The 122,756-nt window shown below is 42.1% G+C and overlaps 4 protein-coding genes across 4 annotated transcripts; all 4 read left to right on the top strand.

Moving 5' to 3' along the window:
- Positions 1-59,517: 59,517 nt before the first annotated feature.
- Positions 59,518-61,777, top strand: LOC311289846 (meprin A subunit beta-like; the record flags this gene model as incomplete). Its single annotated transcript, XM_084408092.1, has 4 exons — positions 59,518-59,655; positions 60,510-60,519; positions 61,212-61,329; positions 61,504-61,777. 4 exons carry the CDS (start codon positions 59,518-59,520, stop codon positions 61,775-61,777), a joined length of 540 nt encoding a protein of 179 aa, XP_084264218.1.
- A 58-nt stretch (positions 61,778-61,835) lies between these two features.
- Positions 61,836-68,806, top strand: LOC311289845 (meprin A subunit beta-like). Its single transcript, XM_084408091.1, has 8 exons — positions 61,836-62,048; positions 66,284-66,439; positions 66,526-66,750; positions 66,825-67,262; positions 67,399-67,569; positions 67,703-67,814; positions 68,085-68,201; positions 68,595-68,806. The coding sequence occupies exons 1-8, from the start codon at positions 61,907-61,909 to the stop codon at positions 68,683-68,685; spliced, it is 1,452 nt and encodes a 483-aa protein (XP_084264217.1). The 5' UTR covers positions 61,836-61,906; the 3' UTR covers positions 68,686-68,806.
- Positions 68,807-74,515: 5,709 nt separating this feature from the next.
- Positions 74,516-85,777, top strand: cct2 (chaperonin containing TCP1, subunit 2 (beta)). The gene is made up of 16 exons (XM_084408320.1): positions 74,516-74,615; positions 75,379-75,453; positions 75,544-75,609; positions 75,685-75,796; positions 76,024-76,100; positions 76,197-76,309; positions 79,062-79,264; positions 80,197-80,297; positions 80,385-80,512; positions 83,079-83,182; positions 83,377-83,496; positions 83,580-83,708; positions 83,791-83,894; positions 84,742-84,841; positions 84,926-85,067; positions 85,592-85,777. Exons 1-16 carry the CDS (start codon positions 74,613-74,615, stop codon positions 85,620-85,622), a joined length of 1,608 nt encoding a protein of 535 aa, XP_084264446.1. The 5' UTR covers positions 74,516-74,612; the 3' UTR covers positions 85,623-85,777.
- Positions 85,778-88,217: 2,440 nt separating this feature from the next.
- Positions 88,218-96,828, top strand: nots (nothepsin). Its single transcript, XM_084407185.1, has 9 exons — positions 88,218-88,489; positions 89,174-89,357; positions 90,365-90,482; positions 90,564-90,682; positions 90,812-91,008; positions 92,845-92,967; positions 93,042-93,195; positions 93,310-93,408; positions 96,564-96,828. The coding sequence occupies exons 1-9, from the start codon at positions 88,434-88,436 to the stop codon at positions 96,744-96,746; spliced, it is 1,233 nt and encodes a 410-aa protein (XP_084263311.1). The 5' UTR covers positions 88,218-88,433; the 3' UTR covers positions 96,747-96,828.
- Positions 96,829-122,756: the final 25,928 nt, after the last annotated feature.

Here is a 122,756-nt window from a genome sequence, read left to right as displayed (position 1 = left end):
ACAATATTTGGCAGAGACGCAACTATTGAAAATCTGAAATCTGAGGGTGCAAGAAAATCGAAGCATTGAGAAAATCTCCTTTAAAGTTGTTAATTTATGTTCACGATTGTGCAACATTCACTCACAAAAATAAATGTTTTATATATTTACAGTAGGAAATTTACACAATATCTTCATGGAACATGATCTTTGCTTAAAATCCTATTGATTTTTGACATAAAAGAAAAATGGATAATTTTGACCCATACAAAGTATTGTTGGCTATTGTCACAAATATACCCGTGTGACATGTGACTGGTTTTGTCATCCAGGGTCACAAAATATATATATTTATATATTAGGGGTGTACCGGTTCACAAAATTCACGGTTCTGTTCAATACGATACACTTGTGTCACGGTTCGGTTCGGTACGTTTTCAATACAGAAAAAAGAAAGAAATGCCAGAGAAATTTCCTTGATTTAATTTTTTTTATTATTTTTTTTAATTAAAACTAACATCATAAAGTATGATTTTTTTTTTACTTTGAGCAATTCTGGAGCTATAATTGACTCTTCTTAGGAGCATATAAAACAAAACAGCTCCTTGGAAAAAATGAAATGTAATATTGTAGTAGTTATAAACAAAGGTTTATTTTAGTCCAGATTAACATTTGAGGGCAGCAATTGTATTCATAATGTCAAAATAAAACCGACGTAATGTTACTTGAAGGCATTATAGCCTACTATTCCTGCCAAACTTCCATGGTTACAGTTAGTGTTACTACAGTAAATCCATGGTGAATGTTGCCGATCTGTGGACACTGGATAGTTCATTAATGGCACAATGTTTCTTCCTGGTTTCCATGTCGGCGCTGTTTGACCCGTTAATAACGGAGAAATGTGAATGTTTCTCACTAGATCTCGCAGGAGTCGCAGCGATGTTATTACTTCTGTGGCGAATTCAAATGCTTTCTTTACTGGATCTCTTATTAGCGCTGTGTAGTAACCATTAGTAACAGTGTCGCTTGATCAAGATCGGCTCGCGCTGCTTTGGTCCAAACTGATAAACGGTCCGTCAACTACACAATAACGAGCAGTTTCGTTCCACTTGCATTACGTTTGCCATTTGATGTTGGGCAATGTTGTGGTCGCGCCAGCGTCTCTTACATTATGAGCGCGCTTGCCACGTGCCAAAAACCTCGTACCGAACGGTTCAATACGAATACGTGTATCGTTACACCCCTAATATATATATATATATATATATATATATATATATATATATAATTAAATTAGCAGTTTTGACTGCATTACTAATGTTTATCCTCCCATGTGTTCCTCTCCTCTTGTAGTAAATGTGTGGACATATTTTGCAACTCCAGTGCCAAGACTGCTTCCTCTCTGATCATCTTGCTGCTTTGCTTTCTTTTGCTGGAGATTTAATTATGACGATTCACCATTATCACTGCTCTATGCCTGACCACACAAGATTTCAATGAAAAAACTACATCTGTCTTCAGACTTAAGTGTGTATTGTTAAATAAAGGAGATGGTCTCATGTAATCTACAGTCAATGTTAATCTAAGCTTTAATCATAATAGTTACCAATATCAAGGGCGTAGGTTTGATTTTGATATTGGTGGGCAGTTTCATGTCATCAACAGCTTGATAGCCAAGCCAACTGACTCATAGCTAATAACATAACTGTGATTGTTCACCAACAACTTTGTGTACTTTATGATATAATATCTAAACAGTTAAAGGTAATGAGGACATGTCAAGGATCTAAGGGTTTTCAATAACAACATGTGTGTTAGGGCTGGGGTAAACGATTATTTATTAAACGATTAGTTGGGCGATTATTTTATCGATTAGTCGACTAATCTAACGACTAATTTGCCGATTAATATAACGATTATTTTTCTGTTGCTCGATTAATAAAAAACATAATGCATCTCAAATAAATACCAAAAAAATTCTCAAATAAATACCATAAAAATTCTTAATAATTTACTTACAAATATACTTTATTAAACAACAGTTTTGCACAGCAAAAAATCTTCTGCTTTATGCAAAATAAATTATTTTACTGTTATACAAAATGAAAGGCCAGCTTGTTTACTCTTTTATCTTACCAACATAACTGTTGTCCAAAAAATTCAAAAGTTTTAGTGCAAAAAAACACAGTATTGCACAGTATAGACATTTCTGAGAGTGTAACACTATAAGATTCCTGTTTTCAGTTATACTATCCCAACATAAATCATTCTCTCCTGTACAAAAGATAATAAAATGCATTGCAAAAATAAACACTGTGCAATGCACAGTACAGACATTCCTGAGAGTGTTTAACACAATATAACAGTCGCAACATAAAACCTGATGGAATCGAACTTACTCTCGTCTTAACTGCTATTCTGTAAGCTTATATGCTAATAAAGTGTGTGCAATATAGTACTGTCCACTTTCCTCCACTTTTCTCCTCCCTCATCCATCACCACTCTGAATTACTGTGTAGGAATGTGAGCATGTCCACATGCTCTTTGGTGAGGCTTGCTCTTTTTTTGTTCACAATGGACCCTGCTGCTGAGAACAGACGTTCAGAAGGTGTGGATGTTGCAGGGGCAGCCAGATAGGATTTCGCCACAACAGCCAGGGCGGGGAACTAGGTTTAATTTTCTTTCCACCATTGGAGTGTGTTTTTGTCCTTTGGAATGGGTTTCTCCCCAAAGTACACAAGCAGCTCATTCCTGACAGCATCTTCCCTCTGGTCTTGGCCTGGGTCTTCATCCTCCAACTCCTCCTCATCATCTGTGCCAAGTGTTACATCCATAGGGACATAAGTTATTCTGTCTTGTATGATTTAATTAACAATTGTGTGTACTGTGTGTGTGTAGACTGTGATCTTGTCTCTTTTACTCCTCCTGCTCTATCTGCTTGGCAGGCTTGTTACGTACCCCTTTAAAAAAAAAAGATCTAGGGGTGAAAGGGGGGTGTAACAAACGGTGGGGAGAGACTGAGAGAACTGCCGTCTCCAAGTCCCAGGGCTGATACACAAGAAAGCTCAGTAACACCAGTTTGAGCAAACAAACAGAAGTATTTCATTTAACAGAATGTGAAAAAAATACTTAAGGCTTCAGGAGGGGAAAGATCAAAACAATAAACAAAGTTCCTCTGGCTAAGGTTTTAAGAAATAACTTACCTATCAAAATAAAATAAAAAATAAAATACAGAGATACTTCCCTGACTTCCTCTCAAACACAGGAGAAAAAGGTTAATTTCTAAAATAAATGACATCCACCTCCCTACAAGAAAAAAAGATATTCCACTTCCACTTAATCAGTTACAAAAAAAAAAAAATTAAACACTCTGCTACCCTCAATAACTTCACGTTAACGTTATAGGTGAAGCAATCAACAAACGCAAAAGTTTAAACCAGAGCTTAAATCACAACGCTGGAACTGGAAGATGGCAGTTGCAAGGATGGAACCATAGACAGTAAAAGAAATGGACACAGCGACCCCATTGGAACTCAATTGAGACAAGTGAAGCCCATTTTTAGCGATTTTTAGCACTTCCGTTTCTGACGCGCAGACTCAAACCGAGCAAAGCGTTACACGGACCACGTGAGCAACCCGTCTGTCTTCTAGTAGCTGTGCCAAGAGAAATCTGAATCATTCCCTTCCGAAACTTGCAGAGACGGAGAGCGTGAGTAGGAGCTGTCCATGAGCTAGGAGCAGGAGCAACTTTTTCTAGATATTCTGATTAATTATATTGTCATTTTGCCTCCACGTCCCCCCGATTGCCCGCGAGCTTCTCCTCCTGTCCATACGGTAATCTCTCTACTGTGCGACAGAGAGTCGAGTGGTTATGACGCAATCGTTAGCCTACTTTTACAAAAACTGCTTCTACGGGGCCATAACGTAAGATACAAGGTAATGGAGCATTTTATACATTGTCGTGTTTCTTTAGAAATAAAAAATGGACAAATGGAGTCTTCAAACGCCTCAGATGTAAAGTTATTCGCTGTCAAAGTGACGCCAAAATGAATGGAAGTCAATGGGATTGCTAACGCAAGTGAAGTTCCGCTCAAGATGGCGGCACCCGGCCGACTTCAACTTCCGGTCGACTTCCTTCCCGCTTGGATGGAACACCTCAGCCTCTTGCTGCGTTCCAGTCCTCTGTTAGACACGCACTTGCGAACTTCCCTAAGCACTTCCCCTTGGGGGAATCCCTGCCGCCATTTTGAAGTGCGTTCCACTTCGTGAAGTGGACGAGGGAAGTTTATATGGACAGACCCTCGTTCCCTCGATTTTGACCGAGGGAGCGAGTCTGCTTCAAATGTACACTTCAGGCACCTATATGTCCCACAATGCAGTACGATTGTGACGTCACTACATAGCTCATCTAATCACCACCACACAGACAACTCTATGATATATTAATTATAATTTTTTTTTTTTTTTAAAACAACCCAAACACACCTATAAACATTTGGATGCTGCATTAAACAAATTATTAAAGGGGAAAAAAATGTAAGTAATACATCAACTCCACAGCTGATTCCAAGTGATCAAGGGCTTAGGACGTTCCAGTTCAGACCATTGCAGTTTCCGCCAGTAGTGGGCACTTGCAATGACGTACATCCGAGTGAACGAGACGGAGGGAAGTTAGCAAGTGAAGGGCATGACAATTTTGGACTGGAACGCAGCCTCTGTCACTGGGCTTCTTCTTCTTCTTCTTTTTAAGTTTTTTGGCAATTTACAGTCAAAGTGTATTACCGCCATCTACTGGACTGAGGTGCAATCAAATGGATGTCATTCACACACACACACAAAATAAAAATAATAAAAAAAAAAATTCTATTTGCTAGTTGTGTTTCTTTGATAAATGTTATCATAGCATTAGTGATGTTTTCTGATCTAGGCTCACATAATAAAGTTTCTAAAGAAAATGTTTTATTTACTGCATTCACTTCCCTCTTCAGTTTCTCTCTTTGTCTGGAAAATCTTATGCATCTTAAAAGAACATGATCTACATCCTCTCTCACTCCACAATTCTCACATTTCCCAGATGGATGTTTATGTAAAATGTATAAGCTGTCATTTAAACCAGTATGACCTATTCTCATTTTTGTAAACCAAACCTCTTCCTGTCTATTTGAATAACTATATTTGCAACTTGAGATATATTTTTGTATACTGTATAAGTGTCTACCTTTTTTATCCTTATCCCATTCAGCTTGCCATATTTTATTAACTTTGTGATTAATGAGTACCTTAACTTCTGATTTACTGAGTGGAATGCTTAATTGAACTTCCTCTTCTTTAGTAGCTCTCACTGGGCTGCAGCTCTGCCGGTTCCTTTATACTCCAGCTAACGAGCTCAAAACAGGAATCAGGTGGCACTCATTAGCCTGCCAAGCAGATAGAGCAGGAGGAGTAAAAGAGACAAGATCACAGTCTACACACACAGAGTACACACAATTGTTAATTAAATCATACAAAACAGAATAACTTATGTCCCTATGGACGTAACACAAGCAACATGTCCAGAACAGACTTTGGCTTCTGTCTGGAGTGATCTGGCTGGCCACTGGGGGAGTCATCTTCAAGCTCTTCCCTGACTTGCACTCGTCTGGCTTCAAGTGCAAGAGTCTGAAGTTTGTTTTTCACCTTCAGGATGTCGTCTGTGGACAGGAACTTAAGCATTCGGAATCTCGGATCAAGGGCCGCGGCGAAGATGCACACATTGTTCCTGTCTTCATCATATGTTGTCTCAAACTTCCTTCTGAAAAATAATGGATTTGATTTGCACACTTAAGATCAAAGAAATTCAAGGTGCTTAGAGAGAAAGATAACCGTAGAATCAATAGCTCTACATGACAGAATGCCGATGGGAAAACATTGAAAGATGCAAACAGGAAAAGCTTAATTAAAATATTCAGTTAGTTCACTATAAGAGATTTAGGCCCGGTTTCACAGACAGGGCTTAGACTAAGCCAGGATTAGACCATAGATCAATTAGGACATTTAAGTAATTTTTATAAACATGCTTAGAAAAAAACATTACCGATGTGCATTTAAGTGGAAACAGCTCAGACTTACATTTTAGTCTAGGACTAGTCTTAAGCCCTGTCTGTGAAACCAGGGGCATAAGAGCTGAAAAATTAAACTAACCTTGAAGCAATCTTTGCTGCGGCTGCGGTTTGGAAGGTGGTAATGGGAGCAGACTCAAAGGCTGTCTGCATGGACTTCTGTAGGCCTTTCACCAGCGGAGGCAGTCAGGAAAACGGTGGCTTGCTCGAAGGGCTCAAGTATGGGAAGCCAAACAAACCAAAAGTGGGACGAGACAGCGGGGGTTTAGAGAGCTCGAGCCGCGCTGTCATCTGCGTGGTTCACACGACACACATGCATTATATTGCACTGCATAAAATGTGTGCTGGTCAACTAGTCTAAAATTAAGAAACCCCTATAAAACTGTAAAAAAAATAAAAAAAATGTACAATTAAAGGCAGGGTAGGTAGGATTTATTAAAAATTAAAGATCCAAATTTGTTAAAACTTTCTATATATATCAATACATAATTAAAATGTAAGAACTCTGAAAAAAAGAGTATAAAAATCAAGTGACTCTAGACCGTTTAATCTGTATTAAACACAGCTCATTATTTCGATTCGGGACGAATCAAAGGATTGGCTTAGGCGACTGTCACTCTCTCGCAACCATGGCAACCACCCTTTTGCCACACAGCACCTGCCCACTTGCGCGCGACCGTTTGATTTGAGGAGTGCGAGAGGCACGGAACCTGATCACACCTCCGTCCAGTAGATGGCGGTAATGCACTATGTTTGCAAGCTGCCAATAAAATCTATCGAAGAAGAAGAAGGCACTGAACCTAGGAATACCAAAACAATGGCAGAGAAAGAGCAATCTAAATTTACAGTACCGGCATATGCAGTTAGTGAAGGCAAACCAGGCAAAAAAATGCCCCTTCCCCTCCGCTTGTCTCAGGTAAATAATGCGTCCTCTAGCTCAGCGGTCGGAGTCGCGCGTTCATGTGTTTTGGGGGCGTGGCTTTGGAAGAAGCACAGAAATGAGTGAATGGAAATAATGAGATGTCTTTAAAACAGTCGTGAGAGGTCTACAGACACTCGATTTTGATACTTTCTTTTTCAGAGTACTTACATTTTAATTATGTATTGATATGTACATAAAGTTTAAACAAATTTGAAAAATAAAATTTTTAGACCATTTCTACCTACCCTGCCTTTAAGATAGGCTACTTAATTTATTATTGCAATATCCAAATATGATACTAAATACCACAGGGAAAAGGGCTTCTATTTGTGACGTGCTGTCTTTGCATTTGAACATTGCGCATTTTAAACAGGACACGCATTAGCTGAATAAATGTTACCAATACAAACATATTTTTAGAAAACAGTTGACAATGATTAGACAGGAGTCCAACAATAGCATAACGAATCATTTATTCTAAAAAGAATATCAAGCATACCGGTAAATTAGACGAATCCGACATATAAGGGCTGTGTTAACAGTAAAACGTCCGTCATTTAACGAATTTTTTAAAAAAAGAATGGATAATACAAAATGCTTTCTGGCTTTTTGACAGAAAAAAACTAAAAACAAAAACAAGCAAGAACAAAATTTAAACTTAGCCCGTCAAATTTAATTTTACAATTATCTTCTCTCTCTTTGTGCGCGCGTCCGTGTTTGTGAGAGAGCTCACGCAGCACTGATACAACGTTAGCCTACTTTTTAATCCATAACTAACGCGCTAGTTTTCATACAAAATAAATATGTAACATAATTAGGTAATTTAGTTATTATTAACACAATAACGTAACACATGAAGGCTACGTTTCTTAGCACTGAGAATTGATTAATAAACGCCTGTTTCTCCAGACTCGCGCTTATCCGTAATATCACATCACTTTCATAATCACTAAGCCATAGCGATTTCAAGTTTATTAAGATTTATTGTTCAGCATTTCTTGAGCATTTTATTATTTGCATGGCTGAATGATGTCTTCCTCTTTTCTGAGTGACCATGAAGAACAGAGTATTTTAAGATAATCCATGCGATCCGTGTGATAATCGAATCCATAGGATTAGGTTAACTCAGTACAATGTTTCAACTTTCCATATCGAGCCCAGGCCGGAGTCAGATGTACAGTGACTACTGTACTGTCCTCGCTTATGAAATCAGTCAGACGGCGGCCGCGGGAGTGGAAGTGGGATCGAGCGGGATTTTTTATTGGTGTCGATTTTCAGTCTCTTTTTAATGATAGGCCTTACGCATCTGTCAATCATCCCCGCTTGCTATTTGGGGAATGAATCCAGCGCTATGATTGGTCGAACTCTTCTTCTTTTGCTGTTCCTTGATTTGAGGACTGCGCGTGCAGCGGCGTCACCAGGTTTTTGCGTAGTTTAGACTAACAAATCGTACCAGCGTACTTTGAAGTCAAAATGCGTATCCGCTACGCAAAATGCGCACAGGTTGGCAGGTCTGATATGTGTATATGTGTATGTGTGTGTGTGTGTATGTCACCTGATGGAGTTTTTCGGTTCCTTGCCACTGTTGCCTTTGGCTTGCTCAGTTGGGGATACTTAATTTAATTAATCAATCAACAATACTATTGATCAGCATTACCAAACGTGGACGTTTTACACTAGAAACTAACACCGATGTACTATTTTATTTAATACTGTGAAGCTGCTTTGATACAATCTGTATTGTGAAAAGCGCTATATAAATAAAGTTGACTTGACTTGACTTATTCAGGTTGATCACACTGAATTCACCCTATAAATCAATATCACAAAATATCAATAACATAAAATCGATCTTTAGTTTTAACATTTTATTCAAAATTAACAAATGATTGTTTTAATTATGGAATTCAGACAAAAAGCTTAAAGTCTGCAAATGATGTTTGAATGCAAAACTTACTTCAATAAAAAAAACATTACATTTACATTTAGCTGACGCTTTTATCCAAAGCGACTTACAATTGCTATATATATGTCAGAGGTCGCACGCCTCTGGAGCAACTAGGGGTTAAGTGTCTTGCTCAGGGACACATTGGTGTCTCACAGTGGATTCGAACCCGGGTCTCTCACACCAAAGGCATTTGTCTTATCCATTGCGCCACTATACCCCTGAACATGTACATTACCTGAACATGTAAACTGACCGATATAATTAGCAGAAGGTTGGCGTGTTCCTCAAGACGACTACGATATTGAAAGTCATTTAAGTTTCTGCTTTGTACAGCTCTTTCCGTAGCCTCTATACATATGTGCAGTTCTTCAAAGTATCGACGCACAACACTACTCTTTACTAACACTATTAAAGATAATAAACATAAGAAATGTATGCATTTCGTCTTGTCTTTCTTCTTCTTTGTCTTGTGTAGGGAAAAACTCCTAAACTTCAGCAGAGAACCAATTTTTTGTAAGGAAGGAGGGGTTTCTTTATTGTACATTTATTTGCATGTATGGTTTGCGCTGCGCTGTTTAAATTGGTCAGCGCAGCGCTGCCCATTGGGTTTCGCTGGGAAACACGTCCGCGCTGACGAATCGGCCGCGCGGCTCAGACCATTGAACCGCGCAGATGACATGTCAGCGCGGCGCGAGCTCTCTAACCCCCCGCTGTCTCGTCCCACTTTTGGTTTGTTTGGCTTCCCATACTCAAGTGCTTTCTGTAGCTCCTCCAGGAGGCTCCACTGTTCAACTTATGTTGAGCTGTGCCCATTTGTTCTTGTTTGAGTTTCAACTTCAGGGTGGCGATATCGCTGCTATGGAAGTACCCGACGAGGCTCCTTGATGCCCCAAGTGCCTTGTTGATCTAGGGATCTTTCAGAGCATGGTTGACGATCAACTGGGTGGTGTGACCAGCACATCGAAGTGAGGCAACACCATGCTTCTCCTCAAGGATTCTTAGGGCTTTCACCACATTAGCTGCATTATCGTGGACAATCGCCTGGACATCATCACGGAGAGAGAAGTCAAACTTGTCGGCAACATCTTCAATCCAGCGAGCGATGTTTTCTGCAGTGTCGGTCCTCAAGGGGCTTTGTGCACAAAACGAATGAGACCATCTCCCAGTTGTCGTTGATGTAGTGGCAGGTCACTCCGAGGTATGCCTCTGTGGCAATACTTGTCCAGGGATCGGTGGTGAGTCAGATTTTTGAGGACCTCTTCTGTAAGTCTTTCTTCAGATCTTCAAGATTACTTTGATATGCCTTCTCCAACTGCTTTGTGAACCACCACACAAAGGCTTTCCTGTAGCTCAAACTGTAGAACGTTGGCGCTTGCAATGCCGAGGTCATGGGTTCGATTCCCAGGGAAAGCAAGAACTGAAAAGAATGTAAATGCGACCTTGAAAATGTAAGTCGCTTTGGATAAAAGCGTCTGCCAAATGCATAAATGTAAACCACCACCTGGAGGGACATTTGAAGCCTGGACAGGCATATTCGATCATGTCTATGAAGGCTTCACCTTCAACAAGAGACACAGGCCTCATGTCTTTGACGATCACCTGTAAGATAAAGAAAATTAGTCTTAATAACAACGTAAACATAGCACTTTTCATAGAGCCATATTGTGGTAAGGTTCCATCTCCACTTTTGGTAAAAATTTAGTTTATGACATAATCTAAACCATTAGGTGTTTATTAATGCCTGTGTGGTATTATTTTTGTAAAAAAAAAAAAAAAAAAAAAAAAAAAAATTAGTTAGTTATTAATAAAATAAAAAGATTCCATCTCACAAAACATAAACAGAGTTTAAACTTTGATGCTCAATATCTCAGAACTACCCTAAACGGAGATAGAACCTTATAATTCTAAGCTCACGATATGTTGCTTACAATGTAAGAAGAATAATTATTAGACAATCCAAATAAAGACACAAAGAAAAGGGCCAACTGAAGAAACATCCATAGCCTAGCTAATAAATATAGGACACATAAAATAGGCACAGCCATTCCATCCTAAAAGATGCTTAAAGTGAGCAGTGAGCTAATAATGACTCACTCTCAAGATCCTTTTGCTCAGTTCAGCTGCCTTCTGTGGAGTGCATTGCGTCTCTTTCCCAATATAGGAAAGCAAGGTTGTTTGCTTTGTCCTAGAAAACACAAAAGCAATGCATATTACAACAGCTTAGACTGTGGGGCATTTTAATTCTACTCTTAACCTCATTGCATTGCAATGCTATGCTAAGTTTATTTGAATCCTAACGTGGCTGGCTACATAAAAGTAATGTTATGTCCAACAATGCATTTCATCAGCTGTGTCTCTGTCTGTTGTTTTGTAACATGGAAATTGCAGGGGTGCACATTCAATGCACAACCATTTTGATCTGGTTCTTACAGGGTACTATATCTACACTGTAAAATGTTTGGTACTCAAATGAGCCCTATCACACTTGGATGTGGTGCTCATTTGAATGTTTTCAGTGCTCATAAACCATCCATTCATTCATTAGCACTGCGCACCAGCTTATATGCAGCCCTGGCCTGGACATTGCTTAAATCCGTTAATTGACATTGGCACACTAACAGCGTACTGAATCATGATACTATAAGCCGGCTAACGTTAGTCTAAAATTATGTATTTGACTCGTAAACGATCACAACACGAGTTAACGCTAACTAACGTTAAATCGTGACTTGTGAGTTAGCTAACGTTAGACAGATAACGTTAAAAGCTACTGCAGTCTGCTTGCTACTGTTAGCTGGATCTAGCAGCTGTGCACTTTGGTGGTGCTGGGCTAACAGGCACATTAGATAAGCTAAATACAGCGGTCTATGCACCAGTAGCTAGCTAACGTTAACTAACCTAGCACGACAGGGTATATGCAGGAATCTTGAAGTTAATTTTAATACCTTTTCAAGACTTTTTCAAGACCTTCTCAATATTTTTTAATACCTCACCGCCACTTCAAGCTGTAACCATTTACATCAGTGATACTTTTAACTTAACAGTTTTAGTTTGTGATAAAGACTATACGCACTACGTAATACGCACTGGGACCGCCAGAGCGTACATTGTGCTTTTGAACTTCCGCCCGCCTGCCCGCTCTGGTGCTCTCAGAGGCAATTTACGAACGCACCCACAATAGCCTAGTTTTTTATGTAGCCTACCTGTTCGTTAAAAAAAAAAAAAAAGACTAAATTCACACTTTTACGATGTTTTTGGGATTCAAACTGTTGGACAGCTAATACAGAAAAAATACTTTCAAAATTTAAGACTTTATAAAGCCGTGATAAGACTTTTTAATACTTTTTAAGGGTCTTAATTTTCCCAAAATTGATTTATCACCTTTTAATACTTTTCAAGACCCCGCGGATACCCTGCACGAACAAACTGCACGGAGAGCTAAGATGGTTAGCTAGAACCACCGAAGTGTGCAGAGCTCAAGCTACACAACACACTACACAAACATGAAATTAATTTCACCAACGTTAGTACTTGCTTGTTTTTGTCTCCTTCACGAGTGGCAAAGAGCGCAAATAATGACACTTTTTTGTCTGGGACTATATTTAGAGTATTCCCCTACTTTTGATGATCTGGGGCGAACAGTTTTTTTAGGACCTTTTCTTTTTGCATGGCTTTGTTCGTAAGAGTTTGTTTCCGTTTCGTTCTCCATTATAATCTGCAGACAAAATGTGCGTCGACGCAAAAAATATGACGCCGACGTACGCGCCGCTCCGGTCCTAATGTGTGTTTTACTTCAAGAAAGCAACCATACATTGGTGTTGTTTTATTTTCTTTCCTTTTATATTTAATTTCATAATCATTAGTAATTTATGTAGTAGTCATTTGATTTATCATTTATTCAAATGATCATTTAATTATTGTATTATTATTATTATTCATTTGTCATGTTATGTTTTTACTTATTTCCCTGCTCTTGCAGTGCTTGCTATTGTTGTTTAATCTCATGATTGTGTGGTTTAAGGGATGTTTGTCTTCATGAGTTAGAAATGAGAGAATGTCTCCATTTCAAGGTTTTATTCCTAATTTTACAATGTTTTCCTCTTGATATAGGGTAAACGTACCTGTTGAGACATTTGTAGTGCACAAGATATTGGTTTTAGTACAAGAAGTTATTTTAAAATAAAATATTAATCTCTCACACTATAATATTTCATTTTATTTTAAATGACAAAAGTATTTCAATTAAGATGTACATCATTAAATATAAAAAGTCTGGCTGTGCTTAATGGGTACGTTTTGTACCCTTTAAGCACACCCCTGTTCCCAATAAGCTCACAACAAGTTTTATTACAAATTCTTGTTTATTTTAAAAAACCTTTTTAAGGAATAACTGAAAAAAGTTTTATTTGAAGTTACAGAGTCAATCACAAAAAAACAACACTAAAATCAAGCAACAAGGCATTCAATTTGATCAGGTAGCCTATCCTATTCATAGTGACGTGTCATTCAAACTCATTGCAACATCTAGACTAGTTCACGTTCAGCTAAGTAACACATATTGAAAAATCAAATAACAAAACAAACCAATGTGCTCCTTAAAGGGATACTCCACTTTTTTTGGAAATAGGCTTATTTTACAACTCCCCCAGAGTTAAACAGTTGAGTTTTACCGTTTTCGAATCCATTCAGCCGATCTCCAGGTCTGGCGGTACCACTTTTAGCATAGCTTAGCATAGATCATTGAATCGAACAAGACCATTAGCATCTCTCAAAAAAAAAAATGACCAAAGAGTTTCGATATTTTTCCTATTTAAAACTTGACTCTTCTGTAGTTACATTGTGTACTAAGACCGACGGAAAATGTAAATTTGCGATTTTCTAGGCTGATATGGCTAGGAACTATACTCTCATTCCTGCGTAATAATCAAGAAACTTTGCTGCCGTACCATGAGTCCAGCAGGCGTAATATGACGCTGCGTCATATCATTACGCCTGCTGGACTCATGGTACGGCAGACCGGCTGAATGGATTTGAAAACGGTAAAACTCAACTGTTTAACTCTGGGGGAGTTGTAAAATGAGCCTATTTCCAAAAAAAGTGGAGTATCCCTTTAACTCTCTGGGTCAGAGCTTTCCTGTCTACTCCAAACTTCTTGGACAGATACGACAGGTTTCTGATGGCTCCTTCTTTGTATAGATGACATGCCTCTTTCATCTTTGGGCATACACTATAGTTTCGTCTAGCTTTTGTCATCTTAAGACTGTAATAAATAAGTGTATTAATCATTTTTTTGAAGATTAACGTAGTGACAACCATCAGTTAATATTTAAATTCTGATTATGAAGTATTTACATAGACGTTCAATGTGGATGAGCTTAAAGGGAGCACACTGTGCTTAATTGGAGCAAAAACAATTTTTAATTAATAAATATTAAATTTAAAGGAAAATATTTAGCTAAATTAATAATATAGGTAATGTATTAAGTTTATACCAATTTTAATATGAACAACTATTATTGACAATATCTATGAAATGATGCTTTTTCTAATTGATGTCACACTGAAGCTGTGTGATTGTCATAGTAGTGCGCCCTTTAAGCTCACCTAACAATAATATGAATTCTTTAAAAATGACAGCAGTTTAAAACCACAGACTATCAATAAAATGTAAAATTATAATATTATGGATTTAAAAGTACAAGCCATTAATGCCTGTGAAGTAATATATTAGTGTAGCACACAATCTTATACAGCTAGTAAGCTAGCTATGTTCGTAGCATCTGGGCTATGTTGCTAAAACTATCTTTTAGATCTAACTGTAATTATTTCCCACATCCAGGTTATAATATGCAAAAGTCTAAACATTAATCTCATAATTTTGCAATAAGAAGATGTAGGCTAATAACACTTGTTGGAATTGTACTGGTCAGACAAAGTGTAACATCTAGATGAAGTCAAAGCATTGAAACGAATGCAGATAAGATTATTCAATAAACTCTGCTCTTTTATTATCATCATAATTGTATTAATTTTATTACCTGCTTCTGCTCTTCCTAGACTTTCTGTCACAGTGTGGGTTTTGTGTCTTGTTCTTGTCTGTCATGTGTTCCCCTGTCTTTTCATGTTTAGCTGTCTCCCGTTATGTTGATTGGTCTTCCCAGGTGTTTCTTATTTACCACGCCCCCTTGTTATCTTGTTTAGCTTGGTTGTCTGTGTATTTAAGCCCTGTGTTTTAGTCATTGTGAGTTATTGATGTTGTGAGATTGCATGTTCTTTGTTCTGTTCCGAAGTCTGAGTCTATGTCAAAGTTCTAGTTTATTTAATAAAAACACTGCTGCACTTGGATCCTGCTTCTTGCTTCCTGCTCTGCATCGTAACACTTTCTCAGTCAAACTCTCTATATCTTCTGGCAGGGATTCTGCGTCCAGGGTCGAATCTATATCTGATATTTCTGACATGGAGATTGATCCGATCTAACATTTTGGCATGATCTAACAACAGTTTTAACTTTAACTTTTCTCTGTCCAAAGAACAATTGTCAACATCTCTCATCAGCATCGGAGTACAATTAGAGCAAACCCTTCAGGGTCAGAGCGCTCTTGTACATCACTGTGTTTAAATAGATAAAATCAACTGAACCAATAATGATTCTGAAAGAAAGCGTGACCGGGAGTTTACTGTTGCTCTATATCTAGGCTACCTATTTTATCCGCTTATGTTTCAATAAACTCCCACACCTGGGTTCTTCTCCACACTCCGAGTTGGTCCATTACATCAGTTTAATATGACTAAAATATCAAAGTGTGTTTGAATGTGAATATGTACGAGTATATACATTTTTCAAAGATGAAAGGGTAACATTTTAGATTAGGGAACAAATTGTAAGACTTGATTTTCCTGCTAATTTAGCGATTGTGTCACAGGTCGGGGTGGGCCAAACCAGACTGCACCCACCCCTAAACCACTATCACCCAGAGGAGCGTATCAAAGGAGGAGGCAGAAGGCAGGAATAAAAGGAATAACAACTTTATTTTGTATTAAAAAGCAATTAAAAAGTCCTAGTCTAAAATTCCTTGTCCTCTCCTTCCCAGGGACCCAGAGCAGCACCGCCGCGAGTATGAACCGGCGAAACTCCCAATGGGAGAACGTTGGACAGGTGAATGTCACAGGTGAGTAGAGAGAACAGAGATCACTTCCTTCACAGACTGGCGTCAGACTCACAGTGGGAGAGCGTTGGACAGGTGAATATCACAGGTGAGTAGAAAGAACGACGGCCACTTCCTTCACAGGCTGGCGTCAGACTCACAGTGGGAGAGCGTTGGACAGGTGAATATCACAGGTGAGTAGAGAGAACAGAGATCACTTTCTTCACAGACTAGCGTCAGACTCACAGTGAGAGAGCGTTGGACAGGTGAATATCACAGGTGAGTAGAGAGAACGGAGGCCACTTCCTTCACAGACTGGCGTCAGACTCACAGTGGGAGAGCGTTGGACAGGTGAATATCACAGGTGAGTAGAGGGAACAGAGATCACTTTCTCCACAGACTGGCGTCAGGCTCACAGTAGGAGAGCGTTGGACAGGTGAATATCACAGGTGAGTGGAGAGAACGGAGGCCACTTCCTTCACAGACTGGCGTCAGACTCACGGTGGGAGAGCATCGGACCAGTGAGTATCACAGGTAAGTAGAGAGATCAAGGCTCAGCTGCAGCAGACTCACAGTCGCAGGCTGAACGGGGCTTCTCTAGGACAGACAGAATCAACTTCAACAGCAGTGTACAGTTCTCACGTGTATTGCAGGGGACAGATAACTTCACACCAGGCAAGTAGGCTTAGGGCTGCAGCAGACTCACAGTCGCAGGCTGAATGGGGCTTCTCTAGGACAGACAGAATCAACTTCAACAGCAGTGTATAGATCTCACGTGTGTTGCAGGGGACAGATAACTTCACACCATGCAGGTAGGCTTAGGGCTGCAGCAGACTCACAGTCGCAGGCTGAACGGGGCTTCTCTAGGACAGACAGAATCAACTTCAACAGCAGTGTACAGTTCTCACGTGTATTGCAGGGGACAGATAACTTCACACCAGGCAAGTAGGCTTAGGGCTGCAGCAGACTCACAGTCGCAGGCTGAATGGGGCTTCTCTAGGACAGACAGAATCAACTTCAACAACAGTGTATAGTTCTCACGTGTGTTGCAGGGGACAGATAACTTCACCATGCAGGTAGGCTTAGAGCTGCAGCAGACTCACAGTCGCAGGCTGAACGGGGCTTTTCTAGGACAGACAGAATCAACTTCAACAGCAGTGTATAGTTCTCACGTGTGTTGCAGGGGACAGATAACTTCACACCATGCAGGTAGGCTTAGGGCTGCAGCAGACTCACAGTCGCAGGCTGAACGGGGCTTCTCTAGGACAGACAGAATCAACTTCAACAGCAGAGTACAGTTCTCAACAGCAATTACACAGTGCTCACATGGGGTGAACGTTATCTCACAGAGGTTCTTCTCTCTGAACACCGCACGTAGATGTAAGCAATCTCACTCAGCTCTCATGGTAAATAGTAGATTCCCCAGGGCACATGGGCAGTTGCGGGGCAATAACAGGTATTCTTCCACACACACACACTGCAATCCAACTCTAAACATGTATTCGTGAGGGGAAACGTCAATTTACACACTACAATTCCACTCTTCCAGTGCGCATAAGGCCAGCACTCACCCACAGCTCCTGGACTACCAGACTGAGGATCGCCAGGGGCGGAACAGAACACTCGAGAGATTGGTCTTCACAGCCACAGACGGACTTCACTCTGCTGGACTCCAATCGGAGAGAGGAGATGAGGAAATCAACAGGAATCAATATTTCACTCGGTGAAAGGTGTACACATGCTCCAAACACTTCAATCCAATACCCAATTTAGTGTAAAACACATGCAGTTATGAGATTCAGTCTGATAACTACTCATCTCTCTCTTCCCCAGCTCAGTCAGCGAATTTCACTCCTCTTGACCGTCCCCGAGTCCTCTCAAATAACACTCCTTTTCCTTCAGGACGACCCCTCAACTGCAGTTCCATAAACAAATCCCCACGGGAGAGAAGCCACCAACAATCAGGGGGAAGAACAATCCAGATCAACGGGCAGAAAAACAGCGCAACACCACACAGCACAACCCAGCCTTCTCTTCCTTGTGTGTTTTTATTCTGTCAAGAAGCGGGAGTGGTCTCAATCAAACACTCAGCGTGGAGTCCTTACACCTGTCACCAATCTGCCGTTTAGTTGTCATGACGACAAACACTCATACAGGTCCGGGGATGGTGTTACGCTGAAAACGTCCCGACGGGAACAATTCTCCAGAGGGGAATTGTTCCGGGGCTGTTTGTCACCCCGTGACATACCCCCCCGCCAAACCGTTCTAGTCCCGAGAACGGTCTCCCAACACCCAGTCTCCGTACCTGGCTGGAGGCTGGCCCCGATTCTCCCGCTGAGAACGTCGAAGTGGAGAGCGGGGGGCTTCAGGTCGTGGTCCTGGGCCTAGGCCCCTTGGGATCACTGCCCATCCCACCAGTGGGGGCGTCCACGTCGTCTCGGCCTGTGGGTTCTCTACCACTGGCTTAGAATAATTCGGGCAGGGGCGGATCAGGTTGCGATGTAAAACTCGTTCCGGGCCCGTCTTCCCTTCGGGCCGTAAGGCATATACAGGTTGGTCCGGATGGGGTTGTCGCTGAACGACGTATGGCTGAGCCTCCCATCGGTCGCTCAATTTTCCCTTCCCCCGTCGGCGATTATCCCGCAGCAGCACCCTCTCCCCGGGCAGTAGCGGAGCTTCTCGGGCAGTCCGATCGTATAGCCTCTTGTTCTTTAGCGCTGCCTGATTAATCCGGGCGGCGACTTGTTCATAGGCGGACTGGAGGCGTTGATGGTGACTTACTACCCAATCGGACAGACTACCTCCCTCTTCTTTCCCAGCGGTCCCCAAGAGCATATCCATTGGGAGCCTCAAATGTCGACCGAACATCAGGTAGGTAGGAGCATAACCGGTGGTACTGTGTATGCTGTTGTTATATGCCTGCATCACTGCTGGGAGCCTATCTGCCCACTGACCCTGCTGTTCTTCCTCCAGAGTCCCCAGCAAGCCCAATAGGGTTTGATTAAACCTCTCACACCCTCCGTTCCCTTGGGGGTGATACGGGGTCGTATGGGTCTTCTTACATCCGTACAGTTGGCATAATTCACGGATCACCTTCGACTCAAAGTTAGCCCCTTGGTCTGAATGGAGGATTTCAGGGCATCCAAAGGGCTGAATCACATACCTCCAGAGAGCGCTGGCAGTCGTGAGGGCAGTTTGATCCACGGTGGGAATGGCCCAAGCATACTTGGTGAACAGATCGGTGACAACAAGAATATTTTGGATCTGATCCACCGGTCGTCCCAGAGTGAGAAAGTCCATTGCCACCATATGCAGGGGTGCCTTGGCCTGGATCGGGGCCAGCGGTGCCCGTGCTTCCCTCCTGGACTTGAACAAGGTGCAACGGGAACATCCCTGAAGGTAAGTCCTAATGGTGCCCTCCATCCCAGGCCAGTAGAAATGTCGCCTCAGCAAAGCCAATGTCCTCTCCTGCCCCTGATGTCCCATCCTAGCATGATACGCCTCCAACAAAGCCTGCCTTCGGCCTTCGGGGACCACGATCTGACAGACCTCCTCTCCTTGGCCTGGGTCCTGAAGCGCCCTACAGAGCACCCCGTTCCTCAGATAGAGTCTTTCTCTTTGTCCCAGCAGGCCCCGCACACTCCGAGGCTGAGTTCGACGTTCTTCCCCCTCAGGCCAGATCCTCTGCTCTACCCATGTCCGCACCCGCAGCACATCTCCATCTTCGCCCTGCCACAGCCTCCAGCGTTGTGGTTCCCATCCCCAACAGGGAGGGGGATCCTCAGGCGTCTGTCCCGGTGCTTCAACAACTCCCACCATCAGCCCCTCGTCGGACCCTGATCCTGGGGTCGGTATATGGCCGGCCGATCTCTCACCCGGTAGCCTGGATAGCACGTCAGCATTGGTGTGCTCTCTGCCTGGCCGATACTGAATCTGGTAATCAAAGTTGGCCAGTTGTGCCACCCAGCGTTGCTCTACTGCCCCCAGTTTGGCGGTTTGTAGGTGTACCAGCGGGTTATTGTCTGTAACCACCTGTACCTTAGTCCCCCACAGATAGTCTTTAAACTTTTCGCCCATCGCCCACTTCATGGCCAGTAGCTCGAGTTTAAAGGAGCTGTAATTCGAGTCATTCTTCTCGGCAGGATGTAAACTTCGGCTCGCATAGGCAATCACCTTCTCCTCCCCCTGTTGCTTCTGGGCCAAGACAGCTCCCAACCCTAGCTGGCTAGCATCGGTGTACAGGATGAAGGGCTGGTTAAAGTCGGCATATGCCAATATCGGGGCCTGTAGAAGCTCCTGTTTAAGCTGTTGGAACGCGGCTTCACAGGTTGGGTCCCATTGAATGGGAGGGGATCCTCGGCCCCGTGCTCGACCCATACCCCCCAACAGCTGGTTAATGGGCTTGGCGATTTTGGAGAAGTTCTTGATGAATCGCCTATAGTAGCCCACAAAGCCCAGGAATGACCGAACTTGGCGCACCGTTTGGGGAGCTGTCCACTCTTGCACTGCCCTCACTTTTTCTGGGTCAACGGAGATCCCTGCCGCACTGACCACGTGTCCCAAAAACTTAACCTCTTTCTTGAAGAGCTGGCATTTGTCGGGCTGTAGCTTTAGTCCATAGCGTTCTAGGGAGCGGAAGACTCGCCCAAGATGCTCCAGGTGGGACTCGAAATCGGGAGAGTAAGTGATGATGTCGTCCAGATAGACAAGGGTGGTATCCATCACTTGGCTGCCCAAGCAGCGCTGCATCAGCCGCTGGAATGTAGCGGGGGCGTTGCAGAGGCCGAACGGCATCCGGTCCCACTCATAGAGACCGAAAGGGGTGGTAAATGCCGTCTTCTCCCGGTCTCGCTCGTCCATCTGCACCTGCCAATAGCCGCTGGCCAAGTCGAGGGTGGAGTACCAGGCAGCTTGAGTAAGGCTCGTCAAAGAATCTTCCACTCGGGGCAGCGGGAAAGCATCCCTCTTGGTTACCTGGTTCAACCGACGGTAATCTACACAAAACCTCCAAGACCCTGTCTTCTTGCGGACTAACACTATCGGTGCGGCCCAAGGGCTGCTGCTCTCACGAATAATCCCCTTGTCGAGCATTCCTCGCAACAGAGTGCGGATCTCAGTGTACAGGGTCGGGGGTACAGGTCTGTAGCGCTCTCGGCTCGGCGCGGCATCCCCAGTTGGAATCTGGTGTTTCACTACATCGGTGCGACCATAGTCTTCCTCGTGAGTGGAAAACAGGTGCTGCCACTTCCTCAAGAATTCATGAAGTTGTCCCACTTGCTCTTCCCGCAGTCCGTCGCCTCGTAACGACTCTCCCCTCAAGTGAGCCGGCAGTCCTCCGGTCTCTTCCACTCCGGGACCGGCCCGGGCTAAGGCCACTTCGACCACCGTGGGACCCACCCGCTGGAAGTTAACTTCATCCTGCTCACAAACCTGCTGCGGCTTTACTGAGGTCACCCGGACCAAGCATTGACGATGATACAGGTGAATAAGGAAGGGACTCGTGTTCCTAACTCTCACCGAGACTCGACCTCCCCGAACAGTTGCCAGTCCTCGAGCCACCTCCACCTTGGGACCCTCTTCATGGGGTTCCACCATAACCCACTCTTGCGGAGTATAACGTCGAGGGGGCAGTCTGGCCCAGATTACAGCCTCACTCTGAGCGGGGATCGACAGGGCGTAACGACAGGCCACTCTTCCTGTACTCTCCCGATCGTGCTGTTGTTCGGCCAGACATATCCGGCGGCAGTCGGCTCGGATGCGATCCCACTCCCGACTGGCTGGGGTTACGGTTGCTTGCGCCGGTCCGCTCCGGAATAACTCCTCCCAGCACTCCGAGATGACATTCATCCCAATCAAGGCCCGATGGGACCCCAGACACGGGTCTCGGACAACTACTACCCCCTTCTGAGGCACTACAACTCCATGGATCTTCAAATCAGTCACGAGGTACCCCACATACGGTATGTCCAGCCCGTTGGCCCCACGTAGCGTCAACCAGGGGGCTTCGGCAGGAGGCCTACCATTGGTGCCAAACAGCTCATAGGCCAGACTTTCAGCAAATAAGGTCACTTGGGAGCCAGTGTCCAAGAGACAGTGTATTTCTTGGCCATTAACTTGGGCCATCACCACCGGACAACGGCCAATCAAATGATTCTGAGAGGATGCAGAAGGAGAGGGGTCTAATAAGGGGGTCCCGACCACTTGACCCACAGTGGCCGGAAACTCTAAAAACCCCCTCGTGATGCTCGTCTAGCGGAACACTGGCGGAAGTAGTGCCCAGGCTCTCCACAGCCATTACAGATGGGCCGCCCCTGTTCGTCCCACTGGAATCGGGAGCCCACTGGCCGGGGAGGACGGCGTTCCGAAGGGCGACTCCCATCAGAATAAGCCCGCTCTCGGGAATGGAAAGATGGCGGTGGGCGCTCTCGACGGAGCTCTTCTATAACGGACTTGGACAACTCGGACATTTGTTCCCGAACATCTCGCTTCAATTCTTCCCGCAGGGCCTGCTTCCAATCGGGTGCCGGAGGGGCCGGGAGGGGGTCAACAACGTTGGCAGCTAGACAGCTGGGAGCTTCCACATGCTCCGCCTGGTCACGCTCGAGGGCCAGGGCTTCTCGTCTCAGCTCCTCAAAGGTTAAGTCTGGTCCTCTCCTAAGCTGCACCCGCAAGCTCTGGCGTACGGGGCCCTCTCGCAGCCCCAACAAGAATTGATCTCGCAGTAACACCTCCTCGCCCCCCAGGCCATGGTCCTGTCTCCCCGTGAGTCGAGAATACTGCTCCCGCAGTTGCAAGGCAAAGGCCCGCACAGATTGTCGAGGACCTTGGCGAGAATTGAAGAACTTCGTCCTCAGAACAGCTACCGGGGTGGTGTCTCCATACTGCCCCGTGAGAAAGTCGAAAATGGCCTGGATCGTCGCTCGGTTGGCTTCCGGTGCTGCCTGAACTTCTCTTCTCGCCTCCCCTTCCAGGGAGTTCAAAACAAACTGGACCTTCTGTAGGGCACTCAACCCTTGGAGCCCCGCCAGATATTCCACCTGGGTCTTCCACAGGGACAAACTTACTTCAGACCCCGGACCTCCATACCTCGGGGCCCATGGAGCACCCATGAAAATTGGCATGACGGGTTGCCGATTCCCAGGCTCTTCCCCCTCCGCCATCTCGGCCTCTGACCGCTCAACTCAAGGTGAACCCTGCCGACTACGCCAAATGTCTGTCACAGGTCGGGGTGGGCCAAACCAGACTGCACCCACCCCTAAACCACTATCACCCAGAGGAGCGTATCAAAGGAGGAGGCAGAAGGCAGGAATAAAAGGAATAACAACTTTATTTTGTATTAAAAAGCAATTAAAAAGTCCTAGTCTAAAATTCCTTGTCCTCTCCTTCCCAGGGACCCAGAGCAGCACCGCCGCGAGTATGAACCGGCGAAACTCCCAATGGGAGAACGTTGGACAGGTGAATGTCACAGGTGAGTAGAGAGAACAGAGATCACTTCCTTCACAGACTGGCGTCAGACTCACAGTGGGAGAGCGTTGGACAGGTGAATATCACAGGTGAGTAGAAAGAACGACGGCCACTTCCTTCACAGGCTGGCGTCAGACTCACAGTGGGAGAGCGTTGGACAGGTGAATATCACAGGTGAGTAGAGAGAACAGAGATCACTTTCTTCACAGACTAGCGTCAGACTCACAGTGAGAGAGCGTTGGACAGGTGAATATCACAGGTGAGTAGAGAGAACGGAGGCCACTTCCTTCACAGACTGGCGTCAGACTCACAGTGGGAGAGCGTTGGACAGGTGAATATCACAGGTGAGTAGAGGGAACAGAGATCACTTTCTCCACAGACTGGCGTCAGGCTCACAGTAGGAGAGCGTTGGACAGGTGAATATCACAGGTGAGTGGAGAGAACGGAGGCCACTTCCTTCACAGACTGGCGTCAGACTCACGGTGGGAGAGCATCGGACCAGTGAGTATCACAGGTAAGTAGAGAGATCAAGGCTCAGCTGCAGCAGACTCACAGTCGCAGGCTGAACGGGGCTTCTCTAGGACAGACAGAATCAACTTCAACAGCAGTGTACAGTTCTCACGTGTATTGCAGGGGACAGATAACTTCACACCAGGCAAGTAGGCTTAGGGCTGCAGCAGACTCACAGTCGCAGGCTGAATGGGGCTTCTCTAGGACAGACAGAATCAACTTCAACAGCAGTGTATAGATCTCACGTGTGTTGCAGGGGACAGATAACTTCACACCATGCAGGTAGGCTTAGGGCTGCAGCAGACTCACAGTCGCAGGCTGAACGGGGCTTCTCTAGGACAGACAGAATCAACTTCAACAGCAGTGTACAGTTCTCACGTGTATTGCAGGGGACAGATAACTTCACACCAGGCAAGTAGGCTTAGGGCTGCAGCAGACTCACAGTCGCAGGCTGAATGGGGCTTCTCTAGGACAGACAGAATCAACTTCAACAACAGTGTATAGTTCTCACGTGTGTTGCAGGGGACAGATAACTTCACCATGCAGGTAGGCTTAGAGCTGCAGCAGACTCACAGTCGCAGGCTGAACGGGGCTTTTCTAGGACAGACAGAATCAACTTCAACAGCAGTGTATAGTTCTCACGTGTGTTGCAGGGGACAGATAACTTCACACCATGCAGGTAGGCTTAGGGCTGCAGCAGACTCACAGTCGCAGGCTGAACGGGGCTTCTCTAGGACAGACAGAATCAACTTCAACAGCAGAGTACAGTTCTCAACAGCAATTACACAGTGCTCACATGGGGTGAACGTTATCTCACAGAGGTTCTTCTCTCTGAACACCGCACGTAGATGTAAGCAATCTCACTCAGCTCTCATGGTAAATAGTAGATTCCCCAGGGCACATGGGCAGTTGCGGGGCAATAACAGGTATTCTTCCACACACACACACTGCAATCCAACTCTAAACATGTATTCGTGAGGGGAAACGTCAATTTACACACTACAATTCCACTCTTCCAGTGCGCATAAGGCCAGCACTCACCCACAGCTCCTGGACTACCAGACTGAGGATCGCCAGGGGCGGAACAGAACACTCGAGAGATTGGTCTTCACAGCCACAGACGGACTTCACTCTGCTGGACTCCAATCGGAGAGAGGAGATGAGGAAATCAACAGGAATCAATATTTCACTCGGTGAAAGGTGTACACATGCTCCAAACACTTCAATCCAATACCCAATTTAGTGTAAAACACATGCAGTTATGAGATTCAGTCTGATAACTACTCATCTCTCTCTTCCCCAGCTCAGTCAGCGAATTTCACTCCTCTTGACCGTCCCCGAGTCCTCTCAAATAACACTCCTTTTCCTTCAGGACGACCCCTCAACTGCAGTTCCATAAACAAATCCCCACGGGAGAGAAGCCACCAACAATCAGGGGGAAGAACAATCCAGATCAACGGGCAGAAAAACAGCGCAACACCACACAGCACAACCCAGCCTTCTCTTCCTTGTGTGTTTTTATTCTGTCAAGAAGCGGGAGTGGTCTCAATCAAACACTCAGCGTGGAGTCCTTACACCTGTCACCAATCTGCCGTTTAGTTGTCATGACGACAAACACTCATACAGGTCCGGGGATGGTGTTACGCTGAAAACGTCCCGACGGGAACAATTCTCCAGAGGGGAATTGTTCCGGGGCTGTTTGTCACCCCGTGACAATTGTTCCTCTGCGTTGTGTTATTTTGGATGTTTTGAATAAAATGATTTTCCACACAGGCATTGTAATTAAATTCATCTTTTGCACGACTAGCTTTGTGTGGAAAATCATTTTATGATTACAGGTTAGTTATGATGACAGGCACTGTTAACTGCAGCTCTTTTACCTGTTAACCATAAAATACATGTTTAAATACACCAGTAAGTTAACTACAGAACACACAGTGATACAATATATATTAATAATCTAAAAATTTATATTTAGTATGCGTACCAGATATACACATCTCTCTCTCTCTCTCTCTCTCTCTCTCTCTCTCTATATATATATATATATATATATATATATGTAGACATCTCGACTAACGCGGCTAACAACTTGTGTAACAACATATCCTTGCTACACTAAGGCAAAAGTTGAGATGAAACTCACCCTACAATAAAGCAATAAAACGCACCCAGGACAGAAGAACTTAGAAAACTTAGGAGAATCCTGTTCTCCTCTTTGGGTGATGTCTCTTCAAGATATCTGATAATTCTCCCCTCTCCCCCGAGACCAGGTGTTACCCCCTGGGGTACATGAATTGACCCAAATCAACTCTTAAACATATTTATACAAGCCTTTTGTTCTGGTCTGGGTATATAAGGGGAACTAGCAGAGCAGTCTTTGGGAATCTGTAACCAGTAAACCCCCATGCAGTGCTGTGTCAGTGTCTTACACTCGGACCACACTCACACACCACTGTGTGTCTCTGTCAGATATACAGTTCTTACCTTTAAAGTCATCTTTGAGTAATTGATGTCGTGTATTTATTATTTCTGAATTGGCTTTTAATCATTTACTTGTGTAATTGGCATAAAATGTTATATTTGAATTATTCTGCATTATTCTGAAATCATTATTACTAGTAGATTAAAGAGACAATATGTATTTTTTCGCCTTAAATAACAAAGGTGTAGGTTGATGACGCAAAACTTCCCACAGAATTATGGAACTTGTGGTGCTGGGGATGAACATACTAGGCCGTTGTTATCAGGATCTGTTTGGACAGCATGGCATTGCTCTTTTTGAATTGCCTATCGTTGCGCAGTCTCCGAGTGTTTTACAAGCATTACAACATTGTCAACAAGTGAGTACTAAGAGTTGTTCGGATCTTGCAGGAAATGTACGGGTACGGGGACGTCGGGCGTGTCGAATCCCTGGGGGCACCATGAAGTTAGTTACTGCCACCTGTTCTTCCCAGTATTCTGGCTCTACAGTCCTGTTTGAGCCCCCTGAGTCAGGTTTGCCGGCTGGGCTCTTAGCATCCCCTGCACTAGTCAGAGTGACCCATGGTACAGTTTGGGTTCCTATCGTAAATGTGGGCACTGTGGATGTGGTATTGTATCCAACAACTGTGATTGGTAGTTTGAGGGAGGCTTATGTCATCAGTTTACCTACAGGAGTTGTGGAAGTTGACCCGGTCGTTGCTACAGTTCAGTCTCTTTCTTTGGAGACAGCCTCTCCGCTGGCTCAGCAGATTGAGTCTGTTGATTGGTCTGTTTTGTCAAAAGAAGAGCAAGTGCAGGTAAGGGCGCTGCTTCAGAAATATCAAGTGGTGTTTTCAGCTCACGAGGGAGATTTATGCTGTACCCGTCTCATTTCTCATGACATCCCTTTACTGGATGATACCCCTGTTAGGCAGCGGTACCGACGGATACCGCCGTCAGATTATGAAGTGGTTAAGACCCACATTAATCAGCTCCTCGAGACACAGGTCATAAGAGAGAGTAGTAGCCCTTATGCATCCCCCATAGTGTTGGTTAAGAAGAAGGATGGTAGTCTACGCATGTGCGTAGACTACCGTCACCTGAACGCAAAGACCAGAAAGGATGCATTTCCATTGCCGCGTATAGAGGAGTCCTTGGATTCGTTGACAGGGGCTCTGTGGTTTTCAACATTAGATCTTGCCAGTGGGTATAATCAAGTCCCTGTCACGGAACAAGATAAGTCTAAAACTGCTTTCTGTACTCCATTTAGTTTATTTGAATGGAACAGGATGCCCTTTGGTCTTTGCAATGCGCCCAGCACGTTTCAGAGACTCATGGAGAGGATGTTTGGTGACCAACAGCGACAATCCTCGCTACTCTATCTTGATGACATAATTGTGTACTCTTCTTCAATAGCTCAACACTTGGAGCGATTAGAGGTGGTTCTGGGCCGCTTGAAACAGGAGGGCCTTAAGGCAAGACTTGAGAAGTGTGCGTTCTTCAGACTAGAAGTAAGATACTTGGGGCATGTCATCTCAGCCGAAGGGGTGGCAACTGACCCAAGAAAAAATTTAGGCTGTGGCGCAGTGGCGGTGCCCTACCAGTGTGTCTGAATTATGGACGTTTTGGGGTTTTGCCAGTTACTACAGGCGCTTTGTGGAGGGGTTTGCCAAATTGGCTTCCCCCCTGCATAAGTTGGTAGCTGAGGTCACTGGTGGTAAGTCAGGGAGAAGGAAGGGACAGAGTCTGGCTCAAGTGTGGACTGATCAGTGTCAAGAAGCATTTGAGGGTTTGAAGAGCAAGTTAGCCATGGCTCAAGTACTGGCTTATGCTGATTTTTCTCGCCCCTTTATACTGGAAGTGGATGCCAGTTACGGAGGTTTGGAAGCGGTACTCTCTCAAGAACATCAAGGTAAAGTGCGTCCCATAGCATACGCTAGCCGCAGCCTAAGGCCCACTGAGTGCAATATGTCCAATTATAGCTCCATGAAATTGGAGTTTCTTACGCTCAAGTGGGCCATGGCTGAGAAATTTAGAGAGTACCTTCTTGGCCACAAGTGTCTGGTGTACACGGACAACAATCCCCTCAGTCATTTGGCTACTGCCAAGCTAGGGGCCACAGAACAACGGTGGGCAGCTGAATTGGCAGCATTTGATTTTGAGGTAAGGTACAGGTCAGGAAAGAGCAATCGTAATGCGGATGCTCTTTCCAGACAGGATCCGACTGCTGGGGGCATTCCAGAAGGTCTAGTAGGTGGTAGTGCTGTTCCAGCGTCACTGCATCAGGCCATTAGTATGGGGTGGGTAGCACAGGCAGTGGTGTCAACAATGAGTGTTTTGCCTGGCTATTCTGTGCTAGAAATATGTTCCCTGCAGGAAGCTGACCCAGTCATCGGGGTTGTAGGGCAGTTTTGGGAACAAGGAAAGCGTCCAGGGCCTGAGGAGCGTAAAAAGTTGACTAAGCCAGTCTTGACCTTGCTCCAGCAATGGGATCGCTTGGTACTGAAAGAGGGAGTACTATATCGCAGGATTTCTCGTCCTGATGGAGGTGAAGATGTTTTTTAGATGGTTTTACCGGATGTGCTCAGACAGGAGGTTCTGACGCAGTTGCACCAACAGCATGGACATCAGGGGATCGAGCGAACTGGTGAACTAATACGGCAGAGATGCTATTGGCCGGGTATGTCGGCTGACATTACTCGTTGGTGCCAAGAGTGTGACCGTTGTGAACTTGCGAAGGACATTCGACCAGCAGCTCGTGGCTTTATGGGCCACTTGCTGAGTTCTAGACCCAACGAAATCCTCGCGGTTGATTTTACGGTGCTAGAACCTTCCTCTTCGGGACAGGAAAACGTCTTGGTAATGACCGACGTATTTAGCAAGTTTACAATGGCTGTGCCAACGCGTGATCAGCGAGCTGAGACTGTTGCCCGGTGTATTGGTTGATGAGTGGTTTTATAAGTTTGGAGTTCCGGGACGCATTCACTCTGACCAAGGCCGTAATTTTGAGTCTGCTCTTATTTGCCAGTTGTGCGAGTTTTACCAGGTGAAGAAGTCGCGTACAACCCCCTATCACCCTGCCGGTAACGGTCAGTGTGAAAGATTTAATCGAACCTTGCATAACTTGTTGCGGACATTGCCGAGCTCTAGAAAGAGGGAGTGGACCGCTTGCCTGTCGCAAGTCACCTTTTGTTATAACACCACTCCTCACCAGGCAACTGGAGAATCCCCTTATTTTTTAATGTTTGGCCAAGAGCCTCGGCTGCCCGTGGACTTCTTGCTCGGTAGGGTAACAGAGCCCTGTGCGGGTAGTGTGCACAACTGGATCTTAGAACATCAGTCGCGATTACAGGTCGCCTATGAGGGAGCGCGTGAACATCTACAGGCAGCTGCAGATTATCGCAAGTCACAACATGACCAGCATGTCCGTGACTTGCCACTGAAGGAGGGCCAGTTAGTCTACCTCCGTGATCACAGTATGAGAGGCCGCCACAAGATCCATGATCTGTGGAGTCCCATAGTTTATCAGGTAGTTAGGGCACCGAAGGAGGGAGGTGTCGTTTACACTATTGCGCCAGTTGAAGATTTGGATAAGGTACGAAGTGTTCACCGTTCACTTTTGAAGAACCGTATCCGGAGAGAATCCATGCTAGTGGATCAGCCTAATGGTCCAGTGAGTGAACCAAGGGTTTCCCCGCTAGAGGACGAGGTGGACGATGCTGACTTAATGGTATTAGTGCCAGAGACCCCTCAACCTGCTCAAGTACTTGCACCTGAGGGTTTGGGTCATTTAGTGCCATTCGATCCCACAGATGAGTTATTGTTGGGTAGTAGAGGGCATCCCAATCATCCAACTGGGGAACCAGAGGTACCCTTGGCTTTACCTTCGGGTTCAATGGGTGACGGGCCGGTTGCCACACGCAGGACTGGACGCACCACGGTGGGTCAGCACTCTAACATGCATCGTCTCCCACGCACTGTGAGAGGGACAGAAAGGGAGGTTGAGGTTCCCATTGGGCCAGTGTCTAGGGCCATCTCAGCTTTGTTTAGGCCTTGGGATTAACCATCTTATTGTCTGAGAATTCTTTTCCTTTTTTTTGATCGTCGGGATGACGACATAGAAAAGGGGGGTAGATTGTGGTGGGAAGGCCCTTTACTTTCCCTTATAATTATATGTGGATCGTAAGCCAATTGGCTGTCACTATGGGGATATAAAGTGTGATAGACCTGTGCTTGAGGTCAACGTCATTTGTCGACGTCACTGACGCGCCGCAAACACTTTACTGTGGCTGCTTCCGGCATCAGGTGTGGACATTAGAGAGGTAGGAACGCTTGGTGACTTTATGAGATTGTTTTTAAAGTTAGTAACTCATTTTCCCTGGTTGCGTGTGTTTTTCTTCCACCTTAGTAAGCTCTTGATTGCTTGATTGCCATTTCCTCTCGTAAAGTGCGAGTCAGCTGTTCCGTTTCTCGTGCGGGTCTCGCACTACTGCTGTGACTGCCGTTGTTGGGTGTGTGCGCTCCGGATTATGTACGCCTCATATTCATCATTGGTATGTCTAACAGGCGTTTACTAAGTTCGGGTGAGGCTCTATAATAGTAATATTAAATGGTGACATTCTATTTTATTCCAGGTGCTCTCCCTAAAACGTTGGAGAGTGTAAGCTGATTGCTTGATCGCCATTTCCTCTCGTATGATTCAAATCAACGGATTCATTTCTCCTGCAGATCTCGCACTGCTGCTGCGACTGCTAGTTGGGCGTGTTTCACATCCTGCCCACGGATAACGTTGCTGTTTTGTTTTGAGTTGATTTTGCTTTACATTTTCGATTTTCTTTGGTTTCGTTTAAAGGCCCTTTCACACCGGATGCGCAACGAAAAAGCGAATAGTTCGTGTGCGAATAGTTAGCGTCAAAACCCATCACATGAGCCGCGTAAACACGGTCTCTATCTCTATCTTTGACGATTAGCTTTCTATCCCAAATGTAGTTTAGCCTGCTAGCCTACACAGCACAGGACTATACAACAACTAAAACTATCACACAACATACTCACAGTCGTGATGAGTTGGTTGGCAATGTTACGCCACACAATCATTGTCCTTGTACCATGCGTTTGGCTGAAGCCTTTTCTGTCGCCGCAAAAGGAAAAAAAAAATCGACATCGAAACGAAAAAAATAAAAGTCGTTTTTTCGCCGCAGCACATTCGCGTTCGGTGTGAAAACACTCATTACACAAACAGCTGATCAAAAAATAAAACCATCGCGCGAATTATTCGTGCGTCAAAATCGCGTCCAGTGTGAAAGGACCTTAAGTCGTCTTTATTTACATTTGAATTGAAGTGATACTCTCTGCTCTTTGCCTTTGCATATTCTAATATAGTTTGTTTTCTATTATTTGGTTTTCTATTTTACAAAGAGCTTTATTCCTTTTTTGGGTTTGTTTTGCAGTGCCTTTATTTTGTGTGGCTTATTTGATTTATCCTATTAAATGCAACTATTTTTCTTTTGTATTTAGTTTGTATTTTGTTTTGCTGCTTAGTTAATTATTGTAAACTGATTGAGATCGGTTTGGGTTATTTTTCTGCAAACTGTTAACCAGTTTGGTGTATTTTTCTGCAAACTGTTGAGATCAGTTTGGTTTATTTTTCTGTGAACTGAAATCCATTGTCTTGCTTTTGCATTTCTTTAACTCTTTTTGTTTAATTTATTTGTTTAATTTACGACTTGTAATTTGAGGGCAAATAGGCCTTGTACATTTCTTTTCCAGTTTTGTTAATTCTTATTTTGGGTTTTGTTGTTTAATTTAAATTGACATAGGGCAATTCAGCGCCTTAATTATTCTGTGTGCATTTTTAGTGACTCTTATTAAGATTGTGCTGTTCTTGTGTCACAGGATCTGGGTGCCAAAGGCAGGGAGGCCGGCTCTATTCCCTTCTAAGTGGTGGTGGTGTGTTCACAGTGTGCCGTGTCCATCCGTGGAGTATGGTGTGAGTGCGTGTGTTTGCGTGCACTGGTGAAAGGAATGATTTTTCTGCTATAGGCAGCCTAATCTCTGATAGCCTGACCCTGCTGGTAAGCCCCAGTTAGCTGACAGTGTCCCTGTGACCTTTTTAGAGTCAAACCCTTATGATGAGCTGTGCTTGGCTGAGGCCTGATATATTTTAATGATTGTTTTAAAGTGATTGTGTAACTTAATAAAGTCAACTGTTTTGTATTGTTACCCATGTCTCTGAGCGATTATTGGTGAACGAACTTGCGTGTCCTTTTAGAGACACTAAGTTCTCTGGGTGTAACTCCCTGAGTGACGTAGTTGGCAAATTATCCTTCAAATACACCTCTGGGTTGCCACATACACAAGATGCATTGCATGGGAAAAAAAAATTAATATGCAATGTCATTGTAAATGTCATCAGCAAAGCGTATCTCGTTGATCATGATTTGCCTCAAGCTTTTAAACTGCTCTCGGCTACTGGAGGACATTAAACTCAGTGAATCTAAACTCAATCACAAACTGATGGCTGCTGCAGTTTCTCTGAACTTGTGCAAGGTTTTCAATCAAACAATAATCTGAAGAATCATGCCTAAACTTTTCTTTTGAAGATTGTCTTAAGAAGAGTCAAATCAACTCTAAATAGCAAATTTGTGGACTTTAACTGTATTTTGTGGAGGTTTTTGGCTTCAGGTGAACTTTGGGCCTAATAGGTCTTGATGACCAAACCATGACATCTAAAGCTACAAACAATCTTCTTCAGTGTACACTTTCATGGTGTGATTTTTGTTTGTGAGATGTTTTGTACAGTCAAAAGCCTTTGGGCATAACCACATATTATGTTGCTCAGCAGGTCTGAACTCGTTCCACTTTCTTCTTTCATCTGTAAGGTAAGGTAAGGTAAGGTAGGGTAACTTTATTTATATAGCACATTTCAGCAGAGTGCAATTCAAGGTGCTTTACAAAAAATACGCTCAAGTCTTAGTAAAGCACGCCTTAACGAATTAAATATGTGAAAACCCAATTGTACAGGAATGTACCCATTCATGGGAAATTGTCACATCTATCTTGTTTATCTCTTGCAGTAATGCAGGGAATGAGGAACAATAGCATATTCTGATTCAAAATGCTGAATTGCATGCGTTATGAAACCGCTCTAAAGCACAGGTTGAAGATCCAAATGCAGCTTTTATACACTCAATACAGAAATACACTCAGGTCTTAGTAAAGCAAGCCTTAAATAAAATCATAGTTAAGGCTTGCTTTACTAAGCCCATTACTGATGAGTGTATTTCTGTTTGTGAGTAGGGTGAGCCCTTGTCTGTGTGCATGAATCTGTGAGGCTCTGTCTGTTATTACATTGCCATTACATTGACTGTGTTACACTTTGATATCAGTTATTGATGTATTTTTCAAATATCTACATATTACTAGTCCTATTATACATATACCATCATTAAATAATTGTTTTTATTATTATTTTACTGACTGGAAGTTCAGCTGTTAGGCCTACTTCTAGACTATGCCTCTCTTGGCATTGTGCATGTAAAATACCCCAAGCAAGGTTTTTATTTATGGGAGAAAAAAGGGCTGGGTAACACTTTATAATAACGTTCAGTTGTAGGTCATTTATAAGTGGTTAGTTAATCATTTACAAAACATTCATAAAGGATTAGCAACTGATATACTAACATTTTATGTATGTTTTGTAAATTCCGTTACAAGTCATTATGAAACATGACTATGCGTTCATAAATGATTAATAAGTGATATGTTCATTATTTTATGTATGTTTTGTAGATTCAGTTATAAGTCATTTACAATTGATTACAAAACATGAATATGCATTTCATAAATGTCCCGAATTAGCCGGGACGTCCCGTATTTTGGGCCTAATTTATTTGTCCCGTGCGTGACCTCCCGTGTCCCGTTTTTGGACTACGCTGATCTAACCACTGACTGATACAACAGCAGCAGTGCTGATCACGACACCTGTCATCATCCAATCACAGCTTTTTTAATGTCAAGTCAAGTCATCTTCATTTATATAGCGCTTTTAACAATGTAGATTGTTTCAAAGCAGCTTTACAGAGATAAATGTATAATTTATGGTAACAGAGATTGTTTTGGCTTTATAGCGGTTCTTTAATAAAGTTATTTTCCAGCTAAAGTTGGTTTTGATTGATTCGCTTCCGTCGCAACAATCATTTGTTATTAAATTAGGGGACGCTAAGACGACACAATTCTCTCTACATAGACTTTAAACGCAAACCTGTGATAACCGCTGATGGCGTTCACATGCGCATTAAGAATTGGTTCTATAGTTATGTTCGTTTGAATATATGTGTGCAGGTTTGTAATTCCCTACAAACCAAGCCTAAACAAAGTAATGGTGTTTCCTTATAATTTTTTATACAGATTTTTATTTTATTTAATCAATTCGGGGTAGATACGCGAATTGAGTTTCCTGACAACGCTTTATCTGTAGAGTGGTAACAGTAGATCCTCTGTAGAGTGGTAACTGTAGATCCTCCATAGGGAGAGACTAGTTGGCACTTCAGCACTGCGTTGTCATCGGGTCCAGGCGAAGGTCCTTCATCAGATCTGGATACGGCCTGGATCCGGCAGGCTGCGGGAAAACCTCGGGATAAACAAAGACACTAAAATTAGCGTAGATGCCATTCTTCTTATGATGTAATGAGTACATCATGATTTATGGGAAGTGTTCCCGGTTCCAGCTGACCTAATCTATGCAGCCTAACATTAAATTATAGAAGTCTATAATGTATTATGTGAACGCTAGGTCAAAGAGATGTGTTTTTAGTCTAGATTTGAACTGACAGAGTGTGTCTGCTTCCCGGACAATGGTAGGAAGACTGTTCCAAAGTTTTGGTGCTAAATAGGAGAAGGATCTACCCCCAGCAATCGATTTTGATATTCTAGGTATTATCAACTGGCCGGAATTTTGAGATCGCAATAGACGTGACGGACTATAATGCGTTAAGAGCTCGCTCAAGTACTGCGGAGCTAACCCATTTAGTGCTTTGTACGTGATCAGCAATATTTTAAAATTGATGCGATGTTTAATAGGGAGCCAGTGCAGTTTTGACAGAACCGGGCTAATATGGTCATACTTCCTGGTTCTGGTAAGAACTCGAGCTGCTGCGTTTTGAACTAGCTGTAGTTTGTTTATTAAGCGTGCAGGGCAACCACCCAGGAGAGCATTACAATAATCTAGCCTTGAGGTCATGAACGCATGAACTAATTGTTCCGCATTTGTCAATGAGAGCATATGACGTAATTTAGATATATTTTTAAGATGGAAAAATGCAGTTTTACAGATACTAGACACGTGACTTTCAAATGAAAGATTGGTATCAAAGAGCACAACTAGGTTCCTAACCGACGACGAAGACTTAACAGAGCAGCCATCAAGTGTTAGACAGTATTCTAGGTTATTACGTGAGGACGTTTTTTGTCCAATAATTAGAAACTCTGTTTTTTCAGAATTTAGAAGTAGGAAATTACGAGTCATCCAATTTTTTATATCCGCTATGCATTCTGTTAATTTAGTGAATTGGTAAGTTTCGTTAGGTTTTGAAGAAATATAGAGCTGAGTAACGTCAGCATTACAGTGGAAGCTAATTCCATGTTTCCTAATGATATCTCCTAATGGTAGCATGTACAGAGTGAACAGCAGCGGTCCTAGTACTGAGCCTTGTGGTACACCATACTGAACTTGTGATCGATGAGACATCTCTTCATTTACTGCTACAAATTGATAACGGTCAGATAAGTATGATTTAAACCATGCTAGTGCAATTCCACTAATGCCAACATAGTTTTCTAGTCTATTTAAAAGAATGTTGTGGTCAATGGTGTCAAACGCAGCACTAAGATCGAGTAACACTAATAGAGAGATACAACCACGATCGGATGATAAGACCAAATAATTTGTGACTCTAATGAGAGCAGTCTCAGTACTATGGTACGGTCTAAATCCGGACTGAAAATCCTCGCAGATATCATTTCTTTCTAAAAAGGAACACAGTTGTGAAGATACTGCCTTTTCTAGTATCTTTGACAGAAAAGGTAGATTCGAGATCGGCCTGTAATTAACTAATTCTGTAGGATCAAGTTGCGTTTTTTTAACAAGCGGTTTAATCATAGCCAGCTTAAAGTTTTTTGGTACGTATCCTATGACCTCTGGAAGCATCTCTTTCAGTAGCTTAGTCGGTATAGGGTCTAACATACATGTTGTCGATTTAGATGATTTAACGAGTTTAGTCAATTCTTCCGCTCCTATAGCAACGAATGAATCAAATTTTTCCTCCGGGAGACTACAATGCACTGCCTGATGCGATAGTAGACGGTTGCATAGTTATAATTTTGTCCCTGATATTATCAATCTTATAAGTGAAGAAGTTCATAAAGTTATTACCGCTGTGCTGCTTGGAAACTTCTGTGTTTGAATCTTTATTTTTCGTTAGTTTAGCCACTGTTTCAAATATAAACCTAGGATTATGTTTATTTTCTTCTAATAGGGTTGAAAAATAAGCAGATCTAGCAGCTTTTAAAGCCTCTCTGTAAGCAATCGAGCTCTCTTTCCATGAAATGCGAAATACCTCTAGTTTTGTTTTCTTCCAGTTGCGCTCCATTTTTCTGGCTGCTCTCTTAAGGGCCCGAGTGTGCTCGTTGTTCCACGGCGTTGGACTATTTTCTTTAATCTTCTTTAAGCACAAAGGAGCAACTGTGTCTAAAGTGCTGGAAAAGAGAGAGTTAAAAGTTTCTGTTGTAATATCAAGTTCTTCTAAGCTATCCGGGATGCTAAGATGATGAAATTGATTAGGAAGATTATTAATAAAGCAATCTTTAGTGGCAGAAGTGATAGGTCTAACATATTTGAAACACGGAGTCGGCTTTGCAGCCTTGGCTAAATGTAATTTACACGAGACTAGATAATGATCTGAGATGTCATCGCTCTGCTGCAGAATTTCAACGGCATCAACATTTATTCCATGTGATAATATTAGATCTAGAGCACAGGTGTCAAACTCAGTTCCTGGAGGGCCGCAGCCCTACAGAGTTTTGTTCCAACCCTGCTTCAACACACACACACCTGCAGTTTTCAAATAAGCCTGAAGGACTTGATTAGCTGATCAGGTGTGTTTAATTAGGGTTGAAGCTAAACTCTGCAGGGCTGTTGCCCTCCAGGAACTGAGTTTGACACCCCTGATCTAGAGTATGATTACGACGATGAGTAGGTCCTGACACGTGTTGTCTAACTCCAATTGAGTTTACAATGTCTTTAAATGCCAAACCCAATGCATCTTTTTCATTATCGATGTGTATATTAAAATCACCAACAATTAGTACTTTATCTGCAGCCAATACTAACTCTGATAGAAAGTCCGCAAATTCTTTGATAAAGTCTGTATGGTGCCCTGGTGGCCTGTATACAGTAGCCAGCACAAATCTCAAACGTGATTTATCATTTATACTATATATTTTTACATTAAGCACTAACACTTCAAAAGAATTATATTCAAAACTTGATTTCTTAGTGGTTTTGAAAATATTACTATAAATTACAGCAACACCTCCCCCTTTGCGTTTAAGACGGGGTTCATGTTTATAACAGTAATCTTGCGGGGTGGACTCATTTAAAGTAATGTAATCGTTTGGTTTTAGCCAGGTTTCTGTCAAACACAGCACATCTAGGTTATTATCTGAAATCATATCATTAACAATGAGTGCTTTTGAAGTAAGCGATCGAATATTCAGCAACCCAAGCTTTAGCATTTGCTCATCTGTATTATAGCTGTTTTTTATTTGTTGAACATCAATTACATTTTTAACCTTAGATGGGTTTAAACGTTTTTTGGATTTCCAAATTCGGGGAACAGACACAGTCTCTATATGATGATAGCTAGGTGAAAGAGGCTCTATGTGATGGGATTTATCTGACCTTGGTGACGCGAGGCCGCTAGCAGACGGTCGGTTTAGCCAGTCTGTCTGCTTCCTGACCTGAGCCCCAGATTGTCATGTTTGAGCTCTAAGACTATGTGCCATATTACTAGATAGAAGAGCAGCACCATCCCAGGAGGGATGAATACCATCTCTTTTCAACAGGTCCGGTTTGCCCCAAAAACTTTTCCAATTGTCTATAAATTCTATATTATGTTGCGGACACCACTTAGACAGCCAACCGTTAAGAGAACACAATCTACTAACTATCTCATCACTCCTGCGAACAGGAAGGGGGCCAGAGCAAATTACAGTGCTTGACATCATACTTGCGAGTTCACACACCTCTTTAATATTAATTTTGGTGATCTCCGACTGGCAGAGTCGAACATCATTTGTGCCGACGTGGATAATGATCTTAGAGAATTTACGATTAGCATTAGCCAGCACTTTTAAATTTGCTTTGATGTCAGGCGCTCTGGCTCCCGGCAAACATGTGACTATGGTCGCTGGTGTCTCTATTTTCACGTTCCGTGTGATCGAATCGGCAATAACTAGGGCACAATCATTCTCAGTGGGTGTTTCACTGAGCGGGGCAAATCGATTTGTTATGGTATTAGGAACGGAAGAGTGTTTTTTTGATCCGCGACTAGAGCGATCCCTCACTGTCACCCATTTGCCCGGCTGCGCAGGCACTAATTCAGCTGGAACCACATCATGTAAAGAGTTCACTATGCTAGGCGCATCCAAAATAGTATCTGAAGCTCTAGCACTCTTACTATCCTCAATTAAAGTTTGGATGCGTGTTTCTAGTTCTGAAATCTTCTCTGTCAGCCTAACTGTCTCCTTGCATTTATCACATATAAATCCTATATTGCCAACAGAGAAGGCTATGCTAAACATGTGACATGAAGTGCAGGTGACAATAACAGGACAAGACATTACTCACCGTGTTTGTTGAGTGATTCTTACTCACCTGAGCTTTTATGAACTCAAAGGCGCGAGCGCGCGAGAGAAAAATAAATAAATAAAAATAGCTGAGCGCACGGGTGGCGCGTTAACCCTCTGGGGTCTTTCATTGAACACTCACACTCAGGACATTCGGGTCAAAAATGACCCGGAGGGCAAAATTAATATATATTAAAAAAAATCATCATCAATTTTTTTTTTATTGTTTTTAATAATATTTTTTCTTTTCTTTTTTGGTGTTTTGAGAGAATTTTATGATTTATAATTAATATTTATGCAATAATTATGACCCATTTTTTCCCATTGAATATAATGGAAAATTTATATATATATATTTTTTTTTTTAAAAAAATTAATTAAAGCTGAATTTCATTTTAGAGTCAAGCCTAGGCCTCATGAAAACAATTTTTGAAATGAGATGGGTGCCATCTGGTGGACACATTGAGCATTTTTATCACGCAATAGCACATTTTTACCACTAGTGGATTTACAGCTCTCTGTAGAAAGGCTTGCGAATTCTAGTGATTTTTGCCTGAACAGATTTAGTCTGTTTTGCACTCTTGATGTTTTAGAGATTCACCCCTTCACTGTTGAGTCCTTTTGTTCTGCATCCTGGCTTATTTGTAGATTGTATGCACAAAAAAAACCTCTGTGTTTTCATATTTTTGACAATTTCCCATTCATTTCCTATGGGGTCATTTTTGACCAAAGAGCAGAAGTGTGACTACCACTTAGCATGCTTGGATCATGACCTCAATATTTTTTGTGTGTTCACATACCTAATACCATAAAAGTCACCTAGTTTCGTAACATTCCGATGAAGCTGTGATTTTTAAATATTCAAAACAGATTTTTGTTATCTGAATTTATTAGTGTATATGTGTATAAAAGTGTGTTTGTGTGTGTGTGTGTGTGTGTGTGTCTGGATGTGTCTGTTTTGCACTCTTGATGTTTTAGAGATTCACCCCTTCACTGTTGAGTCCTTTTTTTCTGCATCCTGGCTGATTTGTAGATTGTATGCGCAAAAAAACCTCTGTGTTTTCATATTTTTGACAATTTCCCATTCATTTCCTATGGGGTCATTTTTGACCAAAGAGCAGAAGTGTGACTACCACTTAGCATGCTTGGATCATGACCTCAATATTTTTTGTGTGTTCACATACCTAATACCATAAAAGTCACCTAGTTTCGTAACATTCCGATGAAGCTGTGATTTTTAAAAATTCAAAACAGATGTTTGTAATCTGAATTTATTAGTGTGTATGTGTATAAAAGTGTGTTTGTGTGTGTGTGTGTGTGTGTGTGTGTGTGTGTGTGTGTGTGTGTGTGTGTGTGTGTGTGGATGTGTCTGTTTTGCACTCTTGATGTTTTATAGATTCACCCCTTCACTGTTGTGTACTTTTTTTCTGGATCGTGGCTGATTTGTAGATTGTACGCACAAAAAAACTCTGTATTGTCACATTTTTGCCAATTTCCCATTCATTTCCTATGGGGGTCATTTTTGACCCGAATGTCCTGAGTGTGACTATTTTTTTTACAGCCACTTAGACTATTCAAATCCTGTCCCCAATTTTTTTGGGTGTTCATATACCAAGTACCAACAAAGTCACCAAGTTTTGGACCATTCTGATGAAGCTACGATTTTTTATATTTTTTTATTTAAACGCTTCGGGTCATTTTTGACCCGAACGACCCCAGAGGGTTAACAGGCTAGCGAATTACTAGCGTGTTGTGCTAGTAGGAACGGAAGCTAGCGATGTCAGGTTAATCTGAGATGTTGGGTAAGCTGTATTTAGTAGTAGTATAAACAACTAGAAATTGTAGTAAATGATGGTTCAAAACAAGGAAATACGAGGCTAAAACGGAGCTTACAGCACCGAAGCAAACACACTCACAGCAGGCAGCGAGGCAGACAGGAGCAATCGATCAGACAGGATCAGCAATCGATCAATCATTGTTAATCATTGTTTTGAGACAAATCATTGTTTGATTTGCGAACATAATCCTCTGCCGTCTGGTCGCTTCCGCTTCAAGCCGGACTCGTCTCACACTAACGGTAATTCCCTTTCACTGTCCACGTTTTGATTTCGGCAAATAAATTTTGGCGAATGCAAACAACGTGATTATTGTTCATACGTCTAATATCCAGCCATGCAGGAAAACATGTAATCTACCTGAGGGAATAATATGCTCAAAAAACATTTCTGATTATTACCGGTATTAATGTTAAAAAAAAAAGTCCCCAGGATTCTTTGATGAATATAAAGTTCATAAGAGATTTATCTGAAATAGAAAGCTTTTGTAACATTATAAATGTCTTTACTGTCACTTTTGATTAATGTAATGCATCCTTGCTGAATAAAAGTAGGCAATTACTTTCTTTAATTTTTTTTTCAAAAAAATAATCTTACTAACCCCAAACCTTTGAACTGTAAGCCTAGTGTATAATGTTAAAAAAGCTTTCTATTTTAGATAAATGCTGTTATTTTGAACGATGGTTTGTTTGTAATGTGACTTTTTTTATGTATGACATTAAAAATTATTTTTAGAATTAAATACATAAATAGGTTAAGCAATACAAATGTGTTTATGTCTGATAACCTTTTAAACACACACTTAACTACAGACACTGAAATGATGTACACTGTGTGATACAGTAGGGGAGAGCGGGGTATGTTGTCACACTTTTCACACTGTCTAACATTTACTGAGCACCATACATCAAAATGGTATAAATCTCACACCAAATGAAAGAAGGAAGTCTTGGGCACATATGTTGTATTCATAACATCTTCATATCTTATCTCTTTACGGAGCTGTAGAGTTGTAGAGGGCGGGTAAGTTGTCACACTAGATTATCTAAAAATAAGAACACAACTACTTAATTGTGAATATTGATTTTCATTTTTAAACTCAAACCAGAACTGGAAATATAAACATCCGTGCCTGGAGAATCTGGAAAAAACAATTATTTCAATCCAAATAATGCACATTTCAATTAAGTGGCAAGTAGGGGTGTGCAAAGCAGCCGGTATTTGTATCTGTATTTGTATTTGTTGAGAGGGGAAAAGTATTTGTATTTGTATTTGTATTCGAGTAAATTTCAAAATAGGTGTAAAAATCCATTTTTTTTGCGTTACACTTCTAATTTACGTTATAGTGTAAGTATTCTTTAATTATATCCATTATAATAATTATGGATATGCAATATTGGTTGATGTTTTTCCATAAATCCAGCAATGAACATGTAACAAGGAACGTCATTGAAAAGAAAATAACATAACAGCCATTACCTACGTTAATGTTACTCTGTCAACAGCCTATTGTCTAAATTACCAAGCTAACAGAGCTACTAGTGTTGTCACGGTGCCAAAATTTCAGTATTCGGTACCAATACCTGTGAAAATCCACGGTTCTCGGTAACAATTTCGGTAAAGCTTAATTTAGATTAAATTTACATATATTAAAGTTTATATCACGGTTACAAAGATGGAAACTGTAGTATTAAAAACACTACATTAATATTACATTTGTTAGATAACAATAGATAAAATGACCTAACAATAAACAATAGTTAGGCTATATACTGTCGCAATTATTCTCCTTGGGGTTCATTTAAAAATACATTTTTAAAATCAAAAGTTAACATTATTTATGTTAACATTATTTAATGCACAATGAATGAAGTGAACAAACATGACCAATCAAGTGTTTGTATTAAATAACATTCACAAACATTAATTAATGTTGTAAAAATATATTGTTCACTCAATGTGTTGATGTTAGATGCGCATTAAGTAATGTTAATGAATGGTATCTTATTGTAGTGTTACCAAACAGGAGATAAAACATGTTTTATTTGACTTGACTGTACTTATATTTAATCCAAAACTAGTGATCGACCGATGTATCGGTTTACCGATATTTTTACCGATATTTAAGCATTTTCCCATAATCGGGTATCGGTTTTGTAATATCGGATTCGCCGATAAACGGCGCCATCTTGTGGCTGTTTTGAGAATTCCGCCATTGCAGCCCGCGTCTGAGGAGATCAGTCAACAACAACTCTGTGCACAGGTAAAACATATGTTCTGCTTGCTTTGCTTTAATTTTTCAACTTTATTTAACATAACAGACATGCAGAAATGAGATTTGAGACATGAATGCCTGATATAGCCTAGTTTATTTATGCAGCTTGGTTCTAAAAAATTGAGACGAACTCATGGAGTCACGTAGCGTAATCCGTCATGTCCTGCCCCAATAAAGACGTAACTTTACATGAATTAAATAAAACAGACATGAATGAGTGCATGTTGAAAATAAAAGCACTGAATTTAATTCTCTATCAGTTGTATTTGCTCACCATTAGTCTCGAGAAAAAAGTTCGTTCATATTGCTGAGCACTCACTGGGTTGATGATCAGGATGCTCACGGCCACTGAATGAAACTTTTGACAAGATTATCTTGTTTAAACATCCTAGATTATATTATTTACTACATAGCAATTATTTCGCTAATAACGTTACACATCTAAATATACCGCTTTGTGGAAATTAATTATTTATTATCTCCACGCGCGATCGCGGTTGAGTTCTGTGTAAAATAAATGCATAGATAAACAGCACTTTGTCAGTTGGCATTTCATGATCTAGATTCAATCTAGATCATGAAATGTCAACTGACAAAGTGCTGTTTATAGTCTCGAAAAAAAAAGTTTGTTCATATTGCTGCGCACTCACTGGGTTGATGACCAGGAATGCTCAAGCACGGCTACTGCATGAAACTTTTGACAAGATTATCTCGTTTAAACAACCTAAATTATATTATCATTTACTGCATAACCATTATTTCGCTAATACAAATCTAAATAAATACCGCTCTGTGGAAATTAATTATTTATTATCTCCACGCGCGATCGCGGTTGAGTAAGTTATAGTTCTGTGTAAACGCATAGATAAACAGCACTTTGTCAGAAAGGATTTCATGATCTAGACCGACAAAAACATTATTAATAATTAATAACACTAGTTGGAAAATGCAAATATGCTGTTTTGTTTGTTACTTTCCTGATAATGTTATATTCCAGCTAATATTATTCAGTGAATTAATATTACCCAGTGAATTATTCCTCACTCTTTAAACCTATTAAATGGCACATATAAACCTTCTAAAACTGTTTAAAATGAATTACATTTCAATACAAAATACAATACAAAAAATACCTCCAACATGTGGAACCACTTAAAGATACATCACTCAACTATCTTTGAATATATGTTAGAATAATTTTTGTGCTTTATTTTTTACCTCATCAAAGCTTTTATTTTTAAACAAAGACACTTAGTAACAATGCACTTTATTTTTTGGACTCAGACCCCTCTATTTATTTGTGTATAAATATAAAGTTTTTTATGTATGCAAGGAGGGAGTGATTGTTATAAATAAAATTGTTTGTTCAGTTCATTTGTGTTGTAATAATTGTGTCAAAAACAGAAGTATAACAGTAAATAAATATCGGTTCTGCATATCGGTAATCGGCACATAAACATGCAAATAATCGGTATCGGTATCGGTTATAAAAAATCAATATCGGTCGATCACTATCCAAAACTGCATTCATATTTAATTTTAAAAGAGCTTTTTAAACCTGCTAAGAGTTATCCAGCCAAGAATAAGCCTAGAACTGCTTTTCTGACGGACTGATATTAATGACAAAATGACGGCTTTTTTATTTCATTTCTCATCTCCATAAATATATCTAAAGCTAATGCAAGGGCTAGAAATCAATTAATTCTTCGCTGATACTTCGTAATCATGAAGAGCGCAGTTCGCACGCTTTCTCCTTTCCACAAGCGCTTGCCCTCCCGTGGCGTCTGTCGTTGCTATGCAGCGCGCCGCTCGCTTCTATTATAAGCGCGCTTGCTGCGCGCCTACATTTGAAATCTGCACGCGCAAAAAACGCGCTATGTGAACTACCCCTCAACGTGACATTAGCCTAATCCAAAATATTTCAGCCACCACATCAGCTGTTATGATGTGGAGGACGCAGTAAGATCCAATTGCAGCTTTATTAGAATAATCAACAGGCAGGGTAAATCAGGAGCAGACAGAACAATGGAGATAATCTCAGAGCAGAAACAGAAAACAGGCAAGGGTCGAGGCAGGCGGCAGGAATCACAGTCCAATGAACAATCCGGGTCAAGACAGGCAGCAGAAGAATCAGAAGTCGGTATAAACAATCCAAGGTCAGTAACAGTTCAGCACACACAGGGAAAACGCTCAGAAATTGTACGCCGGGGCAATGCAATACTTCGCAGAGAAGTGGAGTGTGGAAGTGGCTTTTATGTGTGTGTGTGAATGAGGTGCAGGTGTGTGTAATCAGTGCAGTGCAGGTGTATGAAGTAATCAGTCCAGGTAGATGCAGGATGGGAAATGTAGTCTGTGAGTGAATATGATAGTCCGGTGTGGAGTGCCCTCTGGTGGCTCTCAAGGGCACTCCAGCTGGTGACCGTTACATAGCCCCTCCCCAAAGAGCGGCTTCCAGACGCTCCAAAACTGTCCAGGTGGGAGGTGTCCCGGAGGCGGATCCGGGGGCGGGATGGAGGGCCAGGTCCGTGGAGCGGAAGAGGACCTTGAGACTGCGGTAATACAGAAGGCCAGGGCGGAGCAGGCTGTGCAGGCGACCAGGGCGGGGCAGGCGGCCAGGAAGGAGACGACCCTTCAGGCGGCCAGGGAGGCGACCATGGCACAGGAACAGACACTGGCTCAGGAACAGGAACAGACACAGAGACAGGAACAGACACTGGCTCAGGAACAGGAACAGACACAGAGACAGGAACAGACACCGGCTCGGGATCAGGAACAGACACCGGCTCAGGAACAGACAGCGTGACAGCGGCCATCTCTGTTGAGGGCTCAGGTTCAGGCGTGTCGGCGACTATCTCTGCTGAGGGCTCAGTCGACGTGGCAGCGGCCATTTTGTCCAGAGACACTGGCTCGGTGGCGGCCATCTTGTCTGGAGACACTGGCTTGGCGGCGGCCATCTTGTCCGGAGACACTGGTTCGGCATACGTGACTTGAACAGACTCTGGATCGGCGGCGGCCATCTTGTCCGGAGACACTGGCTCGGCGGCGGTCATCTTGTCCGGAGACACTGGCTCAGCAGACGTGACTTGAACAGACACTGGATCGTTGGAGGCCATCTTGTCCTGAGACACTGGCTCGGCAGTGGCCATCTTGTCCGAAGACACAGGCGTGGTTTCGGCCATCTTGTCCGAAGACACAGGCGTGGAGTCGGCCATCTTGTCCGAAGACACAGGCGTGGAGTCGGCCATCTTGTCCGAAGACACAGGCGCAGAAAGAGGAAGAGATTCAGGCTCAGGCTCAAGATCAGTATCAGGAACAGATTCAGTCTCGGCGGGACGAGACTCTGGAAGGGCGGACGTGACACGAAGCTCTGGCTCTGGCTCGGCAGGACTGACGTGAAGCTCTGGCTCGGCAGGACTGACGTGAAGCTCTGGCTCGGCAGGACTGACGTGAAGCTCTGGCTCGGCAGGACTGACGTGAAGCTCTGGCTCTGGATCAGGATCAGCGCGCTCTGAGCTGGATGGGACCAGCGGCAGCGTCTGTCACGCTGAGGCAAGGATGAAGCAGAGAGAGAATCCAAGTGCAAGCATACATTTAATAAAACAAACAGGCAATCCAGGCGGAACACGGAACTCAGGACAAGAACAGGTAACAGAACATTAAACAACGACCGACAACCAACAACTGAAGCACAGAGGTTTAAATACACAGACAAACAAGCTAAACAAGATAACAAGGGGGTGTGGCTAATTAGAAACACCTGGGAGACCTAATAAGCAAGAAAAACTACAAAGGACTACAAAACATGACACAGAACAGGAAATAACAAAAGTGCACACAAGACAAGGGAAACACAGGACAGGAAACATTACATAGCCCCCCACCTAAGGAGTGGATTCCAGACACTCCTCAGAAGAGAAAAAAAAAAAAAAAAAGTCCAGGAGGGTGGTGGGTCTGATCCGGGGGCGGGACGGGGGGCCAGGCCCGTGGAGCGGAAGAGGGCCTGAAGCAGGCTGTGCAGGCGACCAGGGCGGAGCAGGCTGTGCAGGCGGCCAGGGCGGAGCAGGCTGTGCAGGCGGCCAGGGCGGAGCAGGTTGTGCAGGCGGTCAGGGCGGAGCAGGCTGTGCAGGCGGCCAGGGCGGAGCAGGCTGTGCAGGCGGCCAGGGCGGAGCAGGCTGTGCAGGCGGCCAGGGCGGAGCAGGCTGTGCAGGCGGCCAGGGCGGAGCAGGCTGTGCAGGCGGCCAGGGCGGAGCAGGCTGTGCAGGCGGCCAGGGCGGAGCAGGCGGCCAGGGCGGAGCAGGCGGTGCAGGCAAACAGGGTGGAGGCGACCCTTCAGGCGGCCAGGGAGGAGACGACCCTTCATGCGACCATGGCACAGGAACAGACACCGGCTCAGAGGAGACCATCTTGTCCGAAGACACCGGCGTGGAGTCGGCCATCTTGTCCGAAGACCCCTCGGGCGGCCACGGCGGTGAAGACCCCTCGGGCGGCCACGGCGGTGAAGACCCTTCGGGCGGCCACGGCGGTGAAGACCCCTTGGGCGGCCACGGCGGAGAAGACCCTTCGGGTGGCCACGGCGGTGAAGACCCTTCGGGCGGCCACGGCGGAGAAGACCCTTCGGGCGGCCACGGCGGTGAAGACCCTTCGGGCGGCCAGGGCGGAACAGGAGACCACCCCTCTGGCGGTCCTGGCGGATCGGGCTGGTCCGGAGGTGTATTGCCCCCCCCCCAAAATTTTCTTGGGGAGGCTCCCCGGTAAAGAGTCCTGGACCAGCGATGAAGAGGGCTTTGAGCTGGGCAGGACCAGCGGCGAAGAGGGCTCTGAGCTGGGCAGGACCAGCGGCGAAGAGGGCTCTGAGCTGGGCAGGACCAGCGGCGAAGAGGGCTCTGAGCTGGGCAGGACCAGCGGCGAAGAGGGCTCTGAGCTGGGCAGATCCAGCGAAGAGGGCTTTGTGCTGGGCAGATCCAGCGGCGAAGAAGGCTCTGAGCTGGGCGGAACCAGCGGCGAAGAGGGCTCTGTGCTGGACGGGACCAGCGGTGAAGAGGGCTCTGTGCTGGACGGGACCAGCGGTGAAGGCTCAGTGCTGGATGGGACCAGCTGTGAAGAAGGCTCTGTGCTGAACGGGACCAGCGGTGAAGAAGGCTCAGTGCTGAACGGGACCAGCGGTGAAGAAGGCTCAGTGCTGAACGGGACCAGCGGTGAAGAAGGCTCTGGGCTGGCGTGAAGTGCAGGCTTGGCTGGACTGGCGTGAAGCTCTGGATCAGCAGAAGCGACGTGAACAGTCTCTGGATCAGCAGAAGCGACGTGAACAGTCTCTGGATCAGCAGAAGCGACGTGAACAGTCTCTGGATCAGCAGAAGCGCGCTCTGAGCTTGACGGGACCAGCGGCGGCGAAGATGCGGCTGAACTGGACGGGACGTGAAGATCAGGTGTTGACCTTGGATGCCACGGGAGGAAGCTCTCCAGACATCTGGAGAGTGCCTCTCTCCAATCCAGACCGGAGAGATCAGGGAGCTCCCTCGGGTCAACCTCCCTAGCCCCCAGCCGGTAACACACCTTAATTGCCTCGTCACCCAGAGAGCAAGAGGCAGCAAGAGGAACAAATCCCCAGGTGTACTGGAACAGATCGAGGCTATCCAGGGCCAAGGCCGCGATCTGTCCAGCAAACTCCCGGGTCAGGCTGTGAAAATCAGGCATGAATCGAAGAGACTCAGGCTTTGCAGGCATGACGTGAAGAGACTCAGGCTTTGCAGGCATGACGCGAAGAGACTCAGGCTTTGCAGGCATGACGCGAAGAGACTCAGGCTTTGCAGGCATGATGTGTAGAGACTCAGGCTTTGCAGGCATGACACGAAGAGGCTCATTTAATGCTGCTGGATTCATCGTTTGGTCGGTCGTTCTGTCACGCTGAGGCAAGGATGAAGCAGAGAGAGAATCCAAGTGCAAGCATACATTTAATAAAACAAACAGGCAATCCAGGCGGAACACGGAACTCAGGACAAGAACAGGTAACAGAACATTAAACAACGACCGACAACCAACAACTGAAGCACAGAGGTTTAAATACACAGACAAACAAGCTAAACAAGATAACAAGGGGGTGTGGCTAATTAGAAACACCTGGGAGACCTAATAAGCAAGAAAAACTACAAAGGACTACAAAACATGACACAGAACAGGAAATAACAAAAGTGCACACAAGACAAGGGAAACACAGGACAGGAAACATTACATCAGCAGCACCGCCGGTCGCCATGTCTCATGAGGAAACGCAGCTTTTTGATATAAAGTTTTTCTTGTTCCCGAATACAAATATTTTTAAAAGTATTTGTTCGAAATAAGTATTCGTAAAAAACACATTATTTGTGCTTTCTGAATACCGTATTCGGGTTCGGCTCCACCCCTAGTGGCAAGACCACTTTACTTTGAACTTTAAACTCAAACGTTCTATGGCTAGCACATAGAACCTGATAACAGAATGGAATGCTGCAGATAACTTGCTTAACTTAACATGTTTAGTTGCTGCTTCACTGGCGTGTCAGTGAGTATTGCTGATTTGCGTCGTTTTCTTCCTTTGCTGGCTGGTTTTCGGGGGCCAGCTTTTGGATATGGCCGATGTCCTCTGGAGTTGGTAGCCCACTGTCAGCAATAGCATTGCTGGGTAAGGGTGAGCTGGTGATAGCAGAAGCATAACTGGGCGTGCTAGGCAGGGCAGGGTTGGTGCTGGGGCCTGGCAGGGCAGGGTTGGTGCTGGAGCCTTGCAAGGCAGGGTTAGTGCTGGGGCCTGGCAGGGCAGGGTTGGTGCTGGGGTCTGGTAGGGCAGGGTTGGTGCTGGAGCCTTGCAAGGCAGGGTTGGTGCTGGAGGGTTGAGGGTTGAGGCTGGTTAGGCTCATTTCCGCCTAATAGACAGCCTAGTCAGCTCATCATTTTTTTTATTGCATCCCCAGACCTGCCAACCTGTACGCATTTTGCGTAGGGAATACGCATTTCGACTTCAAAGTACGCTGATACGATTTGTTACTCTAAACTACGCAAAAACCTGGTGACGCCTCTGTGCACGTGAAGTCCTCAAATCAAGCAACCGCAAAAGAAGAAGAGTTCGACCAATCATAGCGCTGGATTCATCCCCCAAATAGCAAGCGAGGATGATAGACAGATGCGTAAGGCCTATCATTAAAAAGAGACTGAAAATCGACACCAATAAAGAATTGCGCTCGATCCCACTTCCACTCCCGCGCCCCGCGGTTCGCCGTCTGACTGATTTCATTAGCGAGGACAGTACAGTAGTCACAGTACTTCTGACTCCTGAAGGTAAACGTTGGCCTGGGGTGGATGTGGAAAGTTGAAATATTGTATTGAGTTAACCTAACGTTAATCCTATGGATTCGATGATCACACGGATCGCATGGATTATCTTAAAATACTTCTAGTTCTTCATGGTCACTCAGAAAAGAGGAAGACATCATTCAGCCATGCAAATAATAAAAAGCTCAAGTAATGCTGAACAATAAATCTTAATAAACTTGAAATCGCTATGGTTTAGTGATTATGAAAGTGATGTGATTTGTGGATTACTGATAAAGCGCGAGTCTGGAGAAACAGCGTTTATTTATTCATTCTCAGTGTTGAGAAACATAGCATTCATGTGTTACGTTATTGTGTTAATAATAACTTAAGTACCTAATTATGTTACATATTTATTTTGTATGAAAACTAGCGCGTTAGTTACTTGCGGATTAAAAAGTACCGTTGTATCAGTGCTGCGCGAGCTCTCTCACAAACACGGACGCGCGCACACAGAGAGAGAAGATAATTGTAAAATGAAAATTGACGGGCTAAGTTTACATTTTGTTCCTGCTTGTTTTTTTTCTGTCAAAATGCAAGAAAGCATTTTATATTATCCATCCGTGTTTTTAAAATTCGTTAAATGACGGACGTTTTACTGTTAACACAGCCCTCATATGTCGGATTCGTCTAACTTACCGGTATTCTTGATATTCTTTTTATAATAAGTGATTCGTTATGCTATTGTTGGACTCCTGTCTATTCATCGTCAGCTGTTTTCTATAAATATGTTTGTATTGGCTAACATTTATTCAGCTAATGCGTGTCCTGTTTAAAATTGGCAATGTTCAAATGCAAAGACAGCACGTCACAAATAGAAGGTTATACGTTTTTTGTTTTTTTGTTTTTGTTTTTTACAGTTTTCTAGGGGTTTCTTAATTTTAGACTAGTTGACCAGCGCACATTGTATGCAATGCAATATATTGCATGTGGGTCGTCGTCGTACATCCAAGACCATAACCCAACCCCCCCCCTTCGTCGTCCACCAAAACGACGTTTTTGCTGTTTTGCCGACCGGATACGGTAAAGGTCTAATCTACCAGTTAGCTCCGCTGGTAGCTAAGCGTTTGGGGTTTATTGTTGTGATTAGTCGTAGTGTTATCCAATTGCGTGCAGTGAGATTTTCAAATGCATGCTTGGTGCCACCCCTCGAGCTGGCCGATTTTCATTAGTCGATGCCAGACCATTAATCTTTTAGATTTAGGTCTGGATTTCCAGGCTATCCCTCATAGCTTTTGGTTAACTATTGAAGCATTTACTCCTGTCAGAAGGCTCAACGCGACTGCCGACTTGCAGATTAATTTCCGCCTTTTAGACAGCCTAGTCAGCTTATCGTTTTATTTTGGAATTGCATCACTCATAGCTCTTAAATGTTTAAAATAGAGTTTAGGAAGATGTAACCACAATAATTAGCTTTGATTAGCTCTTAAAGCCTTGTCTCTTGTCAAAAGGCTCAACACGACCGCAGACTTCTTATTCTTATCTTCTTATCAATGACAGCGTAAGTCATAAATCTTATATTTCCGATTAAACATGATTTTGGGGAAATGTTGTGTTAATGTTGGTACACAACAGTATAGGATAGCAATATAAGGAATAATACCAACTTTAACGATACAATGTTTAATAACTCAAAAAATATGCAGTTTTTTTAATTTCCTGAAAAATAATGGTTTTGGAGATGAAAGGATTCCGCCCAACAGCGACGATATATATAACTATCAGTTAGCGTCAACATTTCTTAACTCATGGAGTGTTTGGCATGGTAATGGGTATGACATCATCTATCAAAAATGTGTTCTTAGAATGTTCGCTAACATTCCCATTAAGTTATGAAGACGTTATTTCTGAATGTTTGTTAACATTCAAAACGTCCAGTGTTTTTTTATGTATTAAGAAAAAAAATGTTTTCTTGATTTATGTGAAGATTAGAGGAACATTTCATTCTATAATTTTGAAAATGTTATGAAAACGTTATTTCTGAATGTTTTTCAAAAAACATTCTAAGGATTTTTCATTAAAATTATTTTCACAATGTTTCATGCAAACATTCCAAAAACATTCAGTAAATATTAAACATGTAAAGACATTCCGAGAATGCTGTTCTAAGAACGTTTTCTCTCAATGTTATGTTCGTCAAGGAAAAATAGCATAGTAAGGATGTTCCATGAACGTTGTTCTTGCAATGTTTTCTCATAGAGTGTGACTCTAACCGCGTTTCCATTACCCTTCAAATTGCGCAAATTGAAATTGCGAATTGAAAATACGCCCAATTGAAACACGTCAATTTCGCAAAAACTCCCATTTATCGCAAAAATGTTTTTACGCTCGCATGAGGAGGTTTTTTTAGGCAATTCGAAAAAAGAAATATTTCGGAGAGGAAATAATTTAGTTTTAGTTGCATAACATCGGTTAATGGAAACGGCGTCATTTCGCAATAGTTTTTTGTCGACATTTAGAAGAAAAAAAGGAAAAAAAAAAAACGCAAAAGTTTTGCGTAAATCTGTAATGGAAACACGCCTTCTGACACTGCGTGCATCTGAAATCTACCTACACTCATTCAGCATTTTATTATTTTTTTTACAGTTTTTCTCGATTGCTTAAACAATATAACCAGGCTTTTGAACTAAAATTTCAAAACCATAACACCATTTATCAAAAAGCCCACCCATTTCACTAAACTATCAACACTATTCCCTGTTTTGACACATGAGTCAGATTTGTTGAACTGTCACTGCAAAACTCTACACACAAATCCCTTCATTTCTCATTGCTTAGACCATGTTGTCATGTATAAAGCACTAGCATTCAAAATTGTTCACTCAAGTCAGCACAGCTTCAGCTCAGTTAGCACACAATTACCCAGGTGGAAACACTAAGAGTCAAAATTTAACACACATCAATCAGAACCTTCAATAGATATATAAAAGGGCCCAAATCATTTTATTGCGTTTTGGAACAATGGATCCAGAAAGACATGAAGGAAGAGGGATAAGAATGAGGAGGAGGAAGGGCAAGGACAAGAAGACAAGCAGTCTCAGATGAAATTCAAGCCACTCTAGTTGCCCATGTCTTTGTCAATGACTATGAGGGAGGCTCGGCTATGAGTAAGGCCAAATTTGAGTTGCTTTACCGTCGCCTCGAGAACCTTCAGGGAGGTGTGTGGTGGCAAACAAAATTCTATCACTGAATAAGAGACAAACATTTCCAATAGTCTTTGATGAGGTGTATTTTCTTGCAAGAAAAGGCCAGCAGTCGTATAGTCACACAGAGTGGCTGCAGAGTGTGACAGTGAAGGGAGGGCATCCTTTCTCCTTTATAGTCTTGACTCCAGAATGTTACCTCTCTAGGCCAATGATGGTATTTCAACCATATGTGGAACATTCTTAGACATGTTCATCATATTGTCTCCTTGAGTGGAGGCTCTCCTGTCACGACCAACACTCTTTACCATTCCAATACAATTTGAATTCCATATTAGAATAAGGTTTGTGTGTGCTCTTTTACTGTCATATGTTGGTCACACACATCTTACTGTAAGTAAATATAAAAAAAATATATAAAATATAAATATTAAAAAAAAAAGAGTTAAAAAAAAAAGAGTAAAACAGGAAAAAAAAATGTTTGTGTGTGTGTGTTTTCTGTGTATGAATAAAAATGTGCCAATTTATCCACTGGTTGTGTCTTTTGTGTTCATCATGTGAAAAGGTTTGTGAGGGGGGAACCACAAGCAACATAACTTACCAGTTTTGGAAATGTTGTTTTAAATTTATTGCACCAGTGTCCTGTTTGAGGGCAAAGTTTGGTTTTTCAGCAAGAGTGAATGGTTTTGAGTGTAGAGCTTCATTTTGACCTGAAAATATGATGTTTGGGGAATTGGGTGAGACGTTATGGATTTGTGTTTATAGTTTTGAGAATTCGAGGCATAGTTTCAAGAAATGTGTTTAAGCAATCGAGAAAAACTGTAATCGCTTTTAAAAAATTCCCCGCCATTGATGGAATTTTCCGGCTTTCCGTGTTTACAATGTTATATGCTAGGGGGTGCTATGACACATCTTCTGAAGAGTACAGAATATCCAGATCAAAACAAAGCTGAAGATAATGTAGAAACAAGTGCGATATCATTTGTAATCATATGCGTATGTCAAATAATGTGAACGTCAACATTTAACAGTATCAATCAAAACAATTGCAATGTTACTGAATGAAATGTCGACCCAGGACGAGCTATAGGACCCTGAAGCTTTGGGGGTGTTGATGGACTCGATGCGCTCCATCTATGTTTTGATCATCGTTCTGAATCTTATCTGGATGTAGTGTTGTAAACTTTTTCAGCAAAACCAGGAGACGTTTGGGATCACGTTCAAGAAGCTATTCTTTATTGAGGACGTTTCTGCAGTTCTTCCAAACAGTCTGACTAACTTAACTTTACATGGTTTTCTTATGGGAATTTCAGTGGGCTGTCCTTAATGGTGCTGACCATGCACACAGCCTTAGTTAGGGATGACCACTAAATCTAATAATTTAAAGACAATAGAGGCAATTGCCCCCAACTGACTTCGCCAAATGGTATAAACACAAATGGTCACGAGAACTAAGACTATGTAACATTCACACACAGTTCAACTCTTAGTTGGAAGATCAAAGACTAACAAAACCCCTGACTATTACAATGTTTAGACAGCTGACTTAAAGCTGACGTGCATTAAAGAGTAAATTAAATTTGATATTCCACAGTAGTCTGACAAAATTTTTATTTTCTCAGCTTTTTTTATGAAACTTAACATAAACCGATTGCTGCTGCTGCATAAACACAATCATGTATTCGCTGCTGCTTATGCTTTACTCCTGCCTGACGCTTGCTTCTAAAACGTGTACTCTTGCTCATTTAAAGATTGAAAGGCAGACCACACAATAATGCACAGTCATAAGGAGTAAAAGAATGTTCACTCATCTTAGATGTTCAATTTCAAATTCTGTGCCATCTAGAGTTTCATGACAGAACTTTGGAGTTTCAAACCATGTTCTCAGCTCAAAACTCACTTTCAGACACCAGCGAGTGCGATCTGATCACAGTATGAGGCAGAAATATATTATATTATAAGCAGGGTTGGGGAGTAACTGTAAAATAACTGCAAAATATGAGTAACTGAATTTCATTACAGTTATATTTTAAAGGGGTGGTAATCTAATTACAGTTACATCCAAAAAGTATTTTAGATTACCAAAGTGATTACTTTGAATTTGAATCCCATTTATTTAAACATTACTGTAAACTGTAACAGGCAATATGGAAGTAAAGCAATGCCAAATGTTTTTGAAACAAAAAAGCTTGTTGAATTGCACTAACTGATATATATATATATATATATATATATATATATATATATATATATATATATATATATATATATATATATATATTGCATTAACCATGCTTGCATTTTAATGCATTGTATTTTTTTGGTTTGAATTTTTTTTTATATATATATATTTAAGTTATGAATATTGCAATTCAAAACATTTCACGCACACATTTTCATTATGAAAAAATTCAATAATCCATATTCACCTTTCAGATTTCACTTTCAAAATGTTCATTCTGTTTAAAAATACAACCTTTAATATTCGACAGGCAATTTTCAATCCATTATATTTCGCTTTACAAATTTGTTTCCAGTCCAAATATCAAAAAATTCTTAAATCAAGATGCAGTTTGCCTATCTAATCGCGGTGGAATTCAACATACAGCATCCACAAACCTGGGATGAGAAGAACACACAAAATATGCACATACACTCCCCATATTCACACATATTTTATTGTTGCAGCCATTCATTTAAAATAAAAATGTTGTTAATAAAAACCATTAGTTTTTGTGCATTTTGTCTACCTGTTACAACTTACCCCAGTATGTGTTACAACCTACCCCAGTAGGTTTGGGGTCTGTCCATTTACCTGCAGGCTATGAAGAAGACATGAACATGCTGGATAACTCAGATCATAATGAAAACACATTGTTCATCAGTGTTTCAAAGGACCGAGTCACCACTTTAGTTGAGGGGCCACACACATGATGAAGTCATTGATAGATAATGCTTAGTTAATGATGACTACTGTATTTGAATGCCAACAGAATTTGTATGTTATGTGCTGTGATTGGCCAATTTTGGGGTCTGTCCACTTACCTGCAGGCTATTTCAGGAAAACAGTTCTCACATTAATTGATATACGGTTCTAGCCTGTATGTATGCATTAGGTAATGTGGATTTTTGTACATTCCTTTAATAATTCGAAGAGTAGTCTTGCATGCATGAATTAATGCTTTTTTATGCATGAATTAATGATGATTCATGTACCGTCACCATAGCTTTATCCACAATGGGTGGTAAAGACCAATCTTTTTTTTGTAAACAAAGAAAACATCATGATCATGAGTAATAAATCATAATTCATGATGATGTACTCATCTTAGTTAATGTTTTAATTAAGACATTAATTAAGGTGTTGTTCATCCATGAAGTCATGAATGAAAAACGTTGAACTCGTGTTAGTTCCTGATGATTCATGAGATATTAATGCATGAATGAATGCATATTTCATGCATGAATTTATATATGAATTCATGATAATTCATGTACCCTTACCGTAAAGTGTTACCAAATCAGTTAGAAAGAGTACATTGCAAAACAAAAACATTTAGAGCTATGAAAACCAAGAAAAATGGCAAATAAAAACATAATCATAAACAGTTTGTTCAATAATGGGTTATGAGAAGAGCTATTTCAATGGGACAGTTAATATCAACTGAAAGTTGCTGTTTTTAATGACTTGCTCATTTGGGAACTCACATGTGTCAAAATCCAGCTGTCAGTCCCTGACTCCAAAAGTGCACATAGTAAAAGGTACATCATTGCAGTCAGGAGCTTGAAATATTCTAGACTTTAGTGATTACATGCACTTTCAACAATTGCTGAAGAAGAATTAATTCAACTTTAGTCAATTGTCAAGTGCCCAACTAAAGGGCTTTAACAACCTTTGTACATGTACCATATGAAAGAAATAACCCAGCAAACACAGAATGTTGGCACAAAGTACCAAACCTTCAAACAACGTTTTATCAACATGGCCAAAAGGTTGCTATAACTATACGTTGTGTGCCGAAGGTTGTTACAGTGTTGTCACAGTGTTGACATCAAACCACCGTTCAGGGCCATTGCTTAAGGTTGTGCCGAGGGTGTCTGGACAACCACTGGACGACATATGTACTCGTCACTGCCCTGAAGCGCAACCGTCCGTTGGCCCGTCTCATTCTTCATCGAGCAAGAATACTTGAGTATTGCGTTTAATTTACCCCAGCTAAATCAGATACGCAATTATTTAAAACACAACCTACAACTTATTTTGGCTTCATTATAGCTTAGAACTTTGGCAAAAGGTTAAAAAATTTGTCATACCTGACCAGAAGATGTTCAACACTTTTCCTAACGGTAAGGATTAATTGATGAATACTAAAAGAAATCGCACACAAGATCGCAAACTCCATGAATTATCAGCTAACGTTATTCTGTCCCTTCAGTTAGACAGAACAAATAAATATCACATTAGACAAGGAAGTTGTAGGTTGTGTTTGAATAATTACGTATCTTATTTCGCTGAGGTAAACTAAACGCAATTCTCTCGTATCCTTGCTCGATGAAGAATGAGAGACGGCCCAGCGGTCGGTTGACATTTGAAAGGCTGATTAGCGCTTCAGGGCCGTGACGACGAGTACATATGTGGTTCCAGACACCTTAGGCAAAACCTAACCTTGTTGTACTACTTATGGGCTGGATTGGTCATTCTGAGTCCTTGTCTTTCAGTTAAAGACATAGAGGGAGAGATGGTGCAGTGGGTTTCTCGTCAGGGCTTTGGCGGCTGTATTCTCGTATGCTGACGGTCACATTACTTATTTAAACTGTTCCTCGTTCAACATTGGGCTGCAGACTGTCTCGTTACGGCCAGATCCAGATCGGCTGTGTAGCGTCTGTGAACTATATTAGCGTGCTGCTGTGCTGGACTTGCTTTATGCTACTACCAGTGTGTTTGTTTCAGCGCTAGACATTGTGAATATCAGCTGAACGCTAGCTTGGCTTGCTGCAGATTCAGCACTGTGTGGAGTACACACTCTCTCCGAGGCCTCCAATGGTTTGGATGACCATTTGTTTGCTGTGTTTTTCAGTGATTCTTAGAAAAGGTGATTCCCCGGTAGATTGGCCTCCGGGGTGGCGTAGTCGGGTCTCTTTAGAGGTGTAGCTTTTCAAGTCTGCCCTCTGGGGGTGGGTTGCCGGTATCTGTAATTCTCTCCCTGGTGTAAATTTAAACTTTTTCTTGACAAACCCTGAGAGTAACCATCACGTTGCCACATATGGAAAAGCTGATAAAGACTCAAAAGCTGTGTTTACATTTAAAGGTGCTGTATGTAACCTTTTCCCTCTACTAAAGCATAAAAATACCATAATATGTTAGCATGTATTGAGGAAACATGCTAGCTCACATACTCGTTTCTCTGAAAAACACTTCTACAGCCAGTAATTTTACTTTGAAATGTGTGTTTCCAGGCTGGAATATTTGTTATTGGTTTGGTCTGTGATGGATTATCATTGTCCATTGCGCTTGTTCCTGTTGCGTGTGCTCAAACTGGCCATCCGTGTGAGCGCCGTCCAGTCTGAGGAGCAGGAGGCGGGAGAAACCACTTACAGACTGCACCTCATGGTTACTTTTGTACATGTAAGCAGCTTTCTCTACCGTGCACGAGATTATACACACAGTTCAAACGTTAAATCTGACGGAGTAGACATATATTTCTCTCGGTTGTTTCTCATATTGCGACGCTGTGCTGAGTGCGCCGACCACTTTTTTGTGTTGTTAGCAAAAGTGGATTCAGACATTTTACATTTTAAAAGTAACCTTCCCAACCCTGATTATAAGCATAAAGCAATGTAAATCATGTTGCATTAAAGCATCTGCCAAATGCGTAAACAAACTAACAAAAAACAAGCCCTGTGAAGCTGTGGTTTAGTGATTTTACAACAGCCAAATGTCAAAATATTAAACATCAATGATGGAGTCTGAAATCTTTAAGTAAAGTCCAAAATGAGCAAACAATCTGCCACTTCTGTTATGTTAATTTAGCAATCTAGCTGGTTTTTCCAGTCAGTTTCAGGGTGGTTTTAGGCATTGCTCTTTAAAAGACTCTTGCTTCACATTTGAACTCATAAAGTCTCATTACCGACTGCAATCTGGTATGTATCCCTCTTTTAGTTTCCAGAGTTAATGGTCTTCTAATCATTGATTAATATTAAATATATGTATTGTTACATTTAACTTAAATAGCTTGCGGGTTAATAAGTGACAAGATGAAACTTTATCAATCAAATGTGCTCATTATGATTTCCAGTGACAATGCATGTATGTGCTTTTCTTCTGCTGAGCTTGGCTTTGGCTCTTGGTCAAGCATCAGATGTAAGTTGGATAGTGGACAGTCATTGTCCACATTGTCATTGTTAAAGCAATATACAGCTGTTTATTTTTAAGGCTAAATCTATTTTTCTTTGTCTTCTTGTTATATCTCATGTTCTCAGGTCCTTCCTGGTAAGTACAGTACAGTCACATTCATCTGTTGTAAAGTTATTATAATATGTTTCCAGGATGAAATATCCTGTTTTAACTGCTCATTACCGCCTGATGATGTGATTGCTCATCTATCGTCTTACTTTCAAAATGTTTCACTAAAGTTACATTTTGTCCAGCACTCAATGCACACGATGCTCATTCCCTCTGTGTCTTTTGTTGACTTCAATATAATTTTCTCCAAGAAATTTCTGAGAAATGGAAGAGCATTCCGGATATAAACGAAGGTAAAACCATAATAGCATTTCAAGACCCCAAATACATTTTTATAAGCAGTAAGATCACTTTTATCTATTTTTGTTGATAAGTTATTACTTTTACTAATGCTTTATTCAAACATATTTACTGTGAACACTCTTGTGGTATTAGGTTTAAATCTCACAGAAGGAGACATCATGAAGGTAAGTCTGTATTTATATAAATGAAGGGAAGTCTATATAAATGAAATCCGGATACTTGAAATGATCTTCTTTAAAGCCTAGGCAAGCGAGCGCCAGTCCAGGGAATCAGTCCTGGTGGGATATTCCCGTCCCCTATGAGCTGAGTGTAAATCTCAGTAAGATTTCAGATTCCTCACTTACTCTTCATTCAACTTTGAAATATTTAATGTAACCTTTATATAATTTTACACTCAGTTTTGTTTGTGTTTATAGGTATGAACTACAGAGGAGTCATTTTGAGAGCCTTTGAGCAGTTCAGACTGAAATCATGTATTGACTTTAAGCCCAGAGCAGCAGAAGAGTTTTACATCTCTGTGGAGAGTCGTGAAGGGTTAGGAATATATTACAGACTGTTCTGATGTAGCCTGTGCTAGACTGAATCTGTAGAGTCAAATATCTGAGTTTATTATTTACCAGTCAAAAGTTTGGACACTCATAATTTGACAACATAATTAGACTGGTAGCTTTATCCGACTGTGTGTTGTGTGAATGACTTATTTTGCAGGTGTTGGTCATATATCGGACGCACATCTCCTGGAGGCCAGACTCTTTCCATTGGGAATGGCTGTGGAATAAAAGCCATTGTTGAGCATGAGTTTCTCCATGCACTGGGATTCTACCATGAGCAGACACGATATGACAGAGATGATTATGTGACAATCAGATATCAAAACATCATCAAAGGTTGCCATGTCGTTTTATTATACATTTTTAACATTGTTTTAATTTGCTTTATATACTGGGTGTCAATATTACTAAAGAGAACTTACAGAAAATAAGCCATTCCTTTTGAACAATCACTTTAATAACTGCAATAGTCTTTATGTTCAGGGTATGAGAGTTATTTCAATAAATCCAGTGAGAACGTGTCCGGCACCGATGGCACCCCATATGATTATCACTCTGTGATGCATTTTGATAAAAATGCCTTCAGCAACGGTGATGGATCCACGATCATTACCAACAATCCAGAGTTTCAAGATGTGATCGGACAACTAATGGAAATGAGTGAATATGATGCGCTTGAGCTCAACAAACTCTATAAATGCAGTGAGTATTTGACAGTTTTCCTTTGTGGCCTTTAATGTTTGGTTTTAATTTGTGGATTCTGTGTAAGACTTAAATGAATTTGCGGTTGCTGGATATCTCACCGGACCAATATTTGAAGCCAGATAGACCAAGGACCATTGTGATGAACAGGGTACAGCATTGAAAAAGTCTTACATTTAATAATCTCAAATTAAGGCCTTAAAAGCCTTGAATTTGGTATACAAAGTCTTGGATTTCGTTACAAAGGTCTTAGATTTTTTTTGCCTTTTCTATGATTAAGTTCGTACCGTAACAAAATTAACTGTTACTAATGCGCACCCGTTACGATGGTTACTAATCAGAGCTTTTCTGTTAAAGGGGTCATATAATGCCATTTTTGTACAAGCTAATATGCTTCTTTATGGTCTAAATTAAAAGTTTGTAATATACTTTTATTAAAAATTCTCATTAGTATTGTAAGAAAACACTCATTTTACCTGGTCAAAAACAGCTCTGTTTTCAGCACGCCGTTTCAGTGCATGTGTCTTTAAATGATAATGAGCTTTGCTCACCCCGCCCCTCTGTTCTGTGCATACACCGTTTTTAATAATAACACAAAAACCATAACGCGTTGTTCATTATAAACGTGGGATTATGAATTATATTGAGAACGTCGTACATAGAAAACATGCCGTAATGTACCCTGAGTGTAAAAATAGCTGCATTCATCGTGAAGCGTGCAGCAAGCGATTTGCAAAGATTAATATAAAGGTTAATAAAACGTTTCACTCACTTCAGTTCTTCTGGAGGTGCAGCAACACGAATAGTTGGTACGGATCCTTTTTCCAGAAGCAGCTTTTAGCAAAACCAGCTTTATACTGACCTTGTTTGTAAAGCAGTCTAGTGTGTGAAATGATTCGCGCACACATGAAAGCATTGACGTTGATCGTGGGGAATATTCCCATCGAAAACAAAACTCAGCCACTGCGTCTTCAGCGGTTCGGATTTAGGAACATCAAAATAACTGCCGTGTTCTTTATGACACACAAGAACAGAACACCACAATCGCTTAGACGCCATTCTGCTCACAGACAGTCAGAGACAGTGCTCCAGCGAGACGCGCGGACTATGATTGACAGCTCGCTCACGAGCGAGGGCGGAGTCTGTGTTTGAACTGCGGCTGTCAATCGACCATTGTGGGAGGGGCGTCCGACCGTGTGACGTCACACAGTCGAACGGCTTGATTAGAGACAGGGGAAAACATATAAGAAGATTAAAAAAAAAACACTGGATGGATTTTTATCATTTTATGATGGTTGTGTACAGGCACTGCCAACACACATTTCAGTACAATCAACTTGTAAAAAGTGTATCTACCATTATATGACCCCTTTAAAAGAACATGTTTTCTACCCGGTCTTTTCAGTAGTATCTGGCCACAACTATGCACGCTCGCTCAAAGTCGGTGTTTAAAATCTGCTGCAGTCGATGAAAACAGTCAGAGAATGTGTCAGCTAGTCGTGTGTCCCCAGCATTAGTCTGCTATCAGTGGCTCAAACCTCCGTTACTAACTCTAAAATTACTTTTTGGAATTAGCAACGGAGGCATATGGGATTAGATGCGTAAGAAATTAGTCCTACATACAAGAGCGTTTTAATGACAAAAACTTTACAAACGTCTTGAAATACATCATCTGAACAATGTTTCGAAGTGTGGTAACTGTAGTATAAGCGGAATAATTGACTTCAGGCCGTTGAATTATTAGAAAAATAATGCACACCCGAGGTGGTAATGCGGTCACGACGCGAAGCGGAGTTTTTATATATTATAATTATTTTTCTAATAATTCAACGGCCTGAAGTCAATTATTCCGCTTATACTACAGTTACCACACCTCGAAACATTGTTCAGATGATGTATTTCAAGACGTTTGTAAAGTTTTTGTCATTAAAACGCATTCAAAGGAGCCGTTTTATTGGTTGGCACCTAGCCAATGAAATGGGACTTCGATGATGTCACGAAACCCGCGCGCACTGAAACGCTAACATGGCTTATTGACTGATATTAAAAGAAATGAACGATATGATCAAACTCAGTAAACTCAATGCTAATAATGCATACTACAGAAAAGCAGATGAGCACAGAATATGACGAAAGAAAGCAAATGTGTGTTCAGTGCAAATAAACTTGCTGCCTGTGTTTTATTATAATGTAACGAATTATGTGTTTTTTATTTTATTTTATTTATTTTTTTTATAACTGTTGGTCCATTAAGCCTCATTAAGCGTTTTCTATGGGAGAAAAATGTACAATTAAACGCGTTGCGTTCATATTCTGTGATCAGTTGCTTTTCTGTATGCTTTATTTGTATGGTGTTTCCTGAGTTTGGTCTTTTAATACCACATTCACTAGTTCACACTTACAAATAAGTCAGATAGAATAAATGCGTATTTGGCGTGCTGTCCGAGGAGAGGGCTCCGGGCTCGGTATTCGGCCCGAACCCAGAGTACTCCCCCCCGTATTCCTGGCTGTGAAAGAACAAGCCAAGGGTGAGGAGTCGGGGTGGTGGAGGGATGCTGAAACTGTCAACGAAGTTAGGTGAGTTGACAGTGAATATATATATATGCTTCCTCTCATGCTGATAGGGTAGACATGGTAATTGTTTGATGAGATGATTGATAGATTGGTTGATTGATTGATTATTTGAACGTGCTCCTCCCGAACTTTGTTTATAAAACATCATGTCTCAATTAAACGTGTTGCGTTCATATTCTGTGCTCATCTGCTTTTCTGTAGTATGCATTATTAGTTTGATCATATCGTTTATTTCTTTTAATATCAGTCTAATGCATTAAGCCATGTTAGCGTTTCAGTGCACGCAGGTTTCGTGACATCATCGAAGTCCCATTTCATTGGCTAGGTGCCAACCAATAAAACGGCTCCTTTGACCCCCCCCTCCTCCCGCCCCCCTTTCTCTCTCACCGCCTCTGAGTTTCAAGTGCACAAGTTAGTTTTGCACCTGATATATCGGAAAAGAGTAGCAAAAGTCAAGGCGCGAAATTTGAAATTGCAGTGACAGATTTGAGAAGTTGCAAGTGCCTAATTGAGGTTGTACTGCGAATGTGAACGTAAGATTAAACGCAATATATATATTACAAGTTTGTGTCTGTGGTTGTATTTCTGTGAATGGCATTTTACACATTTGTGTCTACTTGTCTGCAGCTTCAGATTCAGAATACAGGTTTGTGACTATTGTCTGCGAGTGCAAATTTCAACATTCAACTTCAGATTTTTATTTGACAGGTTTTCACATTGGAGCTGTGAGTGTAAATGTTCATGTACAAGTACGAATATTTATTGTACAAGTTCTCAAATTCACATCTACGTGCTCTCAAGGTTTGCTACTATTTTACCTTCATACTTATTGCTCTATTTTGCAACAAAATCTACGGCACTCTAAAAAATTGGAGAACAAAGGAAAAGGGATAGAATTGCACAAGTGCTACTGCTAAAGAGTGCAATGTCAATACAGCCTGTTACCTTAATTTTAATTTCTCAAAAGCTTAATTGAATTGACCTAGAGAGAATAATTATGACATTTTTTGTCTAAAGACTATATATAAAATAGCTATCAAAATTAAAGTAACTGCAGTTTGACTAAAAGTAATGACTAAAAGTTGACAAAAAATGCAAACACATTTTGTCAACTAAAACTATGAAAGGCAGAATGACTCAAATGTGACTAAGACCAATAAGCATTTTCATCTGAAGATGAAGACTAAGACTAAATCAAAAATTGCGTATGTATTAAATATGACTGATAATTTAAATAAAATGTTTTATTTAATTCAAGTAGCCTACTTGTACATATTATTTTTTAGGGTTTAAAATGTATACAGATTTGACATTTTCCCTTCATACTTCTGTCGGAATTGGTACGAAGTTGGCATTGATTTAATTTGAAATGGTATTAAAAAGGTCTTAATAAGCCTTGAATTTGAGTTGGAGGATCCTGGGGGTACCCTGGATGAAACTAACTGTTTCGCATTTATCATTGAGAGCATATGACGTAATTTAGATATTTTTTAAGATGGAAGAATGCGGCTTTACAGATACTAGACATGTAATTTTACACAAAGTATACTTAATAAAATGAACTTGAATTATACTTCTTTTTTGTTAGGGGACCAAGGACCATTAAGATGAATTGAAATGGTAGTGAATTGATTTAGTCTCAGTGTTTGTTTGCATTGCAGATTCCTCCATCTCTTTCCTTGACCACTGTAGTTTTGATGATGAATCTCTGTGTCAGATGAGTGTCTGTTCTGCTGCTGATTATGGCTGGCAGAGAGTGAAGTCAGTGAGTGGCATCAATGTGACTGACCACAGCTACTTGGGCAAAGAGGAGAATGGTGAGATCACTTCACTTCCATCCACAGTTGCAGTCACTGTACCTCCCAGTTCCCCAAACCACACACTCCTGTTCTCATGCCTGCAGGGACGTCTTTCTTCATGCACTTCAGCACTGAGGGCAGAAGCCAGGGGGACGCAGCCAGATTGGAGAGCAAGACACTGACCCCTACAAGAGACTGCAAAGTCCAGTGCCTGCAGTTCTACTACTATCACAGCGGGAATGAGTCTGACCAGCTCAACATCTGGATCCGAGAGTACCAGGATGAAGCAGACAGCAGAGGAACTCTCAGACTTATGGATCAGATCACAGGTCCGTCTCTTCCTGCAGAACTTTACTCATATAGGCCTGTGTTTCAGTGTTACTGACCGCTTCATTTCTTGCAGAAACCCCTGGTAATTACTGGAAGCTGCATCACGTGCCACTGAACGCAAATACATCTTTCCAAGTTGTGTTTGAAGGCCGTAAAGGAGCTGGAAACTCCAGTGGAGGATTCTCACTGGATGATATCAATGTTTCAGAGACCGAGTGTCCCCTCACATGGCAGATAAGGGACTTTCAGAAGATTCTGGACAGTGGGGTTGGATCTTTATTGAGTCCACTGTATTATTCCAGTGATGGTTATCACTTTGTGGCTGAGTTATATATAGGGAATCAACTTTCAATAGCTGTTGGTATGTTATCTGGTGCATATGATGAGCAGTTGCAGTGGCCTTGTCCATGGAGACAAATAACCGTCCAGATACTTGACCAGAATCCACACATACAGAAGCGCATGTCCTTTGAGCAAAGCATCACCACTGACCCTGATCTGACTCTTTATGGTTAGATCTTTAATGCAGTCTGATTATCTCTCTGTAATTTTCATGTGTTTATATGCATCATTTAACTTAGATGACAATCAAAGTTATTATCTGTAGCTTTTAGGGTTATTTTATAAGCCATGTTGTGTTCTAACAGGTGGCAGCTATTACTGGGACAATCCTCGAAATATTGGATTTCAAAACAACATCAACGATGAGTCTGTATTTGTGGGTAGATCAGCCTATTTTGTGACCCTTACATTAGATGATCTCGCTAGAAGAGAGTTTGTCAAGGGTGGTGACCTCATACTTCTCTTCTCCATGCAAGGTAGGATTTGTGAAGTAACAGAGAACAAGTTCAACTGCAGTATTAAAAGCAAACTGGCGTTATTAGAATGATGATTGGGTAGGAATGATATTTCCATTGTGTGTCACTTTATAAATGTTGTGTACCAATCCAGATATCTCAGGGCTTCTTCAGGAAGACTCTCTGCCCTGCCCTAAAGCAACAGTGAAGAACTTCAACATTTCTACTGATGCAAGTGCACTGAGGCAGGGACCCTGTGCCTCAAGGTGAATATCCTTTTAACCTCTGTTGTTCTCTTATTAAAGTACTTTAAAAAATAATCACTATATTTAAGAAATAATGTAGGAGAGAACATGCTCTACTGTGTATATATAGTCACATCTGTAAGGCTGGAAGCTTACGCTGCTATTCTGAACTAATAATCGTAACAACAAAAGCAGGTGAAGCATGACTTGCATAATTTGGAGAAGGCGTTCAGAGATAAACTGATGCATCTGATGATAAAACTCTAACAGTATTTTTTTTTTTTTTTTTAGAGCACCTTCCACACCTCAGACGATCTCTACAACTACAACAGTTACAACTACACCATCTACAACTACACCATCTACAACTACACCTAGCACTACAGCTACACCAGGGCCCACTGAGGGGTAAGACTACAACATTAGTTTAAACTAGAATTAGTTTAAGGGAAATCCCAACATAACAGAGCATTGCCTTATGACGAGAACAGCAATCTGTTACGGCAGTGATATGATGAACAGGAGTTTCACGTAATAACTGTAAATAGGGATGCAAAAAAATCCAAAAATGTTTCCAGAGCATCTCTGACAGATTCAGTGAGTTGAATTAGTGAAGGATTTGTGTCCTTTGAGTGATTCAAACAGTCTGTCTAATATTTACTAACAGAACTGCCTCAAAAGACCCGTTTCTTTGTGAAATGATTTATTGCATGCACTTTACAAATATATATCCAATTAAATCTGTATTTTTCTATTGCATTACTAATGTTTATCCTCCCATGTGTTCCTCTCCTCTTGTAGTAAATGTGTGGACATATTTTGCAACTCCAGTGCCAAGACTGCTTCCTCTCTGATCATCTTGCTGCTTTGCTTTCTTTTGCTGGAGATTTAATTATGACGATTCACCATTATCACTGCTCTAAAAAACAAAAAAAACAAAAAAAACGATCGCACCGTAGAATAAATGGCAGCAGAACAAACAGTGCAGTCTTAACGACGTTGTCTATGGAGCATTTGCCCCGCAGTCCACAGAGACGAACTGCTCACGAGCAGATTGATGCACCAGAAGTCGATCGCTAGACCCACAGATAACTCAGTTTCTCACAGCCTCGTTCATGATAGGAAACTCACAAATGTACAGCTGCTCCATCCGATCATTCACATGGGCTGTGGTGAAAGACAGCCTACACCAAAAAGCAAGGTCACACCAGTCCCAGCCATAACCTGGCTCCCGCAGAGCTGCGCGCGCACAAAAACAGAGGCGATCGTAACAATGACGCATACCCAGGTGGCCTGAACTCCACCTTAAATAGGCCAGGGACGGCCGCCAATAGGCGCTCACGCCCATCAATTAGATGACAACACTTACTAGGGCGGGATCTAACCCCGCCCTGCCACAATCTACCCCTAGCTCTTGCGTCGTCGCCCCGACGATGGACCAACTCCACCTACAGCCCAGAAATTACCCAGTGCCAGGGCCTAGAGGGCAGAGACAGAATTAGACACAGGAGCCACCATAGCGACACCGTACTTAAAATCATTCACAGGAGATGAATACACGTCGCCAAACTTAAAATCATCTTACAGGTGCCATTATATAAACAGAACCTCATGCCAGTATAACGAAAACTAGGAACTTCAAGGTTTAATGACAGCCCGGAAAAAGCAGAGCCCTATGATCCAATCCCAAATAACCAATATAAGGAATTAAAAGGCCCATAAACAGCCTGCAGCTACAACCACTAGCACGACTGAAGTCTGCCCAGGCCCCATAGTTCAAAAGTTTACGAATACAACTCTCAGTAACAGTAGAGCTACGTGCGCACAAAAACAGAGGCGATCGTAACAATGACGCATACCCAGGTGGCCTGAACTCCACCTTAAATAGGCCAGGGACGGCCGCCAATAGGCGCTCACGCCCATCAATTAGATGACAACACTTACTAGGGCGGGATCTAACCCCGCCCTGCCACACCTGACCACACAAGATTTCAATGAAAAAACTACATCTGTCTTCAGCCTTAAGTGTGTATTGTTAAATAAAGGAGATGGTCTCATGTAATCTACAGTCAATGTTAATCTAAGCTTTAATCATAATAGTTACCAATAACAAGGGTGTATGTTTGATTTTGATATTGGTGGGCAGTTTCATGTCATCAACAGCTTGATAGCCAAGCCAACTGACTCATAACTAATAACATAACTGTGATTGTTCACCAACAACTTTGTGTACTTTATGATATAATATCTAAACAGTTAAAGGTAATGAGGACATGTCAAGGATCTAAGGGTTTTCAATAACAACGTGTGTGTTTTACTTTAAGAAAGCAACCATACATTGGTGTTGTTTCCTTTTCTTTCCTTTTATATTTAATCTCAAAATCAAAACAGCCTGCAGCTACAACCACTAGCACGACTGAAGTCTGCCCAGGCCCCATAGTTCAAAAGTTTACGAATACAACTCTCAGTAACTGTAGAGCTACGTGCGCACAAAAACAGAGGCGATCGTAACAATGACGCATACCCAGGTGGCCTGAACTCCACCTTAAAAAGGCCAGGGACGGCCGCCAATAGGCGCTCACGCCCATCAATTAGATGACAACACTTACTAGGGCGGGATCTAACCCCGCCCTGCCACACCTGACCACACAAGATTTCAATGAAAAAACTACATCTGTCTTATTATAGATAGAACTATTATCATTAGTAATTTATGTAGTAGTCATTTGATTTATCATTTATTCATATCATCATTTAATCATTTTATTATTATTATTCATTTGTCATGTTATGTTTTTACTTATTTCCCTGCTCTTGCAGAGCTTGCTATTGTTGTTTAATATCATGATTGTGTGGTTTGAAGGGATGTTTGTCTTCATGAGTTAGAGATGAGAGAATGTCTCCATTTCAAGCTTTTAGCGTCACAGGACGATGTTGTGAAGCAGTAATTTTATATTGTTTTCCTCTTGATATAATAGCACTTGTTGGAATTGTACTGGTCAGGCGAAGTGTAACATCTAGATGAAACGTACACAACTAAGTTTATTCAATAAACTCTGCTCTTTTACTATCATCATTTTGTCTCCTGCTTCTGCTCTTCCCAGACTTTCTCAGTCAAACTCTCTAAATCTTCTGGCAGGGATTCGGCATCCAGGGTCGAATCTATATCTGATATTTCTGACGTGGAGATCCATCCGGATGAGTGCAGCCACATACTTGTGTCTGTATTTAAAGCGAGGCGTTTGGCAGATCTCAAACAAACCTATCAGTGAGATTAGGAGCAATGAAGTCGTACATGTCCTGCTGCCGATAGTGACTCTTACAGTGTTTGCTGTCTTTATTGCAGATGAGGACGGTTAGATGTATTTATACATTTACATTTAGCAACAGAAAGACTTTTCATTCAATACTTTATGTAATGCTTAATCCAGCGCTTGTATGTACAAGAACAAAGGTCAAAATAATAAACATCTCTTTAAATATTTAAATTTTTATGTTTTATATTTTTATATATAGTTTTGCTTTGATTAACATAACATCATTAATAAGTAAATATTTATTAAAATGGCTGGTACCAGAAGGGTTGAAGTGGACTCTGAAGCGGCTGAGATGGTCTCTAGATGTTAAGGGATGTGAAGAAGGGTTTGGTTGCAGCTTTTTTTGTGCGTGTGTAGACAGATAATGTAGAACAAGATGAAGGAAACCATGTTTACTAACTTAGAAAAAATCGATTGGGGTCATATAGAGCCCAAAGACCACATAGGAATATATATTTATAAATATTTCAAAGATGAAAGGGTAACACTTTAGATTAGGGAACAACTTCACTATGAACTAGTTGTTTATTAGCATGCATATTACTAGGATATTGGCTACTAACTATTAATAAGCAGCAATTATGAGTTTATTGAGTGAAAACTCCCAGTTAATAGTGAATATATGTTCCTTAATCTAAAATGTTACCAATTTTCCAGCTCAACTGTCTGAGTTTATCATGAGAAGGAGCATGTGTACACTGGTTTGACTGCACTTTCCTGCAGATGAGATTGTGGCCCACTAAAGAGGGGCTTCAGGACAGCCTGGATCTGCTGGAGGATTACTGTCAGTCCTGGGCCCTGACCGTCAACCTCCAGAAAACTAGAGTCATGATGTTCCAGAAACGCTCCAGATCTCAGGGACCAACACACACATTCACACTCTCACACAGAACCATTGAGAGCACCAAAGCATACACTTACCTCGGCCTGAAAATAACTCCAACTGGTAACTTTACTTTGGCTGTGAATGAACTCAAAGAGAAAGCTCAAAGGGCTTTCTATGCCATAAAACGATCAATCAAAATTGACATCCCAATCCAAATTTGGCTCAAACTTTTCAAATCAATAATTGAACCAATTGTTCTATATGGCAGTGAAGTGTGGGGTCCTTCTATAAAATTTGATTTTTTAAATTGGGAAAAACATCCGATTGAAACTCTACAATTAGATTTCTGTAAAAGAATACTCAAAGTCCAAAGAAAAACACCAAACAACGGATGCAGGGCAGAATTAGGCCAATACCCTCTCCTCCTAAACATCCAAAAAAGAGCCATCAAATTCTGGAAACACCTGAAAACAAGCGACCCCAACACATACCATTACAGAGCCCTCAAACACCAAGAGCTGAGCGTAGCGAGGAGTCCCCTGTGCCAGCTGGTGCTGAGACTGACTGAGCTCTCTCCTGCAGAGATCAGCACGCCTCAGCACACACACACACTCACACACATTCGGCCTGCACAAATTATCAACACAGAACAAGACAAGTACATCACCCATTGGACGAACACCATTCAAAACCAACACAAACTGGAATGTTATTCGGCACTAAATCGAGAGTACACTGTTGCGAGCTACCTGAGCACAGTGAGTGATGTGAAGCTCAGGAAAACCCTGACGATGTACAGACTCAGCGAACACAGCCTGGCCATCGAGACGGGCCGGCGCAGACAAACCTGGCTCTCCCGGGAGGACAGACTCTGCACGCACTGCATTCTGGGAGTGCCGGAGACCGAGCTGCACTTCCTCACAGAATGCCCAAAATATGAACACATCAGAGACCAATATTACCCCAAAATTAATAAGATATTTCCCCAATTTAACACCTGTAACCCAACCCAAAAACTCAGATTCATCCTTGGCGAAGAAGCCAAATGCTCCAATATAGCAGCAAGACTAGTAGCATCTCTCCACATCCTGAGGGACGAGCAGAGCAGCAAACGCCCAATAAACACACACTCACTCACAGCCTAACACACCCCATCACACACACACACACACACACACACACACACACACACACACACACACACACACACACACACACACACACACACACACACACACACAGCCTAACCCATCCCACCACACCTACACACATATATGATGTTCAAGTTCAGTGTTTGTTTATTTTGTTTTTTTTTATATACATGTTTTCTGCAATATAATCCTTTTTTATTTTATTTATTAATCTTTGTTTACACTATTATTATTGCTTTATGTTATCAGTATTATTATTTTTGCAATAACTAGCCAAGATAATATATATAATACTATCTTTATTTAATTTAACTATTATTATAATTTTGTGTACTAAATGTTCTAAATCATTTTCTATGTTGTTGTGATGCTTTGGCAATACAAAATGTACTTTTTTGTCATGCCAATAAAGCTTTCTGAATTGAATTGAAATTGTGGCGGCCTCTAGTGGCATGTGGTGGAGCTGACACTTTTCTGCATGTGAACAAAATGGCACATACTGTATGTATAAAATAAGTGATGAATAACATGCTGATAACAACATAATGATCATTTGAGAAAAGTAGTTTAATGGCACAAGTCACAACTGTGACACAACTCACTATTTTATTAAAGTGACTGTCAAATGTGTTTCTGTGCTTTGTTGACGTCTTGGCAAACTTTTATAACTACAGTAATCTTGACTTTCACTGTCAGAACAGCCAGCATACACTGTTTTCTTCCCAGTTCATCCTTCCATTGACTCTCTGACAACATCTTGTGCAACATAATCAATGAAGGCAGGAGATACACTTCCACAAAGTGCATTTTGTAACGGTTTCGACGAAGGTGAAAACTTTAGAGCGGTTTTTACATTGAAAGTCCAAAAATAAAAAACATGTAACACACAAAATCCAAAACATGAAACAAGCCATGAACAAAAACACAGAAACATTGTGTTGAGATTCATAGAGTATTAACAGCGCCCCCTATCATATAACAGTGAAAACACGGAAAGGTTTTGTTCAATCATATGTTTTGATTATTTAGAATAGAATTTGAGGGGCTTTTATTTTATGATACTATGCAATATATAGCATAGGATGTCTGTTCGAGAACGTTCTGGAACGAAAAATTGTTAGCTGGGATGACGTTAAAAGATTTTATTGATTAGTTTACTTCTCATTAATATAGATTTTAAAACATTTAGGTAGACTATACAATGAATTATAGGCCTATAATTAAATGATTAAAAGTCTAATATTTCTTAAAACTGCAATAGACTAAAACAACTTGTTTAACACAGAATACTTATCTTTAACATCCTGAAAGTACATTTATTAAATTATCTTTTTAGCTTATTAAAGTAGATAAATAAATAATAATAAATAAATAAAAATGCATTGTTAAACGCGTAAGCGCACTACAGGGACTTTTAAGTTGAAAAGTGTTCGCGTGCAGACAGGAAGCGGTAGATCTGTCGCGCATTTCCCTGCTCTGTTCTTCCTGTCTCGTGCGCGTCTCTTCTGCACATCCTATTATCATCATGGTGAGCGATTTTGTGGTTAAATCATAATTCAGCGGAGATATAATGAGTGAGATGTGGTGTAGTGCAGCGCGTGTGACGGTAGTGACTCGGTAATGTGATTTTGCCGCGGCAGTCGCACTTTATTCACGCTAAAGAGTGCGGGTTTGTGCGCGGCATGCGCGTGAACACGAACAATGAGTTCAGCCGACTGCGGTATGATGCTCTAATGGACGTGTTTCCCTTCATTAACACATCTCATTGTTTTATTTGTTGTGTGCTGAGTTTACTCGTGTGTGTTTCGATAGTTTGTGTTGTGATGGATAGTATTAAATAGCGGATCATCGTCAGGGAGTTTCTAGCGCTTTCTGTGGAGGGCGTGGCCACTGACGTCACTGTCATGAGCATGAGAGTGCAGTTATATTATAATTACACGGATAATTATTCAAATAATAATAGCAAGATTTAATTATGGAAGTATCTAATATTAGCATAATAACGAAATGAATAATAATATTAAAAATCACAGTTTCTAGAATGAATCAATACCCTCTCTAGAAAGCTTTCTAATAGAGATGGAGAAAATGCCATAATAATATTTAATCAACACTATAGTCACTTGTCTATGATAGATAGGGTTTCCAGAATGACCACGCATTCATGTTATGAGGAGTTTCGGAGGGACACTGACTGACTTGATAAACACACATCATTATTAATATCAGAAGTGTACACGTGTAATGCAGATGCCGTTTCATGATCATAATGTGTGTGTGTGTGTGTGCAGGCGTCTCTATCGATGGCCCCCATGAACATCTTCAGACAAGGAGCGGACGAGGAGAAGGCCGAGACGGCTCGACTGGTGAGACTCGTGCAGTGACCGTGATCATTAATAACCGTGATCATTAATAAGCGTGATCATGGCTAACGAGAGCTCTCTCTGTGCTTTCAGTCCTCCTTCATCGGCGCCATTGCAATCGGGGATCTGGTGAAGAGCACTCTGGGACCCAAGGGCATGGTACGTGTGCCGGCGGCCGCCCCGTCGTGATCATAACCGGTGAATATTGCTGATTAATGACCTCTGACCTCACAGGACAAGATCCTGCTGGGCGGCGGCAGGGACAGTCAGGTGACCGTGACCAACGACGGCGCCACCATCCTCAAGGCCATCGGCGTCGACAACCCCGCCGCCAAAGTGCTCGTGGGTGAGTCTCCGTGTGTGTGTGTGTGAGAGTGTGTGTAGTCACTATGACAATAATATAGCAAGTGAAAGGCCACCATGTTTCATACCATTCTGATGAAGTTACGATAAAAAAAAAAAAATCTAAATACATTACACCAGAGTAACACCAGAGATTACCTCCTGTAAAATATTGTTCATATATACGTCATGATGTGGTTGTGTGTCGGCTGATGTGATGAACCTGCGCAGACATGTCGAAGGTGCAGGATGACGAGGTGGGCGACGGCACGACCTCTGTGACGGTGCTGGCCGCTGAGCTGCTGCGGGTACGACTCTCACACACTCACTCACTCACACACTGTGTTTCCCGCCAGACGCCGCGCAGGCTTGATCGTGTGTGTGTGTGTGTGTTTGTGCCTCAGGAAGCAGAGCTGCTGATCGCCAAGAAGATCCATCCTCAGATCATCATCTCCGGCTGGAGGAAGGCCACGCAAGCGGCCCGCGACGCCCTGAGGGAGGCAGCAGTGGATCATGGGTAATGATGTGTGTGTGTGTGTGTGTTAGAACATGAGCAGTGTTGGACGTGAGTGTGTGTGATGTGTAATTGTGCAGTTCATTCTGTATTTTCAGAAAGTTTTGGAATATTTTTCCTCTCCCCAAATTTGTCACTACCGAAACACAATAATACATAATTTGATTGACCTGTTCATATTTTGTTTACGTCCACCATGTCAATATATATTTTTTCATTTAAAAAAAGTTTTCGCAGGTAAATCAATACCGTATTTTCCGCACTATAAGGCGCACCGGATTATAAGGCGCACCTTCAATGAATGGCCTATTTTAGAACTGTTTTCATATATAGGGCGCACCGGATTATAAGGCGCATATAGAATATAAGATACTGCAGTCAAACGTTTGACTGGGTTTGCGTTATGCAGTGGTCACCAACCTTTTCAAGCCTAAGATCACATCCAAAGTCCAAATGTAAACCAAGATACCTTGTTTATACTCGACGCGTCCGCATGAGCGCGAAGTTAATAAAAAAAAAAATCCGTCTGCTCAGGCAGATTCGGCTTAACAGCGCGCGCCTCTGAATCCGAAGATGCATGACTTTGAGCCGAATCTGCCCGAGCAGACGGATATTAGTAGTACATCTCATCACACCGGCACCCAGTTTGCGCGTCTAAATCAGTTATATGGTCTGGTGTTCAGTCTAAAACAAAACAGTTGCGTCAAGTATAAATGCCTCGTCTGTTTGGGGAGTTGCGCGCGCAGTCAGCGGAAGCTCGCGCTCCGGTGTCAGGCGAAAGTATAAACAAGGTTTAAGTCAGCGGTTGTTTAACAGACGTTAACATAAGGCGCCAGATCCATATATAAGGCGCTCCGGATTATAAGGCGCACTGTCGTTTTTTGAAAAAATTAAAGGCTTTTAAGTGCGCCTTATAGTGCGGAAAATACGGTAATTACAATTTGAACAATATTTCAAGTGAAATTTCTAAGATTTGTTGTATTTTGAATCCAGTCTTTCTTTGTAAAAGGCATTAAGTTAATCTCCCTGGTTGCAAAGTTAAGGATTCATTAGTTTGAATAAACATTGAACCAAACGCTATAATAACATCTGAGTTGATAATTCAATATAGACAAACATGCATGTTTCGGTCGTGACGGCGCATATTCGCTATAGTGACAGTAATGTTTTGGTAGAGATCACATCACATTACAGCATTTTAACGCGCATACTAAAACACTACTATAACATTCATACTAATTTGCATAACTGTACTAAAAGTGGGTTTTCATTTTCCCCAAATAAATGATTATGTTCCCTTTTGTCACTTCCACAACAATGATGACATGTTTCGGTCATGACTGTTTCGGTAGTGACAATTTTAGATACTTTTGAGCCTATAGCTCAAAGATGATAGCAGCACATGGTTACCTAGCTCAGTTCTGACCAGTCGTACACACATCATAACTAAACTTTATGGAATAACACCCTGAAAAGTTTGCTTGATTGCAGAAAAAAGGTGTTTGTTAGTGACGCTCCTTAAAGTTACACACAGATTTTCAAACTTGTGAACACATTTCCCTCAACATGATGGTGTTATATGATTGTTCATATTACATATCAAGAACCGAATAGGCCAAGCTTCCACGCTCCCAGGGATGACCTCGTTTTTGCCGGTGTTGATTCTGTGTGGGAAACACTGTGTTCGTGCGGAGGCTGTCAGTGCCGGAGTCCTCTCTCCCAACTTTACTTTTTACAGAGTGTAAATCTATCGGCAAAATAGGAAGCGATAATTTTGTTGAGAAATAGATGATCAATTTGCATCTTTTTCACAACTTATAAGCAAGTTTGCACTCCCTCAGTCTCGCTTCTTCCGTTACTTGCAAATTTGAAATTATGTAAAAGAAAATATTCCACAGTTTATAAATAAGCCTGAAAACTATATTATTCACGGTCTTTTATCTTCTAATCCCGAAACCAGACATTTGGCATCTTGTTTTGTTCGTGCTCTTGCAACATCTATACAGGGTTCCCGCGGGGTCTTAAAAAGTCTAAAATTCGGAACTTTAAATTTAAGGCCTTAAAACGTCTTAAAACCGGCCACATTTTATCCGCGGTCTTAAATTTCATTTAGTCAGGTCTAAAAAAGGTTTTACCCCCGTTCATTTCCAGAAACGCTGGACGCAGAAAGATATAACAAAGTAGCAAAAAAGTATGGAGTCGTAGCCTACAAAGCGGAGCCCTAGAGCAGTCGCTCGTGGCCTGATTGGAGGTCGCTCGCAGCAGGCCGTTCACATATCGCATCCTTTGCGCGCTCAAGTTCGTTCGTATTTGAAGCGATGAGCACGTTTTTTTCCAGGCGCAGCGAGATAAAAAAAAATCTCAGCTCTTCAGAATCCCGCAAACGCACCGCAGGTCATGTGACAAGAACCAACCAATCAGCTTCGCCCTTTCCGTAACAACATTGAAAGCTCAGTCAACAGGAAGGATGGGGGTGCACCCAAACACTACTCCGTAAATAAATCTTGTAGCAGAGCGGTGGAAATCCATTAGCCACTAAAACTTCCGATCCGTACGCATCACCATCAACTGCGGTCCGTTCCACCCCTAGTGTGTGTGTGTGTGCGTGTGTGTCAGTGAGTGAACATTAGAAGCGGTGGACGTGTGTTTGTGTGAACAGTAGAGGCGGTGGACGTGTGTGAACAGTAGAGGCAGTGGACGTGTGTGAACAGTAGAGGCGGTGGACGTGAGCTTGTGTGTGTGTGTGTCTCCTCAGGAACGACGAGCAGAAGTTCCAGGTGGACCTGCTGAACATTGCGCGCACCACGCTCTCCTCCAAGCTGCTGACGCACCACAAGGACCACTTCGCCCGGCTGGCGGTGCAGGCCGTGATGCGGCTCAAGGGCTCCGGAAACCTGGAGGCCATCCACGTCATCAAGAAGCTGGGCGGCAGCCTCACCGACTCCTACCTGGACGAGGGTGTGTGACGGACAGCTGATCCCACAGGCTTAATTCACCCAAACATGAGAATTACTCCAGGCTTTACTCGCCCTCAAGCCATCCGAGGTGTACATGACTTTCTTCTTTCAGACGAAAGCTACTTATTATAGCTGTAAAAGTTTTAAATATGGGAGTTTTTCTTACACTAAGGCATCAGAAGGCCTTTATCCGGAGCCGTGGGAATTACTTTAATGATGGATTGATGCACTTTTTTGTTGTTTCAAATGTTGGCCTCCCATTCACTGCCATTATAAAGCTTGGATTAGCCAGGACATTTTTTAATATAACTCAGATTGTGTTCGTCTGAAAGAAGAAAGTCATATACACCTAGGATGGCTTGAGGGTGAGTAAATCATGGGCTTGTTTTCATTTTTCGATGAACGAACCCTTTAATTAATAATAATAATAATTCATGCCTTCTGCCTGCATCCTGATGATTCAACACCAGTATAAATTATTAGTTTTTCACCCATATAAATTACACCTATATACATTTTTATGTTCGCCAATAAAAACTTCAATCAGTCTGTATTTGAACATTTAAAATTATAGATTTTTTATTTTATTTTGGCAGAATTGTAATGTGTTTGAATAGTCTTTAAAATGAACTTAATTAAACAATGGGTGTTTTAATCCTTCTATAAATATAATTTCCCTCATTATAAACGTGTCATATTTCTTTATTGCTTGTGTACAAAATATACTATTGCAAAACATATCACTAGGTCTCATCATAGTTTTATATTCATTATCTCAAATAATAATAAGTGTTTGTAAAGTATCGGTAACAACAGGTGTTTAATTGATCTGTGAAAGTTGTGCGATTGGTTAGCGGTGTGTGGCTCAGCCAATCAGATGGCGGCACACGAGTAGCGTAATGGTCATGTGACCGCTCTTCTTGTTCTTCACAGGCTTCCTGCTGGACAAGAGGATCGGAGTGAACCAGCCCAAGAGGATCGAGAACGCCAACATCCTCATCGCCAACACCGGCATGGACACGGACAAGATCAAGGTACGGCCTCGTTCAGGCACTGAGCGTCAGCACTGACGCGGCACCATTAACACCAGTAACGTGAGTGTGTGTGTGTGTGTCCCGCAGATCTTCGGCTCCAGGGTGCGCGTGGACTCCACAGCCAAGGTGGCCGAGATCGAGATGGCCGAGAAGGAGAAGATGAAGGAGAAGGTGGAGCGCATTCTCAAGCACGGCATCAACTGCTTCATCAACAGGTGCTGTGAGAGTGTGTTTTCAGCCCTCGACTGATGTATCGGCTGATTTCTGCGGTTTCATTAAGGGCCCAGATTTACCCTCTTAAATTTATGTCCAGAGGAATTTTTCCTTTTATAAGGGCAGTTTTTTCTAATCTATCTATAAATTACAGAAACGTCTGTCTGTCTGTATGTCCGTCTGTGTGTTATTCGCATATCTCTCGAACCGTTAGTCCGATGGATTTCAAACTTGACAGGTGTCTCGCTACGGGCACAAGTAAGTGCAGTGCCAAGTTTGACATTGTTTGGATGAGAAATGCAACAGATATCGTTAAAAAACAGTAAAAGAAGCACTTAGAAGGTTGTGGTTTAAAAATAAACATTCTGACATAAACACTCAGGCCCCGTCCACACTACTGCGTTTTCATTTAAAAACGGAGACCTTTTGCTACGTTTGCACCTCCCGTCCACACTAAAACGGCAAAAACAGAGACCCAAAACGGAGAAGTTTAGAAACGCTGCCGACCTGTTTTTCGTTTTGAATCTCCGGAGGGCGTTTTAGTGTGGACGGGTCAAAACGGAGGACTTTAGAAACGATGACGTAGTAGAGGCTCACGCTCGGCTCTATGATTGGGTGTCATCAGTCATGGCGTAGGCTATATCTTTTCTAGCAGCTGTTGTGCAAGTAAATTCTGCATTTTACAATGCTAACTGCCTACATGCGCCGGAGGCAAGCTATTATTCGAGCGATCTGTGACAATTCCCTAGCCTGGCAAGCCAGACGTACATCAAGATGTTTAGTCTGACTACGAACACATCTTCCTTTTTTTAAGAATGACTTAAGTGCCGTTCTTTGTTCTTTTCTCAAAGAAAAACTTAACTCCAACTCCTCCAGAGTTGCGGCCAAAGCCGATTCGAAAGACCGTTGTTCTCCATCCGCAGCAGCCATCCTTTGTTTTCAAGTGGCAGGGAGCCGTCGCAACTCTGTCGTCATATGTTAAACCCGCCCCCGCCCACTCTATACACGACGTGATTGGCCTGACCCAATTTAGGTTTTTGCAGCAAAAAGGTCTATTGAGAGTTGCTAGACCCACCCTGGCTGCAAAATAATTTTGCTGCCGCTAGGGTGCGTCTAGATTTCTAGGCTAACAATTCCCGGTAAAATAGTGACAATGTGACAATTCCCGTGTGCAACTGACAATTCCCGATAAAATAGTTTACGTTTGACAATTCCCGGTATCGACCGTGTACATGGAGCGTCGGTTTTGGGTTAACCCGGGAAGAACCAGCGCATGGTGGGATAATTTTATCAATGAAGTTGTGTTTACACCGGCTCGCGCATGCCCAGTGTTGGTGAATGGTCACGTGATCCGCGTTTTCAGTCGTTTTAATGTGGACGGAGATCAATTCTAATACGCAGCTAAAACGCTGGTGTGGACGGAGATCGTATTCGTTTTAATTCTCCGTTTCTAAACGAAAACGCAGTAGTGTGGACGAGGCCTCAGTCAGCTACACTGTTTACTTCTGAATATTATAGTTCGGTTCCAAAACTTGATAAATCCATTTTGATTAATTTGAGTAAAAATGTGGGGGGTTTTTACCAAGAAAGTGACAAGATGCAAACCACTATTTTCTGTTTCAAACTTTCACATAGCATCTTTAGGTTATAATAACATTTTTTAGTCAAAAAAACTAAAAATTCAAATCCAGATTTATTATAAAAACAGATTATTTCCCCCAAAAATGCAATAAATTCATGACACTTTTTTTTTTTTTTATGCAATTAATCCATTGAATCAATATCAAAGTAATTTTTTCATCTTATTGAAACTGTTGAAATCAGCCATCGCTAAGAAATATCTCCTGAACTTTTTTGATGGCGATTAGCTCACAAAAACTGATTTTGCACGGGCATCAGCCTATTCACAAACTGTTTGCTCAAGCATAGCGTTTTCTCAGTTCACTTTGTGCTTTCTACCATGCACATATAAAAATGTCACTGAACTTTTGCTGTGTAATTGTAACAATGAGCACTCAAACACACCAAACCAACAATTAAGCTACTAAAAACACACTCAAAAACTGATTTTGCACGGGCATTTTGCACTAGTCTTATTAAATGTGTGCATTTAGGCATTTGCGCTGCAGTTGCAAAAAATGTGGAAAACTTCAATGACACAAATTCAGGCTCCCAGTAGGTGTCAGCAGAACGGCCGGTTCATTCAAGAACATAGAGGCTGTCTTTATGAGAGTTTCATTGAATCACTCACTCGACCATTTCAGTCAAAAATTCAGATTATTGATTATAAATCAAGGTTTTACCTTTGTAGAAAACATGGGAACGTCAAAGACGCTTTAATTTATTATTTTATTGTTTTATTAGACGGATGAGAAACTGTTTAGACAAAACTGTTGTCAATTGGTTAACGTAGCATAATCAGATAGAGCTTTAACAGTTATACAGCATTTTCTCCCATATACAATGTTTTAAAATGAATAATGCCATTTTATTAGCACTTGATTGTTTTGACCGAGTAAAACCCCAGAATTGTGGCTGAGTGTGTGTTTGTGTGTTGTGGATCCTCAGGCAGCTGATCTATAACTACCCTGAGCAGCTGTTTGCCGCCGCTGGAGTGATGGCCATCGAACACGCTGATTTCGCAGGAGTGGAGCGCTTGGCCCTCGTCACAGGTACACACACACACACCGCTGTAAAAACTATCCCAGTGTGCACTGCCCTGATCCTGATCACCAACTGTGTGTGACTCATTACCCAATCAGACTGGCAAAAGACTCACAGGAGTTAAATACAAAGTGTGTTTATTTCAGAACAGAGTAGCGCACTGTTTTTAGCTAGCACTCATTGAGGTGGTTTGTTCGTGCAGGCGGTGAGATCACGTCTACCTTTGACCATCCTGAGCTGGTGAAGATCGGCCACTGTAAGCTGATCGAGGAAGTGATGATCGGAGAGGACATGCTCATTCACTTCTCAGGAGTGGACATGGGTACGTGCTTGTTGACTGCAGATTTATCAGCATATTGCCCCAGTGTTGTGTTGTTGTGTCATTGATGTGTTCCCCGTGTGCAGGAGAGGCGTGCACCATCGTCCTGCGCGGGGCGACGCAGCAGATCCTGGACGAGGCCGAGCGCTCGCTCCACGACGCCCTGTGTGTGCTGTCGCAGACCGTCAAAGAGACACGCACCGTGTTCGGCGGAGGTCAGTACAGTTCGCCACGCCAGCGGCTCTCTAACCGGTGTCTGCTGGGATGCGCTCTCACTCCGGTGTGCTTGTGTTTCAGGATGCTCTGAGATGCTGATGGCTAGAGTGGTGTCAGATCTGGCCAACCGGACGCCAGGCAAAGAGGCCGTGGCCATGGAGTCCTTCGCCAAAGCCCTGATGATGGTGCGTCACGTCATGTCAGCTGATGTCTGGCTGTTTAGAGAGGATCAGTGCAGGGATGCGGAGTTACTTCTCCTAATGGATATATTTCTCCCCTTAAATTCGTTTCCATGTGTATTTTTACCTTTATGAGTTTTATCATTTTTCTTAACTTATTAAATATATACATCATATTTGTAGGCATTTACAGTGCATTTACAATCACATAATGCATACATCATTGGAAAGAAGGAAATTATGTGAAACTTAGACCACCAGAAGTTGTCAAAGTCTTTAATTAGTGAGTCATTGAATTATTCACTCAACCTATTCGTTTAAAATTAATTGTTCAAAGTTATTAATTAGTGAGTCGTTGAATTATTCACTCAACCGATTTGTTCACATACATGGATTCATTCAGGAATTAAGCAAGAGACTGTCTGTGTACAAAATTGCACATTCAAAAGAAGTACCTACTCAGAGAGTAAGTTATTACAACCATCTTTGTCATGTGACCTACTAGCATTATTTGCCAAGTTATCATTCAGTGGCGAATCCTCTCCTGTTGCCTGAAGGGACAGTTAGGTGTCCACTGGATGTGTGCTTCAGAATGGCTGCTCTTCGCCTACTGTGAATGTAGACACACTACTATATGATCGGGAAGTATGTGATGTCAGAGAGCGCCCTGACTGTCTGAATGGATCATTTAAATCATTCACTCGACCGATTTGTTTCAAAACACTGATTCGTTCTCAAAAGAAGCAAGTCACTGTTTTAATGAGTGACTTGATGAATCATTCACTCAACTGATTGGCTGTTTTTATTGGCGAAAAGAGCAAAACTGACACTGTTGTGACACTTGTTGTTGCAGCTGCCCACCATCATCGCTGATAACGCAGGATATGACAGCGCAGAGCTGGTGTCCCAGCTGAGAGCCGCCCACCAGGACAACAAGATCACTTTCGGCCTGGGTAAGACACACACACACTCACACACACCTGATGTCAGGCTAGCCCGCGCCTCTGCTCTGACCTTTGACCCGTGCCGTCTGACAGACATGACCCAGGGCTGTGTGGGAGACATGGCGGATCTGGGCATCACCGAGAGCTTCCAGGTGAAGAGGCAGGTGTTGCTGAGCGCAGCCGAGGCGGCCGAGATGATCCTGCGCGTGGACAACATCATCAAAGCTGCTCCCAGGTCAGTGCTCTCGGCTTTATTCATACAGGACACACCGTGTCAAAGCAGCTCACAGGCATTAACAGGAAGAGGACAGAACTTTTTGTCAAGCAAGTTTTATTGGAAGACAAAAACACATTTTTAAACACATTTAAAGATGTCTCTTTACCAATAAATAATAATAATAATAATAATAAAACATCCCATACCCGACCTGTTTACATTGACGTGAAAAAGTATGATAAAGAAATGTGAAAACATTACATTATGTGCTTATATTTTAAAAATGCAGATGAAACACAATTGAGGCACATATTTTTTTTAATCTGCTAAGACAAACTGCGATGAGAACCGTTATACAGAATAAACCCCTGGATATGAGTTCAAACTCTGCTCTAAAGAGACAATAGTGTGATAGTTCATCTGAAGGCAGTGTGTGTTGAGTTCAGTAACAGCTTCATCTGTTCAGGAGACTCAGCCGAGAGGTTGTTGAGGTATTTTAGCATGTGTTTAACGTGTGTGTGTTGTGTTGTGTTGTGTTTCAGGAAGCGTGTGCCGGATCATCACCCCTGCTGAACACACACCGCTAACGGCCCGTGTATTTATTGACAGGAAGCGGATTCTCTTTGTTTTGTAGTTTCTTGTGCCGATGCACTTCTCGAGCATGTCTGAATGTCAGCGCTGGCTTTTGACCTTTTGTTTACTCAATAAAACTGTCACGATCAAACCAAGCCTGTTGTGTTCGAGTCTCTTGCCAAGTCCAGTCAGCTTTATTTCTACAGCGCTTCACACGGGACAGAGTTTCACAGCAGCTTCACACGGGACAATCAGGGAAATAACTCTGTGATGTGAGACCCGTTCAGATTCTGCTGTAAAGAAGCTCTACATGTTCAGTTGTACAGGGTTCGTACGTTTTGAAAAAACCTGGAAAAGTTATGGAATTTGAAAAATGCAAATTCCAGGCCTGGAAAGGTTTTGAAAAAACAAAAAGACCCAGAAAGTTTTGGAAAAGTCATGGAATTTTTTTTTTAACACAGCATAATATGTGATTAATACAAAAACTGTTTAATAAAAAAATATTTCGCGTTGTCTTAACGTCCTTATATTCGGGCGGCATAACGTTCCGTTCACTTCTGAATCCGATTCACTCACTTGTTGCGATGTTGCCTGAGGCGAAGTCGGTGCTGACAGAAATTTAATTGAAATGCCAGGAAAGTGGCACGAGCATGCTAAAGTTTTGCAAGTCGAGAATGTAGCGGAAAGAGGATTGCAGCTCCGGCCGCATGTGAAACGATACGCAGTATATCTCCTGCACGCGAGAGGAGAGAAGAAAACGAGTAAATGTCAGTTCAATTGTAAGTTCATTCTTTATGTGCATAGGAGTGTGCGATATTGTCTATGAACTATGATGATATTGTAGCCTAATCATTGTTTTAACTATGTACGAGGCACTGCGAGCTGACATATCGCGTTTGTCTCTCATGCTTGCTTTCACTGCGTGATGTGTCAGTGCAGTTATAGATGTCCCCAAATGAGTTTTTGTCTTCATCATATTATGTTCATATTAGAATATCACATGAGCAAGCGTGCCGTTTTCCTTTGCATATAATTGCATATGTGCTTTTTATTTTATGCAACAGGTAAATTAACAGTAAAGTTAACATTGTGAGTTACTTTTTGGACACAATATTGTCAATTTTCACTTTATATCGCCGACGAGAATTTAATAATGAAGCCGTAGTCCAACAGACATCGATGATTTTTTTTTTATTATTATTTAATGAAATCCGCGTTTTGAACAAATTATTTTAACGATTCAATGAACAATCACTTGTTTTTTGAATGAATCAGCCGTTTGAACGGATCGGTTGAAATGACTCCAACAACTCGCTTATTAAGACAGTGACTTGCCGCCACCTACTGGTGGTTTTAGTTTCATATTTAAAGTAAAACGTCTTTTAATTAAAACGTTAAAATTATAAATCATTTCATTTAAATATTGAATAGCTTTATTTATGCAATTGTAAATGAAGTGTAAATATAGTAGGCTAATGCCGGTTTTGATGCGGCTTCTGTGTCAGCTCTAATGTCGACTGACATTTTCAGGAATACATAGTCATGGAAATGTGCCGAAAAGTCATGGAAAAGTATTGGTTAAAATGTGTATGAACCCTGAGTTCAGTTACAGTGTTAGTTTTGGTTTCTGAAGCTATTATTTTGGCAGTGTGGGCAGGTGCAAATCCTGCTGGAAAATGAAGGAAGCATGAAGTGCTCTGAAAATGTCCTGGTAGACGGCTGCGTTGACTCTGGATTTAATAAAGCACAGTGGACCAAAGTCCTCTTTTCTGATGAGAGCAAATTTTGCATCTCATTTGGAAACCAAGGTCCCAGAGTCTGGAGGAAGAATGGAGAGGCACACAATCCAAGATGCTTGAAGTCCAGTGTGAAGTTTCCACAGTCTGTGTTGGTCATCGGCTGGTGTTGGTCCACTGTGCTGTCCACTCAACGCAGCCGTCTACCAGGACATGTTCAGAGCACTTCATGCTTCCTTCAGCAGACAAGCTTTATGGAGATGCTGACTTCATTCTCCAGCAGGATTTGCACCTGCCCACACTGCCAAAATAACCAAAACCTGGTTCAATGACCATGGTATCACTGTGTAATTACTGTGATTTCATGTAATATTCAAAAAAAATTAAATCCTGTTTTCGTGGGTTTTATGAGCTGGAAGCCCAAATTATGTACTAATAAACAGCTAAATACTTGAACTCGTTTAAGTTGTGGGCCTTGAATCTATAATCTATGGAAGTTTAACGTTTTGAATGGAATTATGGAAATAAATCAACTTTTCCATGATATTCTAATTTTTTGGAAAGGGTCTGTATAATAAACCTATTACATATTTTAACTACACCTAAATACAGTGAACTGTGAATCCCTCTGGATCTGTGGTGCTCCTCATCGAGCTGCTTTAGGCGAGAGCATCTGCCGAATTAATAAACATGAACATCCAATAGACGAACGTCTGGTTTTCAGGAGATGAACATCTTCAGCTTCTTGCATACTACTAGGTTTCATATTGTAAACATTGTGATGGTCTTTTTCTTTGAGCGTGTCCTATGCAAACACCAAGTGCTGAATTCCTGTTTAGTCTTGGGGAAACCGGAACGGGGAATAAGAAGTTTATATTTCAGAGAAATTTAAGAAAAGCACAGTAATGTTAGCTTGTTGTACTTGCACGTGTGTCCTAAGCTCTCGTGTCTTCACCTCTGGTCTGTTTGCTGAGTGTTAAATCAACACGTGAAAGGGCCGGGGTGACCTGACATCTGCATTTAAGCATCGGCTGGAGTCACTGCGGCTCTGAGTGAGCATTTGATCGAAAGCACCATGAGGACCGGTCTGATCCTGCTGGGGCTGCTGGGCTTTGCTCAGAGTCTGATAAGGTAAGAACAACACGCTTCATCGCTTTGACTCTATTTTCGGATTAAAACGGGCTTACCTGCTCATTACTACCACAATAAATGCCCATGAATGATCTATTTTGAGTGTTTCAGACATGATTTAACTATGGTTTTTACAGTGAAATCATACTAACTATAAAGACAATCATGTTTTTACCACATAATTGCAGTAAAACCATTGTAACTACAAAATTAGCCATGGTTTTAACTATACATTTTTTATTAAAACCATTTAGCTGCAAGATTAATAAATGGTTTCAACTATTTTGTAGAAAAATTCTATTAAACACAAAACTAAACTGTTTTCTAGTATGTGAACTGGGAGAAATGAATCATGATTTCATAAAGAAAACTACTTTTTTTTTTTACCAAATTTAAAAAGGCTTTTGTTGTCACTTCTGAAATCAAAGAAATACAGTAACAAATGTATTGCTCGTGTTACATAATACTTTAATGTTAACTAATGAACCTTATTGTAAAGTGTTACAAAAAAAACATTTTGTTTCCCAAATTTAAAAAGGCTTTTATAGTCACTTCTGAAAGCAAAGAAATTGAGAGTTTAACACAGATACTGTACAAATATTAGGCCACAGAATGCCCAGTCATTCTCAATAGGAGAGTAGTTTCGGAGAGATGTGGTGGTGACGAGGTGTTGTGCCGTCCCAGGGTGCCGTTGAGTCGCGTGCCCCCGCTGCGAGGTCGCCTGCGCGCCGCCGGCCAGCTGGAGGAGTTCCTGCGCGAGCACCAGCCCGACGCGTTCTCCCAGCGCTACGCCCACTGCTTCCCCCCCGCTCAACACTACCTGCCCACGGGCGGCAGGGCCAAGGAGAGACTCTACAACTACATGGACGTGAGCCAAGATCTGTGTTCATCTGCTGTCACACACTCCAAGCCTCATTCCTTCAAACACCGGCCTCGACGGGGCAGGTTTAGACCGATGAAGTCATGTGTTCAGAAGGGTCCCAGACAGCAACACAGTGTCGGCCCAGATCCGGCCCTACCAGTGTACCAGATGTGGGCCGGATCTGCTGTCTGGGGTAACGGGGTTTGATGGTAATGGGGCTGACCATTTTAGTTTAATAATGTCAGGAAAGATGCTTCTTAGAACGGGAATTTAGTGCTGATGTTTCTACAATTATCAGCTGTTTACTTTAATTCATGAGGGTTGACATTTTAAGGTGGTCTTCATCCCATCTTAACTGGTAAAAAAAAAAACAGCAAAGATGTTAAATTATCTTTGAAACATTCGCGTCTTCAAAGGATTATGACTTTTTATTATTTATGGAATATGCAATATATTTACAAGACAATGCATTACAATGGCAGCATTTAAGTCTTTTAAATAGTACACTATCAACTAAAATTGATATATTTATAGAGATATGGAATAAATGCAACAACAAAAAAATCCCAAACTCAAAAGTTTGTGGTCGGTAAGATTTGTTTAATGTTTTTTGAAAGTCGTCTCTGTTCAACTGGATATATTTGCTTAAAAATATAGTAAAACAGTAATATTGTCAAATATTATTCCAATGTAAATCATCTGTTTTCTATGTGAATATATAGTAAAGTGTAATTTATTCCTGTGATCATAATTTGATGAATTTTCAGCATCATTACTCCAGTCTTCAGTGTCACATGATTATTATCAGTGTTGAAACTGATACTTTTTTTCAGGATTCTTTGATGAATAGAAAGTTCAAAAGAACAGCATTTATCTAAAACAGAAATCATTACAAATGTCTTTACTGTCACTTTTGATCCATTTAATGCATCTTTGTTGAATAAAAGTATTAAATTCTTTTAAAAAGGCCAAATATTAAGACTGAAACTGGCTTTGAATCATGTGTTGTGAAGGCGCAGTTCTTCGGTCAGATCAGTCTGGGTAAACCGGAGCAGAACTTCACGGTGGTGTTTGACACGGGATCCTCTGACCTCTGGGTCCCGTCGTCCTACTGCGTGAGCCAAGCGTGCGGTAACTAACACACACATTCACCCGCGCTTAAAGTGTGAACTGCCATATGCTGATGAAGTGACCTGGCTGTTGTTTACACAGAGATGCACCACAAGTTCAAGGCCTTTGAATCGAGCACGTACGCACACGACGGACGAGTCTTCGGCATCCATTACGGCTCCGGTCACCTTCAGGGAGTGATGGCCAGAGAACAATTGAAGGTATCCGTTCACACTATAAAAGGCCATTTCTGAGGTGGATTTGCTTTCATGATGTGGATTAAATCTCATCCTCAGTGGCCTCACTTTGGCAAGAACTTTATTGTATGAAAATACCTTGTTTGGGTTCAGGTGGGCTCTGTGAGGGTCCAGAATCAGGTGTTCGGCGAGGCTGTATATGAGCCGGGCTCCTCTTTCGTCCTGGCTCATTTTGACGGGGTTCTGGGTCTGGGTTTCCCTCAGCTGGCAGAGGAGATCGGCTCTCCTGTGTTCGACAGCATGATAGCGCAAGGCCTGCTGGATGAGCCCGTCTTCTCCTTCTATCTCAAGTAAGAAATCACCACTGATCCACACTTTGATGCTTTTTGATGAAATCAGGAACTTAGACACTGACGCTTTGGGAATGTCTGAAGCCTGTATGGACTAAGGGCCAGATTTACCAACAGCTCGCGCAAACGTAAAGGATTTACTAAAGACATGCAGTGAAAAATTAGACGTGGACCGTTATTTGTGCGACTGACCTTATTGCATATGCATTTGTGAGTATTGAAGTGAAGCATGTAATGGTGATTAATGAAGGTTTGCGCTATACTTGAGGCTTTAGACGGGTTGTGTGCTGCATTTGTCTAGTCAGTGACATTGACTCTGAAAAAATGCCAATAAGAGACTGCAGTTCATAAATATACCCCTGATTAATTGTTGACCCTAACTAACTTTAGATGGAAATAACTTAACTCTGCTATAAAGCCGAAACAATCTCTGTTACCTTAAATTATACGCTTATCTCTGTAAAGCTGCTTTGAGACAATCTACATTGTTAAAAGCGCTATATAAATGAAGATGACTTGACTTGACTTGACCCCAGGTAAATTATGAGCAATGTGAAACGTGAATCTAGATAACCCAGGGCTGTGTTTACTCAGGGTTTACAATGACCAATGTAGTGTTGAACTAGGTTTTTTCCATGGATGCTGCAGGTTATGTGATTCAGCCTGTAAAATGGTGTCATATTCTCAGATGTTTTGTTACGGGATGCAGAGAATATTAAGAAGAGAGGATCAGTCTATTCTCAGAGATCATGTGATAAAGAGAGTTCCTCACGAGGACATGCGGAGAGGGTTTTCTTTCTGGTTCTCAAGAAAGATGGAGGGAATGGAGCAGTACGGTCTCCATGTTACTGTGTACACGGTCGTCGAGGCTGGTCTGGTATCGTCGTATTCCAGTAGCGTAATGGTCATGTGATGGGGCTTGACGAATCAGGGAGCGAATGTGGGCAGCCATGCCTTCATTTCAAAGTCTCAATTTTGGTCCGTCTACAGTGAAACACAACCCCAGATTTCTCAAACTGAAACTGCAGCGTTTCCAAAACTCTCTGTTTTCAAGGGTTGAAAGGTCTGGAGTAGAGTGGCGCCAGGCGTAACCGTAGCTGAAGTTATGCGCGTTAAAACGAAAACGCTCTAGTGTAAACAGGGCCTTAGGTTCCCTGAAAGAGGGAATGAGACGCCGCTCACTGTTATTCATCAGGGGATGGACTTGTGTTGCAACTCTATTCAACAGAAAACAGTCCTGTCGAAAGATTAAGCCAGATTAGAAGCTTGTGACATATAAATGCGCACATCAACCGATCACTTTATTTAGCGTTCATATAAACACTACGTTTGGATTCATCAATCAGAATGATTTCACCCTACAGGGTTCCCATGATGTCTTCTGACGTCTCGTTCATGAACATGATCATCAGGTTTTCTACATGTCACCCCCAGAGACATTCTCACATTCGTATTCATTTATCCGTTTGATAAGTAGTATTTCAATAGTCCACTTTAGACATTCTACTAACTATTAGTAACTTTGGAGCTACATGTCAACTCACTATCATTAGAGTATTAGTGGACTGTTATGGTTAGGAGAGTAAGTTGACTTGTAGTTGCCAAGTTAAGGTCAATAGAAGGTCTGTTGGGGGACCAACAAAATAAAGTGTTAGCAGATATTAAGCAGACAGTCTACTAATACTCTAATGACAGTGAGTTGACATGTAGCTGCAAAGTTACTTATAGTTAGCAGAATGTCTAAAGTGGACTATAGAAATAAAGTGTAACCGGTAAGTACTATAATGTGCAAAATGATAGTACTTATAAGAGCGTATGTCCTGATCCTGACTACAGGAACGGCGACTCAAGCTTTGGAGGGGAGCTGCTGTTCGGAGGAGTGGATGAAACACGGTTCGTTTCTCCCATCATCTGGGCTCCAGTCACTCAGAAGGGTTACTGGCAGGTCAGATTAGATGGGTGAGTGTGACACGAGTGTCTTTAATGGTGGTGAACTTAAAGACAGCAGAAATCAGTGTGTTTGTTGTGTCCAGTGTGAAGGTTCAGGGAGCTCTGAGTTTCTGCTATAGTAGTAATCATGGCTGTCAAGCTGTAGTGGACACAGGAACGTCTCTGATCGGCGGCCCAGCGAAAGACATCATGCTCCTCCAGCAGTTCCTCGGAGGAACGCCTACCGTGGCCGGAGAGGCGAGTATGGAGCGGTTATCCTCAGTAAAAGATAATCCAGTGAGCAGGTGACTTCACTGATGTTGATGGACGTCTTCAGTAAATGAAGTCTTGTTTGTGTGTTTGTGGGTTTAGTATCTGTTAGACTGTGCCAGGATCAGGAGTCTTCCTGAAGTGTCCTTCATGATCAACGGTGTGGAGTTTTCCCTCACTGGAGAGCAGTATGTCAGGAGGGTGAGTACAACAAAACACAAACTCAAGGTTTACTTTGGACTTTGACTAATGGACTAATCATTCTTCTTTTTCCATTGAGTCTATGGCAGCCCAAAGAACAGTGAATAAGAAAGTTATGAAATTTGCCACACAGTTTGAAGATTTACTACAGCAAACTTGGAGTCTCAATCTCAAATTTATAGTACCACCTAAAGCTCAAACTTGAGGCCTAAAAACAAAAATTGTTTCTCATGCAAAGTTCATTGCACCCTTTGACATAATTTGGTCCCATTTTATCTTGGGTGTCTTTAACTGTTATGTACTAGCATTTAAGTCAATAATTTGATACAATACACTTAACATGAACGCAATTTTACATTGTACTTATATTTTAAATTATATTTAATTTGAGTTGTTATTTTTAACCTTTAATAATACCAGCTGACAGGGCTCTCTGAATCCTATGTTTACAGCATTAGGTGAGATTTTCTTTCTTGAGAAGAATCAACATGCATATACTGTACCTAATATTTATCCAAATGAATAGATATTGAAACAAGATCAGAAACAAATCACAAGAACTGAATTGAAATTGTAAAATTTGTATCAAGCAATAATAAAAGCAGTAGCCAACCAGTCATTGCATGGTAACATGTTGTCACTAAACTTAATAAAATTGTTCAGTGAGGCTACCAAATGTTTTGACAATCACAATAGCCTAAGTGATTTAGACTTAAAGTTTTTTTTTTTTACATCCAACTCCAATCCACCCTTGCCAAACTTGGTGTGTGTAATGACAACCATGAGCTGAGGGTACCTGAGCAGTTTCATCACAGCGCCACCTACAGGTCTTCTGAAACTGAAACTTCTGAAACATTTCTCCTAAAATCACTGCTCTCTTTAGATTCTGTGACAGATCAATTACCCAGTTTTCCTTTAGCGTCGGCTGTTTGCCATAAAATGCTGTATTTTTCAAAGTATTGGTGTGTCATTGAAAAAATAGCTTTTTGTAAACACCTTTTCGTCAGATTTTCACCAAATTTAGCTCAGATCATCATTGGACCATGCTGGTTATGAAATTCTTGATAACGCAGTTCTTCACTTCATAACACTTAAGATGTTTGGATTTATTATAGATCTCTGGCAGATTTAGTCACACAAACTGCACAAGTGGCTCAAGAAGAAACACAAACTGGCTATTGCATCACACTTTCATTTGAGCATCTCAATGAAGATCATGTTATCAGATCATCGGTGGCAGTGTAGAGAGAGAGAGAGTGTGAGAGGTTGCCAGATTGCACAGATTAAGTAAAACACCTGGCAGAAGTCGTATCCTCTTAAGAGAAAAGCTCTGTTTGGGGGATTTAAACTATTGACATCTGGCAACCTCAAACATGAACGCTTGTGGAGGCTTGTTACCAATGCAAGATAGTGCACGACAAAACGAAAATAAACATTTCAGCATAAATAACCAGCGGGCCAATATTGCGACGGTTCTTTTTAATGAATCAAGAGTGCAGCGGAATACTGAAATGATTTGGTCTGAAATGATAAAACTAGTCTTTTTGTGTTTCTTGGGACACACGGTCTTATAAAATGTTCACGGGTTGACCTCTGTTCTGCTTGACATCATAATCTCTTGAGATGAATTGGTGCCGTCTTACATTCACATGTTCAAACTCTACCTCAGCTTCAGTGTTGGGGAAGTTACTCTTAAAAAGTAATGAATTATCAGCTACTAATTACAACTTCAAGAGTGTATTTAGTGTGCTGTTCTAATTATTCTATTTTAAAAGCATTACTAATTACTTTCTAAATCCCATATCAACCTCGACCAGTTGAACAATACAAAGATGGAAATGGTTCTTTTAAATAAATAATGTACACTTGCATAAATTATTCTTGAACTGACCAAGTACTTGTAGGGTTTTAATGTAACCTCCTCCCTTTATTTCAACATTAGATGTTTTTTAGATGTTTTATGTAGAATTGTTCTATAGTCTCTACAGCACTGATTCTCAATGCAGGCTCCCTCGAGTGGTACGGCCGTTAACATCATTGTTCAACGAGTCTGTGTTTCCCGAAAACATCGTTCTAACGAACATCCCTCTAGTGCAGGGGTGTCCAAACTCGGTCCTGGAGGGCCACTGTCCTGCAGAGTTTAGCTCCAACCCCAATTAAACACACCTGAACCAGATAATCAAGTCCTAGTAAGATCTTGATTATCTGGTTCAGGTGTTTTTAATTGGGGTTGGAGCTAAACTCTGCAGGACAGTGGCCCTCCAGGACCGAGTTTGGACACCCCTGCTCTAGTGGTACCCACTGAATTAAATATAAATTTTACTGGTGGATGATGAAATGATGAAAAGTTCAACGAAACTGCTATTGTGGCTTCAATCTGGCAAGAGAAGTGCGGATCAGGGGTGCGTTTCCCAAAAGCATCGTTAGCCAACTATGTGCGCAAGTTCTGTCGTTATCAGCAGTTCAATGAGTCTGTGTTTCCCGAAACTATCGTTCCAACGAACATTCACAAACAACATCACAAAGTTGTCGTTATCGAAGAGTACGCATGTGCGAACGTGCTCTACTATGTAAGAACAAGCTTATGGTTGAATCTGGAAATAAAGCAAGATAACTGAGAAAAATTAGAAATAGTCCTCAGATATGCCATGTCTGTAATTTATAGCAAAACATCTAGCGTTAAAAGGTAATACTAATTATGAACGAACTACATCAATTTATTGGTATCTTATTTGGAGCAGGAGAGAGGAAGAGCCCAGGCCGCAAGTGTGTGTATCTTAGCAATGAATGCATGAAACCACTTTTAGGTGCAGTACATTTTAATTGAATCATTATTTAAGTTTTTTATTTGCCTGTATGTAAGCAGCACAATGCAGTGTTAATGTTCAAGCTGTGTATTTACAATGTTTAAAGTGGCTGACATTAATAACTATTCTTATTAGGACTAAAACTGGCTGGTTTAATAGTTAGGCCTACTACGCTACTGTTTTTTAATATCGGTCATTATGGTGGTACTTGGAGAGCCAAATATTTTCTGAGGTGGTACCTGGTGTAAAAGATGAATACCTTGCTTTACTGGACTATTTCAAGGGAAAAGCGATTTAAATGAATGAATGAATGATTATGACTTTGGTTGATTATGGTTTTCTGTGTAGGAGATGTTGAACAATAAGGAGATCTGCTTCAGCGGCTTCCAGTCCATAGACTTCCCTTCTCCCGCGGGAGCCGTCTGGATCCTGGGGGACGTGTTCCTCTCCCAGTTTTACAGCATCTATGACAGGGGTCATAATCGGGTGGGATTGGCTCATCTCGCAGAAGCGCCAAAGGTCATCGTATAGATCACACGGGTTGCCCGTCTCTGAACGTGCAGAAGAAACTAATGAGAGTGTCTGACATCCTCCATTAAAACATTAAACACCATCCTTAACTCTCTCTTTACTCTGTCTGTGGCGCCATTAGAAAACTGCACATGACATTAAACACATTCATCATGATTTTCATTGGATTAAAGCGCAGAGATTTAATTTGTCCCATCATGCAACTGCATCACAGGTACAATGAGATTACATGTGGAGTTCATCTAAGAACAACACTTCAAACCATATATATATATATATATATGCCCTTTCTTATTTTGATCAGTTGATGTATTTTGCTCGTATGTCCAGAAACTGTCATGAAGGTCATTCGGGTCTTCTGAGGTATTGAATATTATTTCACAGTGCAGTATTTCATTTTTGATAACTCCTGTTTGTGATCATTTCAAACTCAATGGTAATATTGATAGTAATAATGATTTATGTGACACTGAATGACTGAATGAATGACTCACAAACACACACTGATCTGACTGTCTATAGGATCCATTACACACATTTATTCTGACATGTTATTTCACTGTTATTAATGTAATGAAGAGACAATAAGAGACTCTAGAACATCTCACTGTTACTGATTTATCATGCAGCTCAAAGCATTATGGGTAGAATCTCTCATCAGTCTATTCTCATTCATCAACACAGTTTCACTGATAATCCAGAATAAAGCCTAAACCCAGGATAGAGTGTGTGTGTGAATGTGGTCTGGACTGTGTGTATGAGGCTGCACTGTGATAATAGTGGCAAGAATAAGTCTGTGAAACCTGTGAAAATATCTGGAATTCTGCATTTTTCCCATAAAATGTTGCCTGATCTTAATTTTTTAGTGGCAGTGTTAATGTATTTGGTCTTTGCAGGATAAAGATGCTAGAAGATCAATGACTTGATACTAACAATCCATCCACAGACACACTCCTGATACATTAGATACTCCATACATTAAATGACCCACAGCAGATCTATAGAGCTGGCGGGTTTCTAAATACCCCTCCTTGAACTGCCACCTTAACATGGTGGAGGGGTTTGAGTACCCGAATGACCCTAGGAGCTATGTTGTCCGGGGCTATATGCCCCTGGTAGGGTCTCCCAAGGCAAACAGGTCCTAGGCGACGGGTCAGACTAAGAGCAGTTCAAAAACCCCTTTTGAGAGAAATGAAATCGAGGACCGTGACGTCGCCCGGTATGGCGCAGCCGGGGCCCCACCCTGGAGCCAGGCCAGGGGTTGGGACTCGTATGCGAGCGCATGGTGGCCGGGCCTCCCCCCACGGGGTCCGGCCGGGCTCAGCCCGAAGGAGCGACGTGGGGCCGCCTTCCCGTGGGCTCACCACCTGCAGGAGGGACCGTAAAGGGCCGGTGCTGAGAGGATCGGGTGGCAGTCGAAGGCGGGGGCCTCGACAACCCGATCCCTGGACACGGAAGCTAGCTCTAGGGACGTGGAACATCATCTCGCTGGCGGGGAAGGAGCCTGAGATTGTGCGTGAGGTTGAGAGCTTCCGACTAGAGATAGTCGGGATCACCTCTACGCACGGCTTGGGCTCTGAAACCACACTCCTCGAGAGAGGATGGACTCTTCACTACTCTGGAGTTGCCCATGGTGAGAGGCGGCGGGCTGGTGTGGGTTTGCTTATAGCCCCCCAGCTCAGCCGCCATGTGTTGGAGTTCACCCCGGTGAACGAGAGGGTCGTTTCCCTGCGCCTACGGGTCGGGGATAGGTCTCTCACTGTCGTGTGTGCCTACGGGCCAAACAGCACTGCAGAGTACCCGGCCTTCTTGGGCTCTCTGGGAGGGGTGCTGGAAAGTGCTCCAACTAGGGACTCCGTCGTTCTACTGGGGGACTTCAATGCCCACGTGGGCAGCGACAGTGACACCTGGAGGGGCATGATTGGGAGGAACGGCCCCCCTGATCTGAACCCGAGTGGTGTTCAGTTATTGGACTTCTGTGCTAGTTACAGTTTGTCCATAACGAACACCATGTTCAAGTATAAGGGTGTCCATCAGTGCACGTGGCACCAGGACACCCTAGGCCGTAGGTCGATGATCGACTTTGTGGTTGTTTCATCTGACCTGCGGCCGTATGTCTTGGACACTCGGGTAAAGAGAGGGGCGGAGCTGTCAACTGATCACCACCTGGTGGTGAGTTGGATCCGATGGCGGGGGAGGAAGCTGGACAGACTCGGCAGACCCAAGCGTATTGTGAGGGTCAGTCGGAACGTTTGGCCGAATCCCCTGTCAGAGAGATCTTCAACTCCCACCTCCGGCGGAGCTTCGACCGGATCCCGAGGGAGGCTGGAGATATTGAGTCCGAGTGGACCATGTTCTCCACCTCCATTGTCGAAGCGGCCGCTCAGAGCTGTGGCCGTAAGGTCTCTGGTGCCTGTCGTGGCGGCAATCCCCGAACCCGGTGGTGGACACAGGAAGTAAGGGATGCCGTCAAGCTGAAGAAGGAGTCCTATCGGGCCTGGTTGGCTTGCGGGACTCCTGAAGCAGCTGACGGGTACCGGCAGGCCAAGCGAACTGCAGCCTGGGTGGTTGTGGAGGCAAAAACTCGGGCCTGGGAGGAGTTCGGTGAGGCCATGGAGAAGGACTATCGGCTGGCCTCGAAGAGATTCTGGCAAACCGTCCGGCGCCTCAGGATAGTGAAGCAGTGCCCTACCAACGCTGTCTACAGTAGAGGTGGGGAGCTGTTGACCTCAACTGGGGATGTCGTTGGACGGTGGAAGGAATACTTCGAGGATCTCCTCAATCCCACCGTCACGTCTTCCATTGAGGAAGCAGAGGCTGAGGGCTCAGAGGTGGACTCGTCCATCACCCAAGCTGAAGTCACCGAGGTAGTCAAGAAACTCCTCGGTGGCAAGGCACCGGGGGTGGATGAGATCCGCCCTGAGTACCTCAAGTCTCTGGATGTTGTGGGTCTGTCTTGGCTGACATGCCTCTGCAGCATCGCGTGGCGGTCTGGGACAGTGCCTCTGGGATGGCAGACCGGGGTGGTGGTCCCTCTTTTTAAGAAGGGGGACCGGAGGGTGTGTTCCAACTATAGGGGGATCACACTTCTCAGTCTCCCTGGGAAAGTCTATGCCAGGGTACTGGAAAGGAGAATACGGCCGATAGTAGAACTTCGGATTCAGGAGGAACAGTGTGGTTTTCGTCCAGGCCGTGGAACACTGGACCAGCTCTATACCCTCTACAGGGTGCTGGAGGGTTCATGGGAGTTTGCCCAATCAGTCCACATGTGCTTTGTGGATTTGGAGAAGGCATTCGACTGTGTCCCTCGCGGCGGCCTGTGGAGGGTGCTCCGGGAGTATGGGGTCCGGGGTCCTTTACTAAGGGCTGTCCGGTCCCTGTACGACCGAAGCAGGAGCTTGGTTCGCATTGCCGGCAGTAAATCAGACTTGTTCCCGGTGCATGTTGGACTCCGGCAGGGCTGCCCTTTGTCGCCGGTTCTGTTCATAATTTTTATGGACAGAATTTCTAGGCGCAACCAGGGGCCGGAGGGTGTCAGGTTTGGTGACAACACGATTTCGTCTCTGCTCTTTGCAGATGATGTTGTCGTGTTGGCCTCATCAAACCAGGACCTTCAGAATGCACTGGGACGGTTTGCAGCCGAGTGTGAAGCGGCTGGGATGAGAATCAGCACCTCCAAATCCGAGGCCATGGTCCTCAGTCGGAAAAAAGGGTGGCTTGCTCACTTCAGGTTGGTGGAGAGTTCCTGTCTCAAGTGGAGTAGTTTAAGTATCTTGGGGTTTTGTTCACGAGTGAGGGAAGGATGGAACGGGAGATTGACAGACGGATCGGTGCAGCTTTTGCAGTAATGCGGTCGATGTACCGGTCTGTCGTGGTGAAGAAAGAGCTGAGCCGCAAGGCGAAGCTCTCGATTTACCGGTCAATCTACGTTCCTACTCTCACCTATGGTCATGAGCTTTGGGTCATGACCGAAAGGACAAGATCCCGGATACAGGCGGCCGAAATTAGCTTTCTCCGCAGGGTGGCTGGGCGATCCCTTAGAGATAGGGTGAGAAGCTCGGTCACTCGGGAGGAGCTCAGAGTAGAGCCGCTGCTCCTCCACAACGAGAGGGGTCAGCTGAGGTGGCTCGGGCATCTTTTCCGGATGCCTCCTTGACGCCTTCCCAGGAAGGTGTTCCGGGCGCGTCCCACTGGGAGGAAACCCCGGGGAAGACCTAGACTATGTCTCCCGGCTGGCCTGGGAACGCCTCGGTGTCCCCCCGGAAGAGCTGGAGGAAGTGTCCAGGGAGAGGGAAGTCTGGGCATCTCTGCTTACACTGCTGCCCCCGCGACCCGGTCCCGGATAAGCGGAAGAAGATGGATGGATGGATGGGTTTCTAAATGCCTGATGTAAGAGTTGCGTGTGTGTTTGTTTTTGTGATTTATGAGGACAGAAATTTGTATAATGACATGGGTATTACACCGGTCTTACAATGTCAACGTGATTTATGAGTACTTTTCCTATATTTCCTCATATTTCAAAACATACTAAACAGTTTTTTATTAAAAATGCATAACGTTTCCTGTTATGGGGCGGTTTAGGGGTAGTGTGTGTGTGAGTGAATGAGAGCAAGTGTGTGACTGTGTGTGAGTGAGTTAGTGTGTGTGCGTGAGTGAGTGAGTGTGCGTGACTGTGTGTAAGAGAGAGTGAGTGAGTGAGTGTGTGTGTGTGTGTGTGTGTGTGTGTGTGTGTGTGTGTGTGTGTGTGTGTGTGTGTGTGTGTGTGTGTGTGCGCGTGAGTGTGTACATGTTTTTCTATCCCGGTGGGGACTTCAACCTGAATGCATACAGACTCATGGGGACTCGTGTCACAGTGGGGACCTAAATTGAGGTCCCCATGGGTAAACAAGCTTATAAATCATACATAATGAGTTTTTTTGGAAATGTAAAAATGCAGAAAGTTTTGTGTGATGGGTAGGTTTAGGGGTTGGGTTAGTGTAAGGAGATAGAATATACAGTTTGTACAGTATAAAAGCCATTATGTCTATGGAGAGTCCCCACAAAGATAGTGAACCAGACTGTGTGACTGTCTGTCTGTGTGTGTGTGTGTGTGTGTGTGTGTGTGTAATGTATGTGCATTAGTGCAATACTGCAATTGGATCTGAACATTCGGTCTTGAAGTGACAGTGCGTAATAAACCTAATGCCGTCTGTGCCCTTATTCATCAACAAAAAAAGAGAAACCCATTCACTGCTCTTTAATAAGGATTAATTATATTTAATTTATACAAATAAATATGTCTACTTGAAAGAATAAAGAATGATGTATGCAAGTTGTTATAAAGAATGCATATAGCATTCATTAAAAAGAAGACTGTTCTACTTTAGGAGAAGTGGTTTTATTTCATTTTAAGATTTTTTTTAATGTCACAGCAGTTAAATCTGTTTCTTTATTGCATGTTCAAACTTTAAAATCATTCATATTTACAGGTTAATAGATGTTTTCTCCGGGAGTATATAATGGGTTTAGAAATATTTGAGAAATTCTAAATTAATGCAATTACAATTTAACTAAAACCATTAGATTTTATTTGACTAAATCCACTGTAGATTTAGTCGACTAAAATCGTATTGACTAAAACTAACATTGGACTCTGGGCTTTATCTGCCAAAAGCCCGTGTGAGACAGAAATCTCCCATGAGTGCTATGAGCGCAAAGCCTCATAAAAGTCACTTCGTTTACAAGCAAAATATTAACACATGAACATAACTAGTGTAATAGCAGTATTGATTCAAGCAATAAGTCAGTCATATGTAGTAAAACAACAAAAAAACACCAGACTACTAACAGGATAAGAAAACATTCTGCTAGTTCGGTTTAATGGCTAGTAATAAATATCTTTGTTCTGTACATTTTCTCAGTTCACTCACTGATTTCAGCTTCATTTTTGTATCTTCATGTAAAAAGATCATACATCAATATTTATTTCCCGTGTTGTTCTTTTAATGTTAGTAGAATTACATCAAAACTGTCGTAATTCATACATAGGTCATTTTCTACCCTGATTTTAGCACTCTGATTTAAACACTTTAAGACTTATGTCTCATTTCAGACTTCAGTGTAAACGCCCACTTCTGTGATTGAGTAATGTCGTTGCATTTGAAATAAGGATTTATTGCAAAAAGGATTTAAGGAAATAAGGAAATAAGGATTTTTTGCCATTACAACACCGATTTCTTATTTATCTTGGCTGATGAAATACTGACGAGAGTCAGAATTGATAGGTAACGTACATTCTTGAGAAATCACATCTTGTAACCTGTAAAAAGGCTGTGAGACAATGGATTCTCATTCCCAAGGTGTCCGATATGGCCAAGACAAATGTGCGTGACACTACACAGATGCCAAAAGCGCCCTTTAGCCTCTTTATTGTGCCACGGCCGGTAGCTCATTGCTTTCATTGACACAGACATGGCAATTTTATCATCATGAACTTATATAAGTTCTTATATATAAGAGTTCTTACTTATATAAGAACTTCTATATAAGAGTAGAGGTGTACCCCGGCATCCTAGCCAAAATTTGCCCCTTGGCCTCGGTCCATCATGGCCTCCTAATCATCCCCATATACTGACTGGCTTCATCACTGTCTCCTCTCCACCAATAAGCTGGCGTGTGGTGGGCGTTCTGGCGCAATATGGCTGCCGTCGCATCATCCAGGTGGAGCTGCACATTGGTGGTGTTTGAGGAGATTCTCCCCTTCCATGTAAAGCGCTTTGAGTACCTAGAAAAGTAATGGCTGAAGACGGCTGTTCTTTTTCGACAGCACTTGATCCAGTAATACTAACACTTTCTCTTCTATTCTATTCTATTATAAAAAATAAATAAATAAATTAACATGTACTTAGATTAAACTGAGAAGGGTCATAGCACTTGCATATTGTTGTCCTACTGTTAGTTTAACTGCTTCTATTGTTCTCATTTCTAAGTCGCTTTGGATAAAAGCGTCTGCTAAATGAATAAATGTAAATGTAATGTAAATGATAAGACATCTCTTCATTTACTGCTACAAACTGATAACGGTCAGATAAGTATGATTTGAACCATACTAGTGCAATTCCACTAATGCCAACATAATTTTAAAGTTTATTCAAAAGAATGTTGTGGTCAATGGTATCAAATGCAGCACTAAGATCCAGTAACACTAATAGAGAGATACAACCACGATCGGATGATAAGAGCAAATAATTTGTAACTCTAATGAGATCAGTCTCAGTATTATGATATGGTCTAAATCCTCGCAGATACCATTGCTTTCTAAAAAGGAACATAGTTAATTTCTATTAATTTTGACAGAAAAGGTAGATTCGAGATCGGCCTGTAATTGACTAATTCTCTAGGATCAAGTTGCGTTTTTTAAAAGCATTTAATAGCTTTTTTTTTTTTAGGTATAGGTACATATCCTAGTGACAAAGATTAATAAATGATATTAAGAAGAGGATCTGTGACCTCTGGAAGCATCTCTTTCAATAGCTTAGTCAGTATAGGTTCTAACATTCATGTTGTCGATCTAGATGATTTAACGAGTTTAGACAATTCTTCCTCTCCTATAGCAATGCATGAATGACATTTTTCCTCAGGGAGACAACAGTGCACTGTCTGATGCGATACTGTAGTAGACAGTTGCATAGTTATAATTTTATCTCTGATATTATCAATCTTGTAAGTAAAGAAGTTTATAAAGTCATTACTGCTGTGCTGTTTGGAAACGTCCAGTGTTGAAGCTTTATTTTTCGTTTATTTAGCCACTGTTTCAAATAAATACCTAGGGTTGTGTTTGTTTTCTTCTAAATGTATTGAAAAATAAGCAGATCTAGCAGTTTTTAAGGCCTTTCTGTACGCAATTGTGTTCTCTCTCCATGAAATACGAAAAACTTCAAATTGTTTCTGTGTGCTGACATTTGTGCTTATTTCTGCTACATTTTCATGGCTAAAGTCTGATTACCCTGTATTTAGCACAAACTCTGCTACAATAATATGTCAGCAGCATGTATGTAAAAGTTTGTAGTTTTGAGATAATGACATTTATGCGTGGTTAGTGAAAAAACAAACAAAAAAATTGTCACTGAAATAAGGTTATGAAACCCATACTGATTATTTATTCACAGGACTTTTGAAAATTGTATCACGAATGTTTGCTCCAAAACTATGTGAAAATCATCCTGTCTACTCATTCAGATAAAACAATATATTGATTTAAAATTTGTAAGTCATGTTTTGTGTAGGAAAGCTTTATGCAAGGAGGCGTGAATCATTGTGAATGTTGATGTGTTTCACAACTGAGAAAGACAAAGACCCTCCCATAATGGCCCTATCAGGTGATATCAGGCCCTATCATTATGAGGAACCTTGCACATAGAATGAGGAGAGATTTAAAAAAGAATGGCTTTTTGATTTGATTTATTTACAACACAACATAATCCAAAGATACACAACAAATGACAAAAAAAGCACATTATTGAACACACTGATCAGTAAAAGCAGTAAAAAACAAACAACAAAAAAACAGCTATGAACATGCTGATATCAAGAGAAACTATAGGGCTGCACGATTTTGGGAATACATTTTAGATTTTCTGGTTAAAATTGCGTTTCAAAATTTACAAAATACACACACACATATATCCATCCATTCATCTTCTTCTGCTTCTCTCTCCCTAGACACTTCCTCCAGCTCTTCCGGGGGGGACACAGAGGCGTTCCCAGGCCAGCCGGGAGACATAGTCCCTCCAGCGTGTCCTAGGTCTTCCCCGGGGTCTCCTTCCGGTGGAACATGCCCGGAACACCTTCCCGGGAAGGCTTCAGAAGGCATCCGGAAAAGATCACCTCAGCTGGCCCCTCTCGATGTAGAGGAGCAGTGGCTCTACTCTGAGCTCCTTCCGAATGACCGAGCTTCTCACCCTATCTCTAAGGGATCGCCCAGCCACCCTGCGGAGAAAGCTAATTTCGGCCGCCTGTATCCGGGATCTTGTCCTTTCGGTCATGACCCACAGCTCATGACCATAGGAGAGAGTAGGAACGTAGATTGACCGGTAAATCGAGAGCTTCGCCTTGCGGCTCAGCTCTTTCTTTACCACGACAGACCGGTACAGTGACCGCATTTCTGCAGAAGCTGCACCGATCCGCGTGTCAATCTCCCGTTCCATCCTTCCCTCACTCGTGAACAAGACCCCAAGATACTTGAACTCCTCCAATTGAGGCAGGAACTCTCCACCAACCTGAAGCGGGCAAACCACCCTTTTCCAACTGAGAACCATGGCCTCGGATTTGGAGGTGCTGATTCTCATCCCAGCCGCTTCACACTCTTCACGGCTGCAAACCGTCCCAGTGCATGCTGAAGGTCCTGGTCTGATGGGACCAGCACGACAACATCATCCGCAAAGAGCAGAGATGAAATCGTGTGGTCCCTGAACCTGACATCCTCCGGCCCCTAGCTGCGCCTAGAAATTCCATAAAAATTATGAACAGAACTGGTGACAAAGGGCAGCCCTGCCGGAATCCTTCATGCACCGGGAACAAGTCTGACTTACAATGCGAACCAAGCTCCTGCTCCGGTCGTACAGGGACCGGACAGCCCTTAGCAAAGGGCCTCGGACCCCATACTCCCAGAGCACCCTCCACAAGATGCTGTGAGGGACACAGTCAAATGCCTTCTCCAAATCCACAAAGCACATGTGGATTGGTTGGGCAAACTCCCATGAACCCTCCAGCACCCTGGAGAGGGTATAGAGCTGGTATAGAGCTGGAGCAGTGTTCCACGACCGGGACGAAAACCACACTGTTCCTCCTGAATCCGAGGGTCTACTATCGGCCGTATTCACCTCTCCAGTTCCCTGGCATAGACTTTCCTGGGGAGGCTGAGAAGTGTGTTCCCCCTATAGCTGGAGCACACCCTCTGGTCTCCCTTCTTAAAAAGAGGGACCAGCACCCCGGTCTGCCAGTCCAAATATACTGTTCCCGACCGCCACGCGATGCTGCAGAGGCGTGTCAGCCAAGACAGCCCCACAAAATCCAGAGACTTGAGGTACTCAGGGCGGATCTCATCCACCCCCGCTGCCTTGACACCAAGGAGTTTCTTGACTACCTCGGTGACTTCAGCCCGGGTGATGGACGAGTCCACCTCCGAGCCCTCAGCCTCTGCTTCCTCAATGGAAGACGTGTCGGTGGGATTGAGGAGATGCTCGAAGTATTCCTTCCACTGTCCAATGACATCCCCAGTCGAGGTCAACAGCCGCCCACCTCCACTGTAAACACCGTTGGTAGGGCACTGCATCCCCCTCCTGAGGTGCCGGATGGTTTGCCAGAATCTCTTTGAGGCCGACTGGTAGTCCTTCTTCATGGCCTCACAGAACTCCTCCCAAGCCCGATTTTTTTCCTCCACAACCACCCGGGCTGCAGTCCGCTTGGCCTGTCGGTACCTTCAGCTGCCTCAGGAGTCCCACAAGCCAGCTTTACGGCATCCCTTACTTCCGGTGTGCACCACTGGGTTCGGGGATTGCCGCCTCGACAGGCACCGGAGACCTTACGGCCACAGCTCCATACGAGCCCCAACCCCAGGCCTGGCTCCAGGGTGGGGCCCCGGCTGCGCCATGCCGGGCGATGTCATGGTCCTCAAATTTATACGCATCATAAAGGGTTTTTGAACCGCTCTTAGTCTGACCTGTCACCTAGGACCTGTTTGCCTTGGGAGACCCTACCAGGGGCATATAGCCCCGGACAACATAGTTCCTAGGGTCGTTCGGGTACTCAAACCCCTCCACCACGGTAAGGTGGCAGTTCAAGGAGGGGACACACACACACATATATATATATATATAAATAACGAACACCAGGTTTGTTGTGCCTACATATACGTGTAGTAGAAAAAACATATGGATTATCATATGTTACTTCAAATGTTTCCATTTGTTATGATGTTATGAAATGAGATTGGATTAAAAACATCAAGCCGTCTCGGTTACTCACGTAACCTTGGTTCCCTGAGATGAGGGAATGAGTATTGCGTAAAACTCCTTTTCACGAGAATATTGAAGCAAATTTTTAAAAAGCAGTGCAGCTGCACAGCAGACACATAGATGTGCGACTAGCGCGGTCATTGGCTGTGCAACTGCATAACTGTGAGGCCTATGGAGAGCCCGCCAGCATGGTCATGGCCTATGACTATATAGGCACCCATTCGGCCATGGCATTCAGGTTTTTATCGACTGAAGCGATTCCCTGATCGAAGCACAGTAGCACGGCAGGTTATGCAATACTCGTTCCCTCATCTCAGGGAACCGAGGTTATGTGAGTAACCAAAACGTTCCCTTTAGAGAGGTCTCTCGTATTGCGTAAGGCTAGCTTACACTATGGGAACCGCCTTCAAAATGCTGTGCGTGCTTAAAACTTCACCCCATACTATAAGCCAGGGTAGAAAGCCTGAGGCTCATAGAAGAGTAAAGTTATGAGTCCTAATAGAGCCAGTCTCTGACAGGCTATATATAGGGGAACCAAGGAATGGGCCTAACCGGGCCAGACATATATTGGGCCCTTAGTTAAGGGGGATTGTGCTTAATACTTTATACTGAAAGAACTCTCGCTTCCAAGTTACAAAACCTCATAAATGTGGATGGCGAGGCCCAGCCAGAGAGATCAGAGTTCACTGAAGGAGATAAAATATGAATGCCATGGCCGAATGGGTGCCTATATAGTCAAAGGCCACACCCATTCTTTTGCTTTTCAAACGGACAGCGCGAGTGACTTAAACTCACAGCGCGTGTAGAGAACATTTACTGAAGCGATTGAGCAGCAAAACATTATTGAAACATTATTGTTACCATTGAAGGGGTAGCTCGTGGTTGTCCCAGGAAAGGGTGACTGGGATGAGCAGACGGGAGTTGGACGGATGGCATCTCCGACAGAAGTTGAGAATGTCTAGTCATCAAGGCCTCTTGCTGAGCCAGATAGGCTTCGTGGCGTTGGATAGTCCCCTCGTGGTGGGACAGCGTGGCGAAAAGCTCCTTGGTACTGGCTGCCTCTGGGTTCATGTTGGCTCTGTGTTTCTGTCAGGACCCGGTTACGAACTCGGGTCTCCGGTGTGAGAAACAGTCACTTAGCAAACTGAGCCACTATTAGTCGGCAGAACCCAGAAGATGAGGCAGACACAGCAGTACTAGAGATGGTGTTTTAATGATGTAAAAAAGTAAAGTTCTTCAGGCTGAAATATAAATCCACAACGTCAAAAGTAATTCCAAGAAAAAAAAAAGGGTAATCCACCAAGTCAAAAGGTAATCCACAAGTTAAGGAGGTACAGCAGAAAAAGCCTCAAAAGATAATCCAAAAAAATAAACGAGTACCAAACAGAGTACCACAAGAGAGTCCAACTGGAGCAACAAATGCTCACAGCTTCACTGAGGCTGGGTGCTAACATTCAAACACAGAGCAAAGAACTAAGGAAAAACTAAGGGTTTAAATACATTCAAGGGAAAAGATGCACAGGTGCAAATAATAACTGGAAACAAGGGAAAACAAAAGGATCAGACAAAAAGCACAATGGGGGCCTCTAGTGGCCAAAAAACGGAAAAACCCCGGCCGAATGCTGACACATACGTCTCAAGTCTGTGTGACAAATATTCACTGAGTTACAGGTCATTTTCTGCCGCGTTTCAGAATGAACTTCACATTCAGAGAGACGGCAGATCGCGCATCATGTTTATTTTCTTTATTTTACGAAGAACATAACATTTTGTTTTTATTATGAGTGCACACAAATAAAAGAAGACATTTAACAGTTTTGAATGATGTATAACACTTACATGTAAGATCAAAATCAACAGAGTATTTTGGGTCTCTTTTGCACTGTTAAGAAAAAAAGCAAGCTGGTCACGCCGGCCTGACTGCCGACCCCAGAGGGTTAAGGGTCCCGAGTGTGCTCATTGTACCACGGTGTTGGACTTTTTCCTTTAATCTTCTTTAAGCGCGAAGGAGCAACTGTGTCTAAAGTGCTGAAAAAGAGAGAGTCAATCATTTCTGTTGCAATATCGAGTTCTTCTAAGCTATCTGGGATGCTGACAAGATGAAACTGATCAGGAAGATTATTAATAAAGCAATCTTTAGTGGCAGAAGTTATAGGTCTAACATATTTGTAACAGAGTCGGCTTTGCAACCTTGGCTAAATTAAGTATACATGAGACTAGATATTGATCTGAGATGTCATCACTCTGCTGCACAATTTCAACGGCATCAACATTGATTCCATGTGACAATATTAGATCTAAAGTATGATTACGACAATGAGTAGGTCTTGACACGTGTAGTCTAACTCCAATAGAGTTTAGAATGACTGTAAATGCTAATCCCAATGCATCTTTTTCATTATCTACATGTTGTTAACTGTTATTTGTAAAAAACAAAACTTGTTTAAACCAAACATTTTACTCATGAATCTTTCATATTCATATTCATGTCATTTCACAATTATGCCATCATTAATACATTGTTCATCAAGTAGTTTCCAAGTCACCACTTTAGTTGAGGAGCTACATACATGATGAAGTCATGAGAAGCTGATGCTTAGTTAATGATGACTACTGTATTTGGATGTCAACAGAATTAATATGCTATATGCTGTGATTGGCCAGTTTTGGGGTCTGTCCATTTACCTGCAGGCTACCATGAAGAAGACATGAACATGCTTGATAACTCAGATCATAATTAATGTAGCCCGGTGAGCCTAAAGAAACTAAATTTGAAAGTAATGTTTATTTTACATTATAATGTGTATATTTTATTTAGTCTGTGCCTTTACAGTGTTTTCATCTGTATGTATATAGTTATATAATTATATATAATATTACTTAATGTTTAATATCTGATTTACGTACTGACGTATGACGCAATTGACGAGAGGAAGGGCGTGGCTGAAGGATAGGGAGAGGAAGGAGAAACGAGACGAGTCGGACGAGGAAAAAGATTGTGAAAGCTAAATATTAGGATTTTCACACGATAATCCAGTATATACAGACATAATCAGTCATTAATATTGTTGCTTTGCTGATAAGAACTTTATTTAGCAATTATTTGTGATATTCATCCTGGATTTCACTCCATGCGCTCGTGAGGTGATTCGCGCGAGCAACGAGCCCATCGCCTTTGGGAGGCGAACCAGATAGCGCTCCGGGTGACCGGAAAAGCCCGGAGTTCCTCTGGCAACGAGGGATAAGTCGTGACAACAGATAGCGCTCCGGGTGACCGGAAAAGCCCGGAGTTCCTCTGTTGCATCGCGGGAGAGTGGGACAGCCGCTCACGCGCGCTGTCATCGACATTGTCACATCGCGGGACACATCGCGTTCGGGAAACATCAGGCCTGCAACGTAGAGTGTGTGTGGTAATGAGAGCGTGAATGTGGGCCCATTTAAGTGAGTTTTGATTTGAATTACTGAGTAGTTCATTTAATACATATTTGAAGACTGTGTTATTGAGTTAAACAGTTATACATGTGAGGGTGTTTAACACTTGTGAGATAAGTGTTTGGTTTATTTTCTGAAATTGTAAATCCTTTAAACTTATTTAATTTGACATTTCATTTTATTCCAAAAGATTGTTTTGAATTTTCCTATTTTAATTTATTACATTTCTCATTCAAATACATAAAAAGACTCGTAAGACAAGCTGTTGATTCAATAGTCTTTATTGCTGCTGAAGGGGATGGAATACATGTGATTATTACACGAATACTTACCCAGGCCCCAGCTGTAATATAGTGGGTATCATTACTGGGGTTACATAATTTGGAGGCACCGCTGGGATCCATTACCCTTATTAATACAGCAGCATTAGCCTAGAGAAAAAAAAAAAAAAGAAAGAATTTTTTTTTGTAATTCTAGTAACAAGAAACAGTTTAGCTCTAGCAATGGCTCATTTGCAGACCCCTATCTCAGTCCCTGACTTGAAAAGTTGGTGCCGAGGTGAAGGCATTGATCCAGATTATGCCATCATTGTGAGTAGAATTCCAGAAGAGACAGATGTTGCTAAAATTGAAGACACTATGCATTCTATCAAAGCCCTTGGAAGAGTCAGGGTAAGAGGACGGATGTATAGCCAAGAATCACAGTCTCTGATAGTGCTCTGTGAATGTCGTGAGAAGGTCCATACAGAGAGACTTCCTCTTGATGTATTGCCTGCTGATGGATCAGACCCATGGATCCTGAGTGCTAACAGAGTGGAGGGTAATGCTTTAGATGGAGAAGGGGAAAGTTTCGTCGCACCTGATGAATCAGGACTAAGAGAAGAACATCAAGGATCAAGTTCACCTAACTTGTTAAATGCTTCTACGCCTGAGTCTATCATCAGGGCGGTTGGTGAATTGCTTGCTAAAACCACCAAAAGTGATAGCAGTTCTTTTAGACGGCTGAGGACCTTTTCGGGTATCACTCCCATTCCGGGCGGAGAGGATAATTTAGAGAATTGGATGGAACAAGCAATGCTCATGGTTGAGGAAAGTGATCGTTCCGAAAAAGAAAAAAAGCTAAGAATTGTGGAGAGTTTGCGTGGACCAGCCTTGGAGATTATCCAAGCGGTAAGGTTTACCAATGCTGAAGCATCTCCAAAAGAGTACCTAGCAGCTATTGAAAGTGCTTTTGGAAGCTCAGAGTCTGGTGAAGATCTGTATTTCAAGTTCAGAGCACTACGGCAACGTCATGGAGAATGCTTGTCGGATTTTCTGAGGAGACTTGAGAAAATCTTGATCAGGGTTGTACAAAGGGGAGGCCTACCTGCCCAGTCTGCTGGAAAAGCACGTCTGGAGCAGCTCATCAGAGGAGCAACCCAGTCTGACATCATGCTGCTTCAGTTACGGCTAAGGGAACGAAAGAATAACCCACCTGATTTCCTAGATCTGCTACATGAGATTCGGGAAGAGGAGGTACGAGAAGCTGAAAGACGAAAGTCTAATCCAACAGTTCGTCAAGTGCAAGTTGGAAGTGAGAATATCAAAGACCCATTCTTTCAAGAGCTTGCAACTGAGATCAAAGACTTACGAATTATGGTGGCAGAGTTAACTGTTAAGTCAAAGGATGATGTGATTGCTGAAAAGAAACATAAAAGCCAGCAAGCCTCAGAGTTCGCTGATGAAAGTTATGAGGTACAAGCTCTGAAGAAAGAAGTGAAAAAACTCAGACAGCAAGTGAAAGTGATGGCTGTACAACCAACATCTAAAGTGGAGAAAGAAACTTCTTCAGATGGAAATCAAGCATCAGTGAAGTTCACCCGATCAAAAGTACCTGGATCTTCTAAAAGTTCAGAAGATTACTTCTGCTACAGGTGTGGAGGTGACGGACACATTGCTTCAAAATGCAAAGCTCCTGTAAATGAGAAGAAAGTGATTCAGAAGCTCATTCAATCTCTGAGAAAAGCTAGAGGAAAACAGAAGAATGAAGAGGCTCCCGAAGAGGAACATAACTGTTCTGTGAAGAGAAGCGCGGTTCAAGTCAAACCAACCATCAGTATTCCTGAAGGACTAGTGGGACCATCTTCTGTTATTCCAGTGAAGGTAAATGGTACGCCTTGTCAAGCTTTGCTGGACAGTGGATCTGTGGTAACCATTATCTTTGAAGAATGGTATAACCAATACCTGGCTGATACTCCAATTCATCCCATTTCTGGACTAGCTGTCTGGGGCTTGAGTGATTCCAGTTTCCCATATCGTGGCTATGTGGAAGTGGAGCTGCAATTTCCGGAGAAGTTGACAGGAGTGCAACAATCCATCAGTGTATTGGCTTTAGTGTGTCCAGAGCCTCTTGGACCCAAACAGGTTCCATTACTCATTGGTACCAATGCCAGTATGTTCCAACGGTTAGCCCAGCTTTGTAAAGAGTCTGCTGGAGTAGACATTGTTAGCACAATGCCAGTAAATCTTCAGAAAGTAAAGACGTTCAAAATGGAAGCCGGAGAACAGACAAACCCAGAAGATGCTGTGGCTGAAATTCACTGGTCAGGTCCAGGTCCACTCAGTATTCCGCCAAGGAGTGAGTGTAAAGCTACCTGCAAAGTCAAGTTGAAGCAATCCATTGACAAGAGCATCTTAGTTGTTGATCAACCGTCAACCTCTAGTAGTCCTGCTGAGGTTCTAGTAAAGCCTACTATCATTCCCTCATCAGCGATCCAAGTGAACCGATTTCCTGTGCTACTGAGAAATGTATCGCAGAAAGAAGTTTGTATTCCAGTGGGTTCAGTGGTGGCGCACGGGTACACCACTGAAGTTGCCACTACTGTGGAGAAAGATCATTCAGCAAGAGGATCACCAGTAGATCCATGCTTGTTTAATTTTGGAGATTCACCGATTCCAAAATATTGGAAGGATAGGCTTTCCCAAAAACTGTCGGAGAGAACGAATGTCTTTTCACTCCATGAATGGGATGTTGGATGTGCTAAAGGAGTGGAACACCACATTCGCCTGAGTGACAGCACCCCATTTCGAGAGAGATCCCGTAGGCTAGCACCTGCTGATATTGATGACATACGCCGTCATCTTCATGAGTTATTGGCTGCTGGAGTCATCAAAGAGTCCAGGAGTGCATATGCTTCCCCCATTGTTGTGGCCAGGAAGAAGAACGGAACGGTGCGCATGTGTATCGACTATAGAACTCTTAACACAAGAACCATTCCAGATCAATACACCGTGCCGAGGATTGATGAAGCTTTAGATTGTCTTACGGGCAGTAGATGGTTTTCCGTTTTAGATCTACGAAGCGGGTACTATCAGATCCTGATGGCTGATGAAGACAAGGACAAGACCGCTTTCATATGCCCGCTTGGGTTCTATCAGTTTGAAAGGATGCCACAAGGAATCTCTGGAGCCCCTGCTACGTTCCAGAGATTAATGGAGAAGGCCGTAGGGGACATGAATCTGCTGGAAGTACTTGTGTACTTGGACGATCTCATAGTGTTCGGCAAGACACTAGAAGAACATGAAGAACGTCTGCTAAAAGTCTTAGATAGACTTGAAGAAAGTGGATTAAAAGTTTCACTTGACAAGTGCCAGTTCTGTCAACCTCAGGTCAAATATGTGGGGCATATCATTTCTGAGAAGGGTATTGCCACTGATCCCGCAAAGGTTGAAGCTGTGACCAATTGGAAGCAACCCACTGATTTGAAATCCCTCAGATCATTCCTGGGATTCTGTGGGTACTACAGGCGCTTTATAGCAAATTACTCTGCTATAGTCAGACCCCTTACTGAGCTTACCAAGGGATATCCGCCTACTCAGCATGGCAAGAGAGCAGTAAAGAACAAAGGGATGTACTACAAGGAGTCTGAAGCTTTTGGGGGTAGGTGGACGGCAGAATGTACGGATGCATTCAAGAAGGTCATCCATTGTCTTACTAACGCACCAGTGTTGGCATTTGCTGATTCAACCAGGCCCTACATTCTGCATGTAGACGCCAGCCTGAATGGGTTGGGAGCAGTTTTAAACCAGGAGTACCCAGAAGGCTTAAGGCCAGTAGCATTTGCCAGCCGCAAGCTGAAGGCATCTGAACAGCGTTACCCTGTCCACCAACTTGAGTTTTTAGCACTCAAGTGGGCAGTGGTAGACAAGTTTCATGATTACTTGTATGGTGCACGATTTACAGTAAGAACAGACAACAACCCACTTACTTACATACTTACCACTGCAAAGCTCAATGCAGCTGGTCACCGGTGGTTAGCTGCGCTATCCACATACAACTTCAACATACAGTATAAACCTGGAAAAAGCAACATTGATGCTGATGCTCTATCGCGCAACTTTTCTTCCACTGCAGAAGAACAAGAATGGCAAGAAATATCACCTTCTGGTATTCAGGCCCTGTGCAAAACGACGAACACTCAAAAGTGTGTAGAGCAGTTGGGAGTGTCTCCTGAAGTCATACCTGAATGCTATGCATTTCCTACCAGACTAGACGTTGGTTCCCTTGAGCATTTGAGTTCCCATGACTTAATAAAAGCTCAGGACGAAGACCCTGCTATTTCTCCAGTGAGACATGCTGTGAAAAAAGGGCAGTTGTTTTCATTATCCAGGGACAAAGATCCTGAAGTACACCTACTACAGAAAGAAGGATCCAGACTTGTAGTAAGGAGAGGACTATTATTCCGGGTTGTAAAGAGACAACACCATGAAGAGTGTCTTCAACTTGTTTTACCGCAGAAGTATCGACCCATGGTCTTACAGTCCCTGCATGATGAAACTGGACATCTAGGAGTAGATAAGACCACTGCCTTGATAAAAGATCGTTTCTATTGGCCGAGGATGTCAAATGAAATTGACCAGTATGTGAAGAACTGCGGAAAGTGTATTCTTCGTAAGACTCAACCCCAAAGAGCTGCACCTTTGAAGCAGATCACCAGCAATGGTCCCATGGATCTTGTTTGTATTGATTTCTTGTCCTTGGAGCCGGATTCAAAAGGAGTGTTCAACATCCTTGTAGTTACTGATCACTACACTAGGTACGCTCAAGCTTTTCCGACGAAAGACCAAAAAGCTCTCACTGTTGCCAAAGTGTTATGTGAAAGGTATTTTGTTCACTACGGATTACCAGCACGTATACATTCGGATCAGGGACGAGACTTCGAAAGCAAGTTAATCCATGAGTTGCTGAAGATGTTGGGGATTCAAAAGTCAAGAACGACCCCATATCATCCTCAGGGGGACCCGCAGCCAGAACGGTTCAACCGAACTTTGCTGTCGATGCTTGGGACTCTTGACAAGTCTCAGAAGCAAAAGTGGAGTCAGCATGTCAGTCAACTAGTACATGCTTATAATTGTACAAGAAACGACGCAACCGGATATTCCCCCTATGTCCTCATGTTTGGTCGAGAAGCAAGACTCCCAATTGATCTCTGTTTCTCTGTCTCATCTGAAGGCGAAGCAGAAAATTACCAGCAATATGTATCTAAGCTAAGATCAGACCTAAAAAGGGCCTACCAAGTAGCTTCAGATGCTGCAGACAAGAGCCACCAGAAGAACAAAAGACTTCATGATAAGAGAGTTCGAGATCAAATACTTGAAGAAGGAGATCGAGTTCTACTGAGAAATCTAGGAGTCATAGGAAAGAACAAACTGGGAAACAAATGGAGTTCCTTACCGTATGTGGTCGTCAGTAAGATGCCAAACTTACCTGTCTACCGTGTAAAACCTGAGAAAGGTAAGGGAATTGTCAAGACATTGCATAGAAATCATCTTCTGCCTATCGGATATCTGGTAAGAATGCCAAAAGAGACAGAAGAAAAGAAAGTACCTCAGAGACCAGTGACAAGGTCCCAGACTCTTCAACAAACTCCTCTCCATGAAGCAGGACCAGCTGATGTACTTGTGGAAGGAAGTTATGAAGAGGATGAGTTATCTTCAGATTGCGAGGATGTTGATGCATACATACCTCTAGAAACCATGGAAGAACTTCGAAGATTACCAGAGTCCCAGAATTTGAGATATGTTCTACAGGAAAGAAGAGTGTCTGTTCCTGTAGAGAGTGAATCAAAAAGTGACAACAGTGAGGGGAACATAATACACTTTGTTAAAGATTCTGAGTCGAAGAGGATGGGTGACACTCTGGAAAGAGAAAGATATGATGATGACACAACGCAAGAAGTTAACAGACCTAACACTCCAGTGGTAGAAGGGAATAACTTACCTTTTCCTGAAGAACCTGATGGTGAAAATAATCCCAATGGTCTGGAGCCTGCTAGAGAAATTAGGTCTAAAAGAGAAATAAAGCCCGTAGTAAAACTCAGTTATGATGAGTTAGGTAAATCTACAAACCGCCCAATATATACCATTACCCGTGGTATGCCGGTGCACTGCAGTTTTGTTTCAGAGGGTAGGAGAAGTAATTGTAACACTGTGTGGTGCCACCCTCTTGCTACTTGCTATAAATGCAGTAGAGTACCTGAGAGAAAAAGAATTAAACACCTGTAAAGTCACAAAAGTTTGATGAGGACCTCAAACATTTAGAAGGGGGAGGGTGTAGCCCGGTGAGCCTAAAGAAACTAAATTTGAAAGTAATGTTTATTTTACATTATAATGTGTATATTTTATTTAGTCTGTGCCTTTACAGTGTTTTCATCTGTATGTATATAGTTATATAATTATATATAATATTACTTAATGTTTAATATCTGATTTACGTACTGACGTATGACGCAATTGACGAGAGGAAGGGCGTGGCTGAAGGATAGGGAGAGGAAGGAGAAACGAGACGAGTCGGACGAGGAAAAAGATTGTGAAAGCTAAATATTAGGATTTTCACACGATAATCCAGTATATACAGACATAATCAGTCATTAATATTGTTGCTTTGCTGATAAGAACTTTATTTAGCAATTATTTGTGATATTCATCCTGGATTTCACTCCATGCGCTCGTGAGGTGATTCGCGCGAGCAACGAGCCCATCGCCTTTGGGAGGCGAACCAGATAGCGCTCCGGGTGACCGGAAAAGCCCGGAGTTCCTCTGGCAACGAGGGATAAGTCGTGACAACAGATAGCGCTCCGGGTGACCGGAAAAGCCCGGAGTTCCTCTGTTGCATCGCGGGAGAGTGGGACAGCCGCTCACGCGCGCTGTCATCGACATTGTCACATCGCGGGACACATCGCGTTCGGGAAACATCAGGCCTGCAACGTAGAGTGTGTGTGGTAATGAGAGCGTGAATGTGGGCCCATTTAAGTGAGTTTTGATTTGAATTACTGAGTAGTTCATTTAATACATATTTGAAGACTGTGTTATTGAGTTAAACAGTTATACATGTGAGGGTGTTTAACACTTGTGAGATAAGTGTTTGGTTTATTTTCTGAAATTGTAAATCCTTTAAACTTATTTAATTTGACATTTCATTTTATTCCAAAAGATTGTTTTGAATTTTCCTATTTTAATTTATTACATTTCTCATTCAAATACATAAAAAGACTCGTAAGACAAGCTGTTGATTCAATAGTCTTTATTGCTGCTGAAGGGGATGGAATACATGTGATTATTACACGAATACTTACCCAGGCCCCAGCTGTAATATAGTGGGTATCATTACTGGGGTTACATTAATGAAAAAACATTAGTTTCAGATTAATAGATATACCATTCTAGCCTGTATGCATGCATGAGGTAATTAGGATATTTGTATATTACTTTAATAATTGAAGTAGTCTTACATGCATTAATTAATGCTTTTTTTTCATGCATGAATTCCTGACGATTCATGTACCATAACTGTAGCTTTATCCAAAATGGATAGTAAAGACCTTTTTTTTTTTTTTTGTGAACAAAGTAAACATCATGATTCATGATGATGTACTCATCTTACTTAATGTTTTAATTAAGGTGTTGTTCATCCATGAAGTCATGAATGAAAAACTTTGTACTTAGTTCCTGATGATTCATGAGATAGTAATGCATGAAGTAATGCATAAGTCATGTGTGGATTAAAGTTTCAACACATGTGAAGTGTCACCTGTACTTTTGAAAAAGACAAAGAAACAATTGAATGAAGGACCGAGCACAATTTTAATTTATTTATTTATTTATTGTTGCAGTGTTCACTGTTGCACTTTATTTTACGGAACATATCGCTGAGTAATAGTCTATAATGTTAATGTTATTCGGAAGTATATACATGTATTTAAGTTGTGCACTAGTGAGTTAATGCAAACTGGGGTACACATTGATATGGTATGTAGATACACATGAAGTACACTTAAGTACAATACTGATACTTATTGCAGAATTTGGTGGGAAGTTCAATTCCACAGAAGTTTAATTCCATTTATCATAACATTAACCACACTCAATAATCTCATGTTTCTTTTGAGGTCATTCTCTCTGAGGGCGGAGGCAGGGTGGTATACCTTTAGTATAAAAGCACCAGATACTTTGTTTCACTTACTAAAGCAAAGGTAAGTCAGTTTCACTTAACTTTTTTAAAATCGTTTTCAGATATCCTTCCATTTCCATTTTGTATTTTCCGAGACATGTTTTAAACCAAACAAAACTGTTCTGCTTTCAGTACATTGTATAAGAACTCATTACACACATTTTTGTGTAAACCTACTAAGGATGGCTGATAGCAAAAGCAAGTATCATCTTATTTTATCAAACAGAAAATAATACCAGCCATCAATGTGATCTTTTCAGCCTTTAAAAAATATGCAATGTTTTTTTCACCAGTGGCTGTGTCCCAGTGGAGCCCAACCTTTGTACAAGACCTTCTCCCTGCTGCCGAAAAGACAGCGCTTCTCTACCATCTCTCTTACCTGAGCCTGGCCAACTTCCCCAACCTGGAGAGAATCATCAGGAGTCGCGCTGTGGAAACTCAGCTTCTGTTTGGATCCTCTGATGCAACTATGTTGAAAGTACCGTTTCAGACTTTCTCTTGACTTCAGTATTTTCATCTCTGTGAAATTTGTGTCAATTCACCAAACATAAGGGGTCTGTTAGCTGGAGATTAAATTTAGCTAAGTTAGTTATTAGAGTCTCTCCCTTAACTGGAAATAAATACATAATGTGTTTAAATATCATAATGTGAAAAATGTTCAGGTTTTTTTAGGTTTTAGATTTTAGGTAAAATCTTTTATAACCTAAGAGTTTGTACACATCAACTTGGTTTGATATGCTTCTTATAAAGTTTAAATGCATATCTTGAATTTTTATCAATTTTGAACTTAAATTATAATAACAACAGTTAATGCAGAAGCATTATGAGCAGCATTTCAGAAAGATTTACAGGACAAATACAAGCAATAAGAGTTCTGATTGTTTTGTTTTTAAGTCTAAGATACTTGATCTTATGTCTCTTTCTTCTCACAGTGTATTTTGACCAGTGAGAACCTGGTTCAGTCGCTGTTTCCCATGTTGGCTGAAGCTGTGGTGAAAAATAAGCCGGTTTTGGCAGTCAAATTCCTAGGGAAAGCACGAGTCTGGATCAAAGACATTATCACTGATGTGGACAGGATGGTGGAAAAGTAAGAACGTTTTCCTCATGACAAAAATACCTTGAGCAGTTGAATTGTTCTTCTACATGCATCTGCTAAAATCAGGCAAAAGTATGAACATGTTTTAAGCTAAACTTTTAAGCTAGTTACACCAGCCCATTGTTATAAAATGCTAATTTCACTGCAACATTTCTTCAACATTGTATAGGTATAATTTACTCAACAAAGATGTAGCATCGTCCACCAGTGATGTTGTCATGGAAAAAATAGATACAGATAAAAAGATTACTAAACAAGACCAAGAGTTGAAGCAAACTGAAAAAAGCCTGAATGATCTGAAATCTGAACTCCAAAAAACCACACAAGAGCTCGATGAAACTGAGAAAAAGATAAACAGCAAAATCCAAGAGATTCAAGTATTTGCCAGATCCATAACCAAAACAAGAAGAGGCCTCGGCATCTTCGCTGCAATCGTTCCATTCATCGGGCTAATTGTTAAAAGCTTCTATAATGCTGTGCGTGATCCTCAAAATGTTGCACGTATGAAGGCTCTTGAAGCTGAACTGAATCGCCTCATCGCTGAAAAGACTGCTCTGAAACAGAAGGAGTGGCAGGTCCAACTAAAGATCATTGATGGGCAGATGAAGGTTGCCAAAGCCAGTTTTGAACGGAGTGAGTCTGTTTTTTTCATGTTTATAGTATACCAATATGACAAGTCATGCTTAAGACTGTGCCAAGATTCAAGTCTAGTTTAAGACAGGGAGCAAACGTGTGGCTTGTTGAAACCTTTATTTCCCCTCTGCAGATTCCATACCCGACCCCATCCATCTAAAGGATGTTCAGAGTAGCTTGACAAAAATTCAGGCAATTCTGATTCAGCTCAGAAACTTCTGGGAGAGTGTTGGTCACATGCTGGACTTCCTGGAACAGAAGACCTTTGTTGGAGAAGATCTTGTTGAAGACCTTACCGACCTAAAAGAGGAATTTCTAGCATCAATCAAAACAGCTAAAGAGGTAAAAGTGACTTTACATGATTCAAAAAATTTTCAGTAAGATATTCTAAAATGTTTGATTTATTTTCTTTAATTTATTTATTATTTCTCTTTATTTGTACCCGAAGGGAAGGCTTGAGGGTTCCCTCATTTTGTCCAGCCATTACTAAGGATTCATCTAAAAGTCTAACGTGACTTGTAAATGCTTTAATTCCACAGGCTTGGAGCAGTTTTGGTGAAGGCTGTAAAAAAGCATCTGTCATCTTTAAGCTCCAAACCAGAGATGCCTACAGGTTTCTGGAGGTTAGTCCTTCCTCTCTCTCCAAGGAGGAGTGGCAAAAGGCGTACGAAAGCGTAAAGAAACAACTGGAGAAAATAGACCCACCACCAAGTGTGACATCCTCTGCTACACCTGCCATTTCTTAATGATCTACAGAGCGTGACACGCACAAGTGCATTTGTCTTATGACGCTGGTAACCTGGGATGATGATGTTCAGCCTTTTTAAATACTGTACTTGTAAACTGCAGAGTTCTGTATTACCTTCTACTTAACGCCTAAAACACTCTTTATATACACTCCTCTCCATATGTGTCATCTCTTTATGAGCTCTTGCAAAAAGACTCTTGTTGAATGGATAGAGAAAGAGTTAACAATGGATCAATAAAGTTTTATTACATCATTATTGACTTTTTGTTTTAAATAATCTTAAATGTCTTATTTTTATGTGTGAAGTCATAGATTTAAGTTTCAGCAGCAAATATTTTGTCATATCAAACTACTTTTGATGTCACTGGATACACAAATATTGTCACATTACAAAATATATTCTTTATTTTTTTTTTACTTTATTTTTATTGGGAAAAGCAAAACAATACAATACTTCCAATCACAGATACAGTTTATCCTTTTTTCCCCTTTTTCCCTTTTTTCCTCCCACTTTAAACATACATGAATATGTACATGGACACATATACACGCATATAAAACACATACATTATATATATATATATATATATATATATATATATACACATATACACACATAT

This window comes from Rutilus rutilus (assembly GCF_951802725.1).
Source record: "Rutilus rutilus genome assembly, chromosome: 4".
In the NCBI taxonomy this organism is placed as follows: domain Eukaryota; kingdom Metazoa; phylum Chordata; class Actinopteri; order Cypriniformes; family Leuciscidae; genus Rutilus; species Rutilus rutilus.
Note: the sequence above shows the minus strand (reverse complement) of the source record. Positions and strands in the feature narration are given on the sequence as shown.

Excerpts from the sequence above, each read along its gene's own strand:
- cct2 (XM_084408320.1), top strand. Across the intron at positions 75,797-76,023 it reads CGCCGCCAAAGTGCTCGTGG|ACATGTCGAAGGTGCAGGAT; the intron begins GTGAGTCTCCGT and ends GAACCTGCGCAG. Across the intron at positions 83,709-83,790 it reads ACGCACCGTGTTCGGCGGAG|GATGCTCTGAGATGCTGATG; the intron begins GTCAGTACAGTT and ends CTTGTGTTTCAG.
- nots (XM_084407185.1), top strand. The coding sequence starts at position 88,434 with ATGAGGACCGGTCTGATCCTGCTGGGGCTGCTGGGCTTTGCTCAGAGT. Across the intron at positions 88,490-89,173 it reads TTTGCTCAGAGTCTGATAAG|GGTGCCGTTGAGTCGCGTGC; the intron begins GTAAGAACAACA and ends GTGCCGTCCCAG. Across the intron at positions 90,683-90,811 it reads TGGCCAGAGAACAATTGAAG|GTGGGCTCTGTGAGGGTCCA; the intron begins GTATCCGTTCAC and ends GTTTGGGTTCAG.
- LOC311289845 (XM_084408091.1), top strand. The coding sequence starts at position 61,907 with ATGCATTTTGATAAAAATGCCTTCAGCAACGGTGATGGATCCACGATC. Across the intron at positions 66,751-66,824 it reads ACTTATGGATCAGATCACAG|AAACCCCTGGTAATTACTGG; the intron begins GTCCGTCTCTTC and ends CATTTCTTGCAG. Across the intron at positions 67,570-67,702 it reads ACTTCTCTTCTCCATGCAAG|ATATCTCAGGGCTTCTTCAG; the intron begins GTAGGATTTGTG and ends GTACCAATCCAG.